Source organism: Bos taurus, chromosome 18, assembly GCF_002263795.3.
Source record: "Bos taurus isolate L1 Dominette 01449 registration number 42190680 breed Hereford chromosome 18, ARS-UCD2.0, whole genome shotgun sequence".
Classification (NCBI taxonomy): domain Eukaryota; kingdom Metazoa; phylum Chordata; class Mammalia; order Artiodactyla; family Bovidae; genus Bos; species Bos taurus.
The window spans coordinates 64,087,821-64,230,995 of NC_037345.1; the positions used below are offsets into that span (position 1 = coordinate 64,087,821).

A 143,175-nucleotide genomic window follows, 5' to 3' on the forward strand; every position below is an offset into this window, starting at 1 on the left:
CGTGCTGGCAACGGCTCCTGCTGGTTTCCTCCAAGGCCCAGGGTGTGATCTGGGGAGAGCGGTTGTCATGGCGCCTGGCAAGGACAAGGGCAGGGCTCGTGGTACCTGGGGCTCACCCCCCTTTAAAACTAGAACAACCGTGACACCAAGTGCTGGGACCAGGAAGCTGCAGCTCGGCTAACTGGGTATCCGAAGGGCCTCTGGAGTCTGGCATACAGCAGGCACTCAGTAAGTGCACTCGTGGAGCAGTCTCAGTGCTGTCTTTCAGCTCCGTCCCAGGGCTCCCAGGCAGCCTGCCCAAGGGGTTCAGACAGGCCCTCCCCTCCTGTCCTGGGCCCCTCCAGGTACAGGGGGCATCAGTCCCGCCCTCAGGAGCGGGGTGAGGGGAGGGGCTGGGCCCCAGACCCGCCAGCACAGTCCTGGGGCTGGGCCAGCCCTGCAGGGAGGGGGCTGGGCACAGGCTCAGTGTGGGCTCCTCACCTCCGCCCCAGCATCACCCTGGGCAGGATGTGGCCAGTGTGTCTTGTGACTGTGAGCTGGGGAGATTCAAGCCTCCCAGTCACTAGCTGGGAGATCTCAAGGATCAAGTTTGCCAGATTTAACGTTGTAACAAATACGCAGCAAACTGACATTTGACTTTCAGACACATAAATCAATTTTTAGTATAAATATCTCCAACACTGCATGGGACATGTCTACATTTCAAAACTTCATTTTAAAAAATTTATTTCAGTATATTACTTTTAAGTATAGGCAAATCCCATGAAATATTGGGATGTACTTATGCTAAAAGGTAATTTATTATTTGTTGAAAATCGAATGTAAGTATTCGATTAAATACCCCCACTTTGGGAGTATTTAACCTCTTGTGCTGTCAGCTTTCCCCTCCACAAAATGAGCAGAATGATGAAACGTGAGAATTAAATAGGATTCAATGCATGTCAAGTGTTGAGAACAGTCTGACCCAGACCAAGGCAGTCCTGTGTCGGCTCCAACTCTATCGCTGTTGGGGCGGTCAGGGGGCCTCCCCCCACCGGCTCCCACCCACCTTCCCTGAATCACTGTCTCTGATGCTGGGACCCTCCAGCCTGACCTCTGACCTCCCCAGTGCCCCTCCCCACCAGTCCAGGGCCTCCTTTTGGGTCAGGTCGTCCGGGGGAGAGGAACCCTGCAAGAGGGAGAAGCCCCCCGGGTCACTGAGCTGCTGAGGCACAGGGACAAGGGGCGGGTCACCAGGTCAGGTGGGCTTCAGAACTGGGCCGGCCCTCCGGGGCCCTCAGAGCTGGGACGACCCCCAGGAACGCGGTGACCCTCGGGGCCTCTCCCGCGCTCCGGCTCTCCAGGACGCTCTCCAGGCGGCTGGGGCACCAGGGGCGCCCAGAGGTTTATTCTAAAGAACCGAGAGCCGCCTGCGGACACGCCGCCCCGCCGGCCCGGGCGCTCTGAGAGGCGCTCCCCGCGCGCGGCAGGTGCGCGCAGGGCCGCGGGGGCGGGAAGCGCGCGGAAGCTCCCCGGCGCGCCCAAGCCCCGCCCGCCCCGCGCACCCGGCGCTCTCCGCGGCCCGCGCTGACCCCGCTCTCTGAGGCCCCGTGACCGCCTGGCTCTCACAGCACCCTCCGCGCATCCCTCCCGCCTCCTCCGCAAACAGCAGAGTCCCGGGTCCGCGCCCCCCGCCCCCCAGAACCTCGGGGGGCACGACCCGGGCTCCCCCCGCCTGCCCTGGAGGGGACCCCCGCCTCCGGACACCCCAGCCTCCTGTGTCCCCTCCAGGCTCCCCTCCTCCCTCGGACTCGAGCCTCCCCGCGGCTCACGAGGGTCTGAGGACGCCCCCCGCCCTCAGGGGAGCCGGGGTTCCTGCAGGGCCCGCACCGCGCGCGCCCCGGCGTCTCGGGGCCCCCAGGCAGCAGCCCAGAGCGCGCCCGCACCTCCTCCCGGGGCGCTCCCGCGCTCCCCGCGGGGACCCCCTCGCCCCGCGCGGCGCAGACCCCTCGGAGCTTCGGCCACGGGACTGACCTCCGGACCCAGGGTACCCAGACTCTGTCCCGGCCGCTGGGCAGGGGCGGGCGGGCTTGCTCAGCGCGTGTCCTTGGCGCTGGAGCCACGCTGGCTCTGGAGATGCGAAGGGATGCCGTGGACAAACTCGCGTGAATGAACGCGGCTGAGTCGCTCACAGACACGCATAAACCCCCACCCCCGCCCCTAAACACAAGTCAGGTGGTTAACACAGTCTCTGACACCTGCACAGGCGTCGGAATGTTCACCGCAATTTCATTATTCGTGGGGAGGGTCCCGGGCCTCTTCCTCCAGGAAGACCCCCAGCCTGCCAGCATCACTGTCCCTCTTCTGAGGTGTCCCTGCTGGACCTCAGCGCACAGCCCTCCCCCCAGCGCCCCTCCCCCACTGTCCAGGCCAGGCCTTCCTGGGAAAGGCACAGAGGCTCGGGCTTCAGAGACCCAGGGGTGGGGGGCGCTGGGGACCCCTCGGGGGTGGGGGTGGGTCCTGCAGGATCACAGACACACAGTGACTCCCTCTCGGGAGCTGACCCCCTGCCCGGGACTCACAGGAGGACACTCTCAGCAACTCCCAGACACACCCCTAGCCCCAGAGCCCCACGTGCGCAAATGAAGACACACTTGTAGATCCTGAAACACACGCAGATGGGCAGTAACATCCTGAGGTTCGGGGAAGCTCAGGCACACGCACACACACACACACAGATGTGCAGATACAGCTTCAAATACTGGGCACTTCCAGGCACACACAAGGAGGACACACACCTTTGCACACTTAGATCTCAAAGGACACCCTAGGGGACACCCAGACCACCTCTGTCTGACACCCCAGGGTCCACCCTATGTCTCACCTGGGACCCACCCCCAGAGGCCTCCCCCTCTCAGACCCCCATCACTCTCCTTTACACTCTCTCCAGATGGTTTTCTTTAAACCTCAGAATCACTCCTTTGGGAGTATAGGCTTGGAAAAAATTGAAACCTACGAGGAAATCAAATATGACAGATATGCAGAAATCCATCCACAGAAATCCGGGCCTGCAGACACACACATACCTGGAAAACCACTCACCCTCTCAGCCTCCAGGCCTTTCAAAACAGTAAAAGGCCCTCGCTCCCCCACATGCAAATATGTAGATTCAGATTCATACAACTCCAATCTGTAGGTAACCCACATGGACACGTACACACACACTTGTAGACACACACATTTTTCAGATAAACACCTCAGACACCGGGGAATGAAGACTTAGCACCCAGGGCTGCCCCCTCTCACACGTGTGCACCAGCCATGGTCCCAGCCCCCACCCTCAGCCCAGCATCCTGCTCATACCCACTGCAAGCTCAAAAACCCTTCTAAAACCCCAAACTTCACACCCACTCTGGGGAACACTCAGGTGCCTCCTGAGGCCTCTCTGCAGCCCCAACGCCCCCTACAAACTGCCTCAGGTGTTCCCTGCAAGTCGTTTATATTTGCCCCATCCAGCCAAGTTCATCACTGGCCCTCTTAACTCTCAATGCACCCATCCAGCGTCCGGGAGGCCCCCAATACCGCCTGCCACCGCCATCAGATTAGCACGCCCTTCACAGAGTGAGCTGCTCGAATTCAGACACACAGTCAGACTCGGTTCCACGCGCACGCCCACACCCCCTAGGCGCCCTCAGACTGCACCTGTCAGAGCAGGTGCGGACTCTCACAGACGCCTCGCAAATTCAGAATCCTTACAGTGTGGAATCCCACGAAGTCTCCCGCCCTGGGACGCGCAGACAAGGCCACACACTCCGAGTCAGTCCCACGCACCCCGGGCATCCACATGGCCCCCTCCCCCCATGACAGGCTCACCTCGCACCCTGACACGCTCACTCACTCACACTCACCACCCCAGACCCTTCACCCTCGGAGATACAACAGGTCAGGGAGGGGTGGCCCAGGACCCAGCCGCTGTCACCCCCCAGAGCGCGCAGCTGAGCCACCCCGCTTCCTCCGACCCTCTCCCCACGCTCCACGGACAGAGACAAAGCACCCCAAAACATGCACTCTCTCTCCCTTTGCCCTCCCCCCGCACCAGCCCACCTCCCATCCTCTCCTGCCGCAAACTCACCGCTCGCCCGCACTGTCTACCTCCTCTCTGAGCCGAATGCGGGTGGGCGGAATTCAAACCTGGACCTAAGTGCACCCAGCACCGCCCACCGAACTACAAGTCCCAGAAGGCACCGCGCCTCGCCGACGCCAGCCTCCCTGTGTCTGCTAAGGAGCCCGAGGTAGGGTGGCGCGCCAGGACCGCTGGGAAATGTAGTCCTGAAACCGAAGGCGTGGTGGAGGTGGTGGGGAGGGGTACCACGTGGTTTGCCTCCTTTCACCCTAGCCCTGGGTTCCTGCAGCTGGAGAGAGGTTTACCTCATCTGTAGGTATGAAGGGCGAGTGGGGGGGGAACTTCATGCTCAGCACCTCATCCGCTTACCAGAGGGTAAAGCAGCATCACGGACTCAATGGACATGAGTTTGAACAGAATCCGTGAGATGGTGAAGGACAGGCAAGCTTGGCATGCTACATACAGTCCACGGGATCGCAAAGAGTCAGACACGACTGAGCGACTGAACAACAATGACCAAAGTAGCATAGAGGTCCCTAGAGACCCTGCCTCAAAACTTCCAGCACCCCTGAGCAGCCTTGCACCGCCAAGAGCAGTGTGTACTCAATAAAAGGCAAAACACTGCATTCAACAATATCACAAGTTTATGCAGATTTTGTATGAGAGTAATTTAAACATAGATTTCAAACAGTACCTTAAAAATAGATGGTCGTGTCTGATGTAGACATTTGAACACTGGCTATCTGGCAATATTAAGAAATTATTTTAAGTGTAATAGTGGTATTGGGAATAGTTTTTTAAAAAGAGTTGTCTGGTGAATATGTACTGGGATTCGAGGATGGCTTAACACCTGCAAATCAATAAATGATACAACATTAAGAGACAAAGATAAAGATCATATTATCATCTCAGTAGATGGAAAAAAAGCACTGGACAAAATTTAATACCCTTTCACGATAAGAAGTCCCAATACACTGGGTATAGAAGGAGTGAAACTTAACTTAATAAAAGCCATTTATAACAAGCCAACAGCTAACATCACATAAGTGGTGAATGGCTGAAAGTTTTTCCTGTAAGATCTGAAATAAGACATGAATGCTTATTCTTAGAAGGCGATGGCAACCCACTCCAGTACTCTTGCCTGGAAAATCCCATGGATGGAGAACCCTGGTAGGCTGCAGTCCATGGGGTCGCTAAGAGTCGGATACGACTGAATGTCTTCACTTTCACTTTTCACTTGCATGCATTGGAGAAGGCAGTGGCAACCCACTCCAGTGTTCTTGCCTGGAGAATCCCAGGGATGGGGGAGCCTGACAGAGTCGGACACAACTGAAGCAACTTAGCAGCAGCAGCAGCTTATTCTTACCAATCCTATTCTACATAATACTAGAAGCACTAGCCAGAGCAATTAGGCAAGAAAAAAGAAACAAAAGGCATTTAAATCAGAAAGTAAGAAGTAAAATAGATATTTAAATGAAAATCCTAAATACTCCACCAAAAATCTGTTAGAACTAACACACAAATTCAATAAAGTTGCAGGGTAAACATCAACACTCAAAAATCAGTAGCACTTCCATATACTAAAAACAAACTATCTGAAAAAGAAATTAAGAAACAATCCTATTTCTAAAACCATCAAAAAGAGAAAATACTTACGAATAAATTTACCAAAGAGGTGAAAGCTCTGTGCACTGGAAAATATAAAACACTGCAGAAAGGAATCAAGTGAGTGAGTGAGTGAAGTCACTCAGTCGTGTCCGAGTCTTTGCGACCCCATGGACTGTAGCCTACAAGGCTCCTCTGTCCATGGAATTTTCCAGGCAAGAGTACTGGAGTGGGGTGCCATTTCCTAGACAGACATAAATGGGACAATACACCATGTTCATTGATTGGAAGAATTAATACTGTTTAAATTTCTATTCTATCCAAAGCAATCTTCAAATTCAATGCAATCCCTATCAAAATTCCATAGCATTTTAACATAAATAGAAAATAAATCCTGAAATTCAGATGAAACTACAAAAGACCTGACTAGCCCATACAATCTTGAGCAAGAAAAGACAATTTTGGAACTATCACATTTCTTGATGAAAAAAGAAAAAAACCTTGTAAATCTACAGCAGTAACAATGGTATGGAACCAGCATTGAAACAGACATAGACCAATGGAACAGAATAGTCAGAAATAAGGGCATTCATCTTCAGATCTTCAATAAAGTTGCTAAGAACACACAGTGGGGCACAAAGTTCAGTTCAGTCGCTCAGTTGTGTCCGACTCTTTGCGACCCCATGAACTGCAGCACGCCAGGCCTCTGTGTCCATCACCAACTCCCGGAGTCCACCCAAACCCATGTCCATCGAGTCGGTGATGCCATCCAACCATCTTATCCTCTGTCGTCCCCTTCTCCTCCTGCCTTCAATCTTTCCCAGCATCAGGGTCTTTTCAAATGAGTCTGCTCTTTGCATCAGGTGGCCAAAGTATTGGAGTTTCAGCTTCAACATCAGTCCTTCCAATGAACACCCAGAGCTGATCTCCTTCACAATGGACTGGTTAGACCTCCTTGTAGTCCAAGGGACTCTCAAGAGTCTTCTCCAGCACCATAGTTCAAAAGCATCGATTTTTTGGCACTCAGCTTTCTTTGTAGTCCAACTCTCACATCCATACATGACCACTGGAAAAACCATAGCCTTGACTAGATGGACCTTTGCTGGCAAAGTAATGTCTCTGCTTTTTAATATGCTGTCTAGGTTGATCATAACTTTCCTTCCAAGTAGTAAGCAACTTTTAATTTCATGGCTGCAGTCACCATCTGCAGTGATTTTGGAGCCCCCCAAAATAAAGTCAGCCACTGTTTCCACTGTTTCTCCATCTATTTGCCATGAAGTGATGGGACCAGATGCCATGATCTTAGTTTTCTGAATGTTGAGCTTTAAGTCAGCTTTTTCACTCTCCTCTTTCACTTTCATCAAGAGGCTCTTTAGTTCTTCACTTTCTGCCATAAGGGTGGTGTCATCTGCATATCTGAGGTTATTGATATTTCTCCTAGCAATCTTGATTCCAGCCTGTGCTTCCTCCAGCCCAGTGTTTCTCATGATGTACTCTGCATATAAGTTAAATAAGCAGGGTGACAATATACAGCCTTGATGTACTCCTTTTCCTATTTGGAACCAGTCTGTTGTTCCATGTCCAGTTCTAACTGTTGCTTCCTGACCTGCATACAGGTTTCTTAAGAGGCAGGTCAGGTGGTCTGGTATTCCCATCTTTTGAAGAATTTTCCACAGTTTATGGTGATCCACACAGTCAAAGGCTTTGGCACAGTCAATAAAGCAGAAATAGATGTTTTTCTGGAACTCTCTTGCTTTTTCAATGATCCAGCAGATGTTGACAATTTGATCTCTGGTTCCTCTGCCTTTTCTAAATCCAGCTTGAACATCTGGAAGTTCACAGTTCATGTACTGTTGAAGCCTGGCTTAGAGAATTTTGAGCACTACTTTATTAGCATGTGAGATGAGTGCAATTGTGCAGTAGTTTGAACACTCTTTGGCATTGCTTTTCTTTGGGATTGGAATGAAAACTGACCTTTTCCAGTCCTGTGGCCATTGCTGAGTTTTCCAAAAATGCTGGCATATTGAGTGCAGTGCATTCACAGCATCATCTTTTAGGGTTTGAAATAGCTCAACTGGAATCCCATCACCTCCAGTAGCTTTGTTTGTAGTGATGCTTTCTAAGGCCCACTTGACTTTGCATTCCAGGATGTCTGGCTCTAGGTGAGTGATCATACCATCGTGATTATCTGAGTCATGAAGATCTTTTTTGTACAGTTCTTCTGTGTATTCTTGCCACCTCTTCTTCGTATCTTCTGCTTCTGTTAGGTCTATACCATTTCTGTCCTTTATTGTGTCCATCTTTGTGTGGAAAGTTCCCTTGGTATCTCTAGTTTTCTTGAAGAGATCTCTAGTCTTTCCCATTCTTTGTTTTCCTCTGTTTCTTTGCACTGATCACCGAGGAAGGTTTTCTTATCTCTCCTTGCTATTCTTTGGAACGCTGCATTCCAATGGGTATATGTTTCCTTTTCTCCTTTGCTTTTCACTTCTCTTTTCACAGCTATTTATAAGGCTTCCTCAGACAGCCATTTTGCTTTTTTTGCATTTCTTTTCTTGGGGATGGTCTTCATCACTACCTCCTGTACAATGTCACAAACCTCCATCCATAGTTCTTCAGGCACTCTATCAGATCTAATCCCTTGAATCTGTTTCTCACTTCCACTGTATAATCAGAAGGGATTTGATTTAGTCATACCTGAATCGTCTAGTGGTTTTCCCTACTCTCTTCAATTTAAGTCTGTATTCGAGGGAAATGCAAACTAAAAGAATAAGAGGGTCTTTCCTGGCAGTCCGGTGGTTAAAGACTCTGAGCTTCCTGTTCAGGGGGCACAGGTTCGAGCCCTGGTTGAGAAGCTAAAATCCCACCTGCCTCGTAGCCAAAAACACACACGAGAGATAGCACCGCATACGTGTCAGGATGGCTATTATCCAAAAAGACGAAAGATAACTAATGTTAAGGATGTGGAGAAAAGAGAACTCGCATACTTTTGGAGGAAATACAAGCTGATACAGCTACTATGGAAAATAGTGTGGTATAAATACTGCATGATCTCACTTATATGTGGGATTTAAGACAGTCAAGCTCTTAGAATAGTCGTTGCCAGTGTCTGGGAAGTGTGGTGGATGAAGGGGTGTGGCCCAAAATGTATAAAGGTTTAGTTATGCTGGATGAATAAGTTCTGGAGTTCTAATGTACAGCTTGGTGACTTTAGTTAATACTACTGTATTATATACTTGAAATTTGCCAAAAGAGTAGATCTCTCTTCTTGCTGCCCCCCAAAAGATAACCATGTGAGGTGATGGATATGTTACTTATTTTGATTGCGATAATTATTATACAATATATATGGAATCAAAACATTACATTGTAAACCTTAAATAGATAAAGCTTTTTAATATTAAAGGTGAACACCAGACTACTGGTATATTTTAAATTAATTCATTTTTTGGCTGCACTGGGTTTTTGCCTCGACTCCGGCCTTCTCTAGTTGCTGAGAGCAGGGCCAGCCCTCTAGTTGTGGTTTGGGAGTCTCTCGCTGAGGGGGGTCCTTTGAGGGGCCACCGCATCCACTGCAGGATCTGACTACACCAGCCATACTTCTTTTTTAAACTTATTTTGTATTGGGGTGTAGCTGTGATAGTTTAGGTGAACAGCAAAGGGACTCAGCCACATATATACACATGCACCCATTTCCCCCCAAACTCCCCTCCCATCCAGGCTGCCGCTTAACCCTGAGCAGAGTTCCCTGTGCTCTAATAGGTCCCTGTTGGGTCTGCATTTTGAATCTAGCCGTGTGTGCACATGTGCATCCCAAGCTCCCTAACCATCCCCCTCCATCCTTTCCCCCACAACCATAAGCTTGTTCTCTGAGTCTGCGTATGCTTCCTCCGTTTCAGTACAGGGGTTCAGCCCATCCCAAAGGACATCAGAGAGCGTTTCGACAGCTGCCGCTCCCACAGGCAGCGCCCCCTGCTTCCCGTCCTGCGAGAGGGAGGTGATGGATGAGGAGTGTTTTCAAGGGCTTGGAGCTTCAGAGGGGTCCGAAGTCTTCCAGACGCCACCTTTCTGATCGCCAGGATTCCATTTCTCCCGGGGCTGCCTAAGCTTTTGTCGCTGGAGACGGGGCAGGGCTATGGACGCGGCCGAGCACAGTCAGAGAGGACCCGCAGCGTCCTGTTTCCTGCCTTAAACCCACCTGTGGCTTTCACCTGGACATCCTTCGCAGTCTCGGGGTTTGTGACAGTTGCTGTCAAGCCCTCCCCTGTCCCCGCCCCCCCAAGCAGAGGAGCCAGAGGACTGACGTCCGGGTGGTACGTAGGGATCTTACTGCCACGTGCCTCAGTCTTCACGGTCCCCATCCCTGTCCCGGGGCCCGATCCTGAGTTTTTCCGAGTATCCCAGTTTCCCTCAGGGTTTATGATGTCCAGCCCACTCTGTGTCTCCCTTAGGGCTCTTTGGGGCTACAAATGACCAACTTTGGCCAAGTAGAGGGAGGGAGAAGCCTGCCGGGACAGTGTGCTCAGAGAAAGAATGGGGGGCACTGATGCGTGGTCAGCGCCGACCTTGAGACGGGGAGGGGCCGGGAATTGATCCTTCTCAGCAGACTTGCCAGTTCCCAGGGAAGGGAAAAGGATTCGGGGCCAGGGAAAACACCAAGAACTGGGTGACAAAGTCAGCTCGTGGGAGAGGCGTTCTTAGGGAGAGCACAGGGCAGTGCCACCAAGAGCCCCAGGCGCCGGGTGCCCAGCCTCCCTGGCGCACCGGCCGGCCCCTGGTCTGGGTCTGACGGGACCGCGGGGACCCAGGAGCGTAGTCAGCTGAGGCCAGGGAGGGGTCTGGCTCGGGGAATAAGCGTGTGGCAGGGGCACCGGGGAGCTGTCTGAGAGGGCAAGCGCTGGCCAGGCAAGCCCCAGCGACCCTCACCTTTTCCCTTCCTACAGGTTGTCTGTTAGTGATGAACTCTGCAGGAAGTCAGCCTTAAAAGAGAACTGACCCCTTGCCCTGACGATCTTGGACACCCCGGAAGGATTACTGAAGCTGTGACTCGAGAGCTGGTCAGGCACCTTCAGACAGATCCATTCAGCTTCAGGGGAGTTAGGGACACACACTGTATGTAATAGGTCTTCTGGCGGCTCAGATGGTAAAGAAGCTGCCTACAGTGCAGGAGACAGGTTGGGAAGATCCCCTGGAGGAGGAAATGGCAACCCACCCCAGTATTCTTGCCTGAAGAACTCCATGGACACAGGAGCCAGGTGGGCTGCAGACCCTGGGGTCACAGTCAGACACGACTGAATACAAAGGGATTCCAAATCACAGTATTAACATTCTTTTTATGTTACGGGGATCATTCTTGTTTGTGTTTGAGGGAGTATTGTATTTAGATGAGATTAAAATTTTAAATGCAGACTCAAAGTAAGTAAAACTTACCTAACGCTTAATGTCAAGTTTAAAAACACTATTGATATGTATCATCTTTTAATTTTATTAGTGCAGTTACAAATGTGGCTTTGTGTAGTACTGAGAGATCCCTTAGAAGTGTGCTGTTGAAATACACAATAATTTAAAAAGGGAGGAGATTTGTAGGGCCTAAGGGGGACACTAAGTGCTCATATTTTTTAAACACCCCGAACACTTCAAATGGACAAAAGAAGAGGCTGAGAGCTATCTTATTTTCAACTTTATTTTTATTGGTGACACGATTACAGATAGAACGACCACAACCATACTAACAAACCAAAAACCTGTGCACAGAGACAAGATGAAGAAAACGTGTCCAGATGTTAACCGTGGTCTTTGGGTGATGGCGACAGGGGCACGCCTCTCTTCCACACTTCTGTAAGTGCCGGGTTTCTACAGTGAGCAGACACTGCAGTTACAATGGAGGCACCCGTCATAAAAGGTCGGTGACCGGGACACAACGAGACAGGCCTCCCAGGAAAGCGAACCCCACAGCCTTAACGCCGGCAAAGACCACACGACCGTTCCTTCACTGCTTTCTTCTCCTCTTCAACCCTCTGCATTCTCACCACAGACACCCCCGTCCTGACTGTGCACAGATCAAGGTTTAACAGCAATGATTGTTGGGTGTCAGGAATATGCGTGAATTTCTTTTGCTTTACTAAATCTCCCCCAAGGTATGCCATGAGTATGTATTAAGAATTTTAATGGAAAAACATACATAAGATTTAATACTCAAAACACCAAAGATCATTCAAGAAATTTGAGACAAGATAGTTAACCATAATCCCACAATGACAACACTACTTTAATTATTTTCTGTGATTTTTTTTCATTTTAGACTGTATGCACACATATTCACCACGGTCATAAATCACAAGCTTGTGCACTGATACGAGATGGAGGAAACAAGATGTTAACAGTAGTCGTTGGGCGTTGGGAATATGGGCGACTTTTTTTGTTCTTTTCTCATTTATTTTGTATTTTCCAATTATTCCTCTGGGTGTGTATTATGCTTGCTAATTGAAGCAAGCAGAATCAACTTTGTTATCAGGAAACTATTTTAAGGGCCATCTGAAAACATTAGGATGAAAGCGTTTAACCATAATTCCACAAAGCTAACACTTAATCTGAGTACACGTTTGGGACACAGTTATAAGCCTGTGCACAGAAAGAAGAATAAACAATGTAGTGAGGAGCATATCTGTCATCTTTGGATGGTGGGTATATGGATTTTTTTCCCTCCACTTTTCTGTATTCTCTGAGTGCCTGAATAATGAGCTCAAATTATGTTCACAATGGAGACGTGATTATAAGCTTTTGAGTAACACTACCATAAACATTCAAGGAATTTAAGAAAATAATGCTCAACTATAAGCCTACCACAGCACCACCACCACAGCTTTTGACTATAAGCATACATTTTTAAACAGCTGTAATTGTAGTATAAATATAATTCTGTGTCCTGCTTTTTCCACTTGGTATTCCGTAAATATATCTCCACGTCACTACGTAACTCTCCATGATTATCCTTTCTAGACAGCTGCGTTCAGAGTGCGCGGACACACTCCCTTCACCTTCCTCCTGTTTTTGGCATTTGTCAGTTGTTCCTGATCGCTCACTGACCAAAGGACGGTTGGAACGGACGCTGGGCAGGCGGCTCTCTGAAAACACTCTACCAGTTGGTGCCGCCGACAGCGATGAACGCCAGGTTCACCCCTACGCCACGCAGGCTGGCTCCCAGCTCGCAGCCCCTCGGGGCTCCGGGGCGTCCGCTCCAATGTTGGGTCTTGTGATGCAGCTGCCCTCATCGACACCAGGCCACCAAGCGGCCCCTTCTCTTAACTGCCAGGACACCCTGCTCATTCATTCAACCTCCCCCACTGGGGCCTTCCAGTCCCTGCTTCTGATGTTCCTTCTGTCAGACCCTGCCCTCCCAGGTCTGGTAAGGCGTCAGGACCCCCTTCTTTGGCTCTCCCTGACTTTGGCGTTCCCTCCAGCTCTGACACGCTTTCCCCAGCCCTCATGGCAGGGACCTAGGAGAGGGGGGTCCAGACGCGGCTCCCGAGCAGATCTCACTCTGCTCTCCCAAACAATCTGCTCTTAGCTTCTGCTCACTGCAGCTACAAGATCCTCTTTTTTTTTTTAAGTTTTAAAAAAAATTTTTTAAATTTTTTTGCCAGCCAACTCAAAGCCAAGAAATTTCATAATAGTCATTATTCGAAGAGGGGGCGGGGAAGCAAAGGGAGGGCACAAGGCAGGACGCAGGAGACCCCAGAGCGGCGAGGTCAGCTTGGGACGGCAGCACAGGAGACTGGGGCGGCGGGACAGGGGCCGCTCTGAGGGCAGCGGGGGTGCTTGTCAGGAAGGCGCGACCTGAGAGGGGGACAGATGGCAACGAAGCAAATTAAGGCTGCCGGGGAACCTGAGTCCGTGTCGAGCTCGAGTTGGCTGTAAAGAAAGCTTTTTTCTATTTTTTTTTTAAATGCAAGTTAGACATGGGGTTGGTTGAGGGTCAGACAGGTGGAGAGGAGGATGAAGTCTCAGGCTGGAAAGCTCTAAGGATGCTAGCTCCTGGGCACCCAGGGTGCAGACTTGCCACGTGGCGGCACGGAGGGGCCAAGCCACGTTGCTACTGGTCACTTAAGGCAGGAAGCGCGCAAAGGGAAGTAATGAAGTCGTAGGCCCTCAACCGTATTTACACCAGGAGAGCCCCCCTCCCCCGTGGTTCTCAACCTTCATTAGGCACGCGTGATCTAGTGATGGTTACAACCCACTCTTTAAAGGCAAGGATGTAAGACTCACAGGGAAAAGCTTCGGCTTTTGTAAAATTCACTATCGAAGAGACATCAAGGTGGGTTAAAAAATAAAAATAACAAAAACTTGTAGTGTTTTTTGCATGAGACCCACTGCAAGGTTACAAGGTGGCAACCAACGGCAACCAACCAAAGAGGTTACAAAAGGCCAATCCACGTACAGGAAAGGCTGACACAGCACGAGGTTTCACAAGTGTCGGTGTAGACGAGGCGCCTGAAAGGGGAGCAGACAGGACTTCCCTTCACACGGCGAAGCGGGCAAGACGCTCTGCCTTTCACGCCTACACTGTGAGGGGGTTATGTAGAAAGTGAGGAACCAGTCCGTTAGTCAAAAAGATACTGATAGGGTTCAAACAGCTCACAATAGATCTTTCTAAAGCTCTAAGATGCTTACAAATATATTGTAATTTGTTGCTCTCTTCCTCCTCCAAAAAAAGAAAAAGCAAAACCAGAGTACCAGGTGAGGTGCGTCTGCAGGTAAGCGGCCAGTGAGCGGCACACTCAGTCCAGTTCACTGTGCTGGGCTGTTCTGTGCACAGCTCGGGAGGCAGTGCGCGGAGGTCCCGGGCTGTCACAGACGGGCGCTCTCTGCAGCCGCGAAGGCCCCGGCGGCGGGCGGCCGAGTGCCCTGCTGTCCCGCAGGTACCTGCTGTGCTGGACAAGGGAGCTGCAAGCATCTGCACCTTGGGGCCGAGAGTCTGAATCCAGGCCGCTGGGTGCAGTGCAGGCCAGCTCGGTGGGTCCGGTTGTGTGTGGGTGAGGGGGCCGGCCGGGTCCCAGTGGAGGCCCCGGCCCGCCGAGCCTCAGCTGGCGTGGGGCTGTGTCCGGGCCGGGTGTCTGAAGTCCAGGTCGGGTGAGTGCAGTCCGGGCGGTCGCAGTGGGTCTGGTGAGTGTGGGTGAGGAGGGTCGGGTCCCAGGGCGCCCCCGGGCCTCAGCCGGTGTGGGTGTTCTGGTGCCTGGCCAGGGACAGGCGGTCGCTGAAGAGCTGCCCGCACACGTCGCACTTGAAGAGCTCGTCGTCGGGCCGGCCGCCCTCTGGGCCACCGGCGCCCTCGCCGTAGAGGCCGGCGGGCTCCAGGATGACGAGGCTGGCGTGCGCCGTCAGGTGCTCGGCGTAGGCGGCGCCCGAGGGGAAGGTCTCCCCGCACTCGCCGCAGTCGTAGTAGGGCTCCTCCACCTGGATCTCTTGCTCCTCGCCCTCCTCCTCGGGGTCCTCGATGCCCGCGCCATCCGGCTCGTCGTCGTCGCCCTCGGGTTCTTCGGCGCGCTCCTCCGGGTCCTCGATGCCCGCGCCGTCCGGCTCGTCGGCGTCCATGTCGGGCTGCTCGGCCTCGGCGTGGGGCTGCTCCGCCTCGCCGCTCGGCTCCGCGGCCTCCCACTCCGGGCCCTCGGCCTCCCCGAGGGGTTCGGCCGCCTCCACCTCGGGCTCGGCCGCCTCCACCTCGGGCTCGGCCGCCTCCACCTCGGGCTCGGCCGCCTCCACGTTGGAGCCCTGGATGCGCAGGACTTCCCGGGGGACGAGGACGTTGGCCTCTGCCTCCTGGGCCGTGGCGGCGGCCGCGGCGGCCGCGCCCTCCTCCTGCAGGTGCAGCTTCTGGTGCTTGGTGAGGATGGTGCTGTGGATGAAGGACTTGCCGCAGTCCTTGCACTCATAGAAGGGCCAGTCCCTCTTGGGCGGCTCCGTGAGGAAAGACGTGTGCACGAAGGCGGCCCCGTAGTCGTAGGGCTCGCCCTTCTCGTGCACACGCATGTGCTCCTGGAGATCGGCCTGGCTGGGGAAGGACTCGCCGCAGGTCTCACACTCGTAGCGCTGCTCCTCGCCCGGGTCTTGCTGCGGCTCCGTGGGTGCCGGGCCGGGCCCCGCCGCGCCCGCGCCCCCCTGGCCCTGATCCGGCAGCCCCTCGCCGGCATGGCCCCGGGCGTGCTCGCTGAGGACCGAGGCATGGATGAAGTCCTGCCCGCATACCTGGCACTGCGGGCCCACCCCGGCCGGGGCGCTCTTCTGCGGGGCCTGTGGCCGCCGCGGGCTGACAATCAGGGGCTGCATGAAGGGCTCGTACCGCCTGTGGCCGTAGAACTGGTCCTGCTCGTGGACCTTCTGGTGCTCAAAGAGGAACGAGCTGTGCACGAACGACTCTCCGCAGGCCGGGCACTCGTAGAGCTGCTCTCCGAGGCAATCTTTCTGGTACTCGCTGACAGGCGGCATGTGCACCGCGGGGTGCGTGTACTCACGGCTGTCCACCAGGTACTCCCGGCCGTGGACCTTCTGGTGGTCCCGGAGGTCCGCGCGGTCAGCGAAGCCCAGCCCACAGTCCTTACAGCCATAGATGGAGTCTTCGGGCTCCTCGGGCTCCTCCTGCTCTTCCAGCTCTTCCTCCGGAGACCCATCCAGGCCCAGGTCCTGCATCACAGGCTCTCCAAACAGCTTCCCATCATGGAATTTCTCTCGGGCATAGATCTTCTGATGTCTGCCAAGGTCTTCAACGGTGGCAAAGCATTCCCCACACTCCTTACATTCATTGAGGACTGGCTGCTCGCAGTAACTAGTCTCACTTGTTAGCTCAGCATAGCTGGTCTGAGCTAGTGGTTCAGAGTAACTGGTCTGAGCTGCTAGCTCAGCATAACTAGTCTGATCTGCTGGTTCAGAATAACTGATCTGAGCTGCTAGCTCAGCATAACTAGTCTCAGCTGGTGGTTCATCATAGCTGATCTGAGCTGCTAGGTCAGCATAGCTTGTCTCAGCTGCTAGTTCAGCATAACTGATCTCAGCTGCTAGATCAGCATAACTAGCCTCAGCTGGTGGTTCATCAAAACTGACCTGAGCTGCTGGGTCAGCATAATTGGTCTCAGCTGGTTCAGTATAACTAGTCTGAGCTGGTGGTTCAAAGTAACCGGTCTCAGCTGCTAGTTCAGCGTAACTAGTCGGAGTTACTAGTTCAGCATAACTAATCTGAGCTACTAGTTCAGCATAACTAGTCTCAGCTGGGGGTTCCTCAGCATATCTGGTCTGAGCTGGTTCCCTGGCATATCTGGTCTGAGCTGGTTCCCCAGCATATCTGGTCTGAGCTGGTTCCTCAGAATAACTGGTCTGGGCTGGTTCCTCGGCATATCTGGTCTGAGCTGGTTCCTCAGAATAACTGGTCTGGGCTGGTTCCTCGGCATATCTGGTCTGAGCTGGTTCCTCGGCATAACTGGTCTGAGCTGGTTCCTCGGCATATCTGGTCTGAGCTGGTTCTTCCGCATATCTGATCTGAGCTGGTTCCCCAGTGTATCTGGTCTGAGCTGGTTCCTCACTATAACTGGTCTGAGCTGGTTCCTCGGCATAACTGGTCTGAGCCGGTTCCTCAGCATAACTGGTCTGAGCCGGTTCCTCGGCATAACTGGTCTGAGCCGGTTCCTCAGGATAACTGGTCTGAGCCGGTTCCTTGGCGTAACTGGTCTGAGCCGGTTCCTCGGTGTAACTGGTCTGAGCCGGTTCCTCAGGATAACTGGTCTGAGCCGGTTCCTCGGCGTAACTGGTCTGGGCTGGTTCCTCGGCGTAACTGGTCTGAGCCGGTTCCTCAGGATAACTGGTCTGAGCCGGTTCCTCGGCGTAACTGGTCTGAGCCGGTTCCTCGGTGTAACTGGCCTCAGCCGGCTCCTCGGTGTAATTGGTCTGAGCCGGTTCTTGGGTGTAACTAGTCTGAGCCGGTTCTTCGGCGTAACTGGTCTGAGCCGGTTCCTCGGCGTAACTGGTCTGAGCCGGTTCTTGGGCGTAACTGGTCTGAGCTGGTTCTTCGGTGTAACTGGTCTGAGCTGGTTCCTCGGTGTAACTGGTCTGAGCTGGTTCTTGGGTGTAACTGGTCTGAGCTGGTTCTTGGGTGTAACTGGTCTGAGCTGGTTCTTCGGTGTAACTGGTCTGAGCTGGTTCTTCGGTGTAACTGGTCTGAGCTGGTTCTTCGGTGCAACTGGTCTGAGCTGGTTCTTGGGTATAACTGGTCTGAGCTGGTTCTTCGGTGCAACTGGTCTGAGCTGGTTCTTGGGTATAACTGGTCTGAGCTGGTTCTTCGGTGCAACTGGTCTGAGCTGGTTCTTCGGTGCAACTGGTCTGAGCTGGTTCTTGGGTATAACTGGTCTGAGCTGGCTCTTCGGTGCAACTGGTCTGAGCTGGTTCTTCGGTGCAACTGGTATCAGCTGCTGAGTCAGTGTAACTGGTCTGAGCTGGTTCTTCAATACAGCTGGTCTGAGATGGTTCCTCAGTATAACTGGCTTCAGCGGATTCCACGGTGTAATTGGTCTGAGCTGGTTCTTCAGTGTAACTGGTCTCAGCTGCTGGGTCAGTGTAACTGGTCTGAGCTGGTTCCTCAATACAACTGGTCTGAGCTGGTTCCTCAGTATAACTGGCCTTAGCTGATTCCTTGGTGTAATTGGTCTGAGCTGGTTCCTCAATACAACTGGTCTGAGCTGGTTCCTCAGTATAACTGGCCTCAGCTGGCTCCTTGGTGTAACTGGTCTGAGCTGGTTCTTGGGTATAACTGGTCTGAGCTGGTTCTTCGGTGCAACTGGTCTGAGCTGGCTCTTCGGTGCAACTGGTCTGAGCTGGTTCTTGGGTATAACTGGTCTGAGCTGGTTCTTCGGTGTAACTGGTCTCAGCTGCTGGGTCAGTGTAACTGGTCTGAGCTGGTTCTTCAATACAGCTGGTCTGAGATGGTTCCTCAGTATAACTGACCTCAGCTGATTCCTCTGTGTAATTGGTCTGAGCTGGTTCTTCAATACCACTGGCCTCAGCTGGTGCCTCAGTGTAACTGGTCTGAGCTGGTTCTTCAGTGTAACTGGTCTCAGCTGCTGGGTTGGTGTAACTGGTCTGAGCTGGTTCCTCAATACAACTGGTCTGAGCTGGTTCCTCAGTATAACTAGCCTCAGCTGGTGCCTCAGTGTAACTGGTCTGAGCTGGTTCTTCGGCGTAACTGGTCTCAGCTGCTGGGTTGGTGTAACTGGTCTGAGCTGGTTCCTCAATACAACTGGTCTGAGCTGGTTCCTCAGTATAACTAGCCTCAGCTGGTGCCTCAGTGTAACTGGTCTGAGCTGGTTCTTCGGCGTAACTGGTCTGAGCTGGCTCTACGGCGTAACTGGTCTGAGCTGGCTCTTCAGCATAACTGGTCTGAGCTGCTAGCTCAGCATAACTGGTCTGAGCTGCTTCCTGGGGATAACTCATCTGCACTGACTGGCCTTGGTAGCTGGTCTGAGGGTCAGTGGAGGACAGGCTGCGAAGGACAGACCGTAGGTAGTTTTTACTTCCAGAAAGCTTCTTCCTGTTGTGGATCTTCTGGTGTTCAGCCAGCTCAGAGCTACGGACAAAGAACTCTCCACATTCTAGACATTCGTAAAATCTCTCTCTCGGGCGAAATGTTTGAGACTCACCAAAATGCAGGGAGTGCATCATGGAGGCGTCGTAATTCTTGCGCTCAATGTTCTTCTTCTTGGCACGTGCCTTCTGGTGCTGGCGGCCATCTGAGCTGGGGCCGGAGGCTTCGCCGTCTCTCTGCCACCCGCTGGGGCCTTCCCCAGCAAGGTGGTCCAGAGGAGCAGGGCGCGATGCGCGGTAGAAGACTGAGCTCCTGAAAAAGCTGTGCCTGCCTCCAGCATAAGGGCTCTCCCAGGCTGGGGTCTTCTGTGGCGGGTCACGAAGGCCTGAGAGGTATGTGGAGGGCTCCCCGTCTTCCCTGAGGCCACGGGGAGGCCGGAAGGCGGCCAGGCTGTGGAGGATGGCCCTCTCGTAGGCGCTCCTCTCGTAGCCCCGGGCCTCCTGGCCATCTTCGGGGCTGCTACTGGCAGTGAATGCCTTCTCTTCGTCCTCATCCTCGGGCGGCCTGGTGATCGTGTGACTCTTCTGAGAGCCGGGCATGGACATGCTGTGGAGCAGCGGCTTCTCATACCCCCGGCTGTCAAAGTAGCTCTTCCGAGAATGAATTTTCTGGTGCTCCATGAAGTCTGAGCTCCGCCCAAAGGCATCCCCGCCCTCTCTAAAGTCGTAGAGCTTCTCTTTAGAGTAGGTCTTCTGGCGCCTCTTCAGGGACTGGCCAGGAATGAAGGTCTCCTCGAAGGCTCTGGCCCTGCCCTCAGACGGGCTCCCTCGGCCGTGGGTCTTCTGGTGCTCCCGCAGGGCTGCACTGTGGTGGAAGGTCTCCCCACAGACTTTGCACTCGTAGCGTTTCTCCTTCCCGCAGGCCCTCTGCAACTCTCCGAGCATGGGGGTGCGCCTCACGGCGCCCGTACTACGCTCCTTCTCCCTGTCCTCGTGGTTGTGGATCTTCTGGTGCTCAATCAGGGCCGAGCTGTGCAAGAAGGTCTCCTTGCACACCTTGCACTCGTAGAACTTGTCCTTGCCGTACATCTTCTGAAGCTCACTGAAGGTGGGGCTGGGCAGGAAGGGCTCGTCCTGCTCCTCGTCCCCACTGCCCCGGAGGTGCTCTTGGGCCTGGCCCCCCCGATGCTCGGCCAGGCCAGCGGCCTGCGCACCCTCAGAGCGCCTGGCACCCTCGGGCCTGCTCTGGGCCTCACTGACGGCTGCACTGTGGATGAAGGACTCCCCATACTCGTACAGGCTCTCCCGGGTGTGCACGATCTGGTGCTCCACAAACTCAGAAATGACCGCGAAGGACCTCCCGCACTCATCGCACACGTAGGGCATGGCCCCGAAGTCGAGCGGCTGCGACGGGGCCGCGGGCGGAGCGCTCAGGCTGCTGGCACCCGCCGCCTTGGCGGCCCTGCGGGCCTCGCCTCCGCACTCGAAGGGCCGTTTCCTTGCCCCGCCCCTGGGATCGTGCACTGGGCCCTGCCCTTCCGCGTCGAAGTGGTAGCGCCTTTTTCTCTCCAGAGCACGCTTTTTGGAAACCAGGTCTGAGCCACAGCTGAAGCCTCCTCCCCCAAAGGCGCCCCCCTCTGGGCCCCTCTCTGAGGCTCCCGCCTCCCTCCTGCTGAACGATGCTTCTTTCCAGTCGCCGCCCGCCCTCCGGGAGAGCCGGTGCGGCCGCTCACTTGACTCCCGTGCCCGCCCGGACCTGGAGCTGCGGGCCACGTCCTTGATGAACTTCTCCATGATCACCCCATGGGAGGACTCGGCCTCGCAGATGCCCCGCCGGTGGGCTGACTTCTTGGTCTCAGGCGCCGTCTTCAGACCTGGAAGAAGCCCCGTATGAACACTCACTCCCTGGGGCCCTGGGATGAACGTCTGTACCCTGTGCCCTGACCACGTGCCCCCAAGTGTCACTGCACTTCGCCTTGTATCCATGTGCACGCCCCACGTGACTGTGTGTGCTGCTGCGTGTGTGCACATGCCACCCTATCAGTGCATGCTGCTGCATGTCAGTGTGTGTAAACCACTGTGTCTGTGCACACCCCCCACCGCGTGTCAGTGTGTGTACACCGCCATGTCTGTGCACACCCCCCACCGCGTGTCAGTGTGTGTACACCGCCGTGTCTGTGCACACCCCCCACCGCGTGTCAGTGTGTGTACACCGCCGTGTCTGTGCACACCCCCCACCGCGTGTCAGTGTGTGTACACCACCGTGTCTGTGCACAGCCCCCCCAAGGCATGTCTGCTCGTGCGCCCAGCGCCCGCTCCTGCAGCAGGGCCTCGCGCTCACCTCTGCTGGTGCTCGGGTAGGCACTTCTCTTTGACCTTGCCGAGTGGCCCTGGGTCATGTGTGAGTGGCCATCGTCCTCGGCAAGCTGAACCCCTGTCCGAAGGAAGAACACGGCATGAGACATGTCACCACGGACGACGGGCTGGCTCGGGCACTGAGCGTGCCCTGGACGGCCTGTGTCTCGCTCCCTCTCCTCACTGTCCATTCCTTGGCCCCTTGCCCAATTTGTCTTGGTTACTTCTCTGGACTCTGCTGACAAGCTTGCGCAGAGGCCTCGAGCACCCCTAAACCCAGGGCATCCTTGCTGGCTCTCAGGCTCCGCCCATTTCCCCACCTGTCAGGGCCCACACGACCCCTCGCGGGGCGACTGCTGCCTCAAACTCAACCACGTGTGCCCCAGGGAAGCCATCCAGGACCCCGGACCTGCCTCAGAGCAGACTGGAGTCGCAGGGTGGCACTCTGGGGTGAGAGCCATGTGGGCGCGGCCCCGTCGGAGCAGGTCACAGGACCACTCCCTCCCGCTCCCGCTCCACCGGAAGCTGTTCTGACCCTGCTTCGAGCGCTCACCCAGTGAGAGCAGCTTCCGGTAGTTCTCCATGTTGTCCTGAATCGGGTTCTGGGGCTTGCGATCCTCAGTGAGGGCCACCATATCCTGGTACAACACCGCCTCCTGCAACAGCAGATGTGCCCTCAGCGGGGTCTGCCCGGGCGACCGCGGCCAGGACCGCGCCAGCAGCGCGGGAGCCACACACACACACGCACACAGTGTGCAGCAAGTGCTCACAGCGCCGGGGGTTCCGAGTGATCTGGTCAGGCTCTACTAGGGACCTACGTCGTACCTACCTTGGCGCTACACTCTGAGGAAGCTCCCAAAGACGGAGGGCACATATTCCTTGCCCTCATGCAGCTTATCATTTGGTTGGAGAGAAACAATCAGAGAACAGTAAACAACAAAGTGGGGTGCAGAGAGTCGGCGCTAAGCAGGCGTGGCAGGGGCAGCTCAGGGTGGGCTGGGGGGCGTGAGCAAGACCCACAGGTGTGGGCGGGGCCGCAAGCGCTGCTGAGGCCCCAGGAGGGGCACGGAGCCTGAGGGGCCCCCAGCGGCGCAGCCAGAGGAACTCCAGGGTCAGAGGAGCTCAAGCACCTTAACGACCGAGCAAGCTGGGAACAGAAGTCCTCCCAAACCTCAGCGTCCTCATCTGTGAAATGGAGAGGAAGGTGTCCACCTGCCCCCCTCAGGCTGTGGGGGTCCTGCCAGCTGGGCCGCTGACCTGGGCGAAGTACAGAGGAGCTAACACTGTGTGTGCGTGTCCTGCCGCGTGGTCTGCTGCACGTGGGGCTAAGTGTGCAGGAAGACTGGGTGGGACTCCCTTGTCGGGCCAGCAGTTAAGACCCTGGGCTTCCACTGCAGGGCATGTGGGTTCACTCCCTGGTCAGGGAACTGAGACCCCACACACCATGTGGCCCGGCCAGAAAGTAAAAAAAGAAAATTATGTAAATAAAACATAAGTTGTTGTCACTACTGAACTATTATATAAAGATATTTTGATATTAAATTTGCTTTAGTTCTGGGAAGTGGCGTATGACATGACAGCCATGTGGAAGTGTAGCAAAGAAAACAAAAACGATGTGGGCACAATTAGGTGCAGCTCCTACTGAGAAAAATAAACAGGCACAGGCATTGGGATTTAAGAGAATGAAAACCTCCTTTATACAGTTGCCACTGTTCAGCAATTAGAAACAAAACCCCTGGCAAGATGAAGCACAGCTTCAAAAATGAACCCCTTGCCAGGGCAGGGCTGTGGAGTCCAGGACAAGAAGCTGCAGAAGCAGCAGGCACCACCGGACTGCTGGTGCTGGCCAACGAGAGCTAGACGCTCCCTTTCTGGGGGTAGGGGGCCCCTCCATGGTGGGCAGCTCCCCGGAGCGGGCACTGCGAGGCACTCAGGGCTGACAATGCCCCCTCCTGAGGCCTCCCCGGGTTATCACAGTGCAGGTGAAGCCTCGGGCTGGGGAGCACAGCTGTGTCTGCGGTGGGACAGGAGGAAACCGCGGCTCCTAGCTCAGGGCTGGCAGAGAGCAGATGAGATCAAGAATTCGGGGGGCTGAGGGTGCCACAGGGCACCACCCCTGGTGCTAACAGACCCCAACAGGCAATGGCAAAAGGAAAGGGGCACTTTTCACACCTCCTGTTGGTCGAATCTGAGTGACATAAACGTGCATTACGTTCTGGACTACACTGTTTCCAGGAAAGAGAACGCTTGAGCTGACCCGACGAGTGGGCAGCCCTGAGCTGCGTCTGCTGTCTCTCAGACGCTGCCTTCTCACACGGCTGCACAGGCGCCCTCCTCCACGCCGCCACATCACACACGACCCTCTTGCCCGAGCCCCTCCTTGCCCATGCCCCTGTCCTTAGTGCACAAGAACTGGCAGTGATAGTGTGCCCACTGCGTGCCAGGCCGCACATTGCACACTGCATATCTATGTGTGACTCACGCATCCCTCACAACAGCCCTGGTGAGGCTGTCATCACACCCATTTCACAGATGAGGAAACTGAGGCTTGGTGCAGCTAGTGGGCTGGCAGGTGGCAGAGCCAGGCTGCAGACTCAGCTCTTCTCGGCTCCGGGACCTGAGCGCCCTCTCCCTCCGCTCTGTGCACAGGGCAGGCGACCTCCAGGGGACACGAGTGCTGACCCCGTTGACGAGCCAGAAAGCAGGCGGCAGTCACTGCGGCCACTGGTCACCCCTGGGCTCTCTCCCCAACCCTGGTGGGCTTCTAGGTGGCAGATAACTCAGCCTCCCGAGAAAGAAAGGCACCTCCAGCACGGAGTGAAGACGGCCCTCCCAGAACGAGAGGAAACCTGGGCGCACCTCAGATCTGGCATCCAAATCCAGCAGGGAGTCCCTGCGTCTGTGCTCTCTTTCCTTGGCTCTCTCCGCCAGAGGAAGGGCGAGATCCCGCTGGTGAAACCCTGGGAAGGGAGAGGCCGCGTGAATGGATGCGGTGCAGTCAGCCGGCAGGCGAGTTGGGGGGGAAGGGGGGGGGCGGTTCTTGGGGACACGTACTGCTCCTGGGGCTCCGGACGGACGGCCAGCGGTCCCGTGACTCCATGTCCCGGCTCCGGCCACGGCGGCGCTCCCGCTCCCGCGCCCGGCCTCGCTCCCGGTCTCGCTCCCAGTCCTGGTCCCAGTCCCGGTCTCGCTCCCGGTCACCTGCGGACACGGGCGTGTGGAGCTGGCCGTGGGCTCTGCACACCCCTCCACACCCGAACGCTATGCCTGCTCTCCCCTGGGAGCTGGGTCCCAGTCGAGGGGCAGATGCCCCATACACCGGGGCCTGGAACCGCTTCCGGGGCCTGGAACCGCTTCTGCGGCCTCGCGCAGGCTGGCCTGGCCTTGGTCGGGCCACCGCCCTCGAGGGGCCCTTCCCGCTTCAGGCTCTCCCGGTGTCCCGGATCCTGCGGTCTCCGCCTTAAGGAGGAGGCCATCTGCCAACCCTCCACAGCCTGGCCAACCCTGGCCTGTCTTAATGTGCTCCCCACTTGACTACAGAGAGACAAAGCACCGTCCCCGGAGCACTGCTGCTCCAGAAAGTTCTCTGGAGAACCTTGAACAAATGAACAGCTGTGCGGGCAAAGTGGTGATGAACTTTACCCCCCGGAGGCGGTAGACACAGCCTGAAACAACCTATGGCAAATTCCAAATAGCTTCAAAATTTTAAATGTTTTCCCTCATCACTGAATAATAAAAAGTTGTATTTCACTCCACGGATGTGTCTGCTTTGATGAAAACGTCTCATTCCGCCATCCCGGAATCCCCCGCCCCAGATTCCCGAGCAGCAGCAGCAGGTCCCCAGAGAAGGGTTGTGCGCAGACCCAGCGGCGGTGGGCAGCTACTCACTGCAGCAGGGGAGGGCGGGGCGCGGCGGTGGGGACTCCGCGGCCCTCCGGCTCATGCCGCCTTCGCTGTGGGTGTCGCTGCTGTTGTCGTCTGAGGGGACACCAGACACGGCTCAGGGGCTCAGCCACGCTCGCCCGTTAGCTTAGCCCCCGAGGGCGCCCGCCATGCCCCTCCCCGCCGCCCCCAGCCCCCGGTTAGACCGTCAAAGCTGGGGTGGGGAGGGCTCCGGCTCCTTGCAGGCAGAAAGGCCGGGCTGTCACCTATACCGCACCCCCCGCGCCCGCCCCAGCCCCCCAGAACGGTCCCACCGGAGCAGCAGGGGTGCGCCTTCCCCTTGGCTCACCTTCCGGCTCATACATCGCCTCGTAATCTTCCAGGAGAGCAACGAGCTTCTCGCAGGTCTCCGGCTTTCTTGCGTACACCCAAGGCTTGATCCTTTCCGGAAGGATGGACAGGTACTGCTCCAGGACCAAGACCTCGATAATCTCCTCCTTGGTGCGAATCTCCGGCTGCAACCAATCGAGGCAGAGGTTTCGGAGTTTGAGAAGGGTCTTCCGAGGGCCAATGAATTCCACGTAGAGGAAGTTCCGAAACCTCTGATGAAAGAACTCAGAGTCAGTGGCGCCTTCTCCTGGGACTGCGTCCGGCTCAGACAAGTCACTGTCTAGCTCATACAGGTTTGGGGCCCACTTCTTGGGTTTGGTGGCGGACAAGGACTTGGGAGGCAGCATGTCTCTAAGGAAAAGTTTCACTGGAGGAACCCAACATGCGCCAACAGGGCAGACGCAGCAGCGGGGGCAGTCAGTGCTCAGGGACCTGCGGATCGTAAGGAGACACACATGTCCCAGGGGTTGAGGACTGCCCGGTGGGAGGACAGGCCCAGGGGGGCGCCGCACCACACCCCCAACACACAGACACATGCGAGGAGTCGCAAGCAGCACGCCTGCCGCGGGAGGACCACGCTCTGCTCCTGACGGCCTCTGCGACCCTGGGTCTCGGAGCCTGAGTCCTGCAGTCCGCCCCTTCTTGGCAGACCCGGGGCGGCCTGCGCGCCTTCCGCGGCCGTGCCTCCAGGTGGGCAGCACAGGAAGGCCACACACACACGTGACGGTGCGGGTCCTGGGCTTCAGGTGCTCTGGGCAACGTCTCTGCGCCTGTGCTCTGCATATGCAACACGTGCTGACCAAGCGAACGGCCCCTGAAACCAGCAGCTCAGCTCCTCTGCACACTAGCCACGTCCCCACTGCTCCGGCCGGGTGGCTGCCCTGTGTCTGCGTCTGCAGGCAGCAGGCATGCCTTCTCCACGGCGTGCACCCTGAGGGCAGCCCTAGGCTCCTGTCTGCACCACTGCCTCTGGTGCCTGAACAGAGGTCAATCTACTGGTGTTCCGGGCACCTCTCAAATTTAGTCTTAAATATCTGAGCTAACTGGCCTAGGCCCCACTGTGAAGGGATCAGAGACAGATGCTTCCCTCACTGGGAAGGTCAGGGGTCAACATCAGCCCCGTTGGCGTTCCGTGGAGCTTGGATGCCGGCCCCCAGCTCAATGAGCCAGCAGAAGGTCAGATGGAGCGCCGCTGAGTCCGCGGGAGCCCCACATCTAGCACTCACATCAGTGGTGATGACATGCCCAAGCGCAGCAGGCTTCTGCACGCCCCACACCTCCTGCTCTGGCCAGCCTCGTCCAAGATCCAGGGGTCTCCAGAGAAACCAGCGTGCTACTCCGTTCACCCTCCCGTCGCTGCATCTCTATTATAGGGTCTGCCCTCACCCTGCTAAGAGAACTTCTCAGGCTGAGTGTAAAAGCTGACTCCCCGTCCTCCTCTTGCTCTGGTGTCATCAGCTAAGGCTCCTCGCCCCCCTTCACCTGAGCCGCTCAGCGGCCCACGAGCTCTCCGGCCCTGCCCTGTCCTCAGTGGTCAGCCACGCTGGAGCAGAAAGCAGGCGGCACAGCAAAGAAGTCCAGGTCAGGGTGCAGTAACTTACCTGACAGTTTTGTACTTCTGACTTTACTTCCAGAGAAGGACAAAACCACATGCAGCAAAAATTCTTTTTTGTTTTAAAAGAAAAGCCAGTAAGTTAAAAAAAAATTGTTTTTAATCTCTAAAGAGAAAACAAAAGGGGTTTCAATTATTTCGTCTCACAGCAGCCTTCCTGCCCAGGGCCTGAGAGCCTCTCTGCGGTGTGCTCCGCTCTGCCCCGCGCACACACCCCCACTCTCTTTGCAGCGTCCTGCCCGCCAGCTGGGCAGACTCTTGCCTCTGCCACTCCCACTCTGCCTGCCCTGCCCCCCTCTCCTCCACAGCAGACAGGGCACCAGGTGACAGCCTGCTGGGCAAGCCCCCCGGCTCTGGAGAGCTGCTGTGAGCTGACCCAGAGCATGGCTAAGAGGGACTGCCTGGCCAGAGCAGGGCCCTCAGAGCCCGCGGGGGACAGGGAAGCGACCCCGATCTCTCCGTGGCCTCCGATTCAGAGAACTTGCTCCCCTAGACGGCCACGGCCCCGCCTCTCAAGAGGCCACGGGACACCCCTGGGTATGTAAATCACCTGGTGGGAACAGGGTCCCTTCCGGAACTTCTGAACAAGTAGCTATCCACAGGAACAGTCAAAATGCCAGGGACCTGCAGACATTTTAAAGAAAGAAATACATGGACTAATCAACACAGAAGAAGTGTCAAGAGTGTCAGAGAATTCATTCTCCATGTGGCTGTGGACTGATACCGTGCTGTGGGCAAGGCCTTACGTATCGTCTTCAAGAAAAGGCCCACTCCCACATCTTATAAACCAACCAGACAGGAGGTAGAAAGCTTTTGAGTTTCTGCTATGAAATCTGAATGATTTAAGAAATCTAAGACAGAGAGCTCCGGAACGGTAGACCAAACTCGCTTCGGAAGCAGACACACATTACTAGGACTGCTGAGCCACACCCCCTGAAACTGCAAGCCACACCCCCTGAGACGGCAAGCCACACCCCCTGAAACTGCAAGCCACACCCCCTGAGACGGCAAGCCGCGCTCCCCGACCCTATTTGTTCCTACATTAAACTTTTTACAGTCTCCATACATATTACATCGTTTCTAACAAAATGAGATCACACCAGGGGCTCTCTCTGTGTGTGTATTTTTAAACGCAGTAATTTTTGATAGACATCTTTCCAATCAGTACATACAGATTTACGTCATTGTTTCTAAAGGCCACACAGTCTTCCTTTCCATGGATACAGTCAATTCGCACTTGATGGAAATGACTAATATAAAAACTGTTTAAAGCATTAAATGAAAATACTAGGGTATAAAATGGTATATAGCATATGTGGCATTCTTACTGCAAACATAGTCATTATATGTACACAGAAAATGATGAGGATGTCTGCACACGGAATAAAATGCAGTTTTAGAAAGCAAAGCTATAGATGGAGGCGTGTTTATACTGAAATTCTTATGGCCATTGCTGAAGAGCTGCACTAAGTCATGTCTATACACAGAAACACACCCACATAAACGTGATGGATACAAGGTCCCAGCTTTCATATCACACCCCCCCACAACCAAATGTTGCCTAACATCCCACTTATGCTTCACTCTGGTGGCCTGAGTCTGAAGCCTTAATGAATTGGGCATAGTCTTACTAAAACCAAAAAAGCTACATAGATACTTAAATGTGTGGAAGTGTGCACAAACCAAGGTAGAAGCAAATCTCCATACAAACTGGGGCCTTCCCTGGTGGTCCCCTCGTTAAGACTCTGTGCTTCCAGGGAAGGGGGCACAGGCTGGACCCCTGGTTGGGGAACAGATCCTGCATGCCACACAGTGGGCCAAACAATACATAAATAAAACTTGTATAAGGAACGTAGTAAAGTGAGGTAACCTGAAAAAGGAAATGATTGATAAAAGACACATTATACATTCCAATTTAGAATGTTATTTGAAGTTCACAATCAGAAAAAAATTTGAATCTAAATTTGAAGCTCAGCAGCTGTGGGGCTTTCCTCTCCTTTCTGTTGGCCAGTGCCCATCAGTAGCCCCTCCTCCTGTGGCTCCCTCCCTCTCCCACCGGCAGTGCTCCCACAGAGCAACCCCCCCCAACACACATACCCTTCAGGGCAGAACAGCACTGTTGGGGCTCCATGCCTAGACCCGGATGTCGCCACCTACCGTCCCCCCTGCCTCACTGAACTCTGGCCCTGAGGGAAGCCATCAGTGTGGTTTCCTGGCCTGGAGGTGGGCTCTCAGGTACCCTAGTTAGCAGGCCCCCACCTCCCCCTCCGCACTCTCTTTGGAGCAGGAATCCCAGTGTGAGTCAAGCAGTGTGGTCAAGGGTAGGATTTTAAAAGCCAAGGTCTGACCACATTCAGAGGATGAGGGCGAGTGTGGGGGCACACAGAGTTGGGACTCAGCCCAACTCTGGTCGTAGGGCCAAGGAGGGGCATCAGCTAGGCTGGTGGGGAGGACAGGAGATGAACGAGGCAGCTGGTCAGGACGAGGTATCACCAGCTAACCAGGCAGAGGGGTTTACGGGGCTCCAGCTCAGCTGTCCTCAAACACACTGGACAATGAGCGCAAAGTGGGTGCGCCGTGAGCACTGTGCGCAGATGGAGCTCAGCGCTGAGCTGGGCTGTCCCACCGCAGCGCAGCGGGGCTGCCCGCAGGCCAACAGGGCTGCCCCTGTGGTCCATGTGGGGCATTTGGGTCGCTCTTTGAACATCTTAAAGTCTTTTACTTCTACTTCATAAAAATGCATAGAAAACGAAAGCAAGGCCTCACAGTTAATGTACCTTAAACCAAGCTGGAACTCATCAGGTGTTCCTGCCGCAAGTCAGGGGTGGGGGTGGAGGTCTTTGGCCTCAATCAAAGATCAGTGGGTCAACTGTTCCAACTGCACGGGGAGGAACTCGACTATTGGGGGCTGGACCGGCGGCTGGGCCGTGGGAGGAGAAGTAAGAAAGTCCGTGGCCCCCATGGGACCCCAGGCTCCCCACATCCCACCAGGAGTGACAGCAGCTCCGGGGTGTGGTCTCCAAGCCTGGTCCCGTTTGCTCACTTTGGGGCCTTGTTACAGAGCTCTGAGACCCAGCCCCATCTCCTGCTCCCTACCTTATCAGAGGGGCTGGAATTGAGAAGTTACTGCCTTCGTTTCAGGGGCAGCAGGCGGCACGCTGTCTTCTCCCGCCTGTCTCTGCACACAGCGTTACTTTTTTCAATGGCTTTCATTACCCAAAAGATTATGAGCTCCAAGGAATCACTTCCTTTCCCACTCAGGGTCATGGCTGATAGAAGACTCGATGAACTTTTCATGCTTCCTTAATCACCCAATAAGAAAGAAAGGGGAGGCCTGAAGGAGTAGCTCAATATTGGAAAAAGACCAACAAAGGATGGTTGTTGGACACCACAAAGGATGGCGTGAGACCAAGGAGAATCCGGTGAACACACGGTCCACCGGAAGAGTCTGCACATTCTCAGCGAGCACGAACGTGCTCATGGTCAGATGGAACACGTGTGCAGCAGGGAGGTGTCAGGTTCAGGAAGCACGTGCTCACCCCAAGGATGGCGTGGCACTGTGAGGAGGGACTTCAGCTCACCTGGACACAGACACCTGACGTTTGGACCTAGTCCCTCTGCCTCCTGCCGATCACCTCGGAGAAGAGAAGAGCAGAGCTGGGGAAGGAAAAGAAAACGTGAGACCTCAAATTTATTTTCCAAATACTGGAATTCCCAGGCTGGAAATGACCCCACACAGTTTCATCTTTACCTCCCACAGGGTGGACAGCTCATCAGTCTCGCCCCCTGGGGTGTACGTTGTACTGTGGGCTGTAATCACAGCCTTCACCCAGTGAGGTCATGTCAATGGGTGTGCAACCAACTCTAAGTGTGTGTGTCACAACCTTCTCTAATATGCAGAGCAAAATAGTAAAAACACAGGACTTGGGGCTGAAAAATTCAAGACCCCAATTTCCCACTTATTAGCTCTGTTGCACCGGCCACCCTTCTAAAGTCAAGGTATACACATTGCAGATAGAAACTGGAGGGAGAAAGAAAATAGTAATGGCTAAGAAAATAGTACTATTTATTGCTAATTATGTGCCTCCTATAGTGCTTGGCAGCTTACTTTCAGCATCTCTGTTAATTCTCACATTATTAATTTTCTACATATTTTACAAAAATGAAGCAGAGAACTCAACCTCAGAGTTCATGGCAATTACAGATCAACGAATGTCATTTTGGAAAACAGTACATCTACAGATATTTTCTATGGAAACATTGTGGAACAATGATATAGACACCACTTAGAAAGATGAGCTGAAATTCTAGTCTTGCCATGTGATTGATAACCAGTGACGCAATACCAGAAGTGTTACTGTGCTGCACACCTACGCAGCATGAAGACACTAGCTTATATTAGGACCTTAATAATAATCATCATTACTATGAGATAACGGCATCATTACTTAACCTTACACAACATTTAGAGGTTACCAAGATCCCTTTGGACGACACTACACGTTTCAAGTCCCACTGTGACTCAGAGCATGTGTTCAATCAGTGGCCCGTAGAAGCCCCTTCAGGACTGTGCCGCTGGCTTTTATTAACGCTATCAGTTGCCAGCAGATTTATAATTAGGTTCCACCCACCACACACTTGGCAACACCCCCCTCACACCGCCCCTCCCGGCTGGGGCCACCCCCGCCCCGCCCCGCCCCGCCCCCCAGTCCCGCCCACCTGCCAGCACCGCCTCCACCCCACCAGGCCCCACGCAGTGCCTCCCTCATAGCCTTCTGCCACTGTACATGCTCCAGGCCATCTACGAGCTTTTTTTCCTTCAAGCACCTCCTACCACCCTCAACAGCCTTCCCACCCTCAAATCTCATATGCACAGCCTCCTCCACCCTCTCACTTAGGAACCCACCCTCCCCCAAATCTATTAAGATTCTGTTTCCCACGTGACCCCCAGATGTGCACATTTTGAACCTTGTCCCACAGCCCCCACCCTCTCCAGGGAATATGGCGCCATCGCGCGGCCACTGAGACGTGGTGCAGAGGCAAGCAGCGGTCCACCTGGTGCCTGCACAGCGGAGAACACGGGGCGGGCTCGGTCTCCCTGGACACCAGAGGCGGTGGCCCACTAATCCAGCCCCGCTGGCACTCACGATGGTGCATGCGCAGCAAGCAAAGCCCACCCCCTGCCATTCAAGATGGCGCCTGCGCAGTAAGCCTCACCGCCACCTGTCGGTCGGCGGAGCTGTAGGTGAGCAGAGCTCTGCAGCCCCTCCCCCGGCCCGCCCACTGAAGCCAGCCCCACGGTCATTCAAGATGGCGCCTGCGCAGTAAGCCTCGGCGCCCCCTGTCGGCCACCGGAGCACAAGTGGGTAGGGGTCTGCAGTCCCTCCCTCGGGCTGCCCCTGCAGAACCACCGTCATTCAAGATGGCGCCTGCGCAGTAAGCCTCGGCCGCCACCTGTCAGTCAACAAACAGCGCTGGAGTGGGCAGGACTCTGCCTCCCCGCCCTCGACCCGCCCCTGTGGTCAGCCCCTCGGATATTCACGATGGCGCCTGCGCAATAAGTCTCGGCGCCACCTGTCAGTCAACAGTGCTAGAGTGGGCAGGGCTATGCAGCCCCGCCTTCGACCCGCCCCCTGAGAGCAGCTCCGCTGCCATTCAAGATGGCGCCTGCGCAGTAAGCCTCGGCCGCCACCTGTCAGTCAACAAACAGCGCTGGAGAGGGCAGGGCTCTGCAGCCCCTCCCTCAGCCCGCCCACTGCTGCCAGCCCCACTGTCATTCAAGATGGCGCCTGCGCAGTAAGACTTGGTGCCACCTGTCAGTCAACAAACAGCGCTCGAGTGGGCAGGTTGCTACAGCCTCTCCCTCTGCCCGCCCCGAGACCCGCCTCGCTGTTATTTAAGGCAGCGCCTGCACAATAAGCCTCAGCCTGTCTGTCAACAAACTGCAGTGGGAAGGGCAGGGCTCCGCAGCCCCTCCCTCGGCCCGACCCCTGCAGCTCCGCCGTCATTCACAATGGTTCCTGCGCAATGAGCCTCGGCGCCACCTGTTGGCCACCACACACAGTGTCACAGCGGGCAGGGCTTCACAGCACTCTGCAGCGCTCAGTCCCCCCAGACGGCCCGCGGTCCCACGCCCTCGGCCCAGCCAACAGGGCACCTGTGAAACGCAGCTAGGCTGCACCCGCCGCCCAGTCTCCACGGCGCCAACCAAAACATGGAGCCAGAAACATCCCAGGGTGAAAGCAGTCCAGAAGGGAGTCATGCTCTGCAACCCCAGAGCAGCCAAGAGAGGCAGCGGGCACAATGACAGCCCGTGACCCTGTCCCTCAAGACAAACAGCTCCTTAGTGACAACAGTGTGGCCCCTGCTGATCAAAAAGAAGCCCCCCTCCGGTCACCAGACGGCACGCCCGTCAGGTGTGACGCATCGCGGCAAGCCTCTGCGGCAAGCGTCCGCGGCAAGTGTCCACGGCCGACTCGAGACCAGCAAAAAAGGGGTGAGACAGAGGACCCCCACAGCCTTCAATCACAGCACAGACTCCAGCACAGACCCGCGGCCCCGCCCCCGCGGCTGGCCAGCCAGACGGCGCCGGCCAAGCCTCTGCCGCCCCCATCAAAGATGGCGCCGCGGCGGCGGGTTGGACTGGACGGTCTCTTCTGAGACCCGCTGTCACAGCCCTCAGCCCCTCCCCAGCCAATCAGAACAGCGTCCTCGCAGCCCATCACCGCCGCCGCTTCAAAGACAGCGCCAGGGTGGGTGGGCCGCAGCTCGTCACTGCCCTGAGAACACACCCCGCAGGCATTGCCACCCTCGGCCCCGCCTATAGCTCCTCCCGCCGCCACTGCGGCAAGCAAGCCCCGCCCCAGACACCGGCAAGGATGCAGGGGTGGCCGGAGGGAACCTGGCTAGTCTAGGACCCCGGGGAATGGGGGTGCCCTTTGCAGCCCCCAGACCGAGCCGGGGAAACGGGGGCACCCTGTGACTTCCCATGCTCATCAGGGACCGCCGCCACTGCTCCAGCACCCACCCCAGCGGACTGCGGAGCCCGGAGCCTGTGGCCGTCCCACCCCCTGCCCAGGATGATCAGCCGTCCCTGTACCCGCTATGCCCAGGACAGGTGGCACGGGAGCCCTGATCCCAGACTCCAGCTGGCCGCGCAACATGGTGCGGCTGTGGCAAGCGCGGCAGCTCTCGCCCACTGACCAGGGTCCCGGCTCTGCGGCATCCATCCCGGCGCACCATCCAGATGCGGTGGTGCGGACCGGGGCAGCCGGACTCACCTCACCGGACCTCAAGGCACCGCCCTGCCCGGGCTGACAGCTCGACCACTGCGCAGCCTGTGCAAGCTCTAGTGCCCCCACACGGCCCCAGGCGCTCGGGAGCGCCAGCAGCCAAGGGTGGACATGTCCGATCCTCTGCTCCAACTTCTTCCTCCCGCGGCTCACGGCGTCTGCACCGAGCCCCGGCCCCGCGGCTCCTTGTCTGCTTCTCCGCAGAGGCGGGGCCGGGCACTGGCCAATCAACGGCTGCCCCCTGCGCCCAGGGCCCCTCGCCACACCCTCGGCCCTGCCCATCGGGCCGCGGTTGCCGTGGCGACTGCTTGGCGCGAAGGCAGGAGGTTGACGTCAACAGAGCCAACGCGAGGGGCCCTGAGGAAGGGTCTGGGGGGTGGGGGTGTGTTCGACCCCCAAACAAAGAAGGGGGGTCACACGGAGAGAGCCTTACCAACGACTCCCAAATGCAAATCCTCTGAAGAGACCAAACAAACAAACAAACAAACCCGTACATTTGTCTAAGAAAGTGAAAAGCTGGCGGGCAAAAATATGTATGTTGAAGTTAAAGACAAATGAGAAAGTGGGAGACGAGGCTTTTCTGCCTGGGACACACGAAAGACCCGGGGCTAACTTCCCTAATAAACGAAGAATTCTTGGAAACCGATACCGTACAGACCAAATCGCGCCTGAAAAATGGGCAAAAAGGGAGGACACTGGCAATTCACAGAAAAGCACAAATGGCCGACAGACCTGCGGGACAGAACTCATGACCCGACTTCCAAAGACCGAAAAACCGAGAGCGCGACTCGCGCGCTTCAGCGGCCGCTCTCCTCACGCGGCCGCGCGTGCCGCCGCCGGGCCGGTCCACCGCCGTCCAGCCGGACGGTTGATGTGCGGGGCGCATCGCCGCCTGAGGACCTGTGCGGCGGGAAACGCGGTGGCACCGCGCGGGACAGACGACCATCGAGGACTCGGTTGTCAGTCACACCGTCGGTCAGGCCGAAGCGTGCAGCCACGACCCGGTAAGCAGTCCCACTTGTTCGTTTGTTAAGGGTGAACACACACGCGGTTAAACCTCTGCGGAAGCATGCAAGAAATTGTCAGCCGGTCACCTCAGGGGCCACGGGAGAGAGGGGAAGGAAGACGGAGGCGGGCTCCTGCCCGTCTCCAGTCCATTCTGCCGGACTCCCCCTCCAGAAACACGCGTGTTCTGCCGTGCGGTAGGCGCGGGGAGTCTCAGCGAGCCCCCGACGCGCGGGTGATCCGGCCGCCCCTCTCCAGGAATAAAGCGGAGAGGTGCGAGCGAGCCCATGCAGGCGTGCTTGGCGAGCGTCACTTTTTGTGAAAAACAGGCACTCTGTGGAAGCACCAAACTGTACCCGGGCAAAGCCATACCATGCGATTTTATGTGGCCAGCTAAAATGTAAGACTTGAATTTTAAAGGAAAAGATTCATGAGATATAATTAATTACAGAATGTACATTACCCAAGAGCATAAAGAATAGGATATCCAAAATGAATTTTTACATTTACACCTCGTAAGTATAAATATTTATAAATCAGTGGTTCCTGGGGATACTGGGCAGCTGCTGACCTGGGGCGGGGGGGCGGTGTTTGAAACCCCCCAAGCCTTCAACAGTCTCCGGCCAGCCAGCAGTGCCACATAAACAGAAAATCTGAATGAAAACGCCTTTGCTCTGCACCCTTGAATACTCCCCATGAGCACCCACAGAGATTCTAGAGGGACCACTGAGAGTGAATGCGGTCCTAAGCGTAGCGCAGAGGTTTCCAAATCTGGCCACACACGTCAGGAGCCGCTGGGGGAGCTGTTGGACGCTGCAGGTGCCCAGCGTCCCACAGAGGTGTTTTTTCCGAACCCCGGAGGGGAATTTAAAGTCTGGCTAGGGTCTGGAAGGTGATTTAACACATTCAAGGGACCCCTCCATCCCCTCTCTCCTCAAAACCTCTATCTGCAACACAGGTTTTTCTCTGGATCCCGCATCATTCATTCCCATCAGATAGCACATGTTCTCAGAGGGTCTCCCCTTTCTCAGCACTCCCTTCTGGCACCAGCCAATAAAGCCTTCTTGATGGAGTGGTCTCTGTCAAGGACTCAACAGCTTTACCGCACATTCTCTCCCCTTACCATGCCACACTGGGGGCTTCCCCCTTTCCACACTCCTGAAACTACTTGGCAATTTCAGCAGTTCTCTATGTGGCTAAGAAACTTGTTCTTAATCTCACTTGATCTTTCAGTAACATTCAACATCCTCATTAAAACAATGATAATAAAAACTCACACCATCTTATTTTCAGAGACACTACACTGCCCTGGTTTTCCCCTTCTGTTCTCTTAGTTGGCTTCTGTTCCCTTCAAGCTCCCAATGCTCAGAACTCAAGTCACTAGCCTTCTCCCTCAACATCTACTCCCTAGGCAGCAGTCTAACCTAGCCGGATGGTTTAAATGCCACCTGCATGCCAACAGCTCCCTCTGGCACAGAAGTCTCTACAGAAGCCCAGTCTCATATACCCAACTAGCTGCTTAACAGCTGAGTGCTCTACCAGGATGTCTAATGGGCAACTCAAAACACTGAAAACAAACAGTAATTTCCCTTTTCCCTATTTCTATAAACAGCACCAGTTGCAGTAGCCAAAAATCTTGCAATTGTTCTAGATTCCTGGTTCCTTTACCAACAACATTCAATTCATCAGCAGGTCCTGCTGGCTCTACATCCAAGATACACTCCAAATTTGTCCCCTTTTTGCTCTGCATGATAGTACTAATCATTACCCCCTAGGTATTAGCCTACTCACTTGACTACCTGCTTTGACTTCAAACCCTTCCCTCTAGTATTTTCTAGACAGCATCTTCTTTAACTGTAAATAAGACATCATGTTGCAGCTTGAATTACCTCCTATTCTTGACCCCAATCACACTTCAATATGTCTAAAATCCACACCATGAACAAAGTTAAAAGAAAAGGCATCAATATCTTTTGTCACGGAAGAATGTTAAATATTTGTGCTGTAAAATTTAATAATCTTTTCCTTCAGATTTCTGCTTTTTTATACCTTAAGAAATCCCTCTCCACGCTGAAATCATAAAGATACAATACCCTTAAGTTTTAGTTTTTTCAGGTTTAGTTTTATATATGTTCTGTGGTATGGATCTATTTTTTTATCCTGACATATATGTTTCTGTATGAGTGGACCCATTCCTAAACTCTAGTCTGTCCCATAGGTCCATCTGTTTACTTGCGTGCATTAATTATTGGAGCTTTACAATATCTTGATATCTTAAAGGACAATTGCCCTACCTTGTTTTTCAAAAGTGTCTTTGGCTATTCTTAGCCCTCAACAATTTACTGAAACCACAAAAAAATTTAAAGAGAACCCAAAACATTTTATCATGACATCTCATCTTTGCCTATGATCTGTGCTACCTGTTTATTCATGTCTTCTACAGCCAACAACAGTACATTGTAATTTTTTCCCATAAAGATCTTGGTTGACTTTCGGAGGTCTTTTTTCCCATTACTTACCTAACAGGTTATTTTTGAGTTAAAACAGTGATAAAGCTTTTAAAAAATTATTTCATACTTACAGAAAAGTTGCAAAGATAATGTAAACATTCCTTACTCAGTCTCCCCTGATGTTAACATCTTACCTAACTTTGGTACGTGGTCAAATGAAGAAATTACCACTAGTACAAAGCTAGTAATTATACTACAGATTTGCCATAAATGTTTTCCTTCTGTCCCAGGATCCCATCCAGAACACCACATTACATTTAGTTATGTGTCCTTAGACAACTCTCGGAGAAGGCAATGGCACCCAACTCTAGTACTGTTGCCTGGAAAATCCCATGGACGGAGGGGCCTGGTGGGCTGCAGTTCATGGGGTCGCTAGGGGTCGGACACGACTGAGCGACTTCACTTTATTTTTTCACTTTCATGCATTGGAGAAGGAAATGGCAACACACTTCAGTGTTCTTGCCTAGAGAATCCCAGGGACGGGGGAGCCTGGTGGGCTGCTGTCTCTGGGGTCGCACAGAGTCGGACACGAGTGAAGCGACTTAGCAGCAGCAGCAGCAACAGACAACTCTAGGCTGTGACAGATCCTCCGTATCTCCTTGTTTTTAATGACTTTAGCAGTTTTGAGGAATAGTGGTCAAGTATTTTCTAGAAAGTCTCAATTTGAGTTTGTCTAACAGTTTCTCATGATTTGTCTTGGATTATGGTTTTTGAGAATTATCTGCTATTGCTTTTTATATGTTGATTTTTTTTTTTAATCCAGTGAATTTGCTGACCTGTCCTTGTTAGTTCTAATAGTTTCTCTCAGATTTTCCTGGACGCTTTGAAAATGTTAACTGGTTTATGACAATTTTTAGATTTTTATTGACAATTATATCTCATTTCTATCATAATGCATCCTCTAGGACCTCTGGGGAAATATGGAATAAATCTTGTTCTAGACTTGAAAGGGGATATGTATCTTTTATTATCAAGTAAAAATGTCCACAGTAAGTTTGTTTGCAAAGCCTCTTTGTTGGGGATTAAGGAAATTCCCTTTAGTTCTAGTTTTCTAAAAATTTTTTCATGAATACATTTAATTTTTATGTAATGACTTTTCTGTTATCTTTTGGGAAGCTTATGTTATATAATCTGTTAATGTGGAGAGTTAAGGCAAATTTTCTGATGTTGAAATGTGGCATTTGTAACCCCTACTTGATCATGATAATGAGGGTCTGATTTATATACACATGCAGCAGGATACTACTGAGTTATATTTTACTTTTGGTTTTTGCACCTAAGTTCTTATTCTACTAGTTTCATTTTGGTATCATGGCTATACTAGACTTATAAAATTATTTAGATTTTCTTCCTGCTTATATTCTCTACAACAGATCATAAAAAATAGAGTTTCTCATTTTTGAAAGTTTAACATAACTCACTATAAAATTAAATCTGAGGTCTTTTTGCATGAAATATTTTTTACTTGGTTTCCTTAGTTTTGTACTATATTTCTGCTTTATCTTGAGTCAATTTAGGTCATTTATATTTTCTAACAAAATTGTCCTCTTTACTTACTCTTCTTTTACATTTAATGTCTGTTCTCTATTTTATTATTTCCTTTTTTCTCTTTATTTGAGTTTCTTTTCCTAGCATCTTGAGTTGCACATTTAACTCATTTACCTTTAATCTTTCTTAATTTTTAACAGGTACATTTAAGGCTATTACATTCCTTTCAAGTACCACTTGAACCGCATTCCATACATTTCACTGTTGTTTGGTACTATATTCCATTGCTGCAAATAGATTTCCTCTTAGTCACACTAAGGAATGTATTTAGGTTTTCAAGTTCTTTAAAAGTCTTTTGATTATAGATTTCCAATTTAACTATATTATAGCCAAATAATATGGTCTATATGTTATTATTTGATATTTGTTAAAATTCCTTTTGTGATCTTAGGATGTAATCAATTTTTAATTGTTCAGTGTATTAGAAAAGAATAAGCATTCTGTAATTATCAGGTACCAATTTCTATTTATGTCCATAGGATCAAGTTCTGTGTTTACATTTTCAGTATTCTTATTAGTTTTCTGTCTGCTTGATATATCAATTCTAAATAATTATTTAAAAAAAAAATCTCCCATTAGCCTATGGCTTCATTCACTGCTCCTGGTAATTCTTTTTAGTTTTTGCTTTATGTATTTCAAGGCCATGGTTTTAGGTAGGAACAAGCTCATGATTTCCTGTAAATCAGATATCAAAGAAATTAATCTTGAAGTCTGCCTTCAATAGGGGAGTTAATCTGTTCACATTTTATGTTTCTGATATACTTGCTTGTTAAATGTGCCTTTTCCTTTGCTCCTTATTTTTTCCTTTCCTGCCTTCTACTGACTTGATCAAGTTTACTTTTTTTTCTCTTTGCTAATTTGAAAGCTTTCAATTAAATGTTATTTTATCGTCTGTCTTTAAATTCTTAATTATATACAAGTACTTATTTTTTAAACAGAGTGTAAAATAATAAAGGAACCTGCCATACCTTAGCAATTCATTGAATTTCTTATTCCCACTTTCCTGGTTATTGTCTAGAATTTTAGCTACATATTTTTAAAACAAACCCAAAGCACAATTTTTGCAGTCAATGATTAATTACGTTTACTGATAATTTATTCTCGTTTCTTGAATTTTACTCCTCTTTAGGTTCTTTTTTCCCCCCTCATTATAATAAATCCTTAAATAAGCCTTTTAGTGTAGGGGGCAGTCTCTGTATTTGTGTTTCTAAAAATGGCTTTAAGATATTTTTTGAATGACAGTTTACTTAGGTATGGAATTGTAAAGTGACCCTTCTCTTCTCTTATTTTGAAGATATTATTCTATTGTCTTCAACATCTAACATTGCTGATGAGGTTTGCTATGATATAAATGTTCCTAATAGCATTGGTTTTTTCCTCTGTGGCTTTTCAAAAGGTGTTATATATGGATTTATTTTTGTTTCTCCTGCTCAGGACTGTGTGACCAATGAAGGTCTTTCTGCCATTCTGCAGAATTCTTGGCCAGTCTACCTTGGCCAATATAGCTTTTCTGCCATTTCAACTTTATTCTCTTCCCAACCTCCTAGAGTATATTTGGCCTTCTTAGTCTGTCCTTTGTTTACATTCTCTATTTTTCATGTACTTTTCTGAGCTGCTTTCTGAGTAACTCCTTTTTTGAACTGCATCCAATATAATGTTTACCTTGACGTGTTTTACAGTGGCCTTTTTTTTTTTCATGTGTAAGATTTTTAATCAGTGCTTTTTTATATCTACCTTTCTCAAATGGATGAACATTGTATGAATACTATTCTTTATCTTTCAAGAATCTTAAAGTTACACTGAAATTATTAGAATTGCATTTTTATCAGGAATGAATTTATCCTGACAGCTCATTTTGTTGTCTTGCTTATTGTTAAGTTTTCCTATGTTTAACTCAGTGCTTTGTAATTTTAATTTCTAAGTGTTTCTTAGAACACTTGGCTATCACCCCTGACCCCACCTATCCCTTCCCTCCATATCTAGCTTTTTTCCTTTTTTTGGTTGTGTCTTCTTTGCTGTAGAAAGTTAGTCTTGAGACAAGTTAAATGGGGGCTCTGTGCCATGAGATAAAGGAGTATGTTAGTCACTGAGCAAAATTTAAGCTCAGGCTGGGCGTGCTCTACATGGTGATGTTTTCACTCCTGCCACTGCTCTTAATGTAAGTTGAAGCCCTGAGTAACTATTACTGGCTTTTTTTCAGTCTCATTTCATGTCAGGAGAATCTCACCCCAGCCCCTGTTTGACACAATGAGCCTGGGACCTCAATATGCATGGAGTGCTTCTGGACCTTGTTACTCCCTAGCAGTCAAACTGTTAACCACCTGTATTTAAAGATCAGAAGTCCAACAGGTTCAGCTCTTCAACCCCACAGATCCTAGTTTTTCTGTTCAGTTTTTTATCCATACATTTCTAGATCACTGAAAGTTATATTAAAAACAGGTTGAAATGTGAATGCAGCACTCACAGCACCATCTCAATCAAAAATATTATCCTTTTTTTAGGTGGGGGCAGGCACACTGCCTGGCAGGTGGGATCTTAGTTCCCCAACCAGAGATTGAACCCACACCCTTTGCATTGGAAATGCAAAGTCTTAACCACTAAACTGCCAGGGAAATCTCCAAAATACTATTTTCTAAATTATCTACAGCAGTTCTCACTTCTTTCCCAAGTGTACAATGGGGTTTTCCTGAGGCTGTATGACATGTGGTATCTCGACCGAGTGAATGCTGAAGCAGTTGAGAATCTAGCTGTTTTCATTCCAGCCAGTTGTTAAAGAGATTTGTAAAGATGTAAAACAGTGCCACTCTTCTCAGTAGTCTTTTGCTTTGGGAATTATTCACATGAAATTTAAAACAAGGTTGCGTATATTAACATGTAATAAACTTACTACCTATTTTAAATTAATTAATATACATTTAAAATTTTAATTTCTACAACTATATATATTGATAGGTATAATCCACATAAACAAAAATTCTTTAGAGTCCTTAATCATTTTCAAGAGTGTAAATGGGTCTTGAGAAAAAAAAGTTTGACAACCCCTGGTCTACAATAAATCTTTAACAGATTGGGCGATCTGGGTATTATGATCCCATGAATTTGCATAGAGTTTAGTACATGGTTAAGTCTCTCAATGAATGCTTACTCATCTATTCGTTAACAGATATTTGAGTGCTTTCTCTCTCTCTCTCTCTCTCTCTCTATATACACATAAGGACCAGTGGTAGGCCCGGTTCTGGCTCACTGCAATTAAATTCAAAATAGCCCCTGCCCTAAGTCATTTATTTGATAAGTATGTCTTTAAGCTTCAGTCTAGCTGGCAAGATACATAAAGTTGAAAAAATAAACCTTTAAAAATTGCAGTGAGGAGTCTGAAGAAAAAAACAGGCAGCTGCAATGAGGTGGAGAGGGGGATAGGTGTTTGTATGGCGGTTAAATAGAGCAGTCAGGGAAGGCTTCTGTATGGAAGAGAAGCTAAAAGTAAACTGTGAGAAAGAGCTAGCCCTGGGAAGAGCAAGGGGAGAATATTCTAGACAGATAAAATAGCAATATACAAAGACTAAAAAGGAAAAAAAAAAAAATAGAACAGACATCAGAATGCCTGGAGGATAGCAAGAATGGAGTAGAGGGGAGTAAAATGAGGTTTTACAGGTGTGCAAAAGCCAGTTCTTTAGGAGCTGGAGGCCAAGATAAAGATCTTGAATTTGATTCAAAGGTGATATGGAGTCATTAAAGATGTTTAAATAAGGTCTGACATAATCCACTGAAAGACGATTCATGTTGCTGTGTGGAGAACTAGGGGACTAGAGGTTGAAAACAGAGGAGGCCCGTAGACCGGTTAGGAGGCAGCTGTCTAGGCAGGATGAGAGTGCTCTGAACCGGCAGGATGGCAGTGGGAATAAGGAGAAGTGGACAAATTCAACAGGTGTTTTGGAGACAAAATAGACAAACCTGCTGATAATCTGTGTATTTGTGGCAAAGGAAAAAGGCATCACAAATGATTCCTGTATTTTTGGTTTGAGCGGCTGGGTAGATGGAAGTGTTATTTAGTGAGTCCTTGAGTCACAGGTTTGGGGAGGGGAAGAACAGAAAATCCAGAGCTCTCTTTTTGATGTGTTACATTTGAAATGCTTACCCTCAAGCAAGTGGAGATGTTGAGTTAGGTACTCTGGAGAGGTCTGCTAGAGCTCTGACTCTGGAAGTTTTCCACACAGAGCTGTGAAGTGAACACTGTACTCTACAAAAATAAATTCAAAAATGTGTTCTTCAGTATTTAGTACTCTTGCATATTCAGAGCTGGATAGGTAATTATCTTAGTATACAAATTTGTATACAGTTCCTCAGTAATGCAAATCTAACCAATTTTCTTTGAGAGTGAACTTAATTGTTTAACCCCCTCTAGGAATTTCAAGACAACAGAAAACCAAATGTTCACATACAGGCAACCAACTCTATCACAAAAACTGCTTCTAAATTCAAATATTAAACAGTTAATTACACATAAGATTAAAGACAGGCAAAGGAGAACGCTGTCACAAATCTGACGTTAACAGAGAAAAATTCAGTGTCAAATCTGGCTGATGGTATTAAGATTCAGAACTATAAGAGTTTCTGTAGGCCAGGAAGGATCGCCTACCCACAGTTCTGCTCACACACCCCTGTCCAAGAGGGCACCAGGAGCCTTCTCTCACAGGAAGCAGAAGCACTCAGAGTCAAGTTATCACATGCCAAACAAAATACTTATTTAAAAAATACAAGGTTATTCACATACTTTTTTCTCATACTGGTTTGCCAGGCAGAAAGCTCTAATCCTGAACTGCAAAATGGCAGACACTCATTTATTCAACCATTCAATAAACAGGTATTATCAAAGACATCCAGACACTAGGGATAAAATGATAAAGGAGATGCAGTTTCTGCTTTCACAGGGGTGTATGGTTCACAGATGACACCAAACAATTATAAACAGCCACATAAATAAGATGAACGGGAAGCAGTACATGTGACGGCAACACACTGTGCCTAAGCATGTGTGTGAGGGAGTCTGAGGTGCTGAGGAAGAACACCGCATGTCTAATAAACAGCATGTACGAAGGTTAGGAGGCAGAGAGGAGTACGGAGAGCCATGCAGCTAGAATACAGACTGGCTTAGGACAGAGGAGGGGGAGAGCAGCCGGACCCTGCAAGGCCTTGGAGGCCACTTAAGGACTGGAGATCCCTGACGATCACAATCTCTAGCTTACCACAAAAATTCCCCCCAGGGTGACCAGCCAGCACTCGGATCTCACTCAAGTCTCCCAAAAAGTGGCATGATTTCCACTCATACTCACATGTCAACACCTCAGGATGTGATGAGAATGGTATGGAGAGGTGATCTGGCTTCTGCAATGCAGACTGTCAGGCCAGGAGAGAACACACACTCTTATCTGGTTCATTTTGCCAAAGGCCCACCAAAATAAATCTGAGGAGAACAGGAAAAAGACCATCATTGACATAAAAGTAAAACATGAATCAGAAAGCAGAAAAACATCTGGAGATTAGAGAAACATTTTATAAATTCTACATATTTCACATAATAGAAACTTCCATAGCCATTAAAAAAAAGGATGAGAAATACCTTATGGAATGATCTCTAAGATACACTGTTAAGTAAAAGTCAAGGTGCTGAACACTGAATACAGTATGCTTCTTTTGTTAAACAAAGAGGCAAACAATATATGTGTATATATATTTGCTTCAATATACATGAAATAACTCTGGAAGGAAAATACACAGAACTAGTGACATGGTTATCTACAGGGAGGGAAGCTGGTGCTGAGAGAAGGGGTGTGGGAAGGAAGTGTTCACTGTGTACCCTCTTTCCTTTTTGAATTTTGGGCCACACAAATAAATTGCATATTAAAAGTTAAAGCAAACATGTTAATATTAACCAAGGTTTTAGACAAATGATATGTAAATTTTAATGAAAATGAACATTGTCAAGGAAAATGCTGCTGCTGCTGCTAAGTTGCTCCAGTTGTGTCTAACTCTGTGCGACCCCATAGACGGCAGCCCACCACGCTCCTCTGTCCATGGGAGTCTCTAGGCGAGAATACTGGAGTGGGTTGCCATTTTCCTTCTCCAATGCATGCATGCATGCTAAGTCACTTCAGTAGTGTCCAAGTCTGTGCGACACTATGGACAGCAGCCCACCAGGCTCCTCTGTCCACGGGATTCTCTAGGCAAGAATACTGGAGTGGTTTGCCATTTCCTTCTCCAGTCAAGGAAAATAAGAATTACTAAAACTGACTACCAAAGGAATAGGAAAAAAATTAGGAGAAATCTTCTTACAAAGAATTCCTATGTGCTAAGACTCTCTACTTCATAATTTCTATGCAAAGAGCTGACTCATTGGAAAAGACCCTGATGCTGGGAAAGACTAAAGGCAAAACGAGAAGGGGTGGCAGAGGATGAGATAGTTAGATGGCATCACCAACTCAATGGACATGAACCTGAGCAAACTCTGCGAGATAGTGAAGGACAGGGAAGCCTGGCGTGGTGTATAATCCATGGCGTCGGAAAGAGTCGGACATGACTGAGCGACTGAACAAGACTCTCTACAACATTTTAATAGCCTAGCACAACGATTTGCAACCTCACAGTCTCTATGAGATTAAAAACTAATATTTATTTAGCACTTCCTGTATGCAGGATACAGCATAAAACATTGTATGTATTTGTAGCTCCTCCTTATTGAGATATAGGTGACCTCATGACCTGTTTTACATGTGAGCAAAGTGAAGGTCATGGAGTCTTACTCCAACTTCCAAAGCCAGCAAATGACTGCAGAGTCAGACTTCAAACACTTGTGCTAATATAATTTTATGCTAACAAATTGGAAAACCTTAAAGGAATGCATCACTTTCTAGGGAAGCAGAAATTATTTGAAATCTCAGTTTAACTGGACCTGTCCTTCAAATGCTCAAGGAGCAAATTATTTTTAGTTTGTACACATTGTTCCAGAGCATTTAAAAAGACAGAAGGCTGGCCAGTTTATTCAACTAAATTAGAAGAGTGGCCTCCAAGAACAAATTTTTTACAATAAAATGGCTATCTTATATGAGGCATTTGCTCTATGTCAAGTTTTAGGAGTCAAGTTCTTTAAAAATGATCTGGGCGCTGCTTGGGAAACAGTCTGGCAGTTCCTTAAACGGTCAGTTACCATAAGACCCAGAAATTCCTTTTCTGGGTGAAATGAAAACATATATTCACATAAAAACTTGTACATGAATGTCCACAGCAGCAGTATCACAAGAGTGATACTGAAGTTTCCAATTCAAAAAGTGGAAATAACTGCCCATCATTTGATGGACCCACTGTTTGATAAATGGATAAATAAAAGGTGGTATATCCATACAACAGAGTATTTGGCAATAAAAAATGAAGTACTGATACATGCTACAGCATTGATGAACTTTGAAAACATTATGCTAAATGAAAGGAAACAGTCATAAAGGCCCACAATATCGTATGATTCCATTTATATGAAATGTCCAGAATAGGCACAGACAGACAGAAAGTAGATTAACAGTTGCCTAGGTCTAGGGCAGAGGGGAATGAAGAGTGAGGGTTTCTTTTTAGGGTAATGAAAATGTTTTAAAATTGATTTTGATTATGGTTGTACAATTCTGAATGTATTAAACACCAGTGAAGTGGGTGAACTTTATGGTAGTGAATTAATTACATCTAGATGAAACTGTTATTTAAAAATATGCATCTGGGTGAGTGCTCCAAATAATCTTAATGAAACTAGAACTAATATACTTGTTTTATAGATGGGAAATCTGCAGCTCAGAGAGGATGACATTTATTCAAGTTCATAATCTGGTTGAGAGAGTCAAGACTCAAACCTAGGTCTTTCTGCCTACAGTGCTTTCTACTTCCCAACACAATTCTATGCAAATTAAGTGAGAATCTTCAAGAAATGGCCCCCTTGTTGAGAAACATAAACTCATGGCTAACAGGTTCACAAGGGCCATCTTCTAAGAACAAAAAATTCCTACAATACTATTAAACATTCCAAACCTAGAGTGAGAGAGAAGGCTGCCCATTAAAAAACCTAGCAAGTGGTTTTCCATCTCAAATAGGTCTGACTTTAATAAGAGTGCCCTGGAGGACAACAAAAGTAGTAGCTGTCATTTATTAAACTTTTACAACAGGCAAGGCCTGGCACCAAGCACTTTATATGCATTAGTAAGTTTAATCTTTACAGCAACTCTGTGAAATAGATACTATTATTATCCAAGTTTCATAGACCAGAAGTGAGTTACGGGAGGTGGGTAGCTTGTCCCAGGTCACATGCTAGTAGATGGGAGTCAGGAATCAAATCCAGATCTTTGAGACACCCAAGCTCTCACCACCGAATACACTTCTGTGCTATGAAATTTGAAAGCTATAATGAAATGGATCATTCTTGAGAGGAAGACAGATAATAAAAACTTGGCAAATATCAAGGGAGCGCTTTCTTCACAAAGTGCCCTAAGCCCTTGCCATTTTCCAGCAACTTTCTTCTCACTTCCAAGGAACAAATCCTATGTTTTATAAATTGTACCATTTCAGGGGAAAGAGGCAAAAGTCTTTCATTTTAACAACACAGCACGGGAGTTTTTAACCCCAAATACATCTTATTGTGAAATAGTAACAGCTAATATTAATTGAGAATTTATATGTGTCAGAAATTTCTCTAAGTGTTTCATTAAGTGTTAGCTTACTTAATATTCAAGACAATTGTCTGCAGTGGGTACTATTATAATCCCTATCTTAGGGATTAGTTAAGAGAGGCACAGAGGTTGGGTGACCAGCGCAAAGTCACACAGCTAATAAACAGCCAGGATTGAAACCCAGGTCATCTAGCTCCACCCTCTAGCACATATTCCATTTGACGGATTCATACTAGCTGATAGAGCTAGTATGTGATTCGTTAGATGCCCAGCATTATGCATAATACAGTATGTATTGTATCAGCCTAACAACTTGAAGAGGCACATATGTTAGCAGAATACCTATTTGCAAGATGAGGAACACGAGGCTTAGAGTGCTGGTTAGCTTGCCCAAATATATCCAGTTAATACAAATCAGAACCAAGTCTTTCTTACTCCGTATCGTACCACTATTCATTACGTCAGGCCAAATTTGGACACAAACTAGTTGAATGAAGTAGTTAATTGATTGGAAAAAAATAAAAATAATACTTTGTGACACATGAAAATGGTATGCAATCCAAATTTCAGTGTTCATAAACAGTTTTATTGGACACAGACACATCACGTTGACACACTCTCCGTGGCTGCTCTCACACTGCAGTGGCTCAGCTAAGTAATTCTGAAAGATACCACATATCCCACAAAGCCTGGAATATTTACTGTTTGGCCCTTAACAGAAAAGATTTATGGACCCTCATTCTTTTTGGTATTAAAACTCTTAGTGAAAAATGGAGGGGGAATATATAAAAAGTACTCCCTCAAAGGAAGAAAAAGCATTCCTTTAAAGGGTGACTGGAGTAGGAATGAAAACTTCCTTCCAAACTTTCAAGGAACAAATTTCTATGTTCCATAACGCGTTCCAAGGCCTCAAAAACAGTGGAGGACGTCCCAGTTCCTTTTAATGACTGGTTCATAAAGGTTTACAATCCCTAAGCTGTTTTAATTGGAAAGAACTCTGCATAATGAAAATAACACAGCTGACAGTTACAGAACTTTCCCTACGACTCCAGGTGCTTTGCTAAATACAAGATTTCCATGTAATCCTCAACCAGGGAAAGCAGGGTACCATTGTTTTCCAATTCTGTGGATGAATTGGAGACTCAGGAGGTTAAGCACATTGCCCATGGTGCTAAAGTTGATAAGAGCTCAGGCCTCTAACCCTTGCTTCTGTCTTCAGAGACTACACTCTTAACAAGACACCATTTAATTTTAACCTGGTCTGCAAATATTGAGGAAATGCACACTTTCCTGAGAAAATAAAAAGTACCAAAACTACGAAAATAATCTTGGTTGGAGGGAGAGTATATAGAAGCTTCCTACCGACTCCCAGGGCTTCCTGGTGACCTGTACGGTAAAGAATCTGCCTGCAATGCAGGAGACCAGGGTTCGATCCCTGGGTCAGGAAGATCCTCTGGAGAAGGGCATGGCAATCCACTTCAGCATTCTTGCCTGGAGAATTCCACGGACAGAAGATCTGGCAGGCTACAATCTATGGGGTTGCAGAGTCAGCCACAACTGACTGACTTTCACTACCTCTACTGACTCCCAGAGAACAAATAATTATGTGCCACAAATTGATTTGAGGGTGTGGAGAGAAGGGAGCCCTCCTACACTGTTAGTAGGAATGTAAATTGGTGCAGCCACTAAGGAGAACAGCATAGAGATTTCTTTAAAAATTAAACACAGAGCTACCATATGATCCTACAATCATACTCCTCAGCATATATCTGGAGAAAACACATGGTCCAAAAGGATACATGCACCCCCAGCACCCACAACTTTCACTGCAGCACTATTTACAACAGCCAAGACATGGAAGAAACCTAAATGTCCACCCAGAAATGAACAGATGAAGAAAATGTGGTGCATGTATACAATGGAACATCACTGAGCCATTAACAAAATAAAATAATGTCATTTGCAACAAATGGATGGACCTAGAGATTGTCATACTGAGGAAAGTAACTCAGAGAAGGAGAAATATCATCTATCGCTTGTATGTGGAATCTAAAAAATAAAATAAAATTACAAACAAACTTATCTACAAAACAAGACACAGAGAAGGAACTTATGGTTATCAGCAGGGAAGTGTGGGGGGTCAGGGATAGTTAGGGAGTTTGGGATTAACATTTACACATTACTATGTCTAAAATGGATAATCAACAAGGACCTACTGCATAGCATAGGGAACTCTGCTTAATATCATGGAACAACCTAAATGGGAAAAGACTTTGAAAAAGAATAGGTACATGTGTCTGTATAACTGAACACTCTGCTGTACACCTAAAACTAACACAACATTGTTAACCAACTATACTCCAATAGAAAATAAAAAGTTAAAAAAAAGAAAAGGCTTCTCAACCAATGTTATACCCTAGCCGAGCAGGTTGCAATAGCACCCATCTGTTGACTCACCACCCTCTCTCCCCTCGAAAGGAATCCCTGTAAGATAAGGAGAGTTAACGTTTTCAGCTGGACTGTGTGTCAGGGCACTCACTATTCTAAGACTTTCTATGCAGTAATTCATCTAACCTAGGAAAGACTGTTTCCTGCAAACTGAGAACCACAGAGACTCAAAGTCTCACAACTAACAAGTTAGAAGAGCTGGCCCCAAAGCCAAGTCAGGCAGCAAACAGTCAGCATCCTCAACAGATTCCCTACCATTCCATGGTAATAAATCTCAAAATCCTAATCAAACATGTTCGACCCAGGGAAAACAGAAATTGGAAAAACTGAGCCAAACTTATGGCAGGGGTTGTGGGGGCAACGGCATTCCTATAGTGCCCAGTCAGCTGTCCTCACAAATTATCTAAACTCCCAGCAGAGCAGTTCTGAACCAAAACCATCTGACTTCCCAACTCTGGATAAAGAGACTTCAAACGCCTTACGGTAAGTTTAAGACGCCAGCCGCAAAATACCACATACTGTACCATTTCATTTTTATGAAACGTCCAGAAAAGGGAAATCTAAAGAGACAAAGTAAACTCATGGTTCCTCGGTGGTAGGAGCCACCACTGACTGCAAATGGGCGGGACCGAATTTTGAGGGATGATGGAAATGTTCTAAAGCTTGCAGCGGGGCCTGCACAACTCCTTAGAGAGGTGAAAGTCGCTCAGTTGTGTCCAACTCTTTGCGACTCCATGGATTATACAGTCCATGGAATTCTCCAGGCCAGAATACTGGAGGGGGTAGCCGTTCCTTTCTCCAGGGAATCTTCCCAACAGCGATCGACCAGGTCTCCTGCTTTGCAGGCGGCTTCTTTACCAGCTGAGCCACCAGGGAAGCCCGGCACAACTCCTTAATTGTGCTTTAAAATAAAAGAAAAAAAGTTGAGTTGAACACTTACAGTGGGTAAGTTTTAAGGTACGTAAATTTATGTCTCAAAAAAGCTGTTTAAAAGACAAGAGGCTGGCTGTTCCGACAACCGATTCCTAACCGAAGGCAGTTTCCTAGACTCAAAGCTTCCTCTATTCAAGTCAATGGTAGTCACGGGAAAGCCCAAATTCAGAGAAAACACGGGGTGGAACAGAGGTAGGGAGCGGGCCCCGGACTTCAGGAGCGCTTCCTGGAAGGTTTCTCGCTGTTTTAAGAAACCTGGCGGAGAGGCTGGAGGTCTTCGGTGGGCCCGGCCAAGAAGCAGCCCCGCAGCGCGGAAAAGCAAAAGGAACTGAGGTTCTGCGGAAACCGCGGAACGCCTCATTCCCGACGGCCTGAGTCCAGCGCGAGGCCTGACGAGGACGCCCGGAGAGTCTCCACGAGGGAGGGAAAACCGACGTCCCGAGGGGCTCCACGACCCGAGCCCACCGACCTCGTAGCCCCGAACGGCCAGGATGGGGATGGATCGCCTCCCGCGACGGCTCAAGATGGTGCCCGGACCCTGAGGGCCCGCGCGCCTGCGCCCTGGACAGTCTTTGCCATTGGGCCCACGCAGGGGCGTCGGACTTTCCGCTGTTCTCCCTCCGGTGTGGACTAGTCGCCCCATCCCTCGGTAAAGAACGGACAGAAGAATCACGCCCTCCATTTACTGCGGCTTTAGAGTCGCAGGTCTCTAAGCCTAGCGCGTGTCCCTGAAGAGAACCGGCAAGCGGCCCGGGAACAGGCGTTGCCCTGGTCAACGAGTCGGTACTTAGTGCGCAGGCGCGCCGTGCGGGGCTCAGCGCAAGGGCGCCTGGGAAACCGCCCGGCAAGCGAGTAGGGCCTTGCCCTCAAGGAGCTCTCACAGGAACCAGGAGCAGAGAGAAAGCGACAGGCCAACGTAGGTATCCGTTAGCTCTACCCAAACCGTCCGTTGTCGAGTTGGGGAAATGTGTTTTCAGACACAGTAGTTTTATATCATGTTCTAGACAATGAGTTCATCTTTTGTCAGTGAGTTTCAATTTTAGAATTCTATGAGGTTACATTTTGAATATTCACTATGTTCTGGGGAAGAGATTCCGTGACCAGAATGAAAACGCTAAGAGGGCAGGCACTTGTCTGTCCAAGTACCCACTGCACCTAAAGGGTACCTGGCACAGAATGAATGCTCAATGAATAGTGTTCAGATCGCTGAAGTCTGTAAAAGAGCGTTTTTGTGGTTTTAGTCACTAAGTCGTGTCTGACTCTTGAAACCCCATGGACTGTAGCCCGCCAGGCTTCTCTGTCCATGGGATTTCCCAGGCAAGAATACTGGAGTAGGGTTTTCCTTCTACAGGGCGTCTTCCCTCCCCAGGGATTGAACACGCGACTCCTGCATTGGCAAACTGAGCCACCTGGGAAGCTCTTAAAAGGGCATGCTGCACCAAAAGTTAAGAGTTCTTGGTAAGTGAACCAAGCACTAGCTTGGCTGATAAAACCAAAATCATTTGTTAAAAAGTAGTCTAGTGTGTGAAGTAGGGTTGCATGATATGGCAAGTAAAATTACAGGATAACCCAGTTAAATTTGAGTTTTAAATGACAGTTTTTTAGCGTTAGTATTGTCCCATACTGGATTTTCTATATTTTATCTGGCGCCCTAGTGAGAAGGCGAGAAGGCAATATGTTAAGGTGGAGAGGGAAGATGATTTCATTCCTCCTAGAAAGAAAACTGGAGAAGAAAAAAAAAAGACACCTGAAATTTATAAATAAATGCCTCCAATTATGAAGCAGACCTAAGACTGTGCTTGAGAAACTTTGATTTAAAGTCCACCTAGCCCTGTGCTAAGGATGGTATTTACATTATCATAATTGAAATGTCCTCTGCAGTAGGATAATTATTATTTTTATTTTACAAATGAAGAAAGAGGCTCAGAGATAGGAGGTGGCTTGCCCAAGTTGCCATATTTTCATTCAGTCACCCCAAAAATAGTTACTGAGAATATTTTAGTGTGCTGTTCTGGTATTTTTATTCCACACACAGGCTGCCTCCTGAACTTGAAAATTTTAGTTCTCTGCTCACTGCTTAGGCACCTTCTCCTTACCCACGCCAGCTGTTGTTTCCATGGTAACCAACCCTACTCTGCCTCTACTGCTATCTAGAGCTGAGAGCTCTTGAAGGGGAGCAAGAGGAACCAGTGACGTTAGTGTACCCCGCCTAAGGAATGGGAGGGGTGCCTGGAGCCCTAAAGCTGCCTCTTTCAGTGGTTTGTGCTAGATGCCTGTATGTGTTAAAATCTGTCTTTGGATGGGGTGTCTGCAAAAGAATAAAAAGTTGACCGTGTGAACCTCTGTAGACTCCATGGAGTCACAGACTGTCGGTTCATAAGCTGCTGCGAGCACCAGTGATATTAACATTTTGCATGCTTAATACTTATTAATTCATTTAGTCTATCACTCAGTCAGTAATGATCTGAAGAAAGCTGACTTCCTATGTGTGCTGAATGCTAAAGGTACTACTGCTGTTAATACACTTACAGTCTCTACTGCTGGAGACGCAATGGCACCCCACTCCAGTCTCTTGCCTGGAGAATCCCATGGACGGTGGAGCCTGGTGGGCTGCAGTCCATGGGGTTGCGGAGAGTTGGACACGACTGAGTGACTTCACTTTTCACCTTCATGCGTTGGGGAAGGAAATGGCAACCCACTCCAGTGTTCTTGCCTGGAGAGTCCCAGGGACGGCGGAGCCTGGTGGGCTGCTGTCTATGGGGTCGCACAGAGTCGGACACGACTGAAGCGACTTAGCAGCAGTAGCAGCAGCAGTCTCTACTGCCCTGTTCCTTAGAGTCCTGCAGGAGAGATACTTATTTATTTGTTTATTTTTTATGATTTTTTAATTGACGCATCTTTGATATACAATATTATGTTACAAGTATATGATCTAGTTATTCAGAATTTTTAAAAGTTATATTCCATTTATAGCTATTATAAAATATTGACTATATTCACTGTGTTATACAGTGTATCCTTGTAGGTTAGTTTATACCTAATAGTCTGTACCTCTTAATCCCCTACCCCTGTTTATCCCTTCCCTGCTTCCTTCTGTCCTTTGGTAACACCAGTTCTTTCTCTACAAGTCTGGTCATTTGTTGTATTCACTAGTTTGTTATACTTTTTAGATTCCACATATAAGCAGTATTATAGAGTATTAGTCTTTCTCTGTCTGACATCTCACTTAGCATAGTCCCTTCCACGTCCATCCATGTTGTTGCAAATGGCAAACTTTCATTCTTTCTAATGGCCAGTAGAGTCCCATTGTATATATGTAGCACATCGTCTTTATCCATTCCTCTGCTGATGGACACTTAGGTTGTTTCCATATCTTGGCTATTATAAATAGTGCTGCTCTGAACATTGAGGTACATGTACCTTTTCAAATTAGTGTTTTCATTTTTTTTTTCCAGATATGTACCCAGGAGTGGAGTTTTTTGCTTAGTCAGATGGTAGTTCTGTTTTTAGGTTTTTTTGAGAAACCTCTGTACTATTTCCCGTAGTACCTGTACCAATTTACATTCCCACCAACAGTGTACAGAGTTCCCTTTTCCCATATCCTTACCAACATTTGTTTGTGTTGTTTTGTTATTTATTTGTTCCTTTTGCTATTTTGTTATTATTTATTTATTCATCACTATATTCTGAGAGCCCATTATGTGTGAGACATATTAGAGTCTGGGAGAAAGTTTGAAAAGTAAAACAAAATGCTGTGCTGCATGGAAATGAGCCTGATAGGTTTGAGGTCAGGTATTAAACAGATAATCACAAGGATGGCACATATTTACTAAGTACCTACTGTGGTGCCAGGCACTATTTCAGACAAAGGGACTGTAGCAATGAACAAAATAGACTTTGTATCTGTTCTCATGGAGTTTACATTATGGTGCAAAGAGAAGAAATACATGTAAATAAATCATTTAGTGTCTTTCATTTACAGCATTAGAGAAGGAAAATGGCAGCCCACCCCTGTATTCTTGCCTGGAGAAAATCCAGGGACAGAGGACCCTGACAGGCTATAGTCCATGGAGTTGCAAAGAGCTGGATGTGACTTAGTGACTAAACAGCAGCAACAACAAGAACAGTTACAACATACAAAATATTCAACTCAAATTGACTTAAATAAAAAGGAGAATTTGTTGGCCTAACTAATTGAACATGCCAGAGATATAGGTGGTCTCCTCTATTTAGAAACATGATTTCTATTATTCTTGCAAATCTCTGTGGTTTTTCTGCCCAGTATTCCCTCCCCCTGTTTCTTGCCACAGAAGCCTTCATTTTCTATGGAGATCTGGTGAGGGTTTGACCCAAGCCTTGTCAGACACTCTGTTCTCTTGCTGTGCCCACCGTGATTGGTTCAGGAATGAGCATGTGACTCCAGGTGAGGCATTCAGAGATACTCCTGGAATGATAGCTCTTTGCTAGGATGCTAAACTGGTCCTGTCTGCCTGTTAGGGACAAAAGCAAGAGTCAGAGCCTCCCACTGCCTCTTCTAATATGTAGAGGGGATAAGGTATGTAATGGACTTAGCACAAAGTGGGCTGTCAGCAACTGTCAGCTAGTGTTGAGGGTGAGTTACAAAGGGACAGTGAGAAGAAAGTCTTTGAAGGGACCGGAAGCTCATGAGTTTGTAGACCACTTCAAAATAAAGTAAATCAGGTTTCTTGGAGTGCCTGTTGTTGTTCAGTCTCTAAGTCATGTCTGACTCTGCGACCCCATGGACTGCAGCACACAATACTTCCCTGTCCTTCACTATCTCCCAGAGTTTGCTCAGACTCATGTCCATTGAGTCAGTGATTCCATTTAACCATCTCATCCTCTGCCACCCCCTTCTCTTCCTGCCCTCAGTCATTCCCAGCATCAGGGTCTTTTCCAGTGAGTCAGCTCTTCACATCAGGTGGCCAAGGTATTGGAGCTTCAGCATCAGTCCTGCCAATGAATATTCATGATTGATTTCCTTTAACATGGACTGGTTTGATCTCCTTGCTGTCCAAGGGACTCTCAACCGTCTTCTCCAGCACCACAGTTCAAGAGCGTGAATTCTTTGGTGCTCAGCCTTCTTTATGGTCCAGTTTTCACACTCATATATGACTGCTGGAAAAACCATAGCTCTGACTATGTGCACCTTTGCTGGCAAAGTGATGTCTCTGCTTTTTAATACACTGCCTAGGTTTATCATAGCTTTTCTTCCAAGAAGGAAGCGTCTCTTAATTCATGGCTGTAGTCACTGTCAGCAGTGATTTTGGAGCCCAAGAACATAAAATGTGCCACTGTTTCCATTTTCCCCTCCATGCGTACGTGCTATCATGGAATACTTGTCTCTCTCTGACTACTCTGCTTGATGTGACTGATCATCTCTAGGTCCATCCATGTTGCTACAAATGGCACCATTTCTTCTTTTAGTGGCAGAGTAATATTCCGTTGTATATATGCACCACACCCTCAACCATGCGTCTGTCAGTGGGCACTTAGATGGCCTCCATGTCTTGGCTGTTAGAGTAGCGCCTCTGTGAACGTTGGGGTGCATGGATCTTTTCAAATTAGGGTTTTTGTCTTTTCCAGGTATACGCCCAGGGGTAGGATTGCTGGATCGAATGGTAGCTGTTTTTAGTTTTTTAAGGGATCGCCATACTGTTCTCAATCATGGCTGCACCAAATTACATTCCCACAAACAGTTTAGGAGGGTTCCTTTCTCTCCACAACCCCTCCAGCATTTATTGTTTGTGGACGTCTTGATTATGGCCATTCTGACCTGTGTCAGGTGGTACTGCGTTGTACTTTTGACTTGCATTTCTCTAATAATTAGTGTTACTGAATGTCTCTTCACGTGCCTGTTGGCCATATATATATCTCCTTTGGGGGAAATGTCTAGGTCTTCTGCGCATTTTTTGATTTGTTTGTTGTTGTTGTTTTTTGATGATTGAGTTGTAAGCTGTTTGTCTGCTTTGAAAAGTAAGCCCATATCAGTTGCATCAGTTGCAGGTATCTTCTCCCATTCTGTAAGTTGTCTTCTTGTTCTGTTTATGGTTTCCTTTGCTGTGCAAAAGCTTTGAAGTTTGATGAGGGCCTATTTGTTTATTTTTGCTTCTATTTCTTTCACCTCGGGAGACTGATCTAAGAAAATACTGCTACAGTTTATGTGCATGACTGTTTTGCATTAAAATGAAAATCTGACTGCCTTCCTCTACCTGAAATCCTCAAAAAGAGTCCTACAGCTTTTTTGCTGAAGCCCCGGCTCCTCACCAAGGCTTTAATGGAGTGGAGACTCCAGGTTCTTTTTGGAAGGTCCATGGGGTGGCATTTGGCTTAAAAATAGGTGAACGCAGGATGTGGCTGAATATGTCTGGAAGCTCCACTTGTATCACTGTATAAATGACTACATCATATTACTATTCAAAAAACCAGTGTTCCTCAATATATACTTATGTTTTGGAGGGTGTGTGCATGCACCAATGTGCGCGTGTGAGGATAGACATAGTGAGGTGACAATCAATCAATCACACTGAAGCTTGGGCTTCCGTGGTGGCTCAGTGGTAGAGAACCCGCCTGCCAATGCAGGCGTCAGGAGTTCAGTCCCTGATCTGGGAAGCTCCCCCACACTGCAGTACACCAGGCTTCCCTGTCTTTCACTATCTCTTGGAGCTTGCTCAGATTCATTTCCCTTGAGTTGGTGATGCCCATCCAAGCATCTCATCCTCTGTTGTCCCCTTCTACTCCTGCTCTCAATCTTTCCCAGCATCAGAGCCTTTTCCAATAACTTGGTTCTTCGCATCAGGTAGTCAAAGTACTGGAGCTTCAATTTCAGCATCAGTGCTTCCAGTGAATATTCAGGGTTGATTTCCTTTAGGATTGACTGATTTTATCTCCCTATAGTCCAAGGGACTCTCAAGAGTCTTCTCCAACACCACAGTTCAAAAGCATCAACTCTTTGGTGCTCAGCCCCCTTTATGAGCAATTCAGATCATCCTCCTTTTCTTATGGAGCCGACAGTTTTGGGGACCACCACCATGCTGCAAGTGGAGTGTTGGAGAGTTCCCACAAGCTTTGGAAAAGACAGCCAGAGAAGCAGGCCGCCAACCAGCATCCGTTAGAAACCCGTTCAGCCGCTCCGCAGTGGCTTGCCTCAGCGAACTTGCTTTTGCAAGCCAAACAATCCATGTCAGCGCTCTACCCTGCAAACTCAGCCAGTGAAAGAGCCCATCAAGGGTGGACTCACTCTGGTAAACACGCCTCCGGGTGCCAGCCAGTCAGCAGGGATCTCACTTGAGAGACCACAGTCCTACAGATGGCATGAAGCTGTTGATGCCTCCAAAGGTCTGCCACCCTCCCAACGCCAAATCCTGCATGAGATCAGTCCACCCAGGACAGAGAGACTGCCTGACTAGCAGAGCTCTCCCTCCTTAGGGGAAAAAATAAATCTGGCACTGTCCTTTTATTTATTTTTTTACCTTTTTGTTTTGTATTGGGTGTAGCTGCTTAACAATGCTGTGATAATTTCAAGTGGATAGCAAAGGGACTCAGCCATACATACATATGGACCCACTGTCCCCCAAACTCCCCTGCCATCCAGGCTGCCACATAACCCTGAGCAGAGTTCCGTGTGCTGTAGAGCAGGTCCTTGTTGCTTATCTATTTGAAATATAGCCGTGTGTACATATCCATCCCAAACTCCCTAACTGTCCCTTCCCCTTGCAACGGTAAGTTCATCTCAAAGTCTGTGAGTCTCTTTCTGTTTTGTAATAAGTGTACTTGCACCCTTTCTTTTAGGCTCCACATGTAAGGGGTGTTGCATGGCGTTTCGCCTTCTCTGTCTGACCTCACTCAGTACGGCACTCTCTAGGTCCATGCGTGTTGTTGCATTATTTCCTTCTTTTTAACGGCTGGGTAATATTCCACTGTATATATGTGCCGCATCTTCTTTATCTATCCTCTGTCAGTGGACATGTAGGTTGCTTCCACGTCTCAGCTATTGTAAACAGTGCTGCAGTGAACATTGGGGAAGCGCTGTGCTTTTATTTGGGGTGTTAAGTCGTGTGAGTCTGCTAGTACCGCCGTAACAGGGCAGCACAGGCCAGGGGGGCTGAAACAAGAGCAGTGTGTTGTCTCACGACCCTGGAGACCAGAAATCTGGAATGAGGGTGTCGGGGGTGCAGGTCTCTCCCGCGGCCCCTCTCTGTGGCGTCAGACGGCCACCTTCTCCCAGTAACCTCGCACGGTCTTCACCGCGCGTGTCCAGACTCTGTCCTCTTATGAGGGTGCTGATGGTTGGATTAGGGCCCGCCCTAATGACTGCACCTTACTTTAACTATCTGCAGACTGAAAAGACTAAATCTAGACTATCTGAAGACTGAGAAGCCTATTTCCAAGCTCAGGCACAATCTGAGCTTCTGGGGGGCCTCGAGGGATCAGGACTTCAGTGAATGAATTTAGAGGGCATAGAGTTCAGCTCATAACAGCGTAGTAGTCTCTCTTGGCTATTTTTGTTTTGTATTATTTCTTTTTAAAGATTTTTTGATGTGGACCATTGGTCTTCCCTGGTGGCTCAGTGGTAAAGAATCTGCCTGCAGTGCAGGAGACGTTGAGTTCAATCCTTGGATCAGGAAGATTCCCTGAAGAGAGGAATGGCAACCCACTCCAGTATTCTGGGCTGGGAAATGCTGTGGGCAGAGGAGCCTGGGCGTTGCAACAGCCAGAAACAACTGAGAGACTCAACCACCACTGTTAAAATCTTTATTGAGTTTGTTACAGTTTTGCTTCTGTTTTATGTTTTGGTTTTTGGGGCCGTGAGTCATGTGGGATCTCAGTTTCCCACCCTGGGATCAAACTCTCACTCCCTGCATCGTAAGGTGAGGTCTTAACCACTGGACTGCCAAGGAAGTCCCCGCACTGTGTGTGTGTGTGTGTTTTTTCTTTCTTTCTTTAAATATTTCTTTTGTACTAGGGTAGAGCCAGTCAACAAACAGTGTTGTGATAGTCTCAGGTGAGCAGTGAAGGGGCTCAGCCACCCACGTCCACGTATCCGCTCTCCCACCGAGTCCCACGCCCATCCAGGCCTCCCCATGTTTTGACAGAGGCAGTGCACAGCCACATGCTTGGGAACAGGTGGCTTCTGCCTTCCCAAGCTCTCTGTGCTCTCCCAGGCGTGTCTCTTTCTTCCGCTGGGACACACGAAGCCCTTCTTGGCCCTGGGTTTTGGACACAGGCCATGAGTTCTCCGAGTGCGCACAAGTCCTCTCCCTCCTGGAATGCCCCCTGCCCGCACCCCCACCCCTCCCACCCAGTCTGCCTCACTCAGGGAATCCAGAGTTCCACTCCACTGGAGATACTCGGCCACACTCCAGCCTCTGCCTCTGGGTGTTAATTAGCGCCGGGAAGCTGGGGTCATTTCTCGCCACACATCCCTGTGCTCCCAGTTGGAAAGGAACGACCCACGTGGCGAATCTCACAGGACTGGAATCAGCAAGCGCCCAGCACATCTCATGCATTTAGGGGCCCGGGTTGGGGTGAGTAGGGAGGCAGTAGAAAACTCTAGACTCCCAAAGTCTAGGGAGGCAGTAGAAAACTCAGTCATCAAGACGTGTAATGTTTTTCCTTTATTTTTTTTTTAAATATTTTTTAAAATGTGGACCATTCCTAAAGTCTTCATTGAATTTGAATTTGTTACAGTATTGCGTCTGTTTATGTTTTGGGGTTTTTGGGCCACGAGGCACGTGGGGGTCTTAGCTCCTCGACCAGGGATCGAACCCTCGCCCCCTGCATTGGATGGCGAGCTCCTCACCTCATGACTGCCAGTGCATGCCTGCTAAGTCACTCCAGTCATGTCCCACTATTTGTGGCCCTGTGGACTGCAGCCGGCTCCTCTATCCGTGGGATCCTCCAGGCAGGAATACTGGAGTGGGTTGCCATGCCCTCCTCTGGGGCATCTTCCTGACCCAGACATCAAACCCACGTCTCTTACGTCTCCCGCACTGGCAGGCAGGTTCTTTACCACTGGCACCATGCAGAAGTCCTAAATGTGTAATATTTTTTAAAAGATTGACTTGTGGCCGTGCTGTCTCCGCCGCGGTGCAGGCGTTGTCTGGCTGCAGCGAGCGGGGCTACTCTGCAGTCGCAGCGCTCGGCCTTCTCACTGCAGGGGCTCCTCTTGCTTCGGAGAACAGGCTCAAGGGTGCTCGGGCTGAGTGCTGTGGTGCACAGACTTGGTAGCCCTGAGGCATATGGGGTCTTCCCGGAGCAGGGATCGAACCTGTGACCCCTGCATTGGCAGGTGGATTCTCAACCACTAGACCACCAGGAAAGCCCCCAAATATATAATATTTTAACAATACATTAAAAAAAAATCACAATGAATGCAAAGCAGTCAGCGATGAAGGACTCCTGTTGGGATTTGCAGCATCTGAGGCCTGCTTTAGGATAGCCGCAGGTGGTACAGTGAATGGGGCCTGCTGGAGGGACCTGTTCCTGCCCATCTCCAATCTTTGGCCAAATCTGCCTCCAGGGCCCCCAGTCCTTTCTTAGGAGGGGAGCTGGGGGAGGAGAGGAGCAGAAACGCCTCTGAGCCTCTCCCAGGCTGGTTCCAGCCGGGCTGGCGACCCTTCCTTGGAAGGAGTTGACCTCTCATTCTCAGGGAGCAAGGCCTTGGCTAGTCATTAACCTGCAAAGTATCTGGGAGCCCAGGCCGCCCAGATCCTTCTCTTTGCGGGTGGAAGTGCCTCTCGCGGTCATGAGGCAGAAGCACGAGCCTCTCCCGTGGACAGTCTCCAGACAGCACAGGCCGCAGGGTCTGCGGGTCACGCCCCCTCCATCTGCAGGCCTCCTCCCAGTCCCCTCCTTGGCTGCCCCACCCTCATCTTCCCCCTGGCTTACGCCCCTGGTCTCCTGAGGGCACCCCCACTCCCGTTCCTGCCCTCCCACCCTCCGGTCAATGCCCCACATAATTGAGATTTTACCATTCCTGGTACTTCCCCGGTGGCCCAGTGGTTAGGACTTTGCCTTCCGATGCAAGGGTGCAGGTCTCATCCCCAGTCAGGGAGTAAGATCCCACACGCCTCTTGGGCAAAAAAGCCAAAACATGAAACAGAAGCAATTTTGTAACAAATTCAATAAAGGTTTTAAAAATAGTCCACATTAAAAGAAAAAAAAAAAAGATATTACCATCCTTACATCAAACCAACTGGTGCCTCCTCATTGCTAGTAGGGGAAAAAAAATTTACGCTCCTATTTTAACTTTAGTTTTTTCAAGAGACAAAAATTAATATATGTACATACATATTTTATATATAATGCAGCATCACACCCTGTAGGGCATTTACTGACATACTTGCAGATATGTTTGCAACACTTCTTAAGTCTACAAAACAGAACAAAGTGAACAAATACATTCAGCACTTATAAAACATAATAAAAAATATAAAGTACTATTTTCCTTTCAACACTTCAAAAGATGTGTATATGCTCTTTGTTTTTTAACAAGTAGCACCACAAATGTAACCTCTGAAGCCCCTTTTAAAGAAGGAATTAGGAGGATTTCCCTGTTGGTCCAGCAGGTTAGAATCTGCCTTGCAGTGCGAGGGACGCAGGTTCCATCCCTGCTCGGGACACTGAGATCCCTCATGCCACAGGGCTGCTGAGCCACATGTTGCAAGCCAGACCTGGCAAAGCTAAATAAGTAAACATGTAAAGTCATTAAAACTTACTAAAGTTATTAAAAAATAAATAAATGGAGGCTTATAAACAGTGGAAGCTTCAGAGTCTCCACCATGGAGGGCCGAGGAGAACAATTCAGTTACCTGGAGTGGAGTGACAGGAGGCAGTTTGACTTCGCCTGAAGCTGCAGCTGCGTTTGTACAGTTTTCTAAACATAGTCACTATTTGTAAATATGTTACACTATAACTCATTGCATGTTGTTGTTCAGTCCCTAAATTGTGTCTCACTCTGCAACCCCATGGACTGCGGCACACCAGGCCTCCCTGTCCTTCCTCATCTCCTGGAGTTTGCTGAAACTCGTGTCCATTGAGTCAGTGATGCCATCCAACCATCTCATCCTCTGTCATCCCCTTCTCCTCCTGCCTTCAATCTTTCCCAGCATCAGGTTCTTTGCAAAGGAGTTAGTTCTTTGCATCAGGTGGCCAAAGTATTGGAGCTTCAGCTTCAGCATCAGTCCTTACAATGAATATTCAGGACTGATTTCCTTTAGGATGGACTGGTTGGATCTCCTTGCAGTCCAAGGGACTCTCAGGAGCCTTCTCCAACACCACAGTTCAAAAGCATCAATTCTTCGGTGCTCATTCTTCTTTATTGTCCAACTCTCACATCTGTACATGACTACTGGAAAAACCATAAGCTTTGACTGCATGGACCTTTGTCAGCAAAGTGATGTCTCTGCTTTTTAATACGCTGTCTAGATTTGTTATAGCTTTCCTTCGAAGGAGCAAGTGTCTTTTACTTTCATGGCTGCAGTCATCATCTGCAGTGATTTTGGAGCCCAAGAAAAGAAAACCTGTCACTGTTTCCACTGTTTCCCCATCTATTTGCCATGAAGTGATGGGACCGGATGCCATGATCTTAGTTTTCTGAATGTTGAGTGTTAAGCAAGCTTTTTCACGCTCCTCTCTCGAGGCTCTTAGTCCCTCTTCGCTTTCTGCCATTAGAGTGGTGTCGTCCGAGTATCTGCGGTCTCTGGAGTTGTAAATTCCTTGAGATGGAAGGTGCAGTGGTGGTTTGCAGGGCCTCAGAGAGGGAGGGTGGGGAGTTGGTGTTTAATGGGGACAGTTTCAGTTTGCAAGATGAAAAGAGTTGTGGAGATGGATGGTAGTGACAGTTATACCACATTATGAGCGTATTAAACACTGCTGACCTGTACACTTAAAAATGGTTAAACTAGGGACCTCCCTGGTGGTCCAGGAGTTGAGAGTTCGTCTTCCACTACAGGTGGCCCAGGTTTGATCCCTGCTCAGGAAACTAAGATCCCACATGCCGTCGTATGTGGCCAAAAACAAAAATGTTAAGATGGTTAATTTAATGTTATGTGTATTTTAGCAGTTTTTTTTTTTTAAAGAAAAAACAAAGATGTCGGGTTGTTTCCAGTCATCTGAAGCCTTGACTAGTGGGGAGATCCACCTCTGGGACAGGGAATGGCCACCACAACCAGTAAAACCCAGTAACAGTGAAGGAAGAGTATGGCAGTGGGTTCTTTCCCGAAGCCTCCGCAGGGGAACCCAGCCCAGCCCCACCTTGACTTCAGCCTTGTGAGACCCGGTGGAGGCTGCCTGGACTTCTGACCTATACAACAACGGTCAGGTGATCTGTGGGCATCGTTTCCAGACTCCAAGTTTGTAGTAATTTGTTCCAGAGCGATGAACACTAACAGTTATTGTCAGAATGGACCATGGAATTTAAATTAGATCAGGAGGAGCTGTGGTCAGGTGCTGTGAACTGAATGTGCCAATAAGTCACAGAATTGTATGGGGGGCGGGGGGGCGGGAAGACCTAAGGAGACCAGGGCCAGCGTTGAGAGCAACAGCGATCTGATATGTGATTTCAGGCACGGTGTGGTTTCTGATGACAAAGTCAGAGTAGGTAGGTAGACAGACAGACAGATAAGTATGCATAGAAAACAATAATGGAATAAATATCCCCAAACCTTAAGAGTCATTATCTCTATGTTGCCTGATGATGGATAATTTTTAAAATTAATCACATTCGATCTTTTTATTTTCATTTTTAAAATTTTGTCTAAACTTCTAATTTTTTATTTTGTATTGGGGTATAGCTGATTAACAGAGTTTGATAGTTTCAGGTGAACAGCACAGGGACTCAGCCGTACATATACATGGATCCATTCTCTCCCACGCCACCCACCACCTGTTCATTTTGTTTATTTTTGGCTGCACTGGGTCTTCCTTGCTGCGCACGGGCTTTCTCTAGTTGTGGTGCTGGGGGCTGCTCCCTGGTTGCAGTGCCAGGGCCTCTTATTGCAGCGGCTTCTGTTGTTGCAGAGCACAGGCTCTAGGTTCATGGGCTTCGGGAGTGGTGGCCTCCCGACGTAGTTGCTGTGCCACTAAGGGCCTTCCTGGACCAGAGATCAAACTCGTGTCCTCTGCATTGGAAGGCAAGTTCTTAATTAATTTTTATGGGAGTGTAGTTGTTTTAGGATGCTGTAAGGCAAAATGCATCAGCCATCCATATACGCATGTCCCCTCTTTTGTGGATGTCCTTCCCGTTCAGGTCGCACAGAGCGCTGGGTAGAGCTCCCCGTGCTGTGCGGCAGGTTCTCGTTGGTCACCTCTTCTGTGCACAGCGTCAGTAGTCGGTGTGTGTCAGCCCCGGCCCCCGACTCCTCCCACCCCGTCTGTCCCCTTTGGTGTGCGTCCGTTTACGTCTCGTGTCTGCCTCTGTTTGGCTGTGGTCCTGCTTTGTCTCCTTTTGCCTTTGTTGCCTGTGGTTTTGGCATCCTGTCCATGAACCCGTCCTCTCAGATGGTAAAGCATCCACCTGCAATGCAGCAGAGCCAGGTTCAGTCCCTGGGTTGGGAAGATCCCCTGGAGGAGGGCATGACAGTCCACTCCAGTATTCTTGCCTGGAGAGTTCCATGGACAGAGGACCCTGGCGGGCTGCAGTCCTTGGGTCACAAAGAGTCGGACGTGGTGGAGCGACCCACACTTTCACTCACTTTTCAGACCACAGTTGCCTCTCTCCATTCACTTAAAGAATGATCTTGCCTTAGTCAGAGTCCCTACTCCTTCCTCCACCCCCGCCCCAGGGGGAAAGGAACACCTCTGCACAAACTCCCGAGACCCTCCAGGATTCGGCTCCCAAGACTCCCCAGGATTCGGCTCAGTGCCCGGGGCCAAGGCAGGTTGGGTCTTTGTTGGAGGCGTGCATGCTCCCTTGTTGATGTCAGTTAGAATGTCATTTATAGTTCACACCTGGCTGTCTCGGGTAGGGTCTCTGAATCCCTCCGGTGAGCACCACAGAGGGAGAGCGGGGCTTCTGGGGGCCCCTGCCCATCTCTGTCTTAATACGTGGCATCTAAAGGGGGCCCCAGAGGGCTCTGTGCCAGGGCTGGAACCCGGGAGCCTTCTTGCCCTCTGATACGCAGGGTGAGCCAGGTGAGACACTCCTGACCCAGCCGGCTCACTGCTCCCCTTCCCCAGTTTGCAGGAGGGCAGTGGAAGCTGAGGCTGTGTGCGGCGGGACGGCAGGGAGGCTGGGGGAAGTGCCTGCTCCGGCCTGATCCTTCTCATGGCCTGTGGTCAAATGCAGAGAGTGAAAGTGTGAGTCACTCGGTCGTGTCCCACTCTACAGCCCAATGGACTGTACCTGCCAGGCTCCTCTGTCTGTGGGATTCTCCAGGCAAAGATACTGCATCGGGTGGCCGTTCCTTCCTCCAGGGGATCTTTCCAACCCAGGGATCAAACCCGGGTCTCCTGCACTGGCAGGCGGATTCTTTACGTCTGAGCCACCAGGGAAGCCCCAGTGGCCCGGGGGACAAACTTTACTGGGTCTTGGGCCCCAGAAGGGGACAGGAGCAGAGGCAGAGGCCCTAGCTTTCCTGGATGGGGAAACACTTCACAGGGCTTGTGCTCACTCCTTCCTGAGTGAGGAAGCATTCCTAGGGTCAGGGATCCTCCACTCCTGGACATGGAAAGAGTGACACTGTCTTTCCCTCCCTCACCAGGCTACACCTCCCAGACCCTCACTGGTATAGACATTCTGTCCTTTGGCTGAGTGATACTCCATTGTATATACACATTTGCAGAGCTGTGGGTAGGCCTAGAGACCGTTATACAGAGTGAAGTAAGTCAGAAAGAGAAAAATCACACATATATGTTGAATCTAGAAAAATGGCACAGAAGAACCTATTTGCTAAGCAGAAATAGAAACACAGAGGAAGCGAAGAAATGTTCTGACACCAAGGGGGAAGCGGGGGTGGGATGAGCTGGGATTGACACATGTGCACTATTGATACGTGTGTAAAATAGCTGATGAGAACCGACTGTAGAGCTCAGGGAACCCTACTCAGTGCTCTGCGGTGACCTGGGTGGGAAGGAAATCCAAGAGAGAGGGGAGATATGTGTACATACGGCTGGTTCACTCTGCTGTACAGCGGAAACTAACACAACATTGTAAAGCAACTTGTTGTTCAGTTGATAAATCATCTCCGACTCCGTGGACCCCCATGGACTGCAGCACACCAGGCCTCCCTGTCCATCACCAACTCCCGGAGCTTGCTCAAACTCAGGTCCATCAAGTCAGTGATGCCATCCAACCATCTCATCCTCTGCCGCCCCTTCCTCCTCCTGCCCTCAATCTTTCTGAGCACCAGAGTCTTTTCCAGTGAGTCAGCTCTTCGAATCAGGTGGCCAAAGTATTGGAGCTTCAGCTTGAGCATCAGTCCTTCCACTGAATGTTCATGACTGATTCCCTTTAGAGTTGACTGGCTTGATCTCCTTGCAGCCCAAGGGACTCTGAAGAGTCTCCTCCAGCAGCACACTTCGTAAGCGCCTTTGTTGGCAAAGTGGTGTCTAGGTTTAGCAAAGCTTCTCTTCCAAGGAACAAGCATTTTTTAACGTCATGGCTGCAGCCCCCATCTGCAGTGATTTTGGAGCCCAAGAAAAGAAAACCTGTCACTGCTTCCGCTTTTCCCCCATCTATTTGCCATGAAGTGATGCCATGAGCTTAGTTTTCTGAATGTTGAGTTTTAAGCCAGCTTTTCCACTCTCCTCTTTCACCCTCATCCAGAGAGTCTTTAGTTCCTCTTTACTTTGTGCCATTAGAGGGGTATCATCTGCATATCTGAGGTTCTTGATGTCTCTGTGGTGACCTAAATGGGAAGGAAATCCAAAAAAGAGTGGATACAAGTATACGTATAACTGATTCACTTTGCTGCGCAGCAGAAACTAACACAACATAGTAAAGCAACTATAAAAACTTGTTTAAAAAGTTGAAACCCGGAAGAAAGCAGAGAAGTCGTGCCCTGGGATGTCAGTGCTGGGGCAGTGCCCCTCGGTGGGGACGGCGTGGCGCGGGGCGGGACGGGTCCTCCTCCGGCCCCTCCACGGGCCTCCAGCCCCAGCTGGAGGATTAAGGAGAGCAGGCTCCTGGCGCCCCGCAGTCTGCGGCCGCCGCCGGGGAGTGTCCCGAGAGAGCAGAGGGGCCAGAGGGCTGGAGGCTCCCAGAGGAACCGGAGACCCGAAGGTCAGCAGAGCCCTGGCCTTCCAATTAGGTTCCTTGTGACCCCGGAGGCGTGCACACCCTCCACGCGGGGGAGAAGGGCTGAAGAGAGGTGAACTGCCGGAGACAGGCCGTTTCCCAGAGAGGCGCCCGGGGTTCCCATTTCACTGTGACCCTTCGACCACTTTGCAATTAAACAGCACACCTCTCCCCATTCCCACCCTACTGTCACCAAGGCGCATCCTCCTGGGGTTAGGAAAGCCCTTGGCAGGGGCGGGGATCCCCACACTGAGAGACCATTCAAAATACTGTTTAAGGCAGCGGGAAGTGGAAAATGCCAGAATTAGGCCTAATGTGTCAAGTTAAATGAATTTATTGGGCTTCCCTGGTGCCTCAGTGGTAAAGAATCCGCCTGCAATGCAGGAGATGCGGGTTCCGTCCCTGGGTAGGGCAGATCCTCTGGAGAAGGGCATGACAACCCACTCCAGTGTTCTTGCCTGGAGAACTCCATGGGACAGAGGAGCCTGGCGGGCTGCAGTCCTTGGGGCCGCAGAGAGTCAGATACGGTTTAGCACAGACGCACACAAAAGAATGACTGGGAATAATGCAGGGTCTTCCTCTCCCCTGGACAGTCACCCGGGCACGCAGGAGACGAGCTTCCACTAGCTTTTGCTGGAAGATGTTGACATGCTGCAGCCCCAGATTCCAGACTCCAAATAAATCTTCAGTTGCCTGATAATCGTCTCCCCGCCAGCTTCTTCCCACCAAGTGCTGTTCCACGGGGTCAGCTGAAATGCAGATTCTCCAGGAAGGATGATGGGCGATCAGTGGTGAGATTATTCTGTGTTCTTAGCATGGATGATTACATAGCTGTATGCTCAGGCCTTGTTCACATATATGGTTAAGTGAACATAACATTCATATACCATAATATATATGGTTGTTACATGTAGCACTGTACTCTTTTCTGATATTTGTTTATTTCTTTGGCTGCACTGGATCCCAGTTGCAGCATGTGGTGTGGCATATGAACTCTCAATTGCAGTGTGAGGGATGTAGCTCCTCGATCAGAGATCGAACCCCAACCCCGTGCACTGGCAGCGCAGAGCCTTAGCCACTGTTTGTTGTTCAGTTGCTAAGCTGTGTGACTCTTTTGCAACCCCGTGGACTGTAGCCTGCTAGCTTCTCTGTCCATGGGATTCTCCAGGTAAGAATACTCTCAGTTTAGTTCAGTCGCTCAGTCGTGTCCAGCTCTTTGTGACCCCATGAATCGCAGCATGCCAGGCCTCCCTGTCTATCACCAACTCCCGGAGTTTATTCAAACTCATGTCCATCGAGTCGGTGATGCCATCCAGCCATCTCATCCTCTGTCATCCCCTTCCCCTTCTCCTCCTGCCCACAGTCCCTCCCAGCATCAGAGTCTTTTCCAATGAGTCACCTCTTCCCATGAGGTGGCCAAAGTATTGAAGTTTCACCTTTGGCATCAGTCCTTCCAATGAACACCCAGGGCTGATCTCCTTCAGAATGGACTGGCTGGATCTCCTTGCAGTCCAAGGGACTCTCAAGAGTCTTCTCCAACACCACAGTTGAAAAGCATCAATTCTTTGGCGCTCAGCTTTCTTCACAGTCCGACTCTCACCTCCATACATGGCCACTGGAAAAACCATAACCTTGACTAGACAGAGCTTTGTTAGCAAAGTGATGTCTCTGCTTTTAATATGCTATCTAGGTTGGTCATAACTTTCCTTCCAAGGAGTAAGTGTCTTTTCATTTCATGGCTGCAATCACCATCTGCAGTGATTTTGGAGCCCCAAAAAATAAAGTCTGACACCGTTTCCACTGTTTCCCCATCTGTTTCCCTGGGTTGCTCTTCCTTTCTCCAGGGGATCTTTCTGACCCAGGGGATCAAACCCAAGTCTTTTGCATTGGCAGGCGGGTTCTTTACCACTGAGCCACCTGGGAACCCTTAGCCACTGGACCTCCAGGTAAGTCCCAGCATTCTATTTTGTATTTAATTATATGTTATCCTGTTGTTGTTCTATCACTAACTCGTGTCTGACTCTTGGCCGCCCCATGGACTGCAGCACGCCAGGCTTCTCTGTCCTCCACTGTCTCCTAGAGTTTCCTCAAACTCATGTCCATTGAGTTGATGATGCCATCCAACCATCTCATCCTCTGTCATCCCCTTCTCCTCTTGCCCTCAGTCTTTCCCAGCATCAGGGCCTTTTCCATTGAGTTAGTTCTTCACATCAGCTGGCATAACATTGATCTCCATTATCTTGTAGTAACTTTGGCCTATAATCTATAGAATTTTGAATTACTTTACTGCGCTCCTGAAGCTAGTGTAATCTTGTATATCAACTGTGCTTCAATAAAACAATAAAGGATTGTGTGAAGTGGAAGCAATGGTGTGTAAAAAGTAAAGATGGGTCTGTTAAGTGTAAATGAAAGGGTTTCCCTGGTGGCTCAGTAGTACAGAATCTGTCTGCAGTGCAGGAGACTGGGGTTTGATCCCTGAGTCGGGAAAAACCGCTGAAGAAGGGAACAGCAACCCACTCCAGTATTCTTGCCTGGAGAATCTCATGGACAGAGGAGCCTGGCGGGCTGCGGTCCATGGGATTGCAAAAGGCGGACACAGCTGAGCGACCAAACAATGAAGGTGCGTTGCTCTGAAAGCAGCTCCTTCGGGGTGGTCGCGCAGGACACCCCTGGTTGCAGGAGAAAGACCCCTGCTTCGCTTCACCTCGAGCCCTCCCCCCAGATGAGGTTTTTAGTCAGCACCCCTGGGGGCTCTGTAGACAGGCAGGGCACAGCTGGCCTGGGAGGGCTTGGGAGACAAAAACAACTCAGGCATGTTCAGTCCAAGACAGGGAGTTTCCTGGCTCCAGTAAGCAGAGCAAAGAATTGATGCTTCTGAACTGTGGTGTTGGAGAAGACTCTTCAGAGTCCCTTGGACTGCAACGAGATCCAGCCAGTCCATCCTAAAGGAGATCAGTCCTGGGTGTTCACTGGAAGGACTGATGCTGAAGCCGAAGCTCCAGTCGTTTGGCTTCTACCCGGTCAGTTGAAACCACTGTAACTGTCTCCAGGATGGACACGTGACTCCAGCTGGGAAAGGAGGCCCAGCCCTGGGGTGTTTGTGGAAGGGATTGGGGATGACTCCTGCTGGGGAAGGAAGGCCAGAGATGGGAGAGATGGATCGCTGGGACCTGGGTGCACCCGTGCCTGGAGCCAGAGACCCCTGTGCTCTTCAGTCCTGAGTCAGCAGCTGTGTGAAAAGTTAATTTTATTGAACTCTCGTTGCTTTACAGTGTTGTGTTAGTCTCTGCTGTGCAGCACAGTGAAGTCAGCCACACGTGTACAGATGTCCCTTTTTTGGACTTCCTTCCCGTTTGGGTCACCACAGAGCACTGAGTAGAGGTCCCTGAGCTCTACAGTCAGTTCTCCTTAGTTACCTGTTTTATATGCGGAGTCAATAGTGGACACGTGTCAGTCCAGTCTCCCAGCTCATCCCAACCCCGCTTCCCCTTGGTGTCCGGATGCTTCTTCGCTTCCTCTTTGTCTCTATTTCTGCCTTGCAGATAGGATCATCAGTATCATTTTTCTAGATTCCCCACATTTACACATTAATATACGAGAAAACTTTTGTTTTTGTTCATTCTTTTGTCTTAGCATTGGCAGTTAGCATCTCTGTGTCTCATCACTGAAGAAACGTTTCTAAGCCTGTGTATGGCCGAGTCAGATGTGCATTTCAGGAGCGTGTCCTTGAGATGGGGGTCGGGGTGGATGGAGAGAACTGAGGGTGGGGTGGACTCGCGTTCTGTGACACAGGCGGTGTCTCAGTGGGAGAGACGGAAAACGTGTGTGAGAAAACGGCAAGCGTGGGGGACGTGGGAGCCACAGTTAGGCGTACGAGACATGACAGCTCTGAGTATGGCGGATGGAGGACAGGGAGGAGTTGGGGTGGTTTGAGTTTGTAAATTGTGTTTGTTTTATTTCGGCTGTGCCGGCTCCACTGCTGCACCGGGGCTTTCCCTAGCTGTGGTGAGCGGGGCTGCTCTCTAGCTGCGGTGCAGGGCCTTCTCATTATGGGCACTTCTGCTGCTGAGCATGGGCTCCCGGGCGCTCAGGCTTCAGTAGCTGCAGCTGCCGGGCTCTGGTGCACAGGCTTAGTGGCTGTGACGCATGGGCTTAGTTGCTCCGCAGCCTGTGGGATCTTCCCAGACCAGGGATCAAACCCGTGTCTCCTGCATTGACAGGCGGATTTTTTTTTTTTTTTTTAACCACTGAGCCATCAGGGAACCCCTTAACCGCTATTTTATTTTTTTAATTGGAGTAAAATTGCTTTACACTGTTGTGTTAGCTTCTTTTGTGTACGCTGTGGGGGATAGCCTGGAGCCGGGGAGGGCCAAATGAGGAGTCTGGGCTAGCAGGAACACACTACCAGACGCCGGCCTCCCAGGGGGCTCAGTGGTGAGTGACCTGCCAGAGACGCAGGGGCCGAGGTCCGGTCCCTGGGCGGGGAAGGTCCCCTGTAGAAGGGCGTGGCAACCCACTCCAGGATTCTTGCCTGGAGAATCCCACGGACAGAGGAGCCTGGTGGGCTACAGCCCATGGGGTCGCAAAGAGTTTGATACAACTGAGCGACTGAACAGCAACAGAGTGTATCCTCGCCTCCCAATTTATCCCTCCCCTCCTCCCCTCTGGTAGCCATTGGTTTGATTTTTACATCTTTGACTCTGCTTTTGTTTTGTAAATAAGTTTATTTGTACAATTTTTTTTTACATTCCACCTTTATGTGATGCCGTATGATAGTTCTCTTTCTCTGACTTATTTCACTCAGTATGGCAATCTCTAGGTCCAATATTAGTATTTTATAGATGTACATCCATCTATCCAATATTATACACATGTGTATCTCTATCAGACATTATATATATACACACACACAGATGTATGTATGTGTATATATGCACATACAATACATAAAGCTTAATATGTAATAACATTTATTATAAATTTCTTATTTAAATTCTTATATATATCATTGGTGTGTGTGTGTAAAGACAGAGAGATTCATGTATAAATTGCTAAAATTACTTATATAAGGGTGGTATGATTACAATAGTTTCTTAAAGTTGTTTTTTAAGAATTTTTAAAATTAAAAATATAATATGCAATTGTTGATAAACCTCAAACTATATCAGAAATGTAGAAAGAAAAGCTGTAATAGTCCTTTCCACTTCCATAGGGTCAATAGCTTCTGACATTTTCTTGTTTTCTCCCTCTCAAGATTTTCTATACAACTCAGAGAATGAACTTACGGTTGCCAAGGGGGAAGGATGGGGGAACGGGAGAGTTAGAGAGTGTGGGATATGGAAAACCAACAAGGACCTACTGTAGAGCACAGGGAACTCTGTTGAGTGTTACGTGGCAGCCTGGATGGCAGGGGAGTTTGGGGGAGAATGGATCTGTCTACGTGTAGGGCTGAGTCCCTTCGCTGTTCACCTGAAACTGTCACAACGCTGTTCATCAGCTCTCCTCCAGTAGAAAATAAGAGGTTAAAGAAGAAAGATGGCTGTCAAGGCTGACTGTGCTGCACCTGCATGTGGCCTCTCCCTCCACCTCTGCACCCCTGAAACTCCCCCTGTTTGCTCCATGGTCATCAGTGGAGGAGTCAGCATTTGGACATGAATTCACCTTCTCCAAAGCTATGGTTTTTCCAGTGGTCATGTATGGATGTGAGAGTTGGACTGTAAAGAAAGCTGAGCGCTGAAGAATTGATGCTTTTGAACTATGGTGTTGGAGAAGACTCTTCAGAGTCCCTTGGACAGCAAGGAGATTCAAACCAGTCAACCCTAAAGGAAATCAACCCTCAATATTCATTGGAAGGACTGATGCTGAAGCTGAAGCTCCAATACTTTGGCCACCTGATGCGAAGAGCTGGCTCATTGGAAAAGACCCTGATTCTGGGAAAGATTGAAGGCAGGAGGAGAAGGGGGCCACAGAGGAGGAGATGGTTGGATCACATCACCAACTCAGTGGACATGAGTTTGCGCAAACACCAGGAGATGGTGAAGGACAGGGGAGCCTGATGTGCTGCAGTCCATGGGGTCTCAAAGAGTCGAACATGACCGAGCGACTGAACAACAACAACAGTAACAACCACCATCTCTGAAATATAGTGGACTTTTCTCTCCACCAAAAAAAATAATAGTGTTAGGGGTTTTGACCACGTGTTCACTGTTTTACCCCCCAGTCCTCAGAACACCATTTGGCACGTAACCCGAATGCAAATACTGTGTCAATTCCATCTCAGCGCCGCTTCCTCTCGCTTCTCCAAGGCCCACAGAGGCGGCCAGTCGTTTTAAACTAAGAACAACCGAAATCTGCCAAAAGCCATGTGCACACACGTGTAATCCAGGCAGCTGTGTCCAAGGTCATGATTAACTGCTAAGCCCCCCTGGATCTGTGCGTTCACTCGGTCAGCACATTCTCTTCCCGGGAAAGCGGCTGGAGGCCCAGTGGTGTGATGTAACTCTCACCACACCCCATGAGAAACATGTCTTGTAATCATTTCAGTTTAGAGATGCGGGATTTGAGGCTCAGAGCTGCGAAGGGCAGATCAAAGTGGCCTATGAGGCCGACCCTGTTTTATGGGGTGGTTGGATGGTAACCAGGACCCCGAATAGGGATCAGGAGCAGAAGTCTGTTTGTGGGCAGAGAGAAACAGGCGGTGACCTGAGCACAAGAGGTCTGGGAGCCTCAGGCAGCGGCATTTGGGAGCTGGGTCTGGGGATTGAGATTGGGGCCGAAGTTGGAACACACTGGTGGTGGCTGGACTGTGACCTGAGCTGACTTTTCTGGGGAGGAAAGTTAGTGAGGAAGGCGGATGAAGGCCCTCCACGTCCTCTGTGCTTGAGTTCTGCTGGGAGCAATGTCGATTTAGTCGTGTCTCAATTGCACACATGAGAAAACCTACCACAGTTTTTCCTGCCTAAGTGACTCAGGGCTTAATTTTGTCTTCTCTAACTTGTGATGGACTCTCATGGCTCAGTAACTTCACCAAAGCCCTGAGTTCCTCTGTTCTTTCTTCTTCTCCTTTCATAGTGGAAGGCTGTCTTCCTCGTGGTCACAAGATGGCTATTGCACTTCCAGGCCTCACACCCATGTTCCAGGCAGGAAGTAGAAGGGAAGGCCAAGTGCCTCCTCCTAATGAAGCTCTGCTTTTTATTCAAGAAGGAATGCCAAGACGATTTTTGCCCTTGTCTCATTGGCCAGAACTGGCTTGCCTGCTCCATTCATGCAGCTGCAGGGGAGTTCTGGGGTGAAAGGTACTTGTAACTGAACCCATTGCCATCTGGAACAAAATCAGGGTTTGTTATTTATTTATTTATTAAAGAGCAGAATGGATATAGAGTGAAGAGGTGACTCGTTGGAAAAGACCCTGATGCTGGGAAAGATTGAGGACTGAAGGAGAAGAGGACAGCAGAGGATGAGATGATTCACATCAATGGACATGAGTTTGAGCAAACTCTGGGAGTTAGTGAAGGATAGGGAAGCCTGGCGTGCTGCAGTCAATGGGGTCGCAGAGGTCAGACACGACTTAGTGACTGAACAACAACAAGCAACCTGAGTGCTTGGCATAGTCCTTGATGAAGAGGGGAGAGAAGTTAGCAAAGAACGGGGTGTGAACAGGGTCATAGAAGCAAAGGTGTCTCCAGGAGGAGGGCTGCAGACTTTTCCCCCTCAGGAGTCAGGGTCAGGAGGAGAGAGGGAAAGGGAATCAATCACAGCACCTTTCCTCTTTATCCAGTGCTTGTTACAGGCCAGACATCCGCCCCAAACCCTTTTCCTAACAGCTCTTAGCGCCTTCCCACCACCCAGTGAGTTTGTACATCTTGGTTTATTTCACTGTGTCGGGTCTTAGTTGTAACACGTGGGATCTGCAACTTCAGTTGCGGCCCATGAACTCTTAGTTGTGGTCTTTGGGGTCCAATTCCGTGACCAGGGACCCCCTGCCTCGGGAGCCCAGAGTCTTAACCTCCAGACCACCAGGGAAGTCCCCACCCGCTGATGTTGACCCTGTCACCCTCTTTTTGCCTATAGCAAAAGCGTGTCTTCTGTCTCACACAAGTCAGCCAAGTCTCCTCATTGGTGCAGTGTCTTGAAAGTTTTCATTTATTTTTGTGGATACATAATAAACATACTTGTTACAAAGATCCCCAAAGTAGCAAAGACTAGCTCAAGAGTGAATTCTCCCTTCCATCCCTGTGTCTCACTCACCTAGTCTTCTTTCCTGGAGACAACCCGTGTTAACTCACAGTCCTTCTGTGTTATTTGCAGATTCTGTGTTTAGATTCGTCTACTCCCTAAAATGTGTAATAACCCCCAAATCAACATTCGCTGAGTTTTCCCAGATGTGTGCAGAGTGGTGAAAACTTTGTCATCCTGCGGGAAGTTCTGCCTTCTCATTTCAGGTTCTATGCTGTAAGGGGGTGTCTTTTGAGCAGGCTGTTTAGTGCCACTTAGGACAGGGATTGCTTCCCTTGTGGCTCAGCTGGTAAAGAAGCCACGTGCAATGTGGCAGACCTGGGTTCAGTCCCTGGGTTGGGAAGATCGCCTGCAGAAGGAAATGGCTGCCTGCTCCAGTATTCTGGCCTGGAGAATTCCATGGACAGTATAGCTCGTGGGGTCACAAAGAGTCAGACACGACTGAGCAACTTTCACTCACTCACTCATGACATTGGGGCTTCCCCGTTGGCTCAGTGGTAAAGAATTCACCTACCAATGAAGGAGATTCAGATTCAGTCCCTGGGTGGGGAAGATCCCCTGGAGAAGGGAATGGCAACCCACTCCAGTATTCTTGCCTGGAAAATCCCTTGGCTGGTGAGCTGGGGTTGCAAAGAACCGGACACGACTGAGCATATATGCATGGAGGAGAGCGGCTGACTTCCCCACACTTTGGCCTACACAGTATTGGATCAAGTATTTTTCTTCTCCAAACTGGTGAGCAACTGGTGGTATGTGGAGGTGTTATTCTGGGTCTCTTGTACCATGGCTGAAGCCACAGTCTTCATGGGATGTTCATGTTTCTTTTCTGTGGGTTGTGGCTAAATCCTGCGACCCCATGGACTGCAGCACGCCAGGATTCTCTGTCCTTCACTATCTCCCAGAGCTTGCTCAAACTCATGCCCATAGAGTTGGTGATGCCATCCAACCATCTCATCCTCTGTTGTCCCCTTCTCCTCCCGCCTTCAATCTTTCCCAGCATCAGGGTCTTTTCCAGTGACTCACAGCTCTTCGCATCAGGTGGCCAAAGGATTGGAGCTTCAGCTTGAGCATCAGTCCTTCCAATGAATATTCAGGGTTGATTTCCTTTAGGATGGACTGGTTGGATTTCCTTGTAGTCCAAGGGACTGGACACTTAGTTTGCTTGAACAAGCAGTTGCTTGCCAGCCATCCCGACACTGGGATTAGATCCCAGGAGGACAGCAGGGCCACGGCTGGTGCTGACTGCCCGTGACCCCTGGCCCAGAGCTGGTGGTTGTGGGAAGAGCTCACAGCTGGCATGTTGTGGGGCTGGGGATGGGGCTCAGGCTGCTTGACGGCCCGCCATCCCTTGGATGGCCACCTTTGATGCTGCAAGCCCGCTGCCAGGCACAGGGTCCCTGCTGGTTTATATCAAACCTCCCGTTGGTCTCTTACTGCGTTTGCCTGAGTCCTTCCCCCTTCCCCAATGGCCACGGCTCGGAGAACACCCAGGGGAGCCAACCTCAGGGTCACAGGACTCCTGAGCAGAGGAGAGGGGACTTGAGCTGAGGACGGATGGATTCGAAAGGGGGTGCAAAGACTGAGACAGCGCGGTCTGATTTGTAACACATGGCCTGGTTTCCAGAGGCAAGTTCAGCTCGTCAGCCTACCATGGGATTTTCCTCCAGGCTGGAACGCCAGGTTGGATTCCAAGAAATACATACATTGCAGTGTAATTAAGCAAGGAAGCCGTGTTCTTGGAGCCTGGGTGCCGTGTGATCGGCGTTTGGGCCACATCGACTTCCTGGCAGTAAACAGACTTAAGTGCACCATCTGTTTCGCAGTTATTCCCCTGGACCTGTTTTTAGTCATTTTCTCTCCTTTGCAGGTTCTGACAACCTTGTTTTCTTTTTCTCTCCTTTTTCTTTTTTTTTTTTAACTGATGTAAACCAGTATTTGCTTTTTTTCCCCCCATGTGCCAGGTTAGATTCTTTTCATTTACATACCATCATTTGTTCCATGAAAGTAAAAAGCAAGCCATCTTTCTGGTCTGTTTTGTCAACATTCACAATGATTAAGAATTTACAGAGTTAGTATTCAGCTTTGTCCTCAAACTGAGAGAAGGTAGTTTAAAAAAAATTTTTTTTAACATTATGTCAATTTAATATCACTTTATTACCTTTTAAAATTAAAATAATAAGCTTTCTTCTTGAAAACTGAAAATTACCCATTCCCAATAATATGTGTGTGCGTGATCATTCGTGCTGGACTCTTTGTGACCTCATGAACTGTAACCTGCCAGGCTCCTCTGTCCATGGGATTTCGCAGGCAAGAATACTGGAGTGGGTTGCCATTTCCTGGTCCAGGAGATCTTCCCGACTCAGGGATCGAACCTGTGTCTCTTGCATCTCCTTCGTTAGCCTGTGACTTCTTTACCACTGTGCCACTGGGAAGCCCAGGAGTGTGTTCCACAGACTACAGGGCAAATACCCAATTAAGGTGATTTTTTTTTTTTTGATAGATAGGCATGGGAAATAAAAGTGATAGGAGATGAGTGAAAATGGGATCATGTGGCCTCAAAGGTCTGTTAACTTCGGGACTTCCCTGGCAGTCCAGTGGTTAACACCCTGCACATCCTGTGCTGGGTAGAAGGATTTGACCCCTGATCAGGGAACTAAGATTCCATAGCTTCCTGGCTTGGCCGAAAGAAAACAATTATATTGCTTCTTAGGACATCAGAAAGTGCCTTGGGCAAATTCTTGGAGGTGGGGGGGGGGCATTTATGGTCGTGTCTGTTATTGCCTTTTGCAGGTTCTGTCCCCGCTCTGGGGCAGAGAGTCTCGGGTGCTGAAGCCTGTCCTTGTCGGCACTGTGACCTCTCTGGTGTGTGCTCACAAATCCCCTCTGAGGATGGAATAAATTAGCTCTGTCTTGGGATGCCGTTCACAGCAGCTTTCTAAAACTCAGAAAGTGGATGTTTTTAAAAGTCTCTCTTTTCTTGTTTTTATCTTTGATTATAGAAGTATTAGGTAAACAGCGAAGACCTACTATATAGCACAGGGAACTATATTCAGTATCCTGTGAAAAACCATCATGGGAAAGAATATAAAAAAGAGTGCATACGTATGTTTACCTGAGCCACTTTGCTATACAGTGGAAATTAACACAGCAGTATAAATCACTTATACATCAAACAAAAGTACTATATGTTTTCTGTGCAAAGAAAAGGAATTCCCTTTTCATATTCTGAGGCAACGTTAAGAGACTTCCTGTGTGTTTTTCTCCATCTCTCTCTCTGTCTCTGCAGCTGCGTCCTGGCCCAGTGTGGTTTTCCTAATTATTTACTTAACACTACTCCACATCCTCTCTGTTTCACACACCCCTTGCAGGTCTCTACCTGGTGTTAGGAGCCTGCATCATTTCACAGGCAGCCATAAGCAGGTTTCTGTCAACCCTCTTCATTCAGACTATCAGACGATCTGTTTTTTTTTTTAATCCATTTAATGTTCTGAAATCTGTTTTACTGAAGTGTAGTTGATTCACAGCGTCATGTTAATTTCTGCTGTCCGAGAGCAGAGTGACAGCACTGCAGCAGCGTGGACGGACCTGGAGACTGCCACCCCAAGGGCAGTGGGTCGGGCACTTCCAGAACGTGCCTCCTGCGCTGCAGGCCAGCGCTTCCTACGCTTCTGGGCGACTACACACCCCCAACCCTGTCAGTCCTGACTTGCCGAATCCACTTCGTCCTCGTTCACCCACTCGGAGGTGTCCACAGGGCAGACTGGATTGCAACTCACATCAGCATCTGATGTCTATTATAACTCAGCACCCCAGCCAGAACTCTTCTTGAAACGCTTCTTTGGGGGAAAGCAGTGCCTCCCAAAATTAACTTAGTTATGACATAGCATAATAAAACATAACATAACATAGCAACACAGTATAACATAATACATTGTATAACAGCATAAAATAACATAGTATGTTGTTGTCGTTGTTCAGTCACTAAATTGTGGCCGCCTTTCAATGCAAGAGATGAAGGTTCCATCCCTGGCTCGGGCAGATCCATGGAGAGGGAAATGGCAACCTTACCCAGTACTCTTGCCTGGAGGATCCCATGGACAGAGGAGCCTGGCAGGCTGCAGTCCATGGGGTCACAGAGTCAGACACGACTGAGGCACTGAGCTCAGCACACAGAACAGGTAACCAGTGAGCACCTGCTGTATCGCCCAGGGAACTACTGAGTGCTCTGTGGTCACCTACGTGGGGAGGAGATCCAGCAAGATGGGGTGCGTGTATACGTGGAGCTGGTTCACTTTGCTGTACAGCAGAAACTAACACAGCAGTATAAAGCAACTCCAATCCAATAAAAATTATTTTAAAAAATTAAAAACTTTAAAAATTTTAAAATATTGTATTTGATACTGTTAAAATATTTTAAATGCACAATAGGAAGCTCTAAAATAGATCATTTAAAATCTTTTTTTGCATATACTTTTGGGCAAATAGGAGAGTCTATCCTGACCTGTAGAGTCTCCGAAATTAAATGAATCCCTAAATTAAATTGTTAAAAAAAGAAAGGAAGGAGTCAAGTTTGTGAGTGTATTCATTTCCTGGGGTTGTTGTAAGAGGTTACCACAAACCTGACGGCTTTGAAACAACAGGAATTCATTTTCTGGCGGTTCTGAGGCCAGAGCCCTGAGTCGCGGTGTGGGCAGGGGCCCTTGTGGACACCTGCCTCCACCTGCCTCCTGGCCTCTGGCGTTGGCCCCGGTCCTTCCACCCACCCGAGCCCCCGCCGCAGCCGTCACATGCTCCTCATCTCCGTATGTCCCGGTGTCCTCCCCTTTTCTACAGGGACACTCGTTACTGGAACTAGGGGCTCCCCCGACTCCAGGACGTGCACATCTGCAGAGACCCTGTTTGCAGATAAGGTCATGTGCTGAGTTTCAGGTCAGAGTTGGCCCTGGGTTAGGATGAGGGGGGCACTGCTGAGCCAGTGCAGAGAGTCGTGGGCACAGGCTTAACGCTGGACGTGCCTGGACTGCAGAGACCACGTGGACTGCAAGGGGAGTTGGTTTTTTCTTTCCTTTGCTGTTTCAGTTTCCCTTGGGCCAAAACGCATTTCAGTTTTCAGTTTTGCCCTAGTTTTTGTTTCATTTGGGCAGGATTGTCTTGATTTGCAGACCCAGCTCTATCACCCATCAGATGCGGGTAGGATCCTCACCAGAGGCATGAAGCTCCTCTCCGATGTTTAAAACACGTCAGAAAGATACGTGGCGTGCCATTCAAACATCTGTGCACTCAGAGAATTTCAAACAACAAAGACAGTCACAAAAACAGGTTGGGTGCTGGAATCCTGTTCTCTCATTTACAACACCCTTGACATCCCAGACCCATGGAATACTCTTGGTCGAACCACCCAAAGGTTCTTCATTTTAAGAGATTAAAAATCCTTAGAGTGCCCTAAATTCCAGTTTGGTCGTGACAGGACAGCTGTTAGCCAGCGTAAATCTGAACTCGCACTCCGCTCCCGTAGAAATGAAACTAAAACCTCAAATCACTCAAAAGCTCTCTTCCAGATGTGGTTGCTGTCACCATCCGAAAGAGCTCAGAGGAACACACTTTTACTTGCTGCTGTTGCGTAGATAAAGTTGATACATGTGTCCACTTCAGGGGAATTAGCCATGCAGCCAAAGCCGTCATCGGAACAACTGATTCTCAGCGAATCTGAAAGCTGAGATCTGGCAGTTGGAAAACACGGCCCGGCCCGTAGCTGGGCTTGGGTTTCACAAGTGTCTTTATGAAAGTTCCAGTTGCATCTCCTCATGCATTCTTCTCTACGTGTGACATATTTCACAGAGAGATAAGGGGAGACATTCCCACGGGCCAGAAGGAACAGAAATGGGATTTTATTCAACTTGTTTGGGATGAAACTGGTGGCCATCGAAACAAAGCCATTGAGAATTAAATAATAATAATTTTTAAAAATGGTCTCATCACCAGACGCCGTCTGCAGCCGTGGAATCCTGCCCCAGCCCACAAGCGCGCTTCCATTCCAGCAACGCACACGGTGTGGTGGGAGCTGAGCCCAGGGGTGAGGTTCCTGCACCCTAGGCCTGCAGAACAGACTTAAACGCCATCCCTCTGCCCACACCGGCTGTGCCACCTCCTTTTTTCCCTTTTAACTTTTCTTTTTACTTTTTCATATTCAGAATACCTTTTCTTTTCTTTTTTTTAAAACCCAGAGACTTGTATTTGTTTTTGTTGACTCTCGAGCAAGCTGCAGGGGTTCTCAAGTTAACTCGTAGACCCTTGTGTGTTCCTAAAAGGAAAAGCATCGCATTTTGTTTCTTCCGGTCTCTGTCACAGAGGTTAAGAGCTTTCTAGACAGAATTTCACTTTATTCTTTCATAGGGAGGTGTTTTGTCTGGACCCCTGGAAAAAAAAAGGCAGCTTATACACAAGAGCTAGTAGAATGTGATTATTGATTCTTAAAATCTGATAAATAGAAAATCACTGGATACTCAGTCTTTTATATGTATTTCCTTGGGACTTTCCCAGTGGTTAAGACTCCACTCTTCCAATGCAAGCGCTGTGGGTTCGGTCAGGGAACTAAGATCTCACGTGTCATGCAACGTGGCAAGAAAATATTCTTTAAAAATTTAAATGTATATGTGTATGTGCATATATATGTGTGTGTGTGTATCTTCTTAATTTTTGGCTTTCAGCTATTTGGGGACTTATTCTTTTTGTCTGAAAATAGGAAGAACTTTCAAGACTCCCTTGTTTGTGCCATGGGGCCCCCATGAATTGCACTAGCAAATCCCAAATGAGGTTATGGGGAAAACACCAGAAGAAAACAGCTCAGCCTTTTTTGTTCAAAGGCAGTTGGCTCTGTGTGTTATTGTTCAGTCACTAAGTCGTGTCCAGCTCTTTGCAACCCTGTGGACTGCAGCATAGCAGGCTCCTCTCCTTCACTGTCTCCATGAAGTTTGCTCACATTTGTGTCCATCGAGTCAGTGATGCCATCCAACCATCTCATCCTCTGTTGTCCCCTTCTCCTGCCTTCAATCTTTCCCAGCATCAGGGTCTTTTCCAACTAGTTGCCTCTTCACATCAGGTGGACAAAGTATTGGAACTTCAGCATCAGTCCTTCCAGTGAATATTCAGGGTTTGATTTCCTTTAGGATTGACTGGTTTGATCTCCTTGCAGTCCAATCAACTTTCAAGAGTCTCTGTGTGCAAATATATTTATTCTAGACTTTTGTCCTTCCACTTTTCATTCAGAATAAACTCGAGCTTGGTGTAACAGAACAGCAAGATAGAGATCTCTGAAAACCAACAGAGTATCCCTGACTCCTCCACCGCCACCCCACAGTGTAACAGTATGAAAAATGGTTTGCATTTGCTTCTTCTCCCCGTAGATTAGTACACCAGCCCAATTTTATGATCACCTTTATTCTAATCCCTTGCTTTCATCGCTGACACCTAATCTAAGTGTGTTAGTCACTCAGTTGTGTCCGACTCTTTGCAACCCCGTGGTCTGTCCATGGAATTCTCCAGGCAAGAGTACTGGGGTAGGTAGTCATTCCCTTCTCCAAAGGATCTTCTGACCCAGGGATCAAACCCTGGGTCTCCTGCGTTGCAGGCGGATTCTTTACCATCTGAGCCAGCAGGGAAACTCATCTTATGTGGATCAAAACTGGTAAGAATTTTCCTTTTTAATAAATAATCGCTATCGGTCCAGCATGAGTTTCCCGTGTTCAGTGCTCCTTTCCCGTTTTTCATTTGTGCCCTCTCAGAGAGAGAGTAACTGCTGAGATTTACCAAGTGACTGTTGAAAACCAGGCACTGTGCAGAGCACTAACAGGCATTTTTAAATTTATTCTTCAGAAAAAATGATATCCTGGAGCAAGATTGGCTCTCCTTCCATAGATGAGGAAGCTGAGATTCTGAGACATGAAATGACTCACCCAGTCACACAGCTAATATACAGCAGAGTGGGGACTCCAACCCTGGTTTGCCTAAACGGGCACACAGCTGAGTGTTTTGCTGTGTTGTTTCAGTTTGTTTTGATTTTTATTTTTCTTATGAATACCTCAAAAGCTTGTTTTTGCTCTAAATACTTGGTTAATTTCTTCATTTAAAAAGTATTGATTGGGAGCTTCCTGGAACTCCAGTGGTTAGGACTCCCTGCTTTCACTGCTGAGGGTTCAATCCCTGGTCAGGGAATTAAGAGCTCACAAGCGATGTGATTGGCCAAAAACAAAACCAAGTATTGATTACAGGACTGCAGCCTGCCAGGTATGGCATCTAACCAACACAACGCCTATGTGGCTCTTGAGGGGGCTAGAATATGCTCCCCACAAACATGCTTTCTTGGCATGTGGATTATTCTGAGTCTCAAACCATTGAGAACTTTAAGACACAAGTGAAGCTCTAAAATCAGGGCCACGGCTTCCCTGTCTCCCTCTGAATAGCTCATATTAAGGTGTCTGTCTCTCTCTGTTTTAATTGTTTTATTTTATATCCGCCCTGCGTTCCTCTGCATCACTGTCTGTCCATCCATCCGTTTTTGGCTGCACTGGGCCTTCACGGCTCTGTGCGGGCTTCCTCTGGCTGCGGTGACGAGGAGCTGCTGTCCGCTGCGGTGCAGGGTCTTCTCCGACTGTGGAGCATGGACTCTCGAGCGCGGGCTCAGTAGTTGTGGCGCTCAGCTTAGTTGCCCCGCAGTATGTGGACTCTTCCCAGACCAGGGATTGAACCTGTGTCCCCTGCATTGGCAGGTGGATTCCTAACCACCGGGCCCCCAGGGAAGTTCTTTATCTGCATCTTTGACCAAGCTATTCCTCTGGCTGAAAGCTCTCAGTGGCTTTCCATCACTCTGGAGATAAAAAAACAACCTCCGCAGGAGCCCAGGGCCTCTCGACGCGGTGGCTTCTGATGGTCTCTGCAGTCTCACCTCCGCCCTCTGCTCGCCTGGACTGCCCCAGCCCACAGGCGGCCGTCAGCCCCTGAACCTGCCCTTGCCTGTGCCCAGCCCCACTGTGTGCATGTCTAACAGAACTGGCCCTCTGTCATCTTTCCGGCTTTGGCTCCACTGAAATCAGTGCCTCTCCATTGTCCTATAATCATCCAAGTGAAAAAAGATCCCCACTCTGGTTATCTGCTGGGTCCGCCTTCCCAGCACTTAGCACCTGCGTACTAAGTCCTGCTTTAGTTGTTCGGACTCTTTGTGACCCCATGGACTGTACCCCGCCAGACTCCTCTGTCCATGGGATTCTCCGGCAAGAATACTGGAGTGGCTTGCCATTTCCTTCTGCAGGAGATCTTCCCCACCCAGGAATGGAACCTGGCTCTCCTGGATTCTTTACCACTGAGCCACATGGGGAGCCCCTGCATAAAGGCTTATATCCTGCTTTTTCGCCCATTAAATATTTTATGAGGGATTTCCTTGATAGCTCAGTTGGTAAAGAATCCGCCTGAAATGCAGGAGATCCCTGTACGATTCCTGAGTCAGGAAGATCCGCTGGAGAAAGGATAGGCTATCCACTCCAGTATTCTTGGGCTTCCCCAGTGGCTCCACAGTAGAGAATCTGCCTGCAATGTGGGAGACCTGGGTTCGATCCCTGGGTTGGGAGATCCCCTGGGAAGGGAAAGGCCACCCACTCCAGTATTCTGGCCTGGAGAATGCCACGGGGTCGCAAAGAGTCGACTGAGCAACTTCCACTTCACTTCCATCTCACTTCAAATATAACATGATACTAAGTGTCCTTCAAAAACAAATTTTTATAAATTAATTTAGTTTTAATTGGAGGTTAATTGCTCTACAGTGTTGTGTTAGTTTCTGCTCCCCGTCAGTAGGAATCAGCCGTAGGTATACACGTGTCCCCTCCCCTTGAAGCTGCCTCCCGGCCCCAGTCCCCCCAGCCCTCTAGGTCAGCACGGAGCACCAGGCTGAGCTCCCTGCATCCGACAGCAGGTTCCCCCCAGCTGTCTGATGTACATGCTGTTTCTAGGCTAGGCGCTCACTTGCCCCAGCCTCTCCCTCCGCCGCTGTGTCCACAAGCCTGCTCTGTGGGTCTGCATCCTCACCGCTGCCCTGCCTCACTTGCCCCAGCGTCTCCCTCCGCCGCTGTGCCCACAAGCCTGCTCTGTGGGTCTGCATCCTCACCGCTGCCCTGCGTGTGGGTTCCCCAGCGTCTCCCTCCGCCGCTGTGCCCACAAGCCTGCTCTGTGGGTCTGCATCCTCGCCGCTGCCCTGCGTGGGGTTCGTCACTGCCATCTGTTTAGACTCCATGTATGTGTGTTAATATATGACACTTGTTTTTCTCTGACAGCAAAACGCTGCCTCGTCGTCACACTTGATGTTCTTGTGTAGGCCTTGCATTTTCTCCGCCCTGCCCCCAGTTCCCTTGACCTCATGTTGCGATGATGCCCTGTGGGCGTGTCGTGCTGTGAATATCCTCACAGTCCAGAAGTGGGCTTGCATGTGTTAAGCTATGTCTGTCCTTAACTCTGAGACCTGTTTCCTGTGTTCTCCACAAAGACTGTGCCAACCACACGCAATTAGCTTAGGGCTTTGGCCCTTTCTCCATATCTTTGACAGCCCTGGGTTTTGTTGCTTTTTTCATCTTTCTCAGTTTTTTTTTTTTAATAGTAGTATATTTATACAACTTAGGAAGCAAGGAGAAGAATATTTAATAAGTATGTAGCATGCATCAGTGACATTAGAATGATTACAGGGACTTCCCTGGTGGTCCTGTAGCTGAGACTCCGTGTTCCCAATGCAGGGGGCCCAGGTTCAATCCCTTGTCAGGGAACTAGATCCTGCATGATGAGACAGAGTTCACATGCCGCAACTGAGGATCTCAAGTGCTGCACCCACCACCCGGCACAGCCAAGTAAATCAATGTATTTAAAAAATTATTACAAATGGCTTTCAGAGTCCTGAGAAGACAACACATCTCAGATATAACTTGTCAGTCTCATGGGAGTAAGCAGCCTCTCATTTTGGTTTCGATGTCCAGTTTTTGGGTCCCAAGTAAGGTGATGGCTTTCAACATTTGACCCCCCCCCCCCCGCCCCCGCAACCCCTGGCAATATCCTATATTTTTATCTTGAGTTTTTTCCCCCTCTTTCACCTCTACATGGTCTGGGCTCCTGTGCCTGTGTAGACACGCTTTGAATATACGTTTTGTGACGTTTTCACTCGGTTGTTCATTAAGGCTAAGTCATGACGGGGTTTCCCTGTCTCTCGTTTTTCCAGTTTGTGGAGGCAGACGTCTCAGTGTTTTCCTTTACACTCACCAGCTCCTTTGCTTGGTTTCCTGGGCCCTTGCCCCATCCCACGACTGTGAAAGTGCATCTTCACCTGCACTGTCTCCTGGTGAGGTGAGCAAAGGAGCATCCTGCCTGCTCCAGACACTTCCCCCAGCCCCGCGCAGACGCACACGAAGCATCCTGTAGCAGTCGGGCACCAGCGCAAGACCTGGACCAAACACGGGCACAAGCCAGGGTCCCGCTGAAGGCGGTTGTTTCTCAGAAGAGACGAGCCGCCTCTGAAAACTAACCATGAGGATGACAGCTCGGACCCAGCTGCCAAACAAAACGCCAGGGCAGACACCCACCGTGGAATTTCCCCTGATTAATGGCCTACGGAGGCCAGGCTCAGGTCCAAGCTCCGTATGCATCGACACCCGGCTCAGGAAGGGAACGGCTTTCCCAGAAAAGGCACAAATGCCCAGTATTCTGGCCACGTCCACTTCTAAACCATAAAGAGGTTTAACATCAGCTGCCTGTTTACAGATTGGACCCCTGAGCCGCACACACAGCTGGGTTTTCTCTGGATTTCTGGGGTGAGACGTCTCGTGTCCTTGCTTGGAGATGAGTTGAATGTGTGTTCCGTGTGTGCGTAGTCCACTGTTTGCCTCACATACGAAGGTTTTAAATGCCGACGCACAACGGCCGTCTCCTTCCAGGTGTGTTTGTCGAGCTAAGTCACATAAACACGGGGATAATAACTTGACAGTGAGTCCCTTTCTGCTCCCGTTCCTCCATCCCTGACTTTATAAATCCCTAAATACATGCATTCAAGGGGTTGTTTGCTTTCTTTCCAGTGGGCTGTCTCATGTAACAGTGACCACTATGCTGCAAACACTTCTACCAGGCACATCCCTGAACCCCCCAACCTCCAAGCCTGCCCCCCTCAATGCCCTTCCGTGTGGAAATTCCAGAGTTCGCTCTGCTTGTAGCTCCTCATAAAGAGCTGGGTGTGCATTCAAAGAGCGATGTCAACTCCTGATGTGTTCTCAGCTCAGCTGTGACCCTATCTTCCCTCGACACATCTCTTGGTTTTCTTGACATTTGACCCTCCAGTTTTATTATTATTATTTAATGACACAACTTCATCTTGTTGAAGGCAAAAGGCAAAGGGGGCGACGGAGAACGAGATGGTTAGATGGCATCACTGACTCAATGGCCATGACTTTAAGCAAACTCTGGGAGACCGTGAAGGACAGGGGAGCCTGGTGGGCAAAATCGGACACAACTGAGTGACTAACACTTGTACTTTTCACTTTTCTCATGGCCGCTTTCATGCCCCAAAGGCAGAACTGAATGGTAGTTGAGTCACAGACCACATCACCTCCGAAGCCTCAAGTATTTACTCTGGGACACCTTGCGGGAAGACCTCAGCTCGGCCCATGTGTCTAGTGGTTCAGAACTTCATGTGGACCCAGCTTTGAGGAAGATTCAAACAGAGCTCCTTCCAGCGTGGCTGGCGCCCCCACATTCCTCTGAAGAGAAGGTCTGGGGCCCCTACAGCTTGTGGCCTGCTCTGTTGCTGTTCAGGGGCTCGCTCGCGTCTGACTCTTTGTGACCCTGGGGACTGCAGCTTCCGTGTCCATGGGATTTCCCAGGCGAGAACACTGGAGCGGCTTGCTCCACAGGATCTTCCCGACCCACGGACTGAACCTGGATCTCCTGCCTTGGCAGGTGGATCCGTTACTGCTAAGCCCCTGGGAAACCCCTGTGGACTGTTTTGAAGAGGGTGGAATTTATCCTAAGAACAAGAAGTGGCTGAAAGGCCCAGCAGATGGTGGTTTGGCCAGATTTTCCTTAGAGAAGGAACAATAGTGAGGGTGGTTTTTGCAGTCAGTTGGACAACAGGTAAACAGGGTGGGCTGGGGAAAACCCGATTTCTTTCTTTAAAATTTATTTATTTGGCTGTGCCAGGTTTTAGCTGCAGCACGTGGGGTCTAGTTCCCGGACCAGGGATCAAATCTGTGCCCCCTGCACGGGGAGCCGTAGCCACCAGACCACCAGGGAGGCCGCCAAACCCTCCTTCCGAGGCAGAACCCTCAAGGTCTGGGGAGCCGTCAGCCACAGGGCTGTGAAAACAGGGAGCTAGCATTGCTGTTCTGGTTTTTCTGTTTTCAGGTATGGTGAGTGAGATAAAATACATGACTCGCAGTCATTTTAGCTTTCTTTGTTTTCTCTTCTGAAGTCACGGCTTCTAGAAAATGTTCACGTACTTACACGGCTTGCATTCTATTTCTGTTGCACGGCACTGTCCTAGGGAGAGCCATGCTCTCTCTGACTTTCTGATTATCGAGGTTTCTTGTAAACAATGCCCCCAGGTTTGAAATGTGGAATTTGAAGTTTTGCTTTATAGGTTTATGGAGGTGGAATTCCCATGCCATAAAATTAACTATTTTCAAGAGAACCATATAAAATAGATAACTAATGAGCACTTACTGTATAGCACAGGGAACTCCATTCAATGCTGTGTGCTGACCTAGATGAAACGGAAACCCAAAAAAGAGAAGATATATGAAACGTATAGCTGATTCACTGTGCTGTACAGCAGAAACTAATGCAACATTATAAATTATACTCCAGTAAAAATTAGCAGTAAAAAATTTTTAATTGAAAAATTAAGAATTTTTATTTTTAATTAAAATTTTTTTTCAAACTTTAAACTTTTCATTTTGTTTTGGGGTGTAACATTAACAATGTTGTGATAGTTTGAGGTGAACAACAGGGACTCAGCCATACATCTACATGTATCCATTCTCCCCAAACCCCCCTCCCATCCAGGCTGCCACAGAACCCTGAACAGAGTTCCCTGTGCTCTACAGTGGGTCCTTGTTGGTTCTCCATTTTAAATACAGCAGTGTGTACATGACCGTCCCATACTCCCTATCCCTTCTACCCTGCAAACATAAGTTCATTTTCGAAGTCTGTGAGTCTCTTTCTGTTTTCTAAGTTCATTTGTATGATTTCTTTTTAGATTCCACATATAAGGATGTCTTTTGATACTTCTCCTTAATTTATTTTTAATTGAAGGGTAATTGCTTTCCAGTGTCATGTTGGTCTCTGCCGTACCGCAGTGTGAATCGCAATGAGTACACTGTATGCCCTCCCTCTAGAACCCCCTCCCACCCCTCACCCCATCCCACCGCTGTGGGTCCTCACAGAGCACAGGGTTGAGTCCCCGCGTCATGGAGCAACTTCCCAGTGGATATCTATATAAAAAAAAAAGGATTTTTTAAAAATTTATTAATTTTTAATTGAAGAATAATTGCTTTACAATATTGTGTTGGTTTCTGCCATATATCACCTGAATCAGCCACAGTCACTCAGTTCAGTCACTCAGTCGTGTCCAACTCTTTGTGACCCCATGAACCGCAGCACGCCAGGCCTCCCTGTCCATCACCAGCTCTCGGAGTTTACTCAAACCCACGTCCATCGAGTCGGTGATGCCATCCATCCATCTCATCCTCTGTCGTCCCCTTCTCCTCCCACCCCCAATCCCTCCCAGCATCAGGGTCTTTTCCAATGAGTCGGCTCTTTGCATCAGGTGTCCTAAGTATCGGACCTTCAGCTTCAGCATCAGTCCTTTCAATGAATATTCAGGAGTGATCTCCTTAAGGATGGACTGGTTGGATCTCCTCGAAGTCCAAGGGACTCTCAAGAGTCTTCTCCAACACCACAGTTCAAAAGCATCAATTCTTCAGCGCTCAGCTTTCTTTATAGTCCAATTCTCACATCCATACATGACCACTGGAAGAACCATAGCCTTGACGAGACGGACCTTTGTTGGCAAAGTAATGTCTCTGCTTTTTAATATGCTGTTTAGGTTGGTCATAACTTCCCTTCCGAAGAGTAAGTGTCTTTTAGTTTCATGGCTGCAGTCACCATCTGCAGTGATTTTGGAGCTCCCCAAAATAAAGCCAGCCACATGTCCCCTTCCAAAGAGAGCCATGCAGTATCTGGTGCGTCCACAGCGGTGTACAACCACCACCCGTATCTAGAAGCAAAACACTTGCCCCCAAAGGAAACCCTGACCCCACTAAGCAGCCCTTCCCCCACCCCCACCCCCCCCACCTCCGCTGCTTCCGCCCAGCCGCTGGCCGTCTGGGTGGGCGAGGGGCTTCGCAGGAGAGGAACTGGAGGGTCGGTAGGCGGACGTGGGCCCAAGCGGGAGGACATCCCGGGGCTCAGTGCGGACACAGTGCAGAGAACTCCACTCAGGTCTTTCCCTAATACTGCGGAAGAACGCGGAAATATCAGCCATCCCAGTGGGTGTTCGTCAGCAGTGCAGCCCCGAGGTCTTGAGATCCGGGGAGCCTCAGACACCCTGGCGCGCCCGTTAACATCCAAGGAGGCGCCCCCAAAGTTCTCAGGTGCTGCCGCCGCGGGTCCCGGGGTTGCCCCTCAACTGTGCAGACACCGGCCAGTCGGCCACGCGTCCCTCATCCTCTTCATGGACCCCTCCAGCCTCCCCATCCTCCCGTCGCCCCAGAGAACTCCCATTCTCCAAATTAAGCTTCTCTGGGAGTTTTCAATGGAAGAGAAACTGCTCTTAAAATTAAAAAAAGAAAGAAATGATAATTGTGTGCTGTGATAGAGGTGTTAGCGGAGGGGACAGTGTTGAGCCTGTTGTGACTCATCAATGTATCAGCTCAAGACGCTGCCTGCCTTAAACCTATACAAGGGTATAGCTCAGTTCTATCTCAATGGAAAGAAGTTTTCAAGTCCAAAGATAAAAAACAGAAGGTTTTCTGGAATGCAGAAATGTGGTCCCGCATGGACTCGCTTGTGCAACGGATGGGTGAGGGGCGCGGATGGCGGCCTCGGCCGGCCTGGCCCCATCCCCCGCCAGGCAATGTCATTATCGCGGCTCCGCTTTGTTCTCTGCGGTACCAGCAGCGGCTGCGGGCAGGCTTATCGGTCGCCATGGAAACTGCCGCCTGGCGTGGGAGGGGCGGGAGCCGGTGGAAGCGGCGGAGAGGGAGCCTCCGAGGCTGGAATTTTCCAGGCTCCGGCGGTAAACATGCTCGGGTTTGAGAAACACGGGCCCGCACGTCGCTGTCACGTCTCTGCTTCTTGACAGAGGAGGCGGACGGCCCGTCTAATTGCTCGAGTATTAGATTCCTCCAGGGAGGGTCGGCAATCCTGCGAGTGGGCATCTGTTGCAGCAGACAGTCGACTCACTGAACCGCCCTTTTTAATTGAATTATGGCTGATAGGAGGCAAAACAGTAAGGAGAGCTGTAAACACGCAGAGAAAGAAGATGGATGGGTGCGACTGCAGAGGATCGCACTGAGGAAGCCAGCCAGGCAGAGCAAGACAAATACCCCGGGGCACAGCCTAGAGGGGGGTCTTTGAAAAGCGATAGGGATGAGCTTGTTTACAAAGCAGAAGTGGACACAGAAAGCAAGCCTACTGGGTTACCAAAGGGGAGAGGGGGCCGGAAGGCGAAATTAGGAGTCTGAGATTAACATAAACACACAAAATAGGTAACGACAAGTAATAACCTAGAAGGAAAAGTAATCTGAAATAGGATATAGCCGTTCTGTATTTTTTTAAAACAGAAGAGAAGATGTAAAGCTTTTGTATAGTTGTTCAGTGGCTCAGTGGTGTCTGACTCCTTTGTGACCCCATGGGCTGTAGCCCACCAGGCTCTTCTGTCCTTGGGATTCTCCAGGCAAGAATACTGGAGTGGGTTGCCATTTCCTCCTCCAAGGGATCTTTCCTAAGGGGATCGAACCCGAGTCTCCTGTGTTTCCTGCATCGACAGGCAGGTTCTTTACCACAGAGCCACCAGGGAAGCCCCCAAGCTTTTTTACGTAGAATGAATAAACAACAAGTTTCTTTTTGCATAGCACAGAGAACTATATTCGGTATCCTATGATAAACCATAATAGAAAGGAATGTATACAAGAGAATTTATATATAACTGAATATATATGAATATATAGAGAGAACTGAATCACTTTGCCGTACACCTGAAACTCACACAGCTTCGTATAATCAGCTGTGGGCTTCCCTGGTGATCAGATGGTGATGCAGGAGATGCATTCAAGTATACTCCAATTCAACTATACTATACTCATTCTACTCCAATTAAAAAAAAGGGGGGGGGGGAAGATGGTTTCAAACAAGTGCACTGGGAAAGTGTTGTTGGGGAGGTGATTGACAGCTTCCATTCCTTATGGCCTTGTGTTGGGACTTCAGCTCCTGATGCAGTAATTATGTTGCCCAAATGTGTTTGTGTGGAAGCTTGGCGCTTCGGTTCATTCATTCGAATGGCTGTGCAGTGTGTGAATATGCTCTGTTTTGCTTAACATATCCATTCTCTCCTTGGTAAGATTAGACTCCCACACCCCCGCCAGGGTTTTGCAAGTACGAACCACACTGGAGAAGTTGGCACGAGTCTGCGTCAGATAAATTAACTGTTGCAGTGTTCATTCTGGTATTTTTCTCCTCCCTCTATGTGGAGAGTCTCTCCACGGTGTTTGTTCAGTGAGGGAATTAGTGGCTAATGTTGGAACTCATCGTTCCAGCCTGTCTATACACTGTGACATGGCTATCTCGATGGGTACTTTGTTTTCTGTTTCTCCTACTAGAAGGAAGCCCCCGGAGGGCAGAGACATTTTCTGTCTTCCCTCTCCATCGTGTCAGAGCACCAGGCACACTGTCAATACCCACTACAATTTGTAGACGAATAATGAAAGCGCGAATTATTTTTTTTGCCCCAAATTGGGATCGTGGCACATATGTGAATTTTAATTTTTTTTCATATAACATTCTTTTATGATATTAAGTATTTTGTTAAAAATTGTTTTCACCTTTTAAAAGCTTCTTTTCAGCTGGAGGATAATTCCTTTACAGTGTTATGCTGGTTTCTGCCATACATCAACAGGAATCAGCCATAGGTATACATATGTCCTTTGACTGTGTGGATCACAATAAACTGTGGAAAATTCTGAAAGAGATGGGAATACCAGATCACCTGACCTGCCTCTTGAGAAACCTATATGTAGGTCAGGAAGCAACAGTTAGAACTGGACATGGAATAACAGACTGGTTCCAAATAGGAAAAGGAGTACGTCAGGGCTGGATATTGTCACCCTGCTTATTTAACTTATATGCAGAGTACATCATGAGAAACACTGGGCTGGAAGAAGCACAAGCTGGAATCAAGATTGCCGGGAGAAATATCAATAACTTCAGATATGCAGATGACACCACCCTTATGGCAGAAAGTGAAGAGGAACTAAAAAGCCTTTTGATGAAAGTGAAAGTGGAAAGTGAAAAAGTTGGCTTAAAGCTCAACATTCAGAAAACGAAGATCATGGCATCTGGTCCCATCACTTCATGGGAAGTAGATGGGGAAACAGTGGAAACAGTGTCAGACTTTATTTTTTGGGCTCCAAAATCACTGCAGATGGTGACTGCAGCCATGAAATTAAAAGACGCTTAGTCCTTGGAAGGAAAGTTATGACCAACCTAGATAGCACGTTGAAAAGCAGAGACATTACTTTGCCAACAAAGGTCCGTCTAGTCAAGGCTATGGTTTTTCCAGTGGTCATGTATGGATGTGAGAGTTGGACTGTGAAGAAAGCTGAGCACCGAAAAATTGATACTTTTGAACTGTGATGTTGGAGAAAGACTCTTGAGAGTCCTTTGGACTGCAAGGAGATCCAACCAGTCCATTCTGAAGGAGATCAGCCCTGGGATTTCTTTGGAGGGAATGATGCTGAAGCTGAAACTCCAGTACTTTGGCCACCTCGTGCGAAGAGTTGACTCATTGGAAAAGACTCTGATGCTGGGAGGGGTTGGGGGCAGGAGGAGAAGGGGACGACAGAGGATGAGATGGATGGATGGCATCACCGACTCGATGGACGTGAGTTTGAGTAAACTCCGAGAGTTGGTGATGGACAGGGAGGCCTGGCGTGCTGCGATTCATGGGGTTGCAAAGAGTCGGACACGACTGAGCGACTGAACTGAACTGATACATATGTCCCCTCCCTCTGGAAGTTCCCTCCCACCTCCCACCCCATCCCACGGCTCTAGGCTGACGGAGAGCCCTGAGCTGGGGTCCCTGTGTTATGCGTCAGCTTCGCATCAGCGATCTATTTTATACATGGTGGTGCATATATGTCAATGCTACTCTCTCAATTTGAATTTGAAAGCAAAAAACCAGCACCTCTGTTTCAAAAACACAGATGAATCTGTGGATCTATAGGAATGTGTCTTATGCCACTCATTCCCTTGATCTTGACAGAGAAAGAGGCGCCTTTGCAGGGTCTGAGGTTGCTGACTGTCTCCGTGTGTTGCAAGAACAGTTACGTCTTTTCTATCTGGGGCGCTCATCTCATTTTTACCATTTTTTAAGTGGTGGAAAAATGCACATCCCATGACTTTTACCTTTGAAACCAGTTTTTATGTGCAGTTGTGCGCCGCCAGGTATGCTCATGCTGTTGTGCGGCCGAGGTTCTCATCTTGCCAAACTGAAACCCTGCGCCCAGCAGACTCTTCACCGTCCACCCCCTGGGCACCACCGTTCTCCCTCTGAATCTGGCTCTGGGGGCCTCATATAAGTGGGGACATACAGCTGTTGTCTAATCCCTCTGGAGCAAAATTATTTTCATAAGAAGAGGCGACGCAGCCAAAACCAACAAGCAAACGTGCACAACACACAGGAGGCGCATTCCAGAGGTGCGCCAGGCCGCCAGTTAATAAAACACCGCGTGTCACTTACGTGACACTTTTTGTTACTTGAGCCATTCCGTGATATTTGGGGGTGATTCCATGCTGCCTTGTACACTCATCCTGAGCACGTGTTTGTGTATCCCGTTTTCCTATTTGTTGTTTTGCGTTCCCTTTCTCGGAAGGACATGGCAACCCACTCCAACCTTCTTGCCTAGAGAATCCCGTGGACAGAGGAGCCTGGTGGGCTGCTGTCCATGGGGTCACACAGAGTCGGACACGACTGAAGCGACTTAGCAGGAGAAGCGTGCTCTTCCTCAGAAAGGCTCCACACCCACCCCCCACCCAAACTGCCAGACTTCAAAGCCCACTAGGTCTGGGTGTCCTCTGGGTCCTGTGCTCGATGGCTCCTGAGTGCCGAGCTGAGCTCCCTGTGTTGGGCACCAGCTCCCGTTAGGATCTGCTTTACATGCGGTGGTGTGTGTGTGAAAGTGCTCCTTTCTCAGCTCATCCCCACCGCGCCCGTGAGTCTCGTCTTGCGCAGAGGTTAGAAGTTGTTGTTGAGGTGCTTTCTCTGACACACTTGGGGCTGTGTTACACGTCCTTGTTGTTGGTTTCCTGACCGTCAGAGTCAAGGCCTCGCCTCAGCTGTGTGTGGGTGGGTGCTCTTGTGTGAATGCAGACGGGCAGGGACACAGTCCCAGAAGTGGAATTATTGGATCAAAGGGTAATGTGCCTTCTAAACTCTGTAATCCCCAACAGAATGTTTGCTAGGAAGGATGAACCAGCCGTCCCTCTCCAACACCCCTTCCTCCAGTCCCCTGTCAACCTTGGGTGGTATCAATTCTTTCATCTTTATCTGCCTGATAAGGAGGGAAATGACGTCTCAGTTTGGTTTCAAAGTCTGGGTTTTGAAACATAAGAGAGAAGTTATCGAGCACTTGACCCAGAGGAGATCCGGGCTTAGTAGGCTTTGAAGTTGGGCAATTGGGGTGGGGGGCGGGTGGGGAGCCTCTCTGAGGAAAAGAACGCAGAACAACAAATAGGAAAACGGGATACACAACTGAAAACGTGCTCAGGATGAGTGTACAAGGCAGCATGGAATCACCCCCAAATATCACGGAATGGCTCAAGTAACAAAAAGTGTCACGTAAGTGACACGCGGTGTTTTATTAACTGGCGGCCTGGCGCACCTCTGGAATGCGCCTCCTGTGTGTTGTGCACGTTTGCTTGTTGGTTTTGGCTGCGTCGCCTCTTCTTATGAAAATAATTTTGCTCCAGAGGGATTAGACAACAGCTGTTATGTCCCCACTTATATGAGGCCCCCAGAGCCAGATTCAGAGGGAGAACGGTGGTGCCCAGGGGGTGGACGGTGAAGAGTCTGCTGGGCGCAGGGTTTCAGTTTGGCAAGATGAGAACCTCGGCCGCACAACAGCATGAGCATACCTGGCGGCGCACAACTGCACATAAAAACTGGTTTCAAAGGTAAAAGTCATGGGATGTGCATTTTTCCACCACTTAAAAAATGGTAAAAATGAGATGAGCACCCCAGATAGAAAAGACGTAACTGTTCTTGCAACACACGGAGACAGTCAGCAACCTCAGACCCTGCAAAGGCGCCTCTTTCTCTGTCAAGATCAAGGGAATGAGTGGCATAAGACACATTCCTACAGATCCACGGATTTATCAGTGTTTTTGAAACAGAGGGGCTGCTTTTTTGCTTTCAAATTCCCAAACAGCTGCAAGAATGTTGTCCGCGGTGGATGACAGCCACTCAGAACTTGTTTTCCTCTCTTGAGTAAGCTCTCTGAGAGAGAGTGTGCTGCAGGCACACAGCTCCCAGGCACACTGTCTCTCAGAGTGCCCCAGGGCGACAAGCCCAAGGTGGGCCACGTCTGGACAGTCCCCGCGGCATCCAGGGCAGAATCGAGGACTCAGCGTCCCACTTGGCGCCTGGCATGGAGAGTCTGATTTGCCCCTTGGTTTAGTAAACACTTCCCCTGTTATTTAAATTAATTCTTTATATACAGTTCTGTTTAAATAAGGCACATTTGTTTTCTCACATTGATTTTTTTTTTACCTCCTCCTAAGTGCCCAAGATGAGTATGATGACAACTCCCATGAAATTTATTTAAAGAGTTATTCAGAGAGTAAATATTCCTTCTTGTCTGGTCTAGTGCATTTGTATTTGAATAATGTATCATCTGAGTCAACATGGCCTTCTGTGCTCTGCATCAAGTCTTTGCCGTGTTGCATAGCTCGAGGTATATTTTCCTCCTTTGAAAACCTGTTTGATGCAAGGAATTCTGTTCTGGTTGAAAACTGTATACAAACAAAACAGTGATGTGCAAACATTAGTGTTCGAAATAATGAAGCTCGATCTCAAGTAAGCTATGTATTGTCATGGCATAGTCAGTGGATTCTTTGTAAATATTACTGAGATCACACTTTGAGGGAAAGAAAACCGTGTTCAGTGGAAGATGGCTGATTGTAACAGTTCATGATGAAAGCTCAAAGTCCTTACTAAAATCAGCAATTTTTTTCCTAGCTTAATTTTTTTAGGTTTTATTAAGAAATGACTGACATACATCACTGTCTAAGGGGGACAGCGTGATGGTTTGCTTTACATCTGTTGTGAAATGATTATCACAGGAGGTCAGCTGACAACTGCCTTCTTACAGAGATATGAGAAAGAGAAAAGGAGGAAAGAATAAAGGAGAAGTGTTCTCCTTATGTTTAGAATTCTTAGGATTTCTCTCTGAAGAACTTTCCTACATATCATGCAATACTGTCAGCTATGGGATTCCCCGGTAAAAATTCAGCCAGTAAAAATTTTGCCTGCAATGCAGGAGACCCCGGTTCGTTTCCTGGGTCAGGAAGATCCCCTGGAGAAGGGATAGGCTGCCCACTCCAGTATTCTTGGGCTTCCCTGGTGGCTCAGATGGTGAAGAATGCACCTGCAATGTGGGAGACCTGGGTTCTGCCCCTGGGTTGGGAAGACCCCCTGGAGGAGGGCATGGCAACCCACTCCAGTAGTCATCCTGTGTATTATGTCCCTTCCACACACTGTTGCTGTTCAGGCACTAAGTCGTGTCCGACTCTTTGCGACCCTCTGGGCTGCAGCACGCCAGGCTCCTCTGTGTTCCTCTGTACCCTGGAGTTTGCTCAGGTTCCTGTCCGATGAATCATGTCACTTCCACCTAGCTATGACTGGAGGTCCGTGCCTTTTGACCCCCTGCCTCCAATTCCTCCTCCTTCCCACTCTGCGTCTGGTAGTCACAGGTCTATTTCTTCCTGGGTCAATCTTGGTAAACTGTATGTTTCTGAGAATTCTCCCACCCCTTCTGGTTGCACAGGTTGTTGGTGTATAGTTGTTCACACAACCTCTCACGATCCTCCGGGTGTTTGTGGTGTTAGTTATCACAATCATATCTCCTGTAAAATCAGCATAAGTTTATGGGAACGAAGCTCTTGCTGACCTCCTGGCCCATTTTTTGGTGACCCAGAAATTGTGGTTTGTATTTGCTCTCATGTCCATGTTTCCTTCTGCTTTTAATTTCCTGTTTGGAAGAGTTCTGGGTTCTTGTAATGAGGGGGTAAAAAAACCATCTTCTGCAGTTGTTTTCATGACTTCTATCTTTTGGCTGTCATAGCTCTGTTTCTTTTCATTACAACTTTTGTCCAACAGCGTTTTCAGTTATCTTCAAATTTGAAAAGCCCTGCCAGACTTTCTTTCTTTCAGACTGAAACTTGGCTTCCACGGGCATGTTTCAATCTCTGGCATATTTGGATTCTGATGTGATTGATAATTCTGAAAAAAAAAAAAAATTAAATCTGATCTAAAACTAAATCATACCCAAGGGCAGTTGAAATGCTTTTTCAAATTGTCATCATGTTGTACAGGATGATGCTGAAAAACAGTGCAATCAGATCACTGTTTCACTAGCATAATTGACGGACGGACTGATGAAGGAGGGCTTCCCTGTGGCTCAGACAGTAAAGAATCTGCCTGCAATGAGGGAGACCCTGGTTTGATTCCTGGGCTGGGAAGATCCCCTGGAGAAGGGAATGGCAACTCACTCCAGTATTCTGGCCTGGAGGATCCCATGGATGGAGGAGCCTGGTGGGCTACACTCCACGGGGTCTCAAAGAGTCGGGCATGACTGAGGGACTAACACTTTCACTTTCTGATGAATGAGCACATACAAGGACTAGGTCACTGGAGCACTTCCTTCTTCACTTGTCATCTCTGTGTCAGAGGGACCTGGATGTGACACTTTGACTGGAACCACCAGACCTCGTCAGGACCACATGCGTCAGACATTCATCTGTACATCTTCACAAACAGTCTTACTTGCTGTTTGTCCATCAAGTCTGACCCAAGCAAAGCAGAGATTCTGCTAAAAATCTATTCCACAGTTTACCAAAATGGTATCATCACAGACACTGCCCTGCGGAGGGGTGAACGGCTGGCAGGGAGTGACTGGTGTGTGGTCAGGCATTGGTGATCATCGAATCTTCGCTTGCAGGCTTCACATTTCTCATGTTTAGAAGTTTTCCATGTACTGGCTTCCACTTTGTGCCTCTCAAACCTTATTTCTTCTCACATTTCTGGTGCCCTGAACCAAGCGAGAGGTTCATAGCGGGAGGGCTGAAGCTGAAGCTCCAATACTTGGCCCGCCTAATGCAAGGAGCTGACTCATTGGAAAAGACCCTGGTGCTGGGAAAGACTGAAGGCAGGAGGAGAAGGGGACAACAGAGGATGAGATGGTTGGATGGCATCACCAACTAGGTGGACATGAATTTGAGCAGATAGTGAAGGACAGGGAAGCCTGCCGTGCTCCAGTCCACGGGGTTGCAGAGAGTCAGACGTGACAGAGCGGCTGAACAGCAACAGTCAGCGGTCATGTGTCATGGCAGCCTTTGGAAACCAAGACAGAGTGACCCCTCCTTACTCATCTGTGACTGAAAGGCACACAGCTGGTGACTGGGGCAGGGGATCCGATGGTCAGACGTGCTGGGGGCAGGTTTACCCAGCGCGCCGTTGAAATTCTTCTCATGGTGATATGGGGGTTTCCTCGGGCTGCCGTACAAAGTGCTGCAGACCAGGCGTCTTAAGCATCAGAAGCATTTTATCTCTGGCTCCAGAGGCTGCGAGGCCAAGATGGCGGTGTCGGCAGGGCGGGCTCCTTCTGAAGCCGTGTGGGAAGGTGGCCGCGGGGCTCTCCCCTCCTGCTGACCGGCAGCTGTCGTCTCCGTGTGTTGCCGTGTCCCTCTCTCCGTACCTGTCTATCTGCAGATCTCTGTTGCAGACTCCGCGGGGCTTTTGCCCTCAGTGGGGCAAGGGTTCTGTGTGCGTGCTAAGTCACCTCAGACTCTTTGTGACCCCGTGGACTGTAGCCCGCCAGGCTCCTCTGTCCATGGGGTTTCTCAGGCAAGAATACTGGAGCGGGTTGCCATTTCCTTCTCCCGGGGATCTTCCCAGCCCAGGGATCAAACCCGTGTCTCCTACGGCCTCCTACATGGCGGGCGACTTCTTCGCCACTAGTGCCGCCTGGGAAGCCCTCTGCCGTCCCCATCTGTCCCCACGTCTCTTCTTATGAGGACTTCAGTCGTACTGGACTGGGGTCCACCCTATGGCCTCATTTTAACTGGATTACCTCTGCAAACACCCCCTCTCCAAATAGGGTCACATTTTGAGGTCCTGCAGGTGAATACCTCAACAACTGAATTGGCGGTCGGGGCAGTGGCATATGGTTCCAGTGGCAAAGAATCCACTTATCAATGCAGGAGACACAGGAGACTCGGGTTCCATCCCTGGATGGGGAAGAGCCCCTGGAGAAGGCAACCCACCCCCATATTCTGGCCTGGAGAATCCCATGGACAGAGGAGCCCGGCGGGCTAAAGTCCATGGGGTCTCAAAGAGTCGGACCCAACTGAGCACACACACACACACACACGCACACACATATATATTTCCTGATTTTTTTCCATTGTAGGTTATAAGATGTTCCATAGAGTTCTCTGTGCTATGCAGTAGGCCCTTGTTGTTTACATACTTTTGTTTGTTTTAACTTTTGGCTGCATGCGGTCTTCCTTGTAGCATGCAGGCTCTCTGTTGCACATGGGGGTATCTCTAGGTGTGACCTGCGGGCTCAGTAGCTGTGGCACGTGGGCTTGGCTGCTCTGTGGCCTGTGGGGACTTAGTTCCCCACCAAAGATGGAACCCGTGCCCCCTACATTGGAAGGCAGATTCTCGGCCACTGGACCACTGAGGAAGACCTCCTTCATGTGAGTATGCTATTCCCTATCTCCTAATTTTGTTATACTTAAAAAAAATATATAGACACACATTTAATATATTCGGATTCCTCTCTTTGCCCTTGGCTGGGCAGGGGTCTCCTGCTCTGCTGAAGTGGCTCCGCACTGGCAGACGGCACCCTGCTGGCAGGGGCCCCATCTGGGCAGGTTGATTCTCAGGGCTGGCAGTGGCTGATGGTGCTGACGGCTGTGCCCACCCCAGGATAGTTTGATGGTCGCTTGTACAGCTACGGAACCTCCCTGCTGCCACATTTCCAAATGTAGGTTTTATCACTCTTCACGTATGGGAAAGCAGATAGATTCCTTCTGTCTTCCCGAAAAGGCAGGCAGGAGAGACTGGCAGTTATGAGGGTTTTTTGCTGTGATTCAGTCACTCAGTCATGTCTGACTCTTTGCGACCCAGGGGACTGTAGCACGCCAGGCTCCCCTGTCCTTCACTATCTCCCAGAGTTTGCTCAAACTCATGTCCACTGAGTCAGTGATGCCATGCAATCATCTTATCCCCTGCCCCCCTTTTCCTCCTGCCCTCAGTCTTTCCCAGCATCAGGGTCTTTTCCAGTGAGTCAGCTCTTCGTATCAGGTGGCCGAAGTACTGTCGCTTCAGAGGGTTTACCATGTGCTGATCATTTTGTGTGTCTAAATTACTTCAGTTAAGCCTCCACATCACCCTAACAGGCGAGGTGCTCGAGAAGAAAGGTGTAACACGTGAGTCACCAACCCAGAGCCACCGTATAGTGGGTGCAGAATTATTATGAACCATACGGCCCAAAGAAACCCCAAAACAAAGCAATATACATTGTTTTCAAGTACACACGGGCCAGTGTCCAGGACTGGCTACCTACTAGGGCGTGAAACAAGCCTCAACAAATTTAAGAGGGTAGAAGTTACATCTCAAGCATCTTTCGTGGCCACAATGCCATGAAGCAAATTAACGACAGAAAAAGAAATGAGAAGAAAGTCTGAGAAAGTAGCATTGGCATGTACGCACTGCTGTGTGAGACAGACAGCTAGCGGGGAGCTGCTGTGCCACACAGGGAGCTCAGCCCGGTGCTCTGTGATGACCCGGGGGGGGGGGGGTGGGGAGGGGAACTCAAGAGGGTGGGGGCCTAAGTGTAACGATGGCTGATGCGCATTGCCGGATGGCAGAAACCAACACAATCCTCCAATTAAAAAATTTTAAAAAATGGTTACATGGCAGCTAAACAGCATTCCACAAAAAGTAACCAACGAGTCAGTGATGAAATCAGAGAGCAAATTTTAAAAAAGATGAATCCTGTGGACACTCAGAGCTTCCCAGGTGGCTCAGTGGTAAAGAATCCACCTGCAATGCAGGAGGCACAGGAGATATGGGTTGATCCTTGGGTGGGGAAGATCCCCTGGAGGAGGAAATGGCAACCCGATCCAGTGTTCTTGCCATGGACAGAGGACCCTGGCGGGCTACAGTCCATGGAGTCGCAGAGAGTCGGCCCTAGCTGAGGACCACAGAAACCAGAGAGCAAGCGTGGCCGCTCAGTGATTTCCTACTTAGTTCGTAGATGCCAGAGCGGGCACCCTGAGTTCAGGCCGTGCCAGCCTCAGCTCACTCTGCTCTGGCCGGCTCCCCTCGATGCCCGCTCCTGCCTCGGGGCTTCTGCAGCACTGAGTGCTGTGCCCTCTGCGGGGAGGCTCCTCCCCTTATCTGCCCCAGCTCTGTGCCCCTGGAGAGGGCCTCCAGACCTCCTTGTCTAATCCATGCCCCGCTGTTTCACCGTCTGTGCAAGGACCCTGAGCTCATCCTCATCTTAGGACTCCTCACCCCACCGTCACGTCACATGCGTGCTTGCAGCCCACCCCCTGGACTGGAATATGAATTCCCAGTGACCCAAGGCCTCTCCCGCTGCTTTCAGAGAATCCCTGGTCTCCGGCAAGTGAGAACTTGTGTAAGAAAGAGTGAATGACACAGCACTGTCTGAATGAGGTGGTGTCTCCCGTGGCCGAGACTCCTAGCCCTAGGTGTGGCAAACAGGAAGGGCCCAGGCCGATTTCCCACGTGGATGAACGCAAGAACGTGTGAACAGTGAAGCAGACAGTGTTGGCTACCCCTGGGGCTTGCGGGGGTCGCCGGGGGGTTGTGTGCCGAGACCTTGGAGAAACGGTTTTGTCACCTTCTGCAGAGACCTTCCCTGATGCTGCTGCTGTTCTTTCACGCTGTGTCCCAGGCACAGAGGCAGTGCCCGAGGTGTGCCTGGGGGGCGAGGAGTGCCCGCTGGACCCTTCCCCTGGCCGGGCTGCATTGGTTTAGCTGCTCAGCTCTGTTCATCCCTCCAGAGCTTTCTCGCTGCAGCTGTTGCCATGGAAACTGGAGCCAGGGCCGTGGCAGAGGCACAGGGCTGTGGAGATGGAGAAAGACCTGCAGAATCTGGAATTTTTCAGCCTCTAAAGGTGAACACAGGTGGCTTCAAAGTTATCTCAACACACCCAAGGTGTGGGGCATCAAACATGGTAACCACTGGCCACCCTCAGCTCATGGAGAGCTTGAAATATATCTGGTCTCAAATATATGAGATTCATTATATGTGGACTGTAAAATAATATGGTACGGGTGAATTTATTTACAAAACAGAAATAGAGTCACAGGCGTGGAAAACAAACTTACCGTTACCAGGGGACAAGGGTGGGGGAGGATAAATTGGGACTTTGGGACTGACATGTACACACTGCTATATATAAAATAGGTAGCTGTTAAGGACCTGCTGTGGAACACAGGGAAGGCACTCAGTACTCCGTAATGACCTAAGTAGGAGAAGAATCTAAAAAAGAATGGATATATGTATACACGCAACTGATTCACTTTGGTAGACACCTGAAACTAAGACAACATTGTAAATCAACTGCAATTCAAGTCAAAATTTTTTAAAAAGAGAATTTGGTTCAATTTGAGATGGACTTTCATTGCAAAACACTCAATAGATTTCAAAAAGTTAGTGCAAAAGATTTTTAATTCCTTGTTCAATATTTTGTATTCTTAATTTCACGTATCTTTTTTTTTGTATGAAAGCAGTCGTAGAAGACTCTAGAAGACGTAGAGTTTCATATGTGGCTTGAATTTGTGGCTGTTGTATTTCTATTGCACAGAGCCCTTCAAGAGTATATGCAAGTGAATGAATGAACGAAAGATGATTGGTCAGAACTGGAATTGTCGTGTACTATGTTCTATCCTGCTTTCTTTCTCAAGCAGTTTATTGCTTCAGTAGGTAATTAAATATCTTAGTTGAAGAGTTTAGAGATAACAGTTTTCAGTAGTGAATTAAAGTGGGAGTTAATTACAATTTTCTAACCCCGGCATTAAAACGCCATTTATATGTTTAAAAAAGGAGGCTCCTGCTCCTGACTGTAAGACGCTATACCGTCACGGCAGTCGACAACTCGTGGGTTCGTTCCACGCACCCGCTTCTGCAGCCTCACTGTCCCTTATGTGTCAGCGTGGCCGCTGTGTAGACAGGCAGACCTTCCCGATTTTCAGGTTGACCAGGTTCCCAGAAGCAGGGGTGCCGAGCCCAAGGGCTCCCCTGGACACCTGATGCTTTGAGACTTGTTGCTGAAGTGCTCCTGTAAGGCCGAACCCGCCTGTACCTGTACCCGTTCCACTGGCCTGGTCTAAAAGGGTCCATTTACCCTCCCTACTCCTGCCGGCGCTGAGTGTCATTGTTCATCTCTGTCAGAGCAATGATGTTTCATTTGGGTTTTGGCGTCTTAAGTCTCCTTTTCCCCCCGCTTTTTATATCTTCCAGCTTTACTGAGACGTAGCACGTATGGGTGGAGCATAGTGATTTGACTAATGCATTATTAAATGATGATCATAATAACTTTAGTGAGCATCCATCATCCAATACAGATGCAAAATTGAAGCAGTGGGAAAATATATATTTTTCCCTTGTGATGAACTCTCAGTATTTACTCTCTTAGCAATTTCATATACAGCATGCTGTTGGCGTTCTGTTGCTAAGTCATGTCTCACTCTTTGCAACCCCAGGAATATCAGCACAGCAGGCTTCCCCTGTCCTCACTATCTCCTCTGTTTAACCATGCTGTCCAACCACCTCATCCTCTGTTGCCCCCTTCTCCTTTTGCCTTCAACGTTTCCCAGCCTCAGGGAGTCGGCTCTTCATATCAGGTGGCCAAAGAATTGGAGATTCGGTTTCAGCACCAGTCCTTCCATCGAATCTTCAGGGTTGATCTCCTTTAGGATGATCCCTTGCAAGAGTCCCTTGCAATCCAAGGGACTCTTAAGCGTCTTGTCCAGCACCGAGGTTCGAAAGCATCACTTCCTTGGCCCTCGGCCTTCTTTACGGTCCAGCCGTCTTGCTAGTCTGTTGTGGTGCAGGTTCCCTCGCTGCTCCTTCCCGTTTCTGGAGTTACGATCTATTACAGTCCTTGATCTTACAGAGCTGTATATCTGGTACTTTGTTTCAAGTCACCTAGTCATCATTTACTTTGTGGGGGCCCAGTCACACGTTTGGTAACTGAAGGAACAGTCACCTCATAAAGAAGGCAGAATACAAGTAACATGTCATAACACTAGCAGGGTCATGAGCAAATGTTGAATTAAGGTCTTCTATTAGGTGCAGCTCAGATTCTCCCCAGGTCATCTGACCAGTCAGTTCTGTACCAATCTTTAAGGGGAAAAGGTTTATTATTCTTGCCCATAAAACTGAGGGCCGAACAATTAATGCTTTCCATCTGTGGTGCTGGAGAAGTCTTGAGAGTCGCTTGGACAGCAAGGAGATCAAACCTAATGGAAATCAACCCCAAATATTCACTGGAAGGACTGATGCTGAAGCTGAAGCTCCAATACTTTGGCCACCTGGTATGAAGAGCCGACCCACTGGAAAAGACCCTGATGCTGGGAAAGACTGAGGGCAGGAGGAGTAGGGGATGGCAGAGGGTGAGATGGTTGGATGGCATCACTGACTCAACGGACGTGAGTTTGAGCAAACTCTGGGAGATGGTGAAGGACAGAGGAGCCTGGTGTGCTGCGGTCCATGGGGTCACAGAGTCGGACACGACTGAGCTACTGAACAACAACATTCCTCAAAGATGTCTGCACGTACACGGCAAGCAGTGGCTCATCTTGACCCCTTCCAGGGCTAAGGAAGGAATGTTATCTTCTGAGGAGCCGCACGGCTGGCTCCAGAAGGGAGAAGGGCTGATCTTGATGGTGGAGCAACTATTTCTGCCTCTGGGGAGAGGAGGCCAACACACAGCACAAGGCGCAGCACGCCGGTGGGCGTGGAGGGGCCAGAGCGCAGAGGGCAGGCCCTCTGTCTGCATCTCTCGTCTCACCTTCCTCAAAGTGTGAGCGCTCACTCCATCAGTCCTTAAAGCTTACTTGTGACGGGGACTTTCATGCTCTTGCCTTAGTGTTCATGGATGGGATCAGGTGAAGCACTGTCTTTCTGTTTATTGATGTTTGGATTGCCTGGGGTTTTTTTTCAGTTCAGTTCAGTTCAGTCGCTCAGTCATGTCTGACTCTTTGCAACCCCATGGACTGCAGCACGCCAGGCCTCCCTGTCCATCACCAACTCCCGGAGTTTACTAAAATTCATGTCCATTGAGTCAGTGATGCCATCCAGCCATCTCATCCTCTGTCGTCCCCTTTTCCTCCTGCCCCCAGTCCCTCCTAGCATCATGGTCTTTTCCAATGAGTCAGCTCTTTGCATCAGGTGGCCAAAGTACTGGAGTTTCAGCTTCAGCATCAGTCCGGACTGATCTCCTTTAGGATGGACTGGTTGGATCTCCTTGCTGTCCAGGGGACTCTCAAGAGTCTTCTCCAACACCACAGTTGAGAAGCATCAATTCTTCGGTGCTCAGCTTTCTTTATAGTCCAACTCTCACATCCATACATGACCACTGGAAAAACCATAGCCATGACTAGATGGACCTTTGTTGGCAAAGTAATGTCTCTGCTTTTTAATATGCTATCTATGTTAGTCATAACCTTCCTTCCAAGGAGTAAGCGTCTTCCAATTTCATGGCTGCAGTCACCATCTGCAGTGATTTTAGAGCCCAGAAAAATAAAGTCAGCCACTGTTTCCAGTGTTTCCCCATCTCTTTGCCATGAAGTGATGGGACCGGATGCCATGATCTTCGTTTTCTGAATGTTGAGCTTTAAGCCAACTTTTTACTCTCCACTTTCACTTTCATCAAGAGGCTCTTTAGTTCCTCTTTGCTTTCTGCCATAAGGGTGGTGTCATCTGCATATCTGAGGTTATTGATATTTCTCCCAGCAATCTTGATTCCAGCTTGTGCTTTTTTCAGATTTATTTATTCATTTTTGAAGGGATAGACTACCTGCTCCAGTATTCTTGGGCTTCTCTTGTGGCTCAGCTGGTAAAGAATCTGCCTGCAGTGCTGGAGACCTGGGTTCAATCCCTGGATTGGGAAGATTCCCTGGAAAAGGGAGCAGCTACCCACTCCAGTATTCTGGCCTGGAGAATCCCATGGACTGTGTGGTCCATGGGGTCGCAAAGAATCGGAAACAACTGAGCGACTTCCTCTCTCACTTCCCATTCCTTTTTGCCTGTGCTGGGTCTCTGTTGCTGCGCCTGGGCTCTCTCCAGGCGCAGAGCATGGGCTCTGCTCCTGGCTGCGGTGTGCCTGGGCCCCTCGCAGCAGTGGCCTCTCCTGTTGCAGAGCGCAGGCTCACAGGCTCAGCAGCTGCCGTGATGGGCTTCTTCCTGGCTCAGGGGTTGAACCTGTATCCCCTGCATTAGCAGGCGGATTCTTAACCACTACAGCTCCAGGGAAGCCCTGGATTGTCTTCAACAAAGCATTTCTCCCCCAACCCCGCAATCAGAAACATGTTCTCCTGTGGTCTCCGTGTGTGTGTGTTTGGCCGCACCTTCCTCAGTCAGGGATGGGACCCACGCTCCTGCAGTCAAAGTGCAGAGCCTTGACCACTGGGCCACGGGGAAGTCCCTCTCCTGCACTGTATTGAGTTGGGCTCGGAAAAGAGCCCTCCCCCTGTTCAGCCCCTGTTCCTCCTTCCTACACCTGGAAACTCTAGTCCTTACGAAGGCTCCCAGATCTCAGTGTTACAGAAGGCACTGGCCACGTCTGCACTCAGTTGGGAGTTGTCATTGTTTAGTCACTCATTCGTGTCCAACTCTCTGCGATCCCGTGGACTGTAGCCCGCCAGGCTCCTCTGTCCATGGGATTCCCCAGGCAGCAATACTGGAGGGGATTGCCTTTCCCTTCTCCAGGGGGTCTTCCCCACCCAGGGATCGAACCCACGTCTCCTGCATTGGCAGGTGGATTCTTTACCATCTGAGCCACCAGGGAAGCCCCTTAGTCAGGAGACAAACGTCTAATTGGTAACTGGTGGTCCTGGAAAGGAAGGAGCTTGGATGTCGCTTCCTGGCCCGATCATCATTATATTTTAGTTCAGAGACGCACCGTGGCTCATCAGCTCAGCCAAACAACACATACTCTGCCTCCCTCGCAGGAAGCAATTGAACTTCTTGGAAATGACTCAACATTGACCTCTGTTCCGAAGACATGAGTTTTCAAATCATGAACATATTTCACGCCAGCCGACTCCCTTCCAGACCCCACTCTTTCACGTTCTTCTTCCTCAGCTGTCCTCTTAGCTTTCTGGGGCGAAATCCCCCCCTCCTCTTTTTCTTCCTGATGGAATGGGGGCCTGCTTGGGTCCTGGTGGCAACCAAACGGCTTGTGCACTCACAGGGCAGGTTTTTATACACAAAAGCCATCTGGTCTGGATATGCTTGGTAAACCGAATTACACCATGAGCGGCCATCGTGGCTGGGTCAGGAGAAGAGTTTCTCTTCTGTTCCTTTGTGTTCACACACGCGTCAGCATATGCACATATATTCAAAGGAAGCGTCTGCATTGTTTCTAAGGCAGCCAGTGAGAGTCAAAACATCATGCAAATGAATCTTAGCCTCGGGAAGCCCCGCCGTCCTCTCCAGCCCCGCCTGGGTAGAATTTCTGGAGGAGCGCCCACCAACCACTGGCATTGCTTCCAGAGCAAAGGGAATCCACCGAAGTGAACTAAGCTGAGATACAGTCCTGCTTTCCTCAGGGACCTGTTATGGGTGGGAAAGGGGCGTTAAATAGTTCTATCTGTGTGTGTGTGTGTGTGTGTGTGTGTGTGTGTCTCCAAAAATTGATCACAGAGAATGAATATATTCAGGGCTCTGGTTGTCAGTGACCACATTTTCCTCCATAATCAGACCGTCCAGTGAAAAACAAAGGTTATATCTAGCTGCAGTTTTTTCCAATATTTTTCTCTATGCACATCTCCACATGGAGTTTTACAGAAAAATTGACATTTATTGGTTCAGTCGCTAAGTCATGTCTGGCTCTTTGGGACCCCATGACTGCACCTTGCCAGGCTCCCCTGTCTTTCACTAACTCCTGCTCAGTCAAATTTCATGTCCATTGAGTCAGTGATGGTAACTGCAGCCATGAAATTGAAAGACGCTCCTGGGAAGGAAAGCTATGACCAACCTAGACAGCATATTAAAAAGCAGAGATATTACTTTACCAACAAAGGTCCGTCTAGTCAAAGCTATGGTTTTTCCAGTGGTCATGTATGGATGTGAGAGTTGGATTGTGAAGAAGGCTGAGCACTGAAGAATTGATGCTTTTGAACTCTGGTGTTGGAGAAGACTCTTGAGAGTCCCCTGGACAGCAAGGAGATCCAACCAGTCCATCCTAAAGGAGATCAGTCCGGACTGATGCTGAAGCTGAAACTCCAGTACTTTGGCCACCTGATGCAAAGAGCTGACTCATTGGAAAAGACCCTGATGCTGGGAGGGACTGGGGGCAGGAGGAAAAGGGGACGACAGAGGATGAGATGGCTGGATGGCATCACTGACTCAATGGACATGGCTTTGGGTGAACTCCGGGAGTTGGTGATGGACAGGGAGGCCTGGCGTGCTGCGGTCCATGGGGTCGCAAAGGGTCGGACACGACTGAGCAACTGGACTGAACTGAACTGAGGTGGGGAGTGGAGAGGGACGACTGGATGAAGGGGGTCAGAAAGTACAAATAGACTTCCGACTGTAAGATCAGTGAGCACCAGGGGTGTAATGTACAGCGTGATCAGCACTGCTCACACTGCTGTGTGTTCCATGTCAGCGTTAAGAGGAGTGAATCCTGGGAACTCCCTGGTGATCCAGTGGCTTCGATTCTGTGCCTTCACTGCCAAGGACATGGGTTCAGTCCCTGGGCGGGGAACGAAGACCCCACAGGCCAGGCGGCATGGCCAAAGAGATAAACAGATAGAATTCACTTTAAAAAAGAAGCGTAAATCCTAAATGTTCTCATCACAAGAAAAAAAACGTGTTTTTTTTTTTTCCTTTTTCTATCCCGCAGCTAATAAGACGATGGAAATTCTGTGATAATCACTTCATGGTGTTTGTGAGTCAGATCGTGACTCTGTATGCCTTACACCTACATGCTGGATGTCAGAGAGATATCAGTGAAACTGGAAGGAAAAAAATAAAGAAAAGAGTCCTCCATGGCATAAGTGGAGACACAGTCTAGAGAGAAGACTCATTTTGTTGTCCACAAAGACGTGGGTTTTGACACCTGTAGAGGTGGAATTCTGTCCAGTCACACGTACGGTGTGGAACGAGCGAGGCCTGGGCTGGGGTGGAGACGTGGGGACTGAGCAGAACTGGGGAGAGGATGACGTGGTGTGGGGAGAGGAGAGAGAGGGGGAATAAAATAAACATTCATTAAAATTTTTTAAATGAAAGAAAAACTTATTAGTAATCACCTCCTTCAACACATGAATTTTGGAGGATGCGACTCTATCCATAACTGAAGGTCTGGGGTGGGGGCCTGAGATCCTGCGTGTCTACAGAGCCCCCAGGGGATGCCCGTGCTGCCGGTCTGTGGACCACAGCAAGCAGAGAGGCCCATAGAGGTGAGCTAGGCGGGGTCGCTCAGCCGCTCAGTCGTGTCCGACTCTGGGCGACCCCGTGGACAGTAGCCCGCCAGGCTTCTCTGTCCCTGGGATTTCCCAAGCAAGAACACTGGAGTGGGTGGTTATTTCTTCCTCCAGGGAGAAGTTACTTTCTCTCCAAATCTTTTATGACCCCATGGGCTGTAGCTCAACAGATTCCTCTGTCCATGGAGTTCTTCAGGCAAGAATACTAGAGTGGGTTGCCATTCCCTTCTCCAGGGGGATCTTCCTGACCCAAGGATCAAACCCAGGTCTCCTGTATTGCAGGCAGAATCCGTACCGCTGAGCCGCCGGGTTAAGGCCAGTCACTCTGGAAACATCAGCTGTGGCCCATTTGAAGCATCCCGAGGGAGCAGGTTAGACATGCAGGTTCGCAGGCCCCACCCAGATTTAATGGTGTGGAAACTCCAGGGCATTCACGCACGGTTCAGCCACGTGTCTCATCCCCACCGTTCACTTCCCACCTTAACCTCAGCGATGTCAGATTCCGCAGGTCACCATAGTCTCCGTGTGGATGGCACCTCCAGCCATCGAGAAGCTGGAAACGGGGCTGCAGAGACCTGGTTTCCTGTGAAGTCGATTGCGGACGTGGGACAGCGGCACGCACTCCGGTTGGGGTTCAGTGGGCCGCAGCCCACCCCAGAAGGCCTCAGCTCTCCCCACGGGGGTGTTCCACAGTCTGCCTGCAGCGGGTGAGAGACTCAGGCCCAGGCCGTTGCTGTGGGAACAGCGCCAAGGTCGGGGTGGAGGGGACTGAGGAAGAAGCTTCCGAGACAGGTTTTCCAAGCCCCGTAAAAACGAATACCTGCAGGTTTAAAGCAACATCTGGGCACATGTGGGGCATCATCTACACGTTTTTGAAGAAGCAGTCACCCAGCCCATCCCCCACCATAGGCCTGTCCTTTCTGTCTACATGTCACAGAGAATTCTCCTTCTGGGGAAGACAAGCACTGGAGTCTCGGGAACGGCTCGTTTAGTTCTCCCGGTCATTACAGCTCATTCGAGGGTGACAGAGAAACGGGAAGAGGGAAGGAAGGGTGGCATGCTCAGATGATGGTGCCTGCTCAGTCCCTTCAGGCCTGTCCACTCTCTGCGACCCCAGTGACTGTAGACCCCCAGGCTGCTCTGTCCGTGGGATACTCCAGGCAAGAACACTGGGGTGGATTGCCATTTCCTCCTCCAGGGGATCTTCCCAGCCCAGGGATTGAACCTCATCTCTTACATCTGCTGCATTGGCAAGGGGGTTCTTTATCACTGTGGCCCCTGGAAAGCCCCAGATGATGGTAGAGCAGTGAAGAAAATTAAACCAAGCCGGGACACAACAGTGACCGCCTGTGGGTGTCACGCCCGTGGGGTCCTGGGGGTGACAAGCCGGGACACAACAGTGACCGCCTGTGGGCGTCACGCCCGTGGGGTCCTGGGGGTGACAAGCCGGGACACAACAGTGACTGCCTGTGGGCGTCACGCCCGTGGGGTCCTGGGGGTGACGTCAGTGACCTCTCCTCAGCCCACAGCTTGCTGCCTTTGGTTGGCATCCTACTCTTGAGACTTGTCCCTGTCATCTAGAGTGGCATTGGCTGTATGTGATAATCGCCATGTGACTACATCATCATTCATTTATTCCTTCTCCTTGTGGTGGGCACTGGGGCTGCTCCCCATCCTGATTTTAAACTTTTTTGCCCTTGGTATCACGGTCGCTCCGAATATCTCGCACCCTGCCCAGTGCAGGGATGTACTGAATGAACGGAGGTTGCAGGCGACATTCTGTGGCTGCGTTATCCACGAGCGGAGAATTTCCCCAGCTCAGACAGGCTCAGAGGGAAACGTTGTGTTTGGATGGTGCCGGACTTCACTCTGAGGCTGTTCTCTTCGTTTTCTCTTGGCAGCTCCACATGCAAGGACCTGCCTTGGTTTCGTCCTTAGAAACGTCGCCAGCATCCGGTGCAGAGTGTCACAGAGCCTTGGTTTGCATCTGATATGGGTGAGTACATGAATGGATGATTTTTTTTTTCCTGAAAATTGGCGTTGAGGCGTCTACTCGTACATTTATCCTGCCTTTTCACTGAACGTATTATGACATCTGATGTTCCTCAAGAGACAAGAGCTTTTAGGCGGAAAGAGTTCATTTCATGCAGTGATCACGTGCATGCGTCGTATACACTTGTCGCCAAGTTCTTGCCGTCCCAAAGAGCTGATAACTGCTCTGTAGATTTCTGAATATTGTGAATGTTCATAGACTTTAGATTCCCAGAAATGGACTTGCTAGATCAAAGCACACACACACTTATGTATTTATAAATGCATTTTTACTTGAAGGATAATTGCTTTGCACTATTGTGTTGGTCTCTGCCATACATCAACATGAATCAGCCATAGGTTTACTTATGTCCTCTCCCTCTGAACCTCCCTGGTGCCTCCCACCCCATCCCGCCCCTCTGGGTCGTCCCAGAGCACAGGGTTTGAGCTCCCTGTGTCACACAGCAGGTTTCCACTGGCCGTCTAACTTTACACATGGTAGTGTCGATGTTTTGGTACTACTCTCAATGCATCCCACCAGCTCCTTCCCCGGCTGCTGTGTCCACAGTCTGCTCTCTACGTCTGTATCTCCACCGCCGCCCTGCAGATAGGTTCATCGGTCCCATCTTTCTGGACTCCATATATAGCGCTAATATGTGTTATTTGTCTTTCAACCTCTTTCTGACTTACTTCACTCTGTATAACAGGCTCTAGGCTCACCCATCTCGTCAGAACTGAGTCAGAAGCATTCCTTTTTATGGCCGAGTGATATTCCATTGTGTGTATGAACCGCAGCTTCTTTACCCACTCATCTGTCACTGGACGTCTGGGTTGCTTCCATGTCCTAGATGCTGTAGATGCAAGGCACACACACGTTTTAGGCTGTGGTCCCTATGACCACAATCGTGCTCGACCACCAGCATTTGAGAATGTCCGTTTCCTTGGAACCTTCCTGACTTCCCTCCACGTTGGCACTTGGACACGTCACCTTCCCCGAGCCCTGCTGCGCCGGGCGTCTGTTTTGATATCAGAACTGTGATGCGGGGTCTGTGTTGTGTTTATCGCACATGTGAACATCCTCCTGTAAACAGTCGATTCACATCCTTTGCCCACTTTTCTACTTTGAGTGTTCAGCTTTCTCTCTGACGTGGCTCTTCACGTACTGGTGAAATAAAGCCCTCTACTGTCGCCTCTGTTTCTACATATTTGCCCTGGGTTGGCCATTTCTGTCTTAGGTCCTGTGGAAGTTCCCCTCGTACGTACGTTTTCCAATTTTTGTGGTGTCAGCTTTACAGGTTTGTTACTTATTTTGTGCTCACTGACTTTCTGCCATGTTTAGTAAACCCTCCTTCATCCTGTTGCTTCAAAAATATTCTCTTCAGTTATCTTCCACTCCAAACACTGCTTTCCCTGCTCATCAGGCCAGACTGCTCAGGAAACCAGCCACTGGGCACCTGTGGCTGCTAAGCATTTCAGACACGGCTGGGCTGGATTAAGATGTGCCACATGGTGGGTTCCACTTGGTGTGAATGTGCGTGTTCAGTCGTGTCTGACTCTGTACCACCCCATAGACTGCAGCACACCAGGCTCCTCTGTCCATGGAATTCTCCAGACAGGAATCCCAGAGTGGGTTGCCATTGCCTTCTCTGCTTGGTATGAATGAAAGGATGTAAAATATCTAATCAACAACTTTTACCATCAATAATGTCTTGAAACAGTAGAATTTCTGATATATTGGGCTACACGCAATGTATTAGTAATATCAATCCCACCTCATTTTTTTTTAAATTTTAGGTGATTAGGTTTTATTTATGTGCATTGGGAGAAACAGGTCTGACTTTAGTTTAGTGTTGCTTTTCAGTCACTAACTTGTCTCTGATAGTCTTTGCAACCCCATGGACTGCAGCGCACCAGGCTTCCCCGTCCTTCACCATCTCCCAGAGTTTACTCAAACTCATGTCCATTGAGTCGGTGATGCCATCCAACCATCTCATCCTCTGTCATCCCCTCCTCTTGCCCTCAAATCTTTCCCAGCATCAGGGTCTTTTCCAGTAACTCATCTCTTCAGCTCAGATGGCCAAAGTATTGGAGCTTCAGCTTCTGCATCAGTCCTTCCAATACCCAAAATAATAAAGTCTGGCTTGTGATAAAAGTCCTCAGCATGCTATGCTCCACAGATAGAGGATCTTGCTAAAGCTGTCAAATATGAATTAGAAAGGCAGATTTAGACAATGTTTTACATCAACTGAGACCTCTTTTATATTTCTGAAGGCTGTGCCAGAAGTTCAGCTGAGTCCTTAATCCTTTTTTAGAAGTTAATTTTTATTGAGCTCTCGTTGCTTTACAGTGTTGTGTTAGTCTCTGCTGTGCAGCACAGTGAAGTCAGCCACACGTGTACAGATGTCCCTTTTTTGGACTTCCTTCCCGTTTGGGTCACCACAGAGCACTGAGTAGAGGTCCCTGAGCTCTGCAGTCGGTTCTCCTTCGTTACCTGTTTTATACACGGCGTCAATAGTGGACACGTGTCAGTCCAGTCTCCCAGCTCGTCCCACGCCCGCTTGCCCACCCTGGTGTCTGTGCATTTGTTCTCTACGTCTGGGACTCTTATTTCTGCTCTACAGACGAGTTCGTCTGGACCACTTTTCTCGATTCCACATATAAGCGATATTATATGATGTTTGTTTTTCCTCCGTCTGCCCTACTCCACCCTGTATGACAGCTGCTCGGTCCGTCCGTGTCTCTTCAGACGGCAGTGTTGCGTTCCCTTTTATGACTGAGTGACCCCACCTCTTTTAAGACAGGTAATAGAAAACAAAGGTGGTGCGCCGCCTCAGCTAGGAGAACACTCAGGTTCAAGGCGGCGCCCGTCGCTATCTGGCAGCATCGCTCTAGGGCCCTCAAGACCGCGTCGGCTCCATATGTGAGACAGCAAAGGAGATGCAGATGCACACGGCAGACTTTTGGACTCTGTGGGAGAAGGCGAGGGTGGGATGTTTTGAGAGAATGGCACTGAAACGTGTATATTACCGAATGTGAAATAGATGACCAGCCCAAGATCGATGTGTGAAGCAGGGCACTCACAGCGGGTGCTCTGGGACATCTCAGAGGGATGGGGTTGGGAGGGAGGGGGCGGATATGTGTACCCACAGCCGATGCATGTTGACGTGTGGCAAAGCCCGCCACAATATTGTAAAGTAATTAGCCTCCAATTAAAATAAATAAAATAATTTTTTAAAAAAAGACAGCATCTGTAGCCACAGGAAGGATCTGGGCCCAACTGAAACAAATCGAAGAGGTTCAGATGGCAGAAGCCGTTCTGACTGGAGACTCTCAGTCCACCAGAAGTCGTCTGAATGTCAACATCAGGCCCCGTTGCCAGATAAAACCCCAGTTCAACGACCCACCACGGAATTTTTCCCCTGATTAATGAGCTGGATGCCGGACTGGAATCCGAGCAATATGTACATTGCCATCCCGCCCGGGGAGGGACCGACTTTCTCAGAAAGAGCACAGCCCAGCCAGTGTTCTGGAAGCCTCTTTCCAGACCATACAAAGACGAAATGCCAGCCGTCCGTGTTGTGGAGTGCGTCCCTAATTTTCACCCTGCACTGATTCCCTTCCCCCCGCCCTCTTCATTTTCTGGGGCTGACTGTCCTGCCCTCTCGGGTCCCACTTCCCACCTCGAGGGTCTCTTGGGGGTCCCAGTGTGCAGACAACACTTGCATGTGGATATCTCGCCTTGTGGTGCCTAATGCCAGCCTATGCCCAGCTGAAGGGAACGCTGTCGTGCGTTCAGAGCAAAGCTGGACACGTGGGAATCCACCTTCGTTTGTTTCCATAACGGCTTTACTGAGATGTCCTTCACAGACTCTCCCGTTCATCCAGAGTATTCACAGAGTCATATAGTCCCCACCACAACGAGTGTTCCTGTATTTGATTACTTTTAATTTGTTTACCTGGCTGTGCAGGGGCTTAGCTGGGGCACGTGGGAACTTCAGTTGCTGCACTGGGATCTCGTTACCCAACCAGGAATCAAACCCGGGCCTCCTGCACTGCACTACCAGGGAAGTCCCGTCACAGTGAATTTTAGGACGTTCTCTCCAGAAAGAAGTCCTGGGCTCCTTGGTGGTCACTGTCCCTTTCTTTCAGCTCCCCTGGGCCTGAGGCAGCACACTGCCCTACCTTCTGTCTCTCTACATGTCCTGTCCCGAATCACATGCAGCCTTTGGTGGTCAGCTTCTTTTACTTATCTTAATTTTTCAAGTTCATCTAGTTGTAACATGTCATCACATGTAACATGGGATTTTCAAGGCAAGAATACTGCAGTGGGTTGCCACTTCTTTCTCCAGGAGATCTTTCCAACCCAGGGATCAAACCTGCATCTCCCACATTGCAGGTGGATTCTTCTCCACTGAGCCACCAGGGAAGCCCCTATTCTAATGTCTCAGCACTTAGTTTCTCTTTATGGGTAAATATATTTCACTGTGTGGATAGACCATGCTTTATTTATCCTCTCATAAGTAGATGGGCATTTCAGGTTTTTCACTTTTTGACTATTATGGACAATGCTGCTATGAACATTTAAGTACAAGTTTTTGTAAAACGTTAGGTTTCATTTCTCTAGCAGTGGGAAAGCTGGATCAAACAGTAAGCCCATCCATAACCTTTCAGGGGCTGCCTCTGTCGTCCAAAACGCCTGCACTGTCTTACATGCCCACCAGCATTTTACCAGGATTCCAGTTTCTCTGCATCCTTACCAATACCTGTTTAAAGCCGTCTTTGCTCGCCACAGAGCACAGCTTGCAGGACCTTAGTTCCCCCAGGGGCGGAGCCTGTGCCCCTGCCGTGGGAGCACGGACTCCTGACCCCTGGACCACCCAGGAGCTCCCTCAGTCAGTGCAGTCGCCCAGTCGTGTCCGACTCTCTGCGACCCCATGAACCACAGCACGCCAGGCCTCCCTGTCCATCACCAACTCCCGGAGTCCACCCAAACCCATGTCCGTTGAGTCGGTGATGCCATCCAACCATCTCATCCTCTGTCACCCCCTCCTGCTCCTCCAATCTTTCCCAGCATCAGGGTCTTTTCAAGTGAGTCAGCTCTTTGCATCAGGTGGCCAAAGTCTTGGAGCTTCAGCTTCAGCATCAGTCCTTCCAATGAATATTCAGGACTGATGTCCTTTAGGATGGACTGGCTGGATCTCCTTGCAGTCCAAGGGGCTCTCAAGAGTCTTCTTATGCACTCAGCTTTCTTTATGGTCCAACTCTCACATCCATACATGACTACTGGAAAAACCATGGCTTAGGGAGTTCCTTCGGAGAAGGCAATGGCAGCCCACTCCAGTACTCTTGCCTGGAAAACCCCATGGACAGAGGAGCCTGGTAGGCTGCAGTCCATGGGATCACTAAGAGTTGGATATGACTGAGCGTCATCACTTTCACTTTTCACTTTCATGCGTTGGAGAAGGAAATGGCAACCCACTCCAGTGTTCTTGCCTGGAGAATCCCAGGTACGGGGGAGCCTGGTGGGCTGCCTTCTATGGGGTTGCACAGAGTCAGACATGACTGAAGCAACTTAGCAGCAGCAGTAGCAACAGTAGGGAGTTCCTTAAATCTGTCATTTTGATTATAGCCACCCCAATAGGTATGAAGCAAGTATCTCACTGTGGTTTTGATGTGAATTTCCTTGATGGCTAATGATAGCAAACATCTTTTCATGAGCTAATTGGCCATTTGTCCTTTTTCTTGGCACAAACATCTGTTGAGAACCTTTGTTCACTGACCCCCTTACATCCATCCAGTTTGGGAGCAGCTGGTCTACCCGTGACAGGTTAAAATTTGAATTTCTGTGTACAGTGTAATCAGGGAAAACAGAAAGGTTACAAGAGCAATTTAGACAGTAACCAGAGAGATCGTTGAGAGACAGCCTTGACTGGATCTGCTGATGGATAAGCTTTGTTGAACAGGATGAGATCAATTTTGAACTTTGTGGAGGTTCAAGTGCCCAAACCCACCCAGCTCAGAAAAGCTCCTGGTTAAAGCTACAAGGTTGAAAGATCACTCTGGCTTCAGGGAAGGAGGGGCAGGAGGAAAAGAAGGGGACAGAGAGATACCAGGGGAGCCAGCTGGAAATAAAGGATAGAGTTAATTCTTCTCATGGACCTTTATGAATTTATTTATAAATGGTATTCACATAAAAATGTTACATGCAAAGTAGAACTTAGGAAACTTCCAGTGTGTGTGTGTGTGTAGCTCAGTCATGTTCAACTCTTTTTGAGTTGGACTGTAGCCCACCAGACTCCTCTGTCCATTGGGTTCTCCAGGCAAGAATACAGGAGTGAGTTGCCGTTGCCTTATCCAAGGGATCTTCCCGACCCAGAGATCGAAGCCGCATCTCTTGCACCTCCTGCACTGGCTGACCATGTTTGAGACCAGGGGTCTAAAATATCACACTGTGGAGGGAGGCCAGGGTGACGGCAGAGTTTTAAGAGAGGATGGACTTTTAAACTTTTAAACTCCCCAGTCCTCCCTTAAAACAGAGTTAGGGTTAGGGTTAGGGAGGACTGGGGAGTTATTTGGGGCACATGGAATGGCTGGAGGTGTTAATACATTGTAGGGGGGTTTGTGACTGGATCTGACATATTTGGGGCACATGGAATGGCTGAAGGTATTAATACATTGTAGGGGGGTTTGTGACTGGATCTGACATACCAGTGGACTTGGCCTCTCATTTCTCATGATACCCATTGTGAACGTCTCTAGATGGAAATGTCAGACCTCTTCTGATTTGTGGTTTATCTGCAACTCCAAAGGGGTTTCTGGGCTGTGGGGTCATGGGGCTGGGAACCGTGGAGAAACAAGCTGATAAGTGTAACCAAGGGAGAGGAGGAGATGGTAGCAGGGAGGAAGAACCAACCCAAGAGCCACACCAGGTCCTGAAAACTCCACCTGAAGACACACTTCTGGGTCTGTAGCCTCCTTCGAGAGTCTGGGATCTGCCCAAGGTCCTCTCAGTAACTGCCTTTGCTGTGGAAGCTGGACACAGCTCTTCCTGTTAAGAAAAGAATTCTTACTCAGACAAGAAGCAGTGGCTCCCAACGCCCCCATGGCCTACTCCTATTTTAAGGTAGGAGAAAACCATGCCATGAGCACTGAAGGCTTGGGTCCCCTCCCCATCTGTTTTATGAGCTCAGATCTGCTGAGATCAGCATATTCACGCGCCAGCCATTCATGGAAACCAAGGCTGCAGAGACGACACTTGTGAGCACTCCGGAGGCAGCTGTCTGTGGGTTCAAGGGTCCAGCTTCGCATACAGCAGGTGGTTAATCAGTGTTTGCAGAGGGGATCTCTATGTCCCCCACCCCCATGACAATCCCAGCATTCTGTTCACTAAGAACCATCTTCTCATCATGAAACAAATATTTGTGAGGCTGAAATTTTAAAAAACCCTCAGGTCTTTGACGTATGAGTTATATATACTGCAGTTTGTCCTTTTTTAGTGTAGTTTGTTGTCTTCGTCATGGTGCTCAGTCACGCAACAGCCATTGCAGTCAAGATGTTGTTGTTGTTCAGTCGCTAAGTTGTGTCCACCTGTTTGCGACCCCCATGGACTGCCGCACACCAGGCTTCCCTGTCCATCACCAACTCCCAGAGTTTGCTCAAACTCACGTCTGTTGAATGGGTGATGCCGTCCAACCATCTCATCCTCTGTCACCCCCTTCTCCTCCTGCCTTCAATCTCTCCCAGCATCAGGGTCTTTTCTAAGGAGTCAACTCTTCCAATCAGGCCAAAGTGTTGGAGCTTGTTTCAGGATCAGTCCTTCCAATGAATATTCAAGACTGATTTCCTTTAGGATGGGCTGGTTTCATCTCCTTACCGTCCAAGGGACTCTCCAGAGTCTTCTCCAGCGTTTAAGGGACTTCCTTGGTGGTCTACTGGCTAAGACTCTGCACTTCCACTCCAGGGGGCACGACTTTGGTCTCTGGTTAGGGAACTCAGGGGCTTCCCAGGTGGCGCTGGTGGTAAAGAACTCACCTGCCAATGCAGGAGACATAAGAGACTCAGGTTCCATCCCTGGGAAGATCCCCGGAGGAGGGCATGGCAACCCACTGCAGTATTCTTGCCTGGAGAATTCCACAGACAGAGGAGCCTGGCAGACTACAGTCCACAGGGTGGCAAAGAGTGGGACATGACTCAGCGACTGAACAGCAACGATTTTTAGTTGGAGGATAATTGCTTTAGAATATTGTGTTGATCTCTGCCACACATCAACATGAATCAGCCACAGGCATACATGTGTCCCTCCCTCCTGAACTTCCCTCTGACCTCCCACACTGTCCCACCATTCTAGGTCGTCACAGAGCACCGAGCTGAGCTCCCTACATCTTACAGCCAATTCCCACTGGCTGTCTATTTTACACGTGAGAATGTACATGTTTATCAGGAGGGAAATTGGGTCTTTTCTCTTGCTCATTACAGTGCTAAGTTCTCATCTGATAGGCCATTCTTTTTTAAAAAATGATCTGTTATTATTTTGGCATGCTGAGTGGCATGGAGGATCTGAGTTCCCCAAGCAGGGCCCAAACCCATGCCCCCTTCGGGGTCAGCACAGAGTGCTAACCGCCAGGGCAGTCCCTGACACGCCACCCTTGTGTGTTATGGTTTGTTTCCAATTATCTCACCAGCATGGTGTGACTGTCCCCTCTGTCCACATCTTTGTGTACTTGGGTTGCAGTAACGAGGGATCAATCCTTCCAATCGGATTAGCGGGGAGACCAAAGCAGACGTGTCACGACCTTGGTGCATACAGTATTGACGAAGTGTCCGTCAGAAAGGTCGCTGTCTGCCTGACAGACGGAAGAGGGGTGGGGCGGTGGGGAGACAGGGATGAGGCTGCCCCATTTGCCCGGGGGGCGGGCGGGGAGAGGAGGGGCCGTGGCCGCCCCCAGGGGTCTGGCCTTGACCGCCCGGACCAGCCGGGGCCGCAAACAGGCGAGCAGAGGGGGCCAGCACTGAAAGTGCAAATCGTGGCCGGGGGGAGCTTTTAGAGCATCCAGGGGCCAGCGCCTCCCGCAGCAGCCTAGGGAAGGCTCCCGATCCCTGTGGTTTATGAGGTTGGTTCCTGGCCACAGTGCTATACATACACACAGACGTATATATGTTGTTGCCCAGTCACTCAGTCGTGTCTGACTCTTGTGACCCCATGGACGACAGCACACTAGGCCTCCCTGTCCTTCAGCATCTCCCAGAGCTTGCTCAAACTCACATCCATTGAGTCAATGATGCCATCCGGCCATCTCATCCTCTGTCGCCCCTTCCTCCTCCTGCCCTCAATCTTTCCCAGCATCAGGGTCTTTTCAGATGAGTCAGTTCTTCACATCAGATGGCCAAAGTATTGGAGCTTCAGCTTCAACATCAAGCCTTCCAATGAACACCGAGGGCTGATCTCCTTTAGGATGGACTGATTTCCTTTAGGATGAATCTCCTTGCAGTCCAAGGGACTCTCAAGAGTCTTCTCCAACACCACAATTTGAAAGCATCAGTTCTTCAGTGCTCAGCCTTCTTTACAGTCCAACGCTCACATCCATACATGGCTACTGGAAAAACCATAGCTTTGACTAGACGGACCTTTGTCAGCAAAGTGACGACGTCTGCTTTTCCATACACTGTCTGGGTTTGTCATAACTTTCCTTCCAATGAGCACGTATCTTTTAATTTCATGGCTGCAGTCACAGTCCACAGTGATTTTGGAACCCAAGAAAGTGAAATCTGTCACTGCTTCCACTTATACACATATACACATGTGTACTTCCATTTCTAATTCTGTGTTTGGGGTTTTGTGTTGTTCTGTTTTTTGGCTGTGTCATGAGGCGTGGGCACTGGATACCGGGGCCTCTGCATTGGAAACACAGGGTCTTAAGCAGTGGGCCACCAGGGAAGAGATAGCTCTGTATAAACATATATATCTTGGTAATTTAGTAGCTCAGTCGTGTCCCACTCTTTGCAACCTCGTGGACCACTAGGCTCCTCTGTGCCTGGAATTCTCCAGGCATGAATACTGGAGTGGGTTGCCATTTCCTTCTCCAGGGATCTTCCCCACCCAGGAATCAAACCTGGGTTTCCTGCACTGCAGGTGGATTCTTTACCAACTGAGCCAGCAGGGAAACCCAAACATATATATCTTATACAAATATATTTCTATGTAAACACATATACCTTACACATAAAAAATATATAAACATACATGTGACATGTATTTTTTCCTCCTCTGTATAAAGAAGGAGAGAATTTAGTTCTCATAAGAAGCACATTTTAGGTGATACTTCTAAAGCATGCTTATATTTTTCTTTTATGGTCACTTCCCTTGTAACCATGCCAAAGTTTTAACTGCAGAGAAAAGGAAAGACCCCTGCCCTGAAGACTAACACGTCTACCATGGGTTCAGTAACCGCTTCCCTTGTGATGTCCATTGACCTGTCTGTTTATCTCTCCTGTGTGGGTGGAGAGACTGACCCATTTGCAAGTAGATTTCAGACCTCCGGGCCCTTTACCCCCGGATGGGTCAACATCGCCCTCCGTTAGCAGGAGCGGTCTCTTGTATAAACACAACGCCATTAGCTGCGCTGAGCAAAAGTAACAGCACCCCTGTGTGCAAACAGCGGTTACACATCAACCAGCACTTCTGGAGATAACAGGCTGAAGCCCGTGTTTACCAGGTTGTTCTCGATTTGTAGGGCAGGCTGATGGCCCTGCAGTGCACGTCTGGGTGTTTGAGCGTCTTATCCTAAAGGGCGCTCACAGATCCGGCACACAGTTAATGTTCAATGAGCACTCGCCACCTGGGTGTGCAAGGTGCCCCGAGCATGCTCAGGCAACGTGACACCTGTGCATCTGCTGGTCTCTGCCCTGACACAGCGAGCATGCCGGCCACACTCGTCTGCACACCTCCACGCTCGTGCGGGTTTGTGGGCACGGCCGCACCTGGCAGTTGAGGGATTTCTGTTAATGACCACCGTGGGCGTGCAGTTGTTGGCAAGGCTGTGCTTGTCGCTGCTCTGCGGCGGTGAGTCAGCGTATGCATGCGTGTACGTTTACACGCAGGCCCTCTGTTTTGGATTTGCCTCCCATTGAGGTCGCCAGGGAGCACTGAGCAGAGCTCCCCGTGCTCTGCAGTCTGCTCATGTTAGTCACCTGTGTTATCCAGTTATCAGTAGTGTGTATATGCCAACTCCGGCCGCAGTTCCTCCCACGCCCCACCTCCCGCCTGGGCATCCATACGTTTCTTCTCTTCATCTGTGTCTCTGTTTTTGCTTTGCAAATACGATCATCTGTACCATATTTTTCTAGATTCCACATTTATGTGTTAATATATGATAATTTTTTTTCTTTCTGACTGACTTCACTGTGTGTGACACTCTCTAGGTTCATCCACATCCCTACAAATGACCCAGTTTCTTTCCTTTTTATGACTGAGGCGTATTCCATTGTATATCTATACCATATCTTCTTATCCATTCTTCTGTTGATGGACATTTAGGCTGCCTCCATGTCCTGGTGATTGTACTAATAAATAGTGCTGCAGTGAATATTGGGGTGCATGTGTCTTTTGGAATGATGGTTTTCTCTCAGGTGTAGGCCCAGGAAGGGACTTGCTGGATCATATGATAATTCTGTGTTTAGTTTTTTAAGGAACCTCCACACTGTTCTCCATAGTGACTGAGGTTTAGAGTGCCTTTTTAAAATATATATATATACATTTATTTGGTGACACCAGCTCTTAGTTGCAGCCGGTGGGATTTAGTTCCCTGACCAGGGGTTGAACCTGGCCCCCTGCCTTGGGAGTGCAGCGTCTTAGCCAATGGAGCACCAGGGAAGCCCCTAGAACGCTTTTCAAACTAGCCGGACAGAGAAATCCTGCCACGCCATCCCGCTGGCCCCTCCTCCAGGAAGATGCTGCCGCTCCCGTGCTGCGGGCCTCAGTGTGGGGAGGGGAGTCAACTTAAAAGTGCCAGGAGTATGACTCTAAGCAGGTGAGAGCCGATTTAACCTGTGGAAGGAGGCAGGGCCACGGAGAGGTCGTTGCCGGAGATGAGAGAGATGGTCAGTCAGCAGGGAAACCTAGAGCGTTCTGGAGCAGAGGTGGCGAGACCACGATCCACAGGCCCCGAGTCGGGGAAGGCCGCCTCCGAGGCCTCTGGCCGGGGAGAGACAGACAGGGGTGGAGGAGGTGTCTGTGGTCAACCGTCCCGCCTGTGAGAGGAGAATTAGACGTGCAGTAAACAGAGGGCCAGGGGACCAGCCTGCACCCCAGACACCCCCTCCCGCGCCCTCAGCAGCACCCCCACACCTCCGAGTGGACGGGAGCCCCGCCCTCACCGCTCTCCCCATCCCACCCCCTCCTCACAGCCGCTCAGTCAAATCCGACTCTGTGACCACATGCACTGTGGCCCACCAGGCCCCCCGGTCCCTGGGGTTTCCCAGGCGAGAACACTGGAGTGGGCTGCCAGCCCCTTCTCCAGGGCATCTTCCCGGCCCAGGGATGGAGCCTGAGTCAGCTGCCCGGGCGGGCGGGCTCTTCACCACCGAGGCACCAGGGGAGCCCTGTCTAGCTCTGTCGTTGTTGTTCAGTCACTCAGTTGCGCCTGACTCTTTGTGACCCCATGGACTGCAGCACGCCGGGCCTCCCTGTCCATCAGCATCTTCCAGAGCTTGCTCAAACTCATGTCCATGGAGTCGGTGACGCCATCCAACCATCTCATCCTCTGCCGCCCCCTTCTCCTCCTGCCCTCAGTCTCTCCCAGCATCAGGGTCTTTTCCAGTGAGTCGGCTCTTCGCATCACGTGGCCAGAGGGTGGGAGCTTCTGAGCTTAGGCTGATCTTTGGCTGATCTTTATAAAGTAGAGTTCCGGCCAAGAGCCTCCTGGGCGCTCCTGCGTCCTGCCTGGCTCAGCAGTCACCCAGTGTCTGAACACACAGACGCTATTCTTACTCCGGTATAGCTGGGCCAACACATCAGCAGATGACTGCCGTGGAAAAGATAACGAAGGACTTCCCCGGCGGCCCAGGGGTTAGGACCCTGAGATTCCACTTGGGTTCCAGCTAAGATTCCACAAGGGGCGCGGTGCGGCCAAAGTAAATAAATAAACAAGCACTAGAAAAAATAAAAAGCACTCGGCCTGCCTAGTTGGCAGGGTTCTCGGTCTTGGCAGCGATCCCAGGGAACCCGCCAGCCCTGGCAGAGCAGGGTGCTCGGTCAGCGCGCTGGCGATGCCAGAGGCGCCGGGCGCGTGTCTGAGCGGCAGAGCCCTCGCTGGACCTGCCGCTTCACTGACAGCCGCTCAGACTCGGAGGGGAGGCCGTATCGCCCACTGGGCTCCCAGTCCGCTTCTCTCTGGGCTGACTTCCTCCCCATGGGCACTGCCTCTTGTCCTCCCGAAGTGTGGACAAACTCGGGTTTCATCCCGCCGGACAGTGCTCGTCCGTGCAGGCCCATCTCCGTGTGACCTGTCTCGGGGTCAGGTCTTTATAGACACCTCCCCGTCTATAAAGGTGTAGACGCGTTTGCTGTTTTCCAGCTGCCCCAGAGGCTCCTCCTTGTCCTGCGTCCTGTCCACACCCTGTACAACAGCTAACCGTTAACCGCCTGAACCCTCTTTTCCACTCACGTTGAGCCCCAAACTCATCCTTGGCCACCAGAACCAGGAGCTGTCTGCTCTGGGAACTGGGTCTTCATTGAACTGAAAAAGTATCCATCTGCAGGGTCTACTCCAGCAGAACAAACCCAGGCAGGCCACTTGTCCCAGAGAATCTCAGTGAAGTGGGAGAGCAGACAGAAGGAAGTACAGGAGGGTGACAGTGATTTATCTGGAAAGGCTGGAGGTGCAGATTCTCTGTAGCCAGTGGTTCTTGGCCGGGGTGGGGTGAGGGGGGGTTGCGCCTTGCCTCTTCCACCTACGGGGACATTCTGCAAGGCTCAGAGACACTCTCGATTGTCACAGCTGGGGTGTGGGGAGGGATGCTGTGGTATCTAGAGACTAGAGGCCAGGGATGCTACTGAACATCCCACAATGCACAGGACAGCCACCCTCCACCCCCAAAAAGTCTCTCAGTCGTGTCCGACTCTCTGTGACCCCAGGGACTGTAGCCCACCAGGCTCCTGTGTCCGTGGGATTCTCCAGGCAAGGATACTGGAGTGGGTTGCCATGCCCTCCTCCAGGGGATCTTCCTGACCCAGGGATGAAACCCGGGTCTCCTGTGTCTCCTGCATGGGCAGGCAGGTTCTTGAGCCAAGAGTAACTGGCCCAGAATGTCAGCTGTGTTGAGGGTGAGGAAGCTGCTCTGTAGCCCAGCCCTTCTGCTTATGGATAAACACCTCAGGGATGGGAGGAGCGCACCCCTGTCCCTGTCTTGCCAGGTGCAAGGGTGCCTACTGCGATATTTGTTCAGGGCTCTCCGTGCGCCAGGCACCGCCCTGCGGATGGGGGCTGTGCATATTCCTCTTAGTGAAAATTATGTCTACCAATAGGAAAACAGATTGTGCTTCATCCCTTTAGAGGAATACAGTGTAGCAGATTTAAAAATGAGTATATCCGTATAGATGTTGTGCACACTGTCGTGTCCGACTCATCGTGACCTGTGGACTGCAGCCCGCCAGGCTTCTCTGTCCATGAGGTTTTCCAGCCAGAATACTGGAGTGGGTTGCCATTTCCTTCTCCAGGGGATCTTCCCAACCCAGGGATTGAGCTCACGCCTGCAGTGGCAGGCGGATGCTTTCCCACTTAGCCACCTGGGAAGTCCCTTCCCTAGAGACACGTGAGAGCAAGCTGCCTGCTAGGCCTCCAGCCTCTGAGTGGGACCCACAGAGGCCCCAGGCCCTTCCGTCCCTGGGGGTCGCAGCTCCCAGTTAGCACGTGGGGCTCCCGTGAGTCAGCGCCCCGTGAACAAGCAGACACGCAGGTCTCTGCCCTACAGAGAGGAGAGAAACTTTGGCTCCTGTGGACGGATGTTTATTATGCACCTGAAGTATGCTCCCTGGCATCCTGAACCTCCCCACCATCCCCATCACCACACACAGCTGACGTCAGAGCCTGGAAAATTCCAGCCTCACTGGTGCAGACCCCCTCCCTCCCCTGCTCCTGGCTGCAGTTTCCATGGCAACAGCTGGAGCCTGCCTCCTTCTCCACCAGGTAATTACTCCTCAAGGGCTGGGGCAGCGCGAGGAGGTGGGGGTGTGTGGGGAGATGGGACAACCCAGCTCCCAGGCCTCCTGCGGCAGCCACTGTCCTGCCCCTTAAAACACACTCGAACAGGAGCTTGGCAGAAGGTCATGAATTTGTCTGCCTGGACTTACACGGAGTCACACGGGTCTTTTAAGCACCAGCGACACCTGCTATGGTCTCTTCTTTGCTCACTTATCTATTCATTTATTCAGCAAATATGGATCCACTGTTCCCGGAGCCGGTGGTACGAGAAAAAAACAAACACTGGAAAAGGCATGCTCTTCTGTCCGAGAGCCGAGCTGTCGGTGACATTTGTTCCTTCAAACAGGAATGTTTTAGATTCATTTAGCAAAAGGTTATGGAAGGACCACTGCGCACTGCATGCCAAGGGTCACGCAAGGTGTAGAGAATATGTCGTAAAGAATGAACGTCAGATCCCTGCCCAGAATGCCTGGCAGTACCTTCGAACATTTTTAGAAAGAATAAATGGGCAAAGGAGTGGAGTCTGTTCGGCTCAAAATTAGGATTCTGTGCGTTTATTCATTTGACATCACGGACTAGCATGCACTCTGGGGCTCTCCCAACGGTTCAAGCGGTAAAGAATCCACCTATAATGCAGGAGATGTAAGAGACAAGGGTTCGATCCCTGGGTTGGGAAGACCCCCTGGAGAAGGGCATGGCAGCCCACTCCAGTGTTCTTGCCTGGTGGGGTGCGGTCCACAGGGTGTCAGGCACGACTGAGCACACAGGGACGCATGCAGAAAGCACGGTGTTTATTGTCTTGAATGGACAGGCAGTTAGTGGGATGTTGAACACCCTGGAATTTGCCTGAGATCCAGACGTAGAGAACAAACGTATGGCCACCGAGAGGGGAAGAGGAGGTGGGATGAACTGGGAGATTGAGATTGACACATACACCGTATCGATGTGCGTATGAAACAGGTAACTAATGGAGCCTCCTGTGCAGCTCGGGGAACTCTGCTCTGTGAAGACCCACCTGAGACAGGAACCCAGAAAAGAGGGTGTATGTGTGCGCACGTAGCTGGTGCACTTGCTGCACAGCAAAAACAACAGCCTGGTAACACAGCTCTGCTCCAGTGGGAGAAAAACGCATTTGTTTTTAACATTGAGTGCTCTCATCAAACAAAATAAATTAAAAAGCATCTGAGTAGGAGGAGAGAGGGCAGCGTTTGGGCGGAGAGAGAGCTGATGGTTTTCAGTGTTCTGCTCCCCATCAGAAAGCCCGGGTGAACGTTTGTATAATTTGCGTGGAGGAGGGGCTCGGTGAGCACCACTCTCTAGTTTACAGCCACCGAGAGGAAAAGGTAAACCAGCCTGGCCCCCAAAGAGCTGAGACAGTAGGTGGAGAAGAGATCCAAAGCGACGGCAGACAAAATAAAGTCACCAAGTGCGTAAGGCCACTTGCAACCCAATGAGAACCAAAGAAACGATACGTTTTATTTGTCCATTTGGTTTAAAAAGAAATAAGAATAGGGGAGAAGGAATTCCCTGGTGGCCAGTGGTTAGAACACCACACTCTCGTAGCCAGGGGCCCGGGTTCCTTCCCTGGTCAGGGAACTAAGACCCCACAGGCTGCACAGTACAGCCAAAAATTTTTAAAAAATAAAGCATTGCTAATATATATATATATACACACATATACGGATGAAAATAGTATTTCAGAATGGACAGAAAATCTTTATAGGAAAAAATTGAAATGTTAAAAAAATTACAAAATAACATTCCAACCTCTTTGTACACCAAAAAAAAAAAAGACATGAAAACCAAACTGGCAAGTCATTTTTCCAGTTGTCAAGTGGACAAAAATGGGAATATAGACAAAGAGAGTTGGTGATTGTGTGAAAAAGAAAAAACCGATGCCTTCACAGGCTAGTGGGGAGAATGCAATTTGTTACAACCTTCCTGGCAAGTTCTTTGGGCAGAAGGCATCCAGATTTATATGCACATGCTCTTTGACCCGGCAAACGCACCCCTGGAAATCTGCCCCTTCAGACGCTCACAGAGGTACGCACACCACAGGGTGCTCAGGTCAGAGGTGCTGGGGAAGCGACCAGGGGAACAGTCCTCGTCTGTGTGGGGCCTGGAAAGTGCTGTCGCGGCCGGATCTCAGAGCCCAAAGACATAAATGCCTGCGTGATGAGGAAACCGTGTTCTGAAGGCGGTTTGATGTTATGATTCTGTGTTGCATAGACAAGAACTGGATTAAACTCCTGTATACACATCACTGGGGCTTCCCAGGTGGCACTGGTGGTAAAGAGCCTGCCTGTCAGTGCAGGAGACTTTAGAGACCCGGGTTTCATCCCTGGGTCAGGAAGATCCCTGGAGGAGGGCATCGCAGCCCACTCCAGTATTCTTGCCTGGAGAATCCCATGGACAGAGGAGCCAGGGGGGCTACAGTCCGTGGGGTCACAAAGAGTCAGACACGACTGAGCAACTCAGCATGCATAAGGCCAACTTGCAGAGCAGCTGGACAGTGTCTAGAAGAGCTGGTGATGGGCATTCCCCAACCACTCAGAAAATCCACCTTGAGGTCTGTGCCCAACACAGACTCTCACCGTGTGGAAGGAGACTGGTTCATTGTGACCCTCACTCATCCGACAAATGTTTGTTGAGCAGAATCCAGGTACTGGGCGCTGTCACAGGTGCTAGAGACATCCAGGGTTGCTTGTCATAGCAAGGGGAAAAAACAAAAAACACGTCTTAAAGGTGCACCCGTGGGAGAACAGGCAGATTAACTGGTGTCTGTTGATCCATGGAGTGTGACGAGCAGTTGAAAAGAAGAGTGAGGGGCTTCCCTGGTGCTCCAGTAGCTAAGACTCCAGTGTTCCCAGTGCAGGGTGCCTGGGGTCCATCCTGGTCAGGGGACTAGATCCACTCGCTGCAGGTAAGAGTTCAAGGGCCACAGCGAAGACCCGGCTCAGCCAAATAAGTAAAAAATAGATACTGAGAAAACAGCCAGAAGTAGCACTGGCGCATATACACCACCATGTGTGAAATAGAGAGCTGGTGGGAAGCTGCTGTATAGCCCGGGGAGCTCAGCTTGCTGCTCCGCGATGACCTAGGGGGTGGGGCGGGGTGGGAGGTGGGGGGAGGCTCAGAGGGAGGGGCCCCGTGTATACCTGTGGCTGGTTAGAGACCAGCACAACATTATAAAGTGATTATCCTCCAGTTAAAAACTGCTGCTGTTCAGTCACTAAGTCGTGTCCAACTCTTTGCAACCCCATGGACTGCAGCACACCAGGCCTCCCCGTCCATCACCAACTCCCAGAGTTCACCCAAACTCTTGTCCATTGAGTCGATGATGCCATCCAACCATCTCATCCTCTGTTGTCCCCTTCTCCTCCTGCCTTCAATCTTTCCCAGCATCAGGGTCTCTTCCAGTGAGCTAGCTGTTTGTATCAGGTGGCCAAAGTATTGGAGCTTCAGCTTCAGCATCAGTCCTTCCAATGCATATTCAGGGCTGGTTTCCTTTAAAATTAAAAATAAATAATTTTTTTTAAAAAAGAAAGAAAAGCAAGGATGAGGAAATGTGCCAAGTGGCTGGATGATTAGCAAGCCCCCTCCCACCCCATGTCTCTCCCTCTCTGCTCCAAGTTCTCCAAGATGTTGCCCTCACACCTTCCCGAAATGTTTTCTCTCCTCTCTGTTGACTGGCGTCGTTTGGAATCTGGGGACAGCTTCCCCTTGGAAGGCGGGCCGCTCGTATGCGATAGTGCTCGAAACACAGGGCCACAAGGGGCAGATGTTCCTGCTCGGCAGACTTGGGGAGGAGGGCGGAGCCCACCACGGCCAGAACAACTTGAAGGAGTATGACACACGCACGCAAGCATGGCACACCTCATTATCTGCCTACTCCATATACTGCATAAAATCCTGTCCGTTTTATACTGTGTGAACACTGCATATTATATACTATATAAAACAGGTAGCTAGTAAGGGCCCGCCGTATGCTCTGTAATGGCCTATACGGGAAAAGAATCAAAAAAAGGGTGGACATATGCAGCGCTTCCTGTGCTGTGTGTGTGTGTGTGTGTGTGTGCGTGCACCCGTGCACACACATGCATGCACTCAGTCATTCAGCCCTGTCCAGTTCTTTGACACCCCATGGACTGCAGCCCACCAGGCCCCTCTTTCCATGGGATTCTCCAGGCAAGAATACTGGATGGGTTGCCATTTCCTTCTCCAGGGGGATCTTCCCGAGCCCGGGATTGAACCCGGGTCTCCTGCACTGGCAAGCATATATATTCTTTACCACTGAGCCCCCTGGGAAGCACGATTAGAGTAGTAAGTCTACCTAACTCTGGAGCTTGGTATTTAGAAGTGCACTTGCCCCCAAATATACCTTTTCCAACTCTAAAGATGTAATAAAGATATTGTGGTCTTCAAAAAATCACATCAGATCAGATCAGATCAGATCAGTCGCTCAGTCGTGTCCAACTCTTCAAAAAATATATGTGTATATAAACTGATTATGTGTATGGATATATGTGTATATATAACTGAGTCACTTTGCTGTTTACCTCAAAAATGACACAACATTGTAAATTATTTACTTACAAAGCAGAGACTCACAGACTTAGAATGAACTTATGGTTGCTTGGGGGGAAAGGATGGGGGGAAATGAGAGTTAGGGAGTGTGGGATGGACATGCACCCACTGCTGTGTTCAAAGTGGAGTACCAGCAAGGCCCTACTGTAAGCACAGGGAACTCTGCTGGTGTTAAGTAGGAGCCTGAATGGGGAGGGGGGGCAGTTTGGGGGAGAATGGACACGTGTATATATAGGGCTGAGTCCCTTCACCTTCCACCTGAAACTGTCACAGCATTAATAGGCTGTAACCGCCAATACAAAATAAAAAGTTTAGGAAAGAGGAAGAAGCACCTGCTTCGTGATAGCCAGGCTTGTGGACCCCGATGCCGTCTGACTTGAGAACTGGAAATCTCCAGCCCGCAGCGGCCCCCTTCCCTGCCCTCGTCTCCACGGTCTGATCAGGCAGCGGTTGCTATGGCAACGGCCGGCCTCGCCGCGCATCAGGTGCCGGCTCTTTCGGGAACACGGATGACAAAGCGCGAAGCCGGGGTCCGGGCGAGGGGGCGGGGGGCCGGGTCCACACCTGCCGCCCCTCTGCTCCGGCTCCGTCACCGGGTCAGGCCGGCCTTTGTGCACATTCCGGCGCGACATTAGACAGGGGTCACTGCAGAAGAAAAGGGAAGCGGGCCGCCGGGGTCCCGGCAGGCCTTGGAGAACTCCTAGGCCTCCTGCCAGAGCCGGGGTCATTGTTGCCCGCCTTTCAACGCCCAACGATCGGGTTCATTCAGCATATGATCGAGGCCCACTGGGGCCGCGCTCTCCCTGCAGCCAGAGACGCAGTGTTAGGGAAACATGGGTGTGCGCCCAAGACCCTCACGTCTGAGGTTTCTATCACAACAGGTGCATTGATTCACTCAGCAAGCAGCCTCCGAGGGCTCGCTGGGTGCCGGGTACACACGGAGGAGGTGTGCGGATGAAACAGACACAAAGATCTCTTCTTGGGCTTGACATGCACACACTGCTGTATGTAAGACAGATAACCAATAAGGACCTGCTGCATAGCGCAGGGAGCTCTACTCAATACCCTGCAGCGGCCTGCGCGGGAAAAGAACCTAAATAAGAAGGGACACGTGTGTGTGTGTATAACTGAGTCCCTTTGCTGGACGTCTGAAACTAACCAGCATTGCAGATCAGCTTCTGTTGTTGTTTAGTTGTTCAGTCGAGTTCGACTGTTTATGACCCCGTGGACTGTAGCCCGCCAGGCTCCTCCATCCACGGGTTTCTCCAGACAAGAATACTGGAGTGGGTTGCTGTTTCCTCCTCCAGAGGAGCTTCCCCACCCAGGGACTGAACCCGGCTCTCCTGCATTGCAGGCGGATTCTTTACTGCCTGAGCCGCCAGGGAAGCTCTGAGAGGATGCGGTGCCTACCCCCACTGGCTGACTGCACTCTGCTAGGCGCCTGCTGTGTGCCTTCCCTTCAGCCCTCATGACAACCCTGAAAGCTGAGGGGAGCTCTCCTCCGCACCCCGCCGCTTCATGAGGCCCCCGAGGCTCACAGAGGAAGACGGGAGGTCTTCTGGCATCTGGTCGGATGTGGGGACGTGGACTCAGGCTGGCCTCATCCTCATCCATCACGCTTTTCCTCTGTTGTCATCAGAGCCTCAGTTTCCTCCTCTGATCAAGGGGGCCCGTGAGGTCATGGGTAGCCCTGTGGACTTTATTAATTAGCCACTGCAAGTATTGGCTTCCTTGGTGACTCAGTGGTGAAGAATCCACCTGCCAATACAGGAGACCTAGGTTCCATCCCTGGGCTGGGAAGATCCCCTGGAGGAGGGCATGGCAACCTGCTCCAGTATTCTTGCCTGGAGGACCCCATGGACAGAGGAGCCTGGCCCGCTATGGGGTCAGTCAAGGGGTCGCAAAGAGTTGGACACGACTGACTGAGTGACTAAACAACAAGTATTAGTAGAGATGGTACCCTTTATCTGTATGAGCAGGCTTGTAACGTAAATGGCAGTGACAGGACCTCTTGAAACACTCCACACGTAGGTTTATGTCTCACATACAGGAAGCGCTCAGTGCTCGTTAGCTTGGTGTTTGCAGCAGAAGTAGGAAGCGCTTCCTTGTCGTGCTAGGCTGGAGTGGTCACAGGGCTGCAGTGTACGGTTGGGCGGGCTGTTCACTGCACAAGGGTGCGAGGGAGACACTTGGAATCCAAACCACCCCGAGCCACCCTGCCGTGCCTCGTGGTGCGAGCTGCGCCCTCCCAGAGAGGGGCATCTTTGGCTCCTTCACGCGGAGGCAAAGGCCTGGGTGAGCCTTGGTCCTGCAGGCCGTGACTCCTCGGGAACTTGGGACACCAGGTCCAGGAGAGGCCAGTGTCTAACAGCCAGCATTCTTGGCAGCGCGCCGCCGAAACCACGGGGGCTGACTCCGGCTGCTCAGAGAGATGTGGGGGAGATAGCGGGCAGATCTGAGGGAAGCCAGGCAGGCTTTAGCTTCCCAGGTGAGGTTCTGGAGCCAGACTTGTCAGAGACAGACTGGCCTCAGGACTGGCCCGGGGAAAATGCGGGGGCCGCTGATCCTGGGCTCGGGAACTCACCGCCGCCTCTGCCATCTCTGGCCGTGAGCGCTCACGCTGCAGAAGGCATGCTCTGCTGGGCCACTAATGGGTGTGCATTGAGGGGAAAAAAAGGAGAATCCTTAACCACAGTGAGAGAATCAGGAGGAAGAGAGAAAGTGGAAAGAGTGGGAGAAGAGAGAAAGAAAGAAAGGAGAGGGAGAAGGGGAAAGAGAAAAGAAAGAAAAGGGGAGAGAGAAAGGACAGGGATCCACTTCACTGTGTTTCTGTGAATGTACAAACATGCGCAGGAGGCACGGTGACAAAATCAGAAAGGTTTTCCTCATTCATTGTGTGTCAAGAGATCCACCTTTGTGTCTTAGTTACTGTCTCTGGTCTTGTTGCTCTTTTACTGTAATTCGACATCATACTGGACTCTGGAAGTGGGCTGCAAACGCCCGAGGCCCTCAAGGCCCCAGTAAAGTCACTCGGCGCAGGGAGTGAAAGCGTCAGAATATCAGAGTCAAGATTTTGTCTCAAGCCCAGAAAAGCTGAGAGAAACTGGTTGGTAAGCGGCTCCAGGCATGTAACCTACAGGACAGACAACTAGTCTTCTATATGTTTACGGTTTGGGGGGTGCGTGTCTCCCAGAATACTGGCTGTGTTTCACTGTTTCCGAGAAGGCCGTTCCCTTTCTGAGTGAGAAGGCAAATACAGGGAGAGCTTGGGCTCCGGTCTGGCCTTTTGCTCGTTAATCAGGGAAAATCCTGAGGTAGATTGATATATCTGGCACACAGGCTCAATGGGGACGTTTTGAGAGCTCCGTCCAAAGGGCCATGGGTTTCCGGGAGAAACTTCTCCCCTGTATGAACCGTCTTTTCAGTCGGATGCTGGCTCGGCTTCCTCCGTGAGCAACCACAGCCAGGACGGCAGTGAAGAACAGAGTTTCCTCTGTGTGGGCAGCAGTGGTCTCCTGTCTGCAGCTCCACAGGAGGCTTGGTGCGAACGTTCTTATCGTCATGGACAGGCAAGGAGCTGTTTCAGCAGGTCACGAAAGCACGCATGCGTGAAAGAAGAGGACATAACCACGTAGAAACCATGAGATGCCACCTCACACCCATTAGGATGGTAACGATTTCTTTAAAAAAAACAAAAACAGAAAATATGGCTGGCCCTCCATACCCGCAGGTTCGTCAACTGTAGATTTAACCAACCGCACATGGATTCAGTCCCAGCTTGGCTGAACCCATGCATCCTGGAGAGCCACGCCCGAGGGACTTGGGCAGCCTCGGAGTTCCGATCCGAGGAGGTCCCAGAACCAGTGGGGGGACCATGACGAGTACTGGAGAGGAGGTGGAGAAATTGGAAGGCTTGCCCACTGTTGTGGAAATGTAAAATGGTGCAGCCAGTATGGAAGACAGTTTGGAGGTGTGGCTCCCACAGTAAGGAATCTGCCTGCACTGCAGGAGACGCAGCTTCTATCCCTGGGTCAGGAAGATCCCCTGGAAATGGGAACGGTAACCCACTCCAGTGTTCTTGCCTGGAGAACTCCACGGACAGAGGAGCCTGGCGGGCTACAGTCCATGGTGTGGCAAAGAGTCGGACACGACTAAACAACTAACACTTGGACTTTCAGGAAAACTACTGACAGACTTGCCGTGTGGGGAATTCCCTGGTGGTCCAGTGGTTAGAATCCCGTGCTTCCACTGCAGGAGACAGGGGTTCAACTCCTGGTGGGGGAGTTAATGTTGCGGGGCCAAAAAAGAAAGAATTGCCATATGATCCTAGAATTCCATCCCTGGGTACACACCCGAAAGAATCGAGAGCAGCATCCTGACGAGGGGTTTGCACACCCGTGTTCACAGCAGCATTGTTCACAGTGGCCAAAAGGTAAAAACCATCGAGTGTCCCTCAGTGGGTGAACAGATGGATGAACCTTGAGGATGTTGTTCTTGCTCTTCAGTCACTAAGTCGTGTGTGACTGTTTGCAACCCCATGGACTGCAGCATGCCAGGCCTCCCTGTCCATCACCAACTCCTGGAGTTCACCCAAACTCATGTCCCTTGAGTCAGTGATCCAACCATCTCATCCTCTCGTCCCCTTCTCCTGCCCTCAATCTTTCCCAGCATCAGGGTCTTTTCCAAAGAGTCAGCTCTTCATATCAGGTGGCCAAAGTATTGGAGCTTCAGCTTCAGCATCAGTCCTTCCAATGAATATTCAGGACTGATTTCCTTTAAGATTGACTCGTTTAATCCCCTTGCAGTCTGAGAGATTCTCAGGAGTCTTCTCTAGTCTTCTGAGGACATTATGCTGTGAAATAAGCCAGTGGAAAAAAGACAAATCCTGCATGATTCTGCTTGTATGGGGCACCTAGAACAGATTCATAAAGACAGAAAACAGGGTGGTGATTTCGAGGGGCTGGGGAGGGAGAGAGTGGGGCGTTCATGCTTAATGGGGACAGAGTTTCAGTTTTGCAAGACGAAGAGGGTTCTAGAGATGGACAGGCTGATGGTCACACAACAGTGTGAACAGACTTAATGCCACTGAACTGTGTGCTAAAAACTGGTTAAGATGGTAAAGTCTGTGATCTGTACTTTGTCACAACTTTAAAAAAGATGTTAAATAGTTTGTGCGGCTATGTAAAGGGGAAAACTGCAGTTAACAGAGCTAGCAAGAAAAAACCGCAACAGGTTAAATTCACTCCAGCAGACTTGGTAGTCAAGGGAATTGATATCACGACGAAGAGCTGTTCAAAGAACAGTTATCACAGTTCAAAGAACTGCTTTCGAACTGTGCTGCTGGAGAAGCCTCTCGAGAGTCCCTTGGACTGCCAGGAGATCAGGCTCCTTTCTACCTGTGGCGGTGGACACATCCACCCTGGTGAGCTTTTCTGGCAATGTGTTAAAGTCTAAAATAGGGTCATCTTTTTTTTTTTTTAATTGAAGTATGGTTTTTTACAGTGTGGTGCCAGTCTCTGCTGCACAGCAGAGGGTCACATGTGTGTACAGGCATTCTCTCTTTCCTGATCTTTTCCATTATGGTTTATCGTGGAATATTGAGTACAGCTCCCTGTGCTCTACGGTCGGACCGTGTTGTCCACCCTTCTCTGTGTAACAGTTTGCCTCCGCCAGTCCCAAACTCTGGCCCATCCCTCCCACGTGCCCGCCCGCAGACTGTTCTCTGCGTCAGTGAGCCTGTTTCTGTTCTGTAGATAAGCTCACTTCTGCCATATTTTACATTCCAGATATCAGTGATACTGGGTGGTATTTGTTTTTCTCGGTCTGACTTACTTCACCCAGCATGACAGTCTCCAGGTCCATCCATGTTGGTGCAAATGGCATTATTTCATTCCTTATTTCCTACAGCTGAATAATATTCCATTGTGAATATGTGCCATATCTTCTTTATCCATTCTTCTGTTGATGGACATTAAAATTGCTTGCATGTCTTGGCTATTGTGACGGCTGATGCAGTGAACGCTGGGCTGCATGTATCTTTTCAAATTAGAGTTTTCTCCAGATATGTGCCCAAGAGTGGGATCGCTGAATCATATGGTAGTTCCGGTTTTAGTTTTCTGAGGAACCTCCGTGTTCTTCTCCATAGTGGCTGTGCCAGTTTACATTCCCATCAGCAATGGAGGAGGGCTCCCTTTGTTCCACATCCTCTCCAGCGTTTATTATTTGTAATGGACTGGTTCCAAATAGGAAAAGGGGTACGTCAAGGCTGTATATTGTCACCCTGCTTATTTAACTTATATGCAGAGTACATCATGAGAAACGCTGGGCTGGAGGAAGCACAAGCTGGAATCAATATTGTGGGAGAAATATCAATAACCTCAGATATGCAGATGATACCACCTTTATGGCAGAAAGTGAAGAAGAACTAAAGAGCCTCTTGATGAAAGTGAAAGAGGAGAGTGAAAAAGTTGGCTTAAAGCTCAACATTCAGAAAACTAAGATCATGGCATCCAGTCCCATCACTTCATGGCAAATAGATGGGGAAACAGTGGAAACAGTGGCTGACTTTATTTTGGGGGGCTCCAAAATCACTGCAGATGGTGATTGCAGCCATAAAATTAAAAGACACTCCTTGGAAGGAAAGTTATGACCAACCTAGACAGCATATTAAAAAGCAGAGACATTACTTTGCCAACAAAGGTTCGTCTAGTCAAGGCTATGGTTTTTCCAGTGGTCATGTATGGATGTGAGAGTTGGACTGTGAAGAAAGCTGAACACTGAAGAATTGATGCTTTTGAACTGTGGTGTTGGAGAAGACTCTTGAGAGTCCCTTGGACTGCAAGGAGATCCAACCAGTCCATTCTGAAGGAGATCAGTCCTGGGTGTTCATTGGAAGGCCTGATGTTGAAACTGAAACTCCAGTACTTAGGCCACCTGATGGGAAGAGCTGACTCATTTGAAAAGACCCTGATGCTGGGAAAGATTGAGGGCAGGAGGAGAAGGGGACGACAGAGGATGAGATGGTTGGATGGCATCACTGACTTAATGGACATGAGTTTGGGTAAACTCCGGGAGCTGGCGATGGACAAGGGATGCCTGGCGTGCTGTGGTTCATGGGGTTGCAAAGAGTCGGACACGACTGAGCGACTGAACTGAACTGAACTGAACTGAACGGAATCTTTTTAATGATGGCCATTCTGAGTTGTGTGAGGTTGACACTTCATTGTGATTTTGATTTGCATTTCTCTGATAATTAGTGACGTTGAGCGTCTTTTTATATGCCTGCTGGCCATCTGTATGTCTTCTTTGGAGAAATGTCCATTAAGGTCTTCTGCCCATAAAACAGGTTTGCCCTTCCATGGAGCAGTTCCACCTGTGGGACTCACCAGAGCACTCCTGCCTGCCTTGTGGCCACTGCAGAGACATTTATGAGGCAATTAAGTAAAATAAGTGAAGTACAAAATAAGTGATGTATAATCTGTACCCTCGCATCGTAAGAAGCTGCAAGTTATAAAAGCTTTCAGTGAAAAATAAAATCCGTGCTGCAGGTGCCTGCAGGCCGCAGAAGAAGCCCAGACCCATCGGGCACCTGCGTCTGTGAAGAGCCTCAGTGCGGGGCATGTGGTCATCCTAGGACCACCCCACATTGCATGGTTCACTGAAGGACTC

The 143,175-nt window shown here is 49.8% G+C and overlaps 1 protein-coding gene, 1 long non-coding RNA gene and 2 other non-coding genes across 5 annotated transcripts; 2 read left to right on the forward strand and 2 right to left on the reverse strand.

The window, feature by feature from the left end:
* Positions 1–11,371: 11,371 nt before the first annotated feature.
* Positions 11,372–34,928, reverse strand: PEG3 (paternally expressed 3). The gene is made up of 10 exons (NM_001002887.3): positions 34,784–34,928; positions 31,085–31,160; positions 28,054–28,127; positions 25,851–26,323; positions 25,508–25,597; positions 24,674–24,820; positions 24,479–24,579; positions 22,173–22,275; positions 21,606–21,698; positions 11,372–21,138 (listed from the first exon to the last, which is right to left on the reverse strand). Exons 4-10 carry the CDS (start codon positions 26,236–26,238, stop codon positions 14,912–14,914), a joined length of 7,149 nt encoding a protein of 2,382 aa, NP_001002887.3. The 5' UTR covers positions 26,239–26,323; positions 28,054–28,127; positions 31,085–31,160; positions 34,784–34,928; the 3' UTR covers positions 11,372–14,911.
* Positions 14,408–14,911, forward strand: APEG3 (antisense transcript gene of PEG3). Its single transcript, NR_030783.2, has one exon.
* On the reverse strand, positions 20,950–21,003 carry MIR2900 (microRNA mir-2900). Its single transcript, NR_036367.1, has one exon. It is a non-coding gene; the product is annotated as a microRNA mir-2900 (primary transcript).
* Positions 34,929–35,330: 402 nt separating the features above from the next.
* On the forward strand, positions 35,331–113,486 carry LOC789803 (uncharacterized). 2 transcript variants are annotated; one of them, XR_003030507.2, is made up of 3 exons: positions 35,331–35,799; positions 69,789–69,986; positions 113,113–113,486. It is a non-coding gene; the product is annotated as an uncharacterized lncRNA (long non-coding RNA). The 2 variants fall into 2 exon arrangements; XR_009491232.1 differs by lacking the exon at positions 69,789–69,986 and having other exon boundaries at positions 35,471–35,799.
* Positions 113,487–143,175: the final 29,689 nt, after the last annotated feature.

What these genes read in the sequence shown, in the direction of transcription:
- PEG3 (NM_001002887.3), bottom strand. Translation starts at nt 26,238, where the DNA reads ATGCTGCCTCCCAAGTCCTTGTCCGCCACCAAACCCAAGAAGTGGGCC. An exon ending in GGCGATGTATGAGCCGGAAG is followed by an intron (nt 25,598 to 25,850) that starts GTGAGCCAAGGG and finishes GTGTCCCCTCAG; the next exon opens with ACGACAACAGCAGCGACACC. An exon ending in CCCCGCCCTCCCCTGCTGCA is followed by an intron (nt 24,821 to 25,507) that starts GTGAGTAGCTGC and finishes CCGTGTCCGCAG; the next exon opens with GTGACCGGGAGCGAGACCGG.